General features: G+C 34.6%; 16 protein-coding genes, 2 long non-coding RNA genes and 1 pseudogene across 35 annotated transcripts; 14 read left to right on the forward strand and 5 right to left on the reverse strand.

Moving 5' to 3' along the window:
- The first annotated feature begins 8,097 nt into the window (after positions 1-8,097).
- On the forward strand, positions 8,098-11,017 carry LOC125187599 (oligopeptide transporter 5-like). The gene is made up of 5 exons (XM_048084224.2): positions 8,098-8,425; positions 8,503-8,942; positions 9,013-9,683; positions 9,744-10,002; positions 10,077-11,017. Exons 1-5 carry the CDS (start codon positions 8,344-8,346, stop codon positions 10,878-10,880), a joined length of 2,256 nt encoding a protein of 751 aa, XP_047940181.2. The 5' UTR covers positions 8,098-8,343; the 3' UTR covers positions 10,881-11,017.
- A 2,935-nt stretch (positions 11,018-13,952) lies between these two features.
- LOC125186081 (putative late blight resistance protein homolog R1B-16) lies at positions 13,953-16,894 on the reverse strand. Its single transcript, XM_089058658.1, has one exon. It carries the CDS (start codon positions 16,811-16,813, stop codon positions 14,063-14,065), a length of 2,751 nt encoding a protein of 916 aa, XP_088914784.1. The 5' UTR covers positions 16,814-16,894; the 3' UTR covers positions 13,953-14,062.
- A 753-nt stretch (positions 16,895-17,647) lies between these two features.
- Positions 17,648-19,347, forward strand: LOC125186719 (uncharacterized). Of its 2 annotated transcripts, XR_016130166.1 has the most exons (3): positions 17,648-17,875; positions 18,849-18,974; positions 19,052-19,347. It is a non-coding gene; the product is annotated as an uncharacterized LOC125186719 (long non-coding RNA). The 2 variants fall into 2 exon arrangements; XR_016130165.1 differs by having other exon boundaries at positions 18,849-19,347.
- Positions 19,348-20,636: 1,289 nt separating this feature from the next.
- Positions 20,637-22,007, forward strand: LOC125189965 (triphosphate tunnel metalloenzyme 3 pseudogene; annotated as a pseudogene).
- Positions 22,008-30,218: 8,211 nt separating this feature from the next.
- On the reverse strand, positions 30,219-30,837 carry LOC125191090 (uncharacterized). The gene is made up of 2 exons (XR_007171050.2): positions 30,797-30,837; positions 30,219-30,733 (listed from the first exon to the last, which is right to left on the reverse strand). It is a non-coding gene; the product is annotated as an uncharacterized LOC125191090 (long non-coding RNA).
- Positions 30,838-37,682: 6,845 nt separating this feature from the next.
- PGLP2 (2-phosphoglycolate phosphatase 2) lies at positions 37,683-40,709 on the reverse strand. The gene is made up of 11 exons (XM_048087395.2): positions 40,499-40,709; positions 40,343-40,410; positions 40,145-40,237; positions 40,000-40,071; positions 39,421-39,492; positions 38,823-38,882; positions 38,677-38,729; positions 38,440-38,537; positions 38,258-38,357; positions 38,057-38,160; positions 37,683-37,916 (listed from the first exon to the last, which is right to left on the reverse strand). Exons 1-11 carry the CDS (start codon positions 40,608-40,610, stop codon positions 37,810-37,812), a joined length of 939 nt encoding a protein of 312 aa, XP_047943352.1. The 5' UTR covers positions 40,611-40,709; the 3' UTR covers positions 37,683-37,809.
- A 7,729-nt stretch (positions 40,710-48,438) lies between these two features.
- LOC125186097 (farnesyl pyrophosphate synthase) lies at positions 48,439-52,451 on the forward strand. The gene is made up of 10 exons (XM_048082414.2): positions 48,439-48,847; positions 50,308-50,332; positions 50,436-50,551; positions 50,673-50,759; positions 50,849-50,965; positions 51,052-51,140; positions 51,487-51,538; positions 51,630-51,770; positions 51,863-51,952; positions 52,042-52,451. The coding sequence occupies exons 1-10, from the start codon at positions 48,716-48,718 to the stop codon at positions 52,240-52,242; spliced, it is 1,050 nt and encodes a 349-aa protein (XP_047938371.2). The 5' UTR covers positions 48,439-48,715; the 3' UTR covers positions 52,243-52,451.
- Positions 52,452-55,262: 2,811 nt separating this feature from the next.
- Positions 55,263-60,424, forward strand: LOC125188638 (C2 and GRAM domain-containing protein At1g03370-like). Of its 2 annotated transcripts, none has more exons than XM_048085606.2 (9): positions 55,263-56,104; positions 56,359-57,597; positions 57,835-58,017; positions 58,150-58,433; positions 58,544-58,660; positions 58,757-59,019; positions 59,238-59,505; positions 59,586-59,858; positions 59,934-60,424. In XM_048085606.2, exons 1-9 carry the CDS (start codon positions 55,756-55,758, stop codon positions 60,126-60,128), a joined length of 3,171 nt encoding a protein of 1,056 aa, XP_047941563.1. In that variant the 5' UTR covers positions 55,263-55,755; the 3' UTR covers positions 60,129-60,424. The 2 variants fall into 2 exon arrangements, with proteins under 2 accessions (XP_047941563.1, XP_047941565.1); XM_048085608.2 differs by having other exon boundaries at positions 59,952-60,424.
- Positions 60,425-60,509: 85 nt separating this feature from the next.
- Positions 60,510-62,051, forward strand: LOC125189964 (putative F-box/LRR-repeat protein 9). Its single transcript, XM_089058925.1, has 2 exons — positions 60,510-61,303; positions 61,380-62,051. The coding sequence occupies exons 1-2, from the start codon at positions 60,582-60,584 to the stop codon at positions 61,975-61,977; spliced, it is 1,320 nt and encodes a 439-aa protein (XP_088915051.1). The 5' UTR covers positions 60,510-60,581; the 3' UTR covers positions 61,978-62,051.
- An 11,736-nt stretch (positions 62,052-73,787) lies between these two features.
- LOC125188430 (Phototropic-responsive NPH3 family protein) lies at positions 73,788-77,146 on the forward strand. 6 transcript variants are annotated; one of them, XM_048085265.2, is made up of 6 exons: positions 73,788-74,064; positions 74,798-74,941; positions 75,021-75,191; positions 75,272-75,341; positions 75,436-76,557; positions 76,643-77,146. In XM_048085265.2, the coding sequence occupies exons 3-6, from the start codon at positions 75,133-75,135 to the stop codon at positions 77,018-77,020; spliced, it is 1,629 nt and encodes a 542-aa protein (XP_047941222.1). In that variant the 5' UTR covers positions 73,788-74,064; positions 74,798-74,941; positions 75,021-75,132; the 3' UTR covers positions 77,021-77,146. The 6 variants fall into 6 exon arrangements, with proteins under 6 accessions (XP_047941222.1, XP_047941223.1, XP_047941221.1 ...); XM_048085266.2 differs by having other exon boundaries at positions 75,084-75,191; XM_048085264.2 differs by having other exon boundaries at positions 75,124-75,191.
- Positions 77,147-77,485: 339 nt separating this feature from the next.
- Positions 77,486-80,948, reverse strand: LOC125188432 (zinc finger protein CONSTANS-LIKE 10-like). Of its 5 annotated transcripts, none has more exons than XM_048085275.2 (6): positions 80,739-80,948; positions 80,526-80,603; positions 79,838-80,359; positions 78,583-78,801; positions 78,142-78,437; positions 77,486-77,962 (listed from the first exon to the last, which is right to left on the reverse strand). In XM_048085275.2, the coding sequence occupies exons 3-6, from the start codon at positions 80,339-80,341 to the stop codon at positions 77,833-77,835; spliced, it is 1,149 nt and encodes a 382-aa protein (XP_047941232.1). In that variant the 5' UTR covers positions 80,342-80,359; positions 80,526-80,603; positions 80,739-80,948; the 3' UTR covers positions 77,486-77,832. The 5 variants fall into 5 exon arrangements, with proteins under 5 accessions (XP_047941232.1, XP_047941230.1, XP_047941231.1 ...); XM_048085273.2 differs by having other exon boundaries at positions 80,507-80,603; positions 80,739-80,947; XM_048085274.2 differs by lacking the exon at positions 80,526-80,603.
- Positions 80,949-91,887: 10,939 nt separating this feature from the next.
- Positions 91,888-96,188, forward strand: LOC125187561 (DNA-directed RNA polymerases IV and V subunit 4-like). 3 transcript variants are annotated; one of them, XM_048084174.2, is made up of 11 exons: positions 91,889-92,028; positions 92,173-92,245; positions 93,387-93,449; positions 93,588-93,647; positions 93,767-93,850; positions 94,360-94,471; positions 94,608-94,685; positions 94,801-94,834; positions 94,908-94,976; positions 95,595-95,715; positions 95,829-96,188. In XM_048084174.2, exons 2-10 carry the CDS (start codon positions 92,200-92,202, stop codon positions 95,691-95,693), a joined length of 645 nt encoding a protein of 214 aa, XP_047940131.1. In that variant the 5' UTR covers positions 91,889-92,028; positions 92,173-92,199; the 3' UTR covers positions 95,694-95,715; positions 95,829-96,188. The 3 variants fall into 3 exon arrangements, with proteins under 3 accessions (XP_047940132.1, XP_047940131.1, XP_088914611.1); XM_048084175.2 differs by lacking the exon at positions 93,387-93,449 and having other exon boundaries at positions 91,888-92,028; XM_089058485.1 differs by lacking the exons at positions 93,387-93,449; positions 93,588-93,647.
- Positions 96,189-97,150: 962 nt separating this feature from the next.
- LOC125190339 (E3 ubiquitin-protein ligase RGLG2-like) lies at positions 97,151-99,468 on the forward strand. The gene is made up of 10 exons (XM_048087617.2): positions 97,151-97,449; positions 97,520-97,745; positions 97,820-97,933; positions 98,014-98,111; positions 98,202-98,281; positions 98,372-98,477; positions 98,545-98,672; positions 98,743-98,905; positions 98,998-99,054; positions 99,149-99,468. Exons 1-10 carry the CDS (start codon positions 97,315-97,317, stop codon positions 99,230-99,232), a joined length of 1,191 nt encoding a protein of 396 aa, XP_047943574.1. The 5' UTR covers positions 97,151-97,314; the 3' UTR covers positions 99,233-99,468.
- A 614-nt stretch (positions 99,469-100,082) lies between these two features.
- LOC125190411 (E3 ubiquitin-protein ligase RGLG2-like) lies at positions 100,083-102,370 on the forward strand. Its single transcript, XM_048087721.2, has 10 exons — positions 100,083-100,183; positions 100,281-100,426; positions 100,513-100,738; positions 100,816-100,929; positions 101,015-101,112; positions 101,199-101,278; positions 101,358-101,591; positions 101,667-101,829; positions 101,920-101,976; positions 102,072-102,370. The coding sequence occupies exons 2-10, from the start codon at positions 100,325-100,327 to the stop codon at positions 102,153-102,155; spliced, it is 1,158 nt and encodes a 385-aa protein (XP_047943678.1). The 5' UTR covers positions 100,083-100,183; positions 100,281-100,324; the 3' UTR covers positions 102,156-102,370.
- Positions 102,371-105,835: 3,465 nt separating this feature from the next.
- Positions 105,836-109,256, forward strand: LOC125190746 (subtilisin-like protease SBT5.4). The gene is made up of 10 exons (XM_048088127.2): positions 105,836-106,049; positions 106,154-106,263; positions 106,347-106,444; positions 106,521-106,685; positions 106,753-106,852; positions 107,018-107,552; positions 107,626-107,720; positions 107,800-108,045; positions 108,136-108,250; positions 108,318-109,256. The coding sequence occupies exons 1-10, from the start codon at positions 105,975-105,977 to the stop codon at positions 109,074-109,076; spliced, it is 2,298 nt and encodes a 765-aa protein (XP_047944084.2). The 5' UTR covers positions 105,836-105,974; the 3' UTR covers positions 109,077-109,256.
- A 3,100-nt stretch (positions 109,257-112,356) lies between these two features.
- On the reverse strand, positions 112,357-115,057 carry LOC125189963 (uncharacterized). Its single transcript, XM_089059024.1, has 4 exons — positions 114,083-115,057; positions 113,787-113,987; positions 113,462-113,640; positions 112,357-113,332 (listed from the first exon to the last, which is right to left on the reverse strand). The coding sequence occupies exons 1-4, from the start codon at positions 115,055-115,057 to the stop codon at positions 112,357-112,359; spliced, it is 2,331 nt and encodes a 776-aa protein (XP_088915150.1).
- Positions 115,058-117,641: 2,584 nt separating this feature from the next.
- LOC125186806 (ras-related protein RABB1c) lies at positions 117,642-120,245 on the forward strand. Its single transcript, XM_048083258.2, has 6 exons — positions 117,642-117,839; positions 118,186-118,325; positions 118,814-118,896; positions 119,165-119,369; positions 119,454-119,522; positions 119,877-120,245. The coding sequence occupies exons 1-6, from the start codon at positions 117,794-117,796 to the stop codon at positions 119,967-119,969; spliced, it is 636 nt and encodes a 211-aa protein (XP_047939215.1). The 5' UTR covers positions 117,642-117,793; the 3' UTR covers positions 119,970-120,245.
- A 106-nt stretch (positions 120,246-120,351) lies between these two features.
- LOC125191367 (DNA binding / transcription factor) lies at positions 120,352-121,653 on the forward strand. 2 transcript variants are annotated; one of them, XM_048088913.2, is made up of 2 exons: positions 120,352-120,896; positions 120,986-121,653. In XM_048088913.2, the coding sequence occupies exon 2, from the start codon at positions 121,001-121,003 to the stop codon at positions 121,358-121,360; it is 360 nt and encodes a 119-aa protein (XP_047944870.1). In that variant the 5' UTR covers positions 120,352-120,896; positions 120,986-121,000; the 3' UTR covers positions 121,361-121,653. The 2 variants fall into 2 exon arrangements, with proteins under 2 accessions (XP_047944870.1, XP_047944871.1); XM_048088914.2 differs by having other exon boundaries at positions 120,992-121,653.
- A 6,651-nt stretch (positions 121,654-128,304) lies between these two features.
- LOC125188468 (putative galacturonosyltransferase 4) lies at positions 128,305-132,442 on the forward strand. 4 transcript variants are annotated; one of them, XM_048085321.2, is made up of 9 exons: positions 128,305-128,874; positions 129,018-129,052; positions 129,152-129,193; positions 129,304-129,430; positions 129,528-129,748; positions 130,158-130,402; positions 130,544-130,901; positions 131,045-131,620; positions 131,926-132,442. In XM_048085321.2, exons 1-9 carry the CDS (start codon positions 128,766-128,768, stop codon positions 132,199-132,201), a joined length of 1,989 nt encoding a protein of 662 aa, XP_047941278.1. In that variant the 5' UTR covers positions 128,305-128,765; the 3' UTR covers positions 132,202-132,442. The 4 variants fall into 4 exon arrangements, with proteins under 4 accessions (XP_047941278.1, XP_047941279.1, XP_047941280.1 ...); XM_048085322.2 differs by having other exon boundaries at positions 128,306-128,874; positions 129,531-129,748; XM_048085323.2 differs by having other exon boundaries at positions 128,307-128,874; positions 130,170-130,402.
- The last annotated feature ends 9,115 nt before the right edge of the window (positions 132,443-141,557 follow it).

Genomic DNA, 141,557 nt, shown 5'->3' on the forward strand with positions numbered 1-141,557 from the left:
AAAGAAGCCTTTCATCACGATCAATTACAATATAAATTAAAGCTTGTGTTCGTGTCATTATTATGGCATTGTTCGTAACTAATTCTTTATGAAAATTAAAAATCATCTTACATGAATCATTATTAAAATGATAAATATATTAAGATTTTGATGGGTTAGTTCTTAATTTTGTCTTGATTGGCTTTTGTGGTGGTAAGTGCTGGGAATTGGTGCCCCTTGCACAGCGGAAGACATGCATACACAAATAAATCAGATCTACAGATCTATTTGACCGATTATGAGATTAATTATCTACATGTTAAACAAATCAAATTGCATTCAAGAACACAAATAAATCATGTTTAAGGAATTAAAACCCTAATTCATGATTTCCTACGGTTTAGAATTACCGATCTGATTCTCCAAAGAATCGTCGATTGCTTGCGCCTTCTCCACGAGATGATCTTCGTACTCAACCATAAATCTTCTAATCTGTATCCCGAACTCAGATTATGACCTTTAGGTGGGCAAAGCTTGTCAGAATCGAAAAGGGCTTGATTAGAAAGAAGACCGAATATCAGTTTTGTCAAAAACCGATTTTTCGTCCACTCCCAGAGGGGAGCACGAAAATTAATGTGTTGAATCACATTAAATCTCCTTTCTAATCTCCTTTTATATTGAGTTATGATGGGCCAGATTAGGGATCCATGGAGGTTGGACTTGGGCCAAACCTGTTGGACTTTTACTAATTAAATTGAGCCCCAATTTAATACAAGTCCAAACAGAATATTATTATCATCCACTATAGTATAATAATATTGACTGCCCGTCACGAGTAATCCGGGCTTTTACCTCTTTAATTTATTATTTCCCGTGTTAAAGATATAAATATCCATTAATCAATTTAAGTATGCTATTTGACTTTAATTAATTAATATCTTTTTCCAAGAGTTGTCTAGTTCAAAATCTTTATTTATTATTCTGGAATAAATTCCAACCGGCCGGGTTTCTGAATAATAAAACCTTTTTCGAACACCTCTTGAGGATATTATCAAACTGGACTCACCCAGCACACGATTCATTGCAATAACAATACTAGCACCTCTAGACATTGATCACTACTACCCAAGATATCAGGATTCTTGGATTGCGAAAAATCCGCACCATTTGATAAATCAAAGTAGTGCATAATCAATATCGTATGCTCAATGCTATATCAACAATGATTAAGAAATAACAATCACCGAGACCTCGTCTTTCAGTAAATAGCAAGAAAGACTTATCTCAACAGTTAGATCCTTCAGTGCTATACCACACCAGTGTCGTTTATTTCCTAAGGTAAGGAAAAATGCGGACTGACACTGCAACCTTTCACGATAGGTAGCCAAAGCCTATCTAGGTTGTGAAATTCTATTTCTCTTCTACAAAGAACCGACTGCGTCACCTTCTGTGAACGTCGTTCACGACCAGTCTACTATGTAGAAGAATTAGACTTATTTGCTTCTTATACATTTAAATGTTTGAGAAACATCTTATAAATGCACAAGCAGACATCAATGCGATAAAATTACTACTTCTCGCCTTGGGTTAAAAGTGGATTGTAGAATTTATTGTATCCAAGCAATTCTATCCGTGCAACATGCTCGAAATATGCTTTTCAGTATACCAATCCTAACAGTAAGACACTAGTAGCAGATGATGGGACGGTGCAATAACGAGTTGAGATGGAACTTGAAAGCTTATATTGTGGGATCGAGTGGAAAAGTGTATAATTCTTGAATAAGACTAATGATTGTGTAGAATGAAGATTGAGGATTCAAAAATATAAAAAAACCCCTAAAACTTAATATTTTATAATTAAAACTCACAACCCATCGGGCCGACCCGCAACCCGTTCGGGCCAACTCGTTTAACCCGTCAACCCATTCGGGCCAACCCGTTTAGCCCGTTTTGTATTCAGGTAATAAAATTACAGCCCTAACCCGTTTATATTACCGGGTTGTTCGGGCCGGCCTACGAGTTTCGGGTTGAATTGACATCCCTAGTGAATTGTATTCTAAGTAAGAATGAAAAGTACAAGTGTCGATTGGCAAATTAATGAAAGTAAAAATTATTAGACTACTTTATTTTCTTTTTCATTTCATCGTACCAACAATGACCTTATAAATTATTAGACTAAAAAAAACTACAAAATGATCTTAGATACAAACAATATAGCACCAATCATGAATACAGTAGCCCAAAGAAACAAAGGAAAAAAAGTACAGATTCATTTCCAACAACAAATTTTAAATCCATCCCACAATTTTCCTTCTCCAAATTGATCCTTTAAAAATAGCATCATTTTAGCTTACAATACACCAAAACACATTGGCTGTAATTTACCCCTTAAGATTAAGAAACTACACAAAGTAGTAGTTCATAAACGCATCGTTTATCAAAATGACTAGTAACTATTCCCCTTATATATAGCATAGCGCGCATATTTCCACCTTTAAAGAAAATTCTCATTATCTTTGTTTCATTTTGCTACATATGATCTCCTTCACTGAGCATATATTACACCACACGGTCCACATGACATATTTGGCTCGAGCATGTAGCCTGCTATGATATCATAATAGATTCTATGGGAGGATAGGTATGTTCTCAATAATTGAATCTTTTCTAAAATGTGGTTTAATCCCAAAACTAATTAGAGATAGGAGGAATTTGCTCATTAATTAAGTATTTAGGTTGATCTCTTTTTATTCCACATTTCTGAAACAGGACAAATCACACGTGAATACCTCAACAATTTCGTCCCGATAACATCTTTTGTACTCATTGAATGAGATGTTACCAACAATTTCGTCTTCTATGACTAGAGCTAAAGAAAACAATGATAATTAAGTAAACAGAATCTTTAGAATTTTGCAACCAATAATGTTGGGTTGACGTCCGCTCTTCTCATTATCAACATGAACAAAACCTTCTCATTTGATATATTGTATTCTTCATTTGCACTCTCGTGTAATTCATTAGTTTTGTAAAATAAATTAGTACTAGTTAAGTAGCATCTTTTTGTAATTCTTTATATATCTTCTTTAAATGAAGTGGGTGATAAACTAGTCCAATAGAGTTATTAACAAGGTCATTAACTCTTTTATCTCCAACCTTTAACAAAAATGTAACCTCCTCTTGACACTTGGTGGCTGATGCAATAACCAAACAATGTAGTGTAAAAAAAGTTATCAATCTGCAAAAGATCTCATGATATTATCCTTACCATGTATTATTTATTCCATATATCCATGAATTCTTAAATTATTTGTGCAAAAATAGATTAAAATAACTGAATTTATGCTACATAAAAATCCAGATATTGGGTTCGCCCTCATGGATTTGTGGTCACAACAATAAAGTGCAATAAAACAAGAAGGTTATGGGAAAGGAGTTGTCCCCAGGAGGAACTTCATCCACTCATGCGACGAAATTTCAAAGGGATAAATTATGTGGTAGAATTTGTTCTAACTCTAGGAAATTATTTTCATTTATGTTATTCTTGTTGTCCGCGGGAGGAACTTCATCCACTCATGCGACGAAATTTCGAAGGGATAAATTACGTGGCAGAATTTGTTCTAACTCTAGGAAATTATTTTCATTTATGTTATTCTTGTTGTCCGCAGGAGGAACTTCATCCACTCATGCGACGAAATTTCAAAGGGATAAATAATTTGTTCTAACTCTAGGAAATTATTTTCATTTATGTATTCAAGAATAACATAATTGAATACTAATGTAGGATTTTTGAACAAATATGTATTTTACGTAATTAACCATGATATAATGAGATCGAAAATTTACCTTGAACTCTCTTTGATTGAGTGGCGCAACTCCACCAAGGATTAGTTTCTCTCTTTTGATGTGTGTATGATTTGATGGAATCACCACAATTTTATTTATAGGCGGACAAAGAACAAACCCAAGTTCATGCATTTTCCATTAAATTGACTATTTAATATACTAACTGGAATCAACCTCATGTAACACCCTGAAAATAGCATTAGAAGAAATTCAGTGTTCTAAAATAAATAAAAACCCAAGTTCATGCATTTTCCATTAAATTGACTATTTAATATACTAACTGGAATCAACCTCATGTAACACCCTGAAAATAGCATTAGAAGAAATTCAGTGTTCTAAAATAAATAAAATCGTTTAATTAGTGTTTCCATCATTTAAAATCGATAGAAAACGAATATATTTATATACATTGCTTTAAATATATAAAAATACATGAGAACAATTTTTCTTATGACTTCAACTTGTGGAAATTGGGAAGTCACGCAACTTGAGTGAATATAGTATATATGTGTTCATTGGAAAACATAGTGGGCATTTTCAATTGAAAATAAAATAAATTAATTTTGGGTCTTCTAGAAAGTTAAAAGGTACGAAAATATGATAAGAATGAAGTGATATTAAGTCATTTCCAAATTGAATATTCTAGAATGTAATGAAGGTAATGATGATTTAATACTACATTATTAAAGAAGAAAAATCTAGAATTATGGGATACCTCTATGACTCTGTAAATAGTCTTCATATCTCCCGATTTGGGTGGGTGGGGGGGGGCGCCTCTTCACCACAGCAAATCATTTTCTTAACTTCGTGCAGTGTTTGTTGTTGTTATTTAATCAACAAGGATTGGGTGAACTTTATTACTCCCCCAGTCCCCGATTAAGAGTCACATTTTTCTATTTCGGTTCATCCCCAATTAAGAGTCACACTTCATTTTTACCATACATAGTAAGTAGATCTCACATTCCACTAACTCAATTCGCTCACATTTTATTATAAAATCAATATAAAAATATGGGTCCCACATTCCACTAATTTTTTCAACAACTTTTGTTTACATTTCTTAAAACTCGTGTCCGGTCAAGGTGTGACTCCTAATCGGGGACGGATGGATTAATAAATAAGGTAAGATTCTAATCTAATTAATTTTTTTATCAAAAGAAATGATTAGATATTGAGTTTGAGGATTTGGATTGTCGATCGACTATTATATTTGAATAAGTATGTGGATTATTCCTTGAGATAACAGTGAATATAAAATTAGAGGCGTGCATAAAATGTTCTAGTTATTGATTTGAAGCAATAAAATTCATGATAACATTGAAAGTTTGAAAATAGTCATGATTAAATCTTGGACATTTGATGCTATTTTGGTTATAGAAATTCGTATATGATGGGTTAATATGATTTAGATCGAGAATTGTTTGGAAAATGAACTATATGGTGAAGATTGAGTTTATCGGATATATGAAAGTGTATGCTATGAATTTTATTTGATTATTAGAATGCAAGAAATGATAAAATGCATACTACTATGATTTGATTGATATTTGCAAAGATTGTTGACATATTTTTAAAACCTATTAGAATAATGGAGATGAAGGTTGAAGTGGTTATGGTAAATAATGGTATAAGGAGTCTAAATAATTAAATTAAGAATTATTAAAAGTTATCTGGTGGTTGTGTGTAAACTGAATATGTGATAGATGTTGTGGTACAAGAAATATGGTATGAATTCATGTATGATATAAGTGGTACTTTGATAATCAGAAGTGATATGTGAATAGTAATTTCACTAGTAATGTGTTATATGATCTTATAAGCTTTTAAGTGTGACATTTTGTGTCTATTTGTAAATGTACGTGATTAATAAATGATATGTTACAAATATGCAGTATGGCTAAAATGTAATGATTATGCACCCTATGTGGGTTATCGTCACCTCTATATATAGGTTATTGTCACCCTACATGGGTTATCGTCACCGCTATGTGGGTTATCGTCGCCCCTATGTAGGTTATTGGCACCCCTATATGGTTATTGTTAGTAGATTGTTTAAGTACTTATGGTTTGAGATCGAACAATATGACTGTTTATGATAAACATGTGATGCTTCATGATGATGTTGATTTATAATAAAATTATTGATGATAAATATGATGAAGTATTGATGTTAGAAACTACTTGGAGTTTACTATGAATATTTGTCAATATTACATGAAAATAATTGAGGCTCAATGTTGTGTGATATTTCCTATTCGTTGATCGCAGATCTTGGTTGGGATGTAACATCTCGTACATTGCACATCTTACTTAATTTTTTTTCTTACCTACTGTGTTTTCTTCACACTTATTTCTTGTTGTGAAATAATTTTATGAAATGATAAAAAATATATGGTACGGAATCTAAAATTATAAATATATAAAATAAATATTTTTAAAATTATATAAAATCAAACAATTATTTACATAAAAAAATGTAATACAAATATATTGGTTAGTGAAGTTTGGCAAAAAAAATATATACGTATTTTTATTAATATTATGATAATTTAAAATTAAAATATTTATATTTATTTTGTGAATAGTCAACATTTGCATTAATGAATTAATAGAATTTAAGATTTAATAAAAGATATATAAAGTGTGTTTGTACGTAAATTAGAGTATGAGAGATGTGTGATAGTGCAACTAATTATAAAGTTTATATACTTAAAAAATTAAGGTATGCAAATATAATAAAATTTTCTTATTAATATATTTACATGTGACACATTTCCGTTAAATTGACTATTTAATAAAGAATGAATGAGAAAAAAGTAGAGAAAAATGTAAAGAAAATAATAAAGTAAAAGAGAGATAGAGTATTGCTTTTTTGTCATAAAATGAAATGTCTCATTTATAGTAGGACTGTCCAAAAGGGAATACACCTCACTTATAGTGAGACGAAGGGAGTCTATTATTATTTACGATTTAATAAAATTACACCACTTTTTTAAAATTAAAATACATTAGACATGGCTTGTGATTTATTATTTTTAGGATTTATATATTGTGTATTTTTTTTATTAATATTATTTTAATTAGTGTTTCATTTTATTTTATTATTCACAATAAAATTAAAAGATTTGTAACCGCTAATACATTGCTTAATGTAATAAATATGGCAATAAAATCAAACATATGAAGAAGCTAGTGTAGCAATATAACCCAATATAAGACAAGCACCCTATCAAATCTTATCAAAATTATAATTTTAACTATGTTTATGTAACTCACCAATTTGTCACGTTAAGGCATGTTATAATAATATATAATACAAATTTAGATAATTTCTTTTCAATCAAACAACAACGAAATTTTTTGTATATATTTGCATATCTTGACATGAAGCTCGTATTTCTTATCTTATTTTACATATCTTCTCATATCCCATCTTTTTTATCAAACGAGTCCTTATAGTATATTATATGAAAAATCCAATATACATATTTGTTACACATGTGAGACATAAAATTTTCACAAACCATGATAGAAAGAGAGTATGGTCACTCGTCCTGTCTTAATATTATTTAAAGATTATACCTTTATATAGAATTAAGGCAAAAGCTAAGTTGCTAGAGGACACTAGTACGGCAATCAAATTTATGACGTGATTAAATATAGGCTCCTAGGTTAGTTACTAAGTACTATCAATTTCCCGGCCAAGGTAAGTTGAGGAATATTCTCGGGGAAAATTACAGTTGGGCACCTAAATATTTATCTTTTGATTATTTTCGAACTATATTTGTATATCAGAGAAAATTAAATTATCACAACTAGCAAGCTTGTCGTTCATATGAACTCAATTCCGAATTTGAGGCTATAATTTAGACTTGTTGAACCACTACAAACTCCGGACATGTTACGCATATTGATGATTGGGATATTTTTGTGGGTTTCTGATATAGGAGTGGTATTTTTTTCGATTGTTATCATGCATAGTTCGGAAAAATTTTCGTTACAATATCAATATTTCAAGTATTTAAGTATATTTATAGTCGTGGAGCTTCGTTAATAAATCAATAGTCTGAGTATTAAATGTAATTTTCTCAATTTCCTTCTGCTAAAATATTACTCCTAGTACAATAAATTTCATTAACAAATGAGAGTACTAATTATTTTTTGGTACAATGAGTCATCTTTTCCAAAAGAAGTAAGCAAAATATAGGAATTACAGACATGAATAAGTGGCATAGTGATTTTTGGATATTGAACAAAAGAAACTGTTTTGAGGAACCTATGTCTGGTTGGTAGTGTGTAGTGTAGGTGTGACTTGATACTCTTAGAAAATGACAGCGCCAGTTTCTTCATATCATCTTGTTCATGTCGTAAGTCATAACTATAACCTTTATAATAAATTATTAATTCACTCAGCAGGGGAAACCAGCCAAACACAAAGGTTATAAACAACAGACTGGAATGTAGATTTGTCTCAAAAACTGCACCTTTTTTTGTTGTTTCTGGAGATTCCTGCCGTCGATGGAGTCTGCTGCAGAGAGCAACACTATGATCCCTGTGCCGTATGATCCCAAGAAATCTGTCGATACAATAGCAACAATCGGTACATGCTTTTCATTCTTCTTTGTTTTCACTCTACTCAATTAATTGTGCATACTGATGGTGTCAAGTTTTGTGCAGAGGAGGTGAACGATTCTCCGGTGGAGGAAGTGCGGCTAACAGTTGCGATAACGGATGATCCTACGCTGCCATGTCTGACGTTTCGGACATGGGTGTTGGGGATGATATCATGTGCAGCTCTAGCATTCTTGAACCAGTTCTTCGTCTATCGCCAGAACGCTCTCACTGTAACGTCTGTATCCGTTCAGATTTTAGTCCTCCCCATCGGGAAGCTCATGGCTGCAACTCTGCCAACCAAGGCATTCAAGATTCCTGGGACAAAATGGTCCTTCACAATGAATCCAGGGCCCTTCAACTTAAAGGAGCATTGCCTCATCACCATCTTCGCCAACACAGGCGCAACGGGTGTTTATGCAGTCAACATCATCACTATTGTGAAGGCGTTTTATCATCGGAAAATTGACCCGGTGGCAGCTATGCTACTCACACATAGCACACAGGTATGTATCAAGTCATACCTTATGCTGTTTCCATCTTTGAACTATGTTTGTTGATGTTTTTCTGGTGCAGCTTCTAGGGTATGGCTGGGCTGGAATTTTCCGGAAATTTCTGGTGGACTCCCCCTACATGTGGTGGCCTTCCAACCTCATTCAAGTGTCTCTCTTCAGAGCATTGCATGAGGTTGAAGTCAGGCGAAAAGGAGGCCTCACACGGCTGCAATTCTTCACCGCAGTCTCTGTTTCGAGCTTCTGTTATTACATAATCCCGAACTATTTGTTCCCTTCCATCACCGCTCTCTCCTTTGTTTGCTGGATATGGAAAGATTCTGTAACAGCACAGCAGTTAGGAGGAGGGATTAGAGGCTTGGGACTCGGCTCGATCGCGCTTGATTGGTCGACCATTGCAGCTTTTGTAGGCAGCCCTCTGGCAACCCCTGGCTTTGCTATAATCAACTTGTTGGTTGGCTTCATACTGGTTGTGTATATCGTGATGCCAATAGCCTATTGGAATAACCTCTATAACGCAAGGAGATTCCCCATCATTTCTGCACATGTCTTTGATGCAACTGGAGCACCATACAACATATCAGCAATCCTGGATGAGAAAACCTTTGAATTCAGCAGTGAGGGATATGCTAGTTACAGCAAGGTTAACCTGAGCATCTTCTTCGTATTGATCTACGGTCTCAGCTTCGCTGTATTGGCAGCTACTATATCACACGTAGCGCTCTTCCATGGAAGGTAAGCGTGATAAACACATAAATTCAAACTGTTGAAGCTATAACTATGGCCTCGTTGCAGAACAATCTGGCAGCAGACGAAGGCCTCATTTCATGACAAGTTCGGAGACGTACATACTAGGTTGATGAGGAAGAACTATGAACCTGTCCCTCAATGGTGGTTCCACGGCCTCTTGTTGGTGGTTCTTGCGGTGTCCATGCTTGCTTGCGAAGGCTTCGGAAGGCAACTACAACTTCCTTACTGGGGCGTAGCGTTGGCTATCGTGTTGGCCTTGGTGTTCACCCTGCCTGTGGGTGTCATTGCAGCCACAACCAACCAGGTTCCTACACAATTAATTTTGTTTCATTTCATGAATAAATACTCCTAACATCAACATCATTGCAATTTGATCAGACAGCAGGACTGAATGTGATCTCCGAGATGATCATCGGCTACATGTACCCGGGAAAACCTCTAGCCAACATTGTCTTCAAGACCTATAGCACCATAAGCATGTCTCAGGCTATTACATTCCTATCCGACTTCAAGCTCGGCCACTACATGAAAATCCCTCCAAAATCGATGTTCGTGGTTCAACTCATTGGGACGGTGATCACTTCCTTAGTGAGTTTCGGCACAGCCTGGTGGCTCCTCACCTCCATAGAATACATCTGCGACGAAACAAAGCTACCTCCGGGCAGCCCGTGGACCTGCCAGGCAGACGATGTCTTCTACAACGCTTCCATAATCTGGGGTGTGGTTGGGCCCCTCCGCATGTTCGGGAAGCTAGGGCTGTACCCGGAGATGAACTACTTCTTCCTGTTCGGGCTTTTGGTGCCGGTCCCCGTGTGGTACTTTGCACGCAAGTACCCCGAGAAGAGATGGATCAGCTGCATCAACATGCCCCTCATTTTCTCCGGGACATTGGGGATGCCTTTAGCCAAAGCTGTGAACAGCGTGTCGTGGTTTGCAGTGGGGATCATCTTCAACTTGGTGGTGTACCGGAGATTCAAGGGGTGGTGGGCACGGCACAACTACATCCTCTCGGCTGGGCTTGACGTCGGGGTGGCCTTCATGGGGACGCTGTGTTACTTCAGCTTGCAGTATTATGACATCGCCGGGCCTAGCTGGTGGGGCTTGCCCATCGACGATCACTGCCCCTTGGCCAAATGCCCCACCGCGCCTGGTATCAAAGTTGATCAATGCCCTGTCCACTGACACAGACAAGACTCACTCAACACTCCAATTTCATCATCAAAATCCTGCTTTCAATCAACTTGTCATGCTTAATACTATTGTACACAAACAAGCTATTTAGCTTCCCATCTTCCTGCAACAAATATGATCATTAATTATCCTTTCTTGTAATAACTGAAAAACAATTAGCCTCAAAGAAACATTGAAATTCCATGAACCCAATACAGGATGATTAGCTAAACGAGCTATGAACTGATTTGATCAACCTTGAGTAAAGGTTCAGATTTATTGGCCCTAAATCAATAATCTGAAGTTTTGTAATGAAAAATGACACCAAATTTTCCGGCAAGAATATCACTTACCACATCCAAAAAAAAAAGTAGAAATTTTTTTATAATCAGATCACTGGGCAAGTTCATTCTTGACCACCTAACTTTGGTGAAAGACCAAAGTATAGCAGCATACATATCAACATAATAATTTTCCAAGGATTAGATCAATAAACCCAAAATTGAGACGAATTGGAAGAGAATTAACAGGAAACAGAGAGGACCACCAAGGGGCTCCTGTCCCTTCAGGATACCTTCTTCACCAATTGCATACACCTACAAAACCAGTGGAAATGAAGGTTTTCATTATCTAGTGACAGTGCCTATCAACAACTAAAAGCCTAAATCAAACTATCACTTATAAAATATATCTGCACTGAGGGCTTTGGAGCCATTTTCTTCTAATTCAGGGTGTACCTTAATTGAGCAGGAGCTTTAACTACAGTCTATAAACCATTACATGACCTACATCTAGAGAAATCTATAAACAATAAGATGCACATAGTCAATTAGCAAAAATTCTGTGTCAGTTAATTAGCAAAAATGTTTGGTTAGGTAATCCAGCTAGTATTGCTAAATTATGGTGTATATCCACAATTTTTTGCACATATATGTTTCCGCCTTTTTAAAACAGTCCATATTTACATATTTTCTGTTAACTTATCCATGCATGTATATCTCTATAACCAATTAACCATATAAATAATTTTATAAATCATATTTGACTGATTAAGAAAATATTTTGATATAATTTTATAAATCTTATATACTTAAGGAAGGGAACAAGAAATCTCAAAATAATATTTACTGTATACTAATCTGTGATTTTTTGTCATATTCAAATTTTACTATAATATGCATATAAACCTTGTTTAGTTAATTAAGAATTTAAGATATATTCATAAAATATACAGAGGAAGGAGATTATGGAAATCAGAGTTGGTCGATCATTGGAATAATATCTACTGCATACATATATATGTAAATTACGTAGTGATACCGAAACACGTATATATATGAGAGCAAGGGTGGTTGAAAATTATCAAGTAACTAAAAATATTTGTAATTGCTTTTTAAAAGAAGTAAAGAAGAAGAAGAAGAATGGCAGCCTCCTCTATAAAGTGTATTTGTTGGTCACCCTTATGCTTATTATTTCCACCGGTACGTCTCACACTCTCAACTTTCTTCTATATCTCTCTCTCCATAATTAAATTAGTTGCAAACAATTTATCATGATGATTTCATTGATAGATTTATAAAGAAATATTCTGATTAATGTTACGTTGTATTCAGTTGGAATGTCCGAGGAAACGTGCGGAAGGAAGATATTGTGTGTGAACGGCTCGTGCTCTTGCAGTGATAAAGTTGCACGACCGGAGGCCACGTGCAACTCTAACAGTGATTGCCCACCGTGCGACACCGGAGATGCATTGTGTGTGGAGGGCTCGTGTAGCTGCAATTAGCCTTATATTATGTAAAAGAATGAATAATTTGGATTTGTCCCATTAAAGAGAATATATGAAATTATACGTGGATACACACAAAATAAAGTTGAACAAATCTGTTAGTTTTTTTTACATTGCAAATCATACAAATTATATCGGTGTTATGGTTGTTAAAACAAAAATAAATTTAGTTTTTGATTTTGTTAATAAGTTATCGGACAACTCTCACTCCGGTATTGAAAAGTATGAACAACATCAATCATCGTGTAGATGTTTTTGCATCAAATATTGGAATACATAATAATCCTCTTATAGTCTAACCATTTGAAACAAACAAAAAAATGCAACAAGGTTGCAAATAAAATAGCATAACCACGTAATGGAATTGGTGCTTGACATATTCCGATGTGCTGGATGCATACCTCCACCTCCACCTCTAAAACGGCCACCTCCACCTCGAAAACGGCCACCGCCACCTCCACCTGTACTGCCACGGCCGCCACCGCCTCCACCGCCACGACCACCTACTAGAATGAGAGCGTCTAATATGATCAAACTAAGAAAGAATAGCCTTAGCATGCCAGGATAGCGTAACCAGATCATCATCTACCAACTAATCTTACTTTTTTTATCATCTTATTTCAGCATTGGATATTGAAATTTTAATGCATTCGAATATCTAATGCTTCAACTGGAATTTTATCTTTACCTAGGCAGCTACTATAAAAATTATTTTTCCTAGCAGATATTAAAGTATTAGATGTCTTTTTGTAACATTACAAATTTAGGCCTACTAAAATTTGGGAACTAAACACGAGATAATAGAATCGGTTTACTAAAATAGGGCCTTTCTGTTTTATAGTATTATTTCTTGTTTTATAAGGAATGTGAATTAATTATTTTTTAAATAGTGAATTAACTTAGGGTATATGGCTGATTTTGTTATGCGATTACATTTCACAGCATCTTTTTTTTTAATCCCAATTGCGTATGCCAGAAGATACTTTGGTTATTTTTGCTGTTTCCTAACAAATCAACGATTCATTTTTCAAATTAGTTAATATAGTGACACTTACCTAAGGCCGTGTGTTCGAATCTCGACGTGACTACTCACATTTTTATAAAAGCAATAACAATACGGGGTTGACAATTTAAGATATGGGATGAAGGAAAAAATATGAGTGCAATTCAAGATGTGTTGAAGAGAAAACATATGCAAGATGTTGTGAATGTTTTGAAGGAAATTCAAAGCACAAGGTATATAAAATTTGTAGTTATATGAATATAGCCAACCTCCATTCAAGCTATAAGTTAAACTATTGCAATGCAATCTTGGATAAGTTTACACATAATTTTTAGAATATTACAATTCTCCTTTGAAGATGAGAAAATATTCAACCAAATATTTAGAAAACATAAGCTCCTCCATCTATCCTTCAACTTCAAAGCTAGGACCTGCCAAGCTCTGCTTTGCTTCATTCATCACTTTGTTCTTATCAAACAGACTAAAAAATCGAACCTTAACATGAAAAGGAAGATCATCACCTTGTAAATCCATCTGTTCCTCTACTATCTCCATGGCAGATTTCACCACTGATTCACCACAATACCTTGTCCATATATTTTGGAGAGTCGGTATGTATCCAATTTCAGACGGAATAGAATCCAATTCTTCTAATCCACATAAATGAAGCTTCTCAAGGCATGGAAAGATGGAGCTTGTTTCTACAGTCCAATTTTTCAGGCCATCACACTCCCACAATTCCAAGTATTTGAGGCAAGGGAAATTTCCTTCAAAGATTTTCCACTTACCAGTTCCAAAACATCCACGGAACAACTTGAGCTTCTCAAGAACGGGCAACGAATCTATCATTTCCAATATCGTTTCCCATTCAAAGTCGTTGTTCATATTAAGAGACAAATTCTTGAGGGTTTGGGGAAAGGTGAGCGTATACAAAGAGGCATTCCCTCTAAAATCATACTCACACGAGATATAGAGGGATTCTAATTTACACAAACATTTAATATTGCTCAGATAATAATAATCATCACACCCTATTAATCCCTTGCTCCCTTCATATATTATCTCCAATCTATTGATATTGGAAAATCTCTTAACCACCTTTTCATCCCATTTGAAATTGAGTGCTCCCTTAAGTACAACGAGATTCTCCATGATGACGGCATCACTCGAAGGATCTGGGGGAAGCACAGATTCCATCTCAATATACTTCAGTTGATGCATTTCCCAAAACTCAGTATGTGCAATAAAATTACCTATGTAAGGAATGATCAGAGTTTGCAAATTCCAAAGGTGATTGAAAGAAGAAGGCTTGTGTTCATACTTGTCTGCAAGGTGTCGCAAGTTAACATACTGAAACACACGAGATATGTGACCGTCAGCTTGTATTGTCCTCAACAATCCAAAATTCCGGCACCGTGGAACTTTGCCATGTTCGCAAATGATGGAACGAGCATGTGACATATATTTCATGTCTTTGACGACTTTCTTCTTTGAAGTGTTCCTGCGTATGACAACGCGGCGATTGCTTTTTATTCCTCGAGGACTAGATTCTCCTACCACGTGATAAAACCCTTCCTTTTTGCTCTGGTTCACGCATAGATCTCTTAACAAATCATGAACTTTGACTTGTTTTATATTTCCAATACACCCCAACTCGGCAACCAGAATGAGATTTCTCTCAACTAAGTCCTTTAAGAACCCTTTCCCAATTGTTCTCAAACTTTTTCCATCTATTGGTTTAAGAAATCCTTCGGCGACCCATAACTTGATGAGGTTTGAGGTGCGAATATTTTCATCTTCCTCAAACACTCCCATGTATAGGAAACAAGGCTTTAAGTAGACAGGCAAATGATCATAGCTCAATTTTAATAATCTCAAGCAATGTTTATCATTATCCAAATTTATGACTAAAGTTAAGTTTTCTCTTATCGATTCCCAACATTCTTGTGTGTGTTCCATATTTTTCAAAATACCTCCCACTACAACAATTGATAGAGGAAGTCCTCTACAATTGTATGCAATTTCCTTTCCAACTTTCTCCAAACCAAGAGGAAAGGGTTCCTCTTGAAACACAGTTTTGGATAATAGGATCCAACTACTAGCCTCATCAAGAAACTCCATTGAATGGCTATAATGGTTGTTCAACAACCGAGAAGCCAATTGTGATTGCCTAGTTGTCACTATTATCCGGCTGGAATTCCTATTGTTAGGAAAGAAATGTTGTATTTCGTTCCAAGAATCAACATTCCATACATCATCCATCACAATTAGAAACCTTTTACCCGACAAATATTGGTAGAGCTCTGATCCTAATTCATTTTCACTCCTTTGACCTAGATGTTCCTTTTTATTGTTAGTGGCTTGAGAAACAAGTTCGCATAGAATTTCTCTTGTGTTATAGTGTTCAGAAATAGTAGCCCAAGCACAAATGTCAAAACGCTCCTTAATAACTTGTTTGGAATAAACAGTTTGAGCAAGAGCGGTCTTACCTATCCCGCCCATTCCTGTGATCGGGATAACTTGGCGACTGCGTTCGTCTGCAACGAGCTTTTCCATGATTCCATTCAAGACATCATCAGAAAACACCATCGTGTCACTACTCTTCTTCCCAATGGAAGAAGAGACGAATCCACGCGATTGATCACTGAGCACTGTGTTGATGTCCATCACCGTTGTCTTGATCCGATCCATTTCTCCTATCACATTTTGTAAACCTTGATACAACTTGACCAGTTCATCATCATTGTCGTCGTCATCATCATCATCATCGTCGTCGTTATCATCATCATCGTCGTCGTCGTCGTCGTCGTCATCATCATCAGCAGCACCACAACCACCACCACCATCATCATCGTCGTCATCATCTTCATGATGCTTGGTTGCTTTGGGTGTACTGTGCTGAAGCTTGTTGACAATATGAGATTCAATAACATCCTCAGCGGCATAAGCTGCATCTGCAATACGCATCTCTAATGGATCTGCTTCATCGGTGTCAGAAACAGGGGACTTGTAACCTTGGAGAAATTCTTGCAGGAAGATAATATTTTGAGTGAGAGATTGAATTTGGTGTTTATGGAGAGAGATGGGAGGGGAAGGATGGTGCTCGATGTCATCTATGAGACTCATTAGAGACATCAAAGCTGCATAAGCCGCCATGATTTAAGTAAAACAGACGATTTTATGAAAATTTTGGATTAGAAAAGCTTCTTGTTAGAGCAATGTTGAAGAACAGACTTATGAGCTGTTATAATTGAATTAACCATGGCCCAATTCATGCTCTTCTGGGATAGGGTTTTCTAAAAGCAAGTCGTCAAGTTTGACATCATGTACTAAGTTGACTAATAATGATAATAATGCAATTGAAATATAAGCAAGCAAGTATATATACTATAATTTACTATTCCCTTTGTCTCTAAACAATAGCTCTTCTTTCCTATTTTTTGTCCATCCTAAAAAAAATTAATCCACTTTCAATCTTCGAATCTATCTATTTGAATATATAAAGCAAGTGCACCGAAATAAAATTTGAATATATTAATATTATATAGGTTTAATGTTCGTCATTTATAAGTACACTGCAAAACTACTCACATTATCATTTTAGGAATGATTTTGTTTGATCCCTATACATCTACTTGATTTGGATGATGGGCCTATTTTTATTCGAGCCCATAATCTAACAAGGCCAACAAAATAAAACAATCTCCTAATATTTTCAAATTGGGCCTCAAAAAGTGCAAAAATATGTTTGCGACGTCTCTATTATAGGAGTTGTGTGGTTGAGTCGCGGATGTGTCACTGAAGCATGATAGTGACAACACTAAATGATCCGAAGTTGTTGGTATGCCCTGAATCATGCATTTGGATTGGTTTACATACCAAATAGAAGATAATGGTATATTTGTTTTTTCTAAACCAATTCTCAATGAGTGAGAAGAAAATATTAGATTTAAATTTGTTACTAAATATGTAGTTTTAATATTCTCTTATTCTCCACTTAACTAACAAAACATATCTTTGTTAAATCTTCCGTCCAAAAAACGTCTCACTTGACGGAACACATCACATCTAAATTACCTTATAATACTACTACACTTTATTTAATTAAAAGTTTCATCCCAATAGTTAAGCCCAAGAGTAAAGAAAAAACGAAATCATACAATTTCTTCAACAGGAACAAAATGAACGACGCCGCCGACAGACTGAGACGTCGTAGAGGTAAGTTTCTGCCTTCGTGCTTCCTTCATTTATTTTTCTTGAATTTTTGGAGTTAAATTTTACGGCTTTTCTGATGCAAGCTAGATTTTTAGATTTAGATTTTAGGACTCTTTAACAAAGAGAATTAAAAAGAGCATGTTAGATAATTCAGCCTATTAATATTAGGTATATTGGCTCTTAATATCACATAATTTTCAAAAAATTGGTTTTTCCCTGTGAACTTTCAATTTGCCAAATAATATCACGAACTTTTACCCGAGTATGTTATTTCCCACCAGCTAAAAAATTCTACATATATTAATGGATTGAAAAACAATTTTGGAGGGTGTGCTTCAAGAAAAACTATCTTCAAAGAGAAGAATTTGAACTTCGAAGTTGTTGTCGAGAAATTACGAAAAAATCATCTATATCATGATATTATTTGTCGGAATTTTTTCGACGGTGGGAAATCACAAACTTGGATAAAAGTTTGTGATATTATTTGCCAAATTAAAAGTTCATGGGAAAAAATAAACTTTTTAAAAGTTTTGTGATATTAGAGACCAATATCCCTTAATATTACGATTGTTTTGGTCTTTTAATTGCCAAGAAATTACCACTATATCCCAATGTTGATTTGGGAACAAGAAACTAGCATATTGATACATTAATTCTTTGACTGATTTCTCTGAAGTAGTTTTGAAATTTGTGAAGAGTGTATTGGAACATTAACTCTTCGACTAGCTAATTAGAGTTTTGGCTTTAGTTTTAGGTAATTAAATAAGTGACATGCTCATGTAATATTTACATATAACTTTGTATTGGCACCCATCCCATGATCCATCCCTCCCTTTTCTTTTGCGATTTCAACATCACCTCCTTCGTTTTCCATAAATTATTTGTGAGCTTAGACATGATGTAGGTAAATGTAGTAGTAAAAAATTAGTACAAATGCTTTTATTTTGTTGTTATTTCATTATGGTCCTAATTATAGGAGTGATGCTTCTGGTTTTGTTGGATGAAGTTTGTTGCATAAGGCAAATGTGGGATTTCATTTTGGACAAGGATATGTTTGATGCCATAGTTTGATGCTTTAGATGATGAGTATGAAGGAATTGTGGTAAGAGCTCATGTCCTCATGTATTCGCCTCTGCACACAATTGTTGATAAAATTGGAATCATATATGCTTCTTCCAGTCACTATGTTGATAAAGACTTTGGAAATGGAGTCCTGAAGATAAACATGATCACAATGATCGATTACCAACTTGGTCTTCCGTGAATAAAGATGGTGTGCAGTTTGCTACGGGCACAACGACTTGGACATGGGAGGGTGATGGACTGATGGTGGTGTGCAAGAAGTTTGGTGGCGATTAGGGACAGTAGTGTTAGGATCTTTAAGTCCTCTATTACAACTACTCCTATTTGCATACTAATCATGTTTTCCTTACAGTCATTAAAGATTGATTTAAGCCTAAAATCTTTACAATTCACACAGTGCATGTGCATAGACAAAGCCAATGGAGCTTTTAATATGGACTAGTGTCGATTTCTGCATTGATTTATGTGTTTTCATTCATCTCTCTCATAAACCTAAGAAAGAGGTATTGAATCGAAAAGGAAAGGGAGGGAAATTTGTTTCGCAAAGCAAGTATTGAAGATATTAAATCAAATAATATACATATAAATAGTACATACTCCATTTTGGACTGAATTAGGGTAAATCTGTTAGGTAGATATAAATCAGAGAAACAAAAACTGGATATCTGAAAGTCGTGTTTATCACTTTCAGATCAAATCAATTTCGGGGTTCAGCCAAAAATGTTTGATTGGATAAAATTCAGAGTATTAGAAGATCATATGTCTGTATTTTCAATTATTATGAACCAAAAAATGATCAGTAGAAGAAGAAGATGAAACAGTGTAATGAAGCATTGCACCTGTTGGGAGATGAAACCGAAAATAACCGAATTTCAAAGGTTTCCAAAATTGCAATTTAGTCCTTCGAATTTCGGAAATTATATTTTCGGATGAATTTCCGATACAGTAACTTTGTCGGAAATAAAAAATTTAGTCCTTCGACCCCAACCAGGGGCTCTGCCCCTTGGACCCGCCAGGGGCTGCCGCCCCTTGGACCCCGCTACCCGGGGGCGCTGCCCCCGGACCCCCGTTCATCTATCTTGGAGCTTCGCTCCTAATATTATAACGAATTCAAATAAGCGTGCACTCCGCACCTCCATACTTAAATGATGTATCATTATAACAATAACCGATCATTCAAGTTAATCCAATTACGCTAAAATATCTAACAAAATCTAGCTAATGTCTAAACTAAAAAGATAAGTGTATGAAAGAGGTGGTAAATCGACGAGGAATTAAAGAGAGGGAGGCGTGACAACTCTATTCATTATTTTTCATTATTTTCGATCAGATCCTTGCACTAATATAAGTGCTTGTGAATTAAGACATATTATTCGCCTACTTGGAAATCAAATCTCCATTTCTCACAATTAATTACTTCTCCAAAACAAAACCGCTCATCTTCCTTTCTCCAAATATAATCAAATTAAACCGCGATTATGAATGACAAATAAATATTAGACTAGGTTTAATAGGTTAATTTTGAATCATAGACCTATTAGTTAAGAGTCTAATACCTTAACCATTGAACTATTTAATTTTATATTACATTCAATGAAAACAAGGAGTATATTCTACACTATGCGGAAGGGATGGACATGTTATTTTTAGCTCGACTCAGTGGAATATTTAGGCTCTCCGAATGGCCGGTAGGAGGTGGCCTATTGTGTTCAGATCCACACGAGTTTAAATTATTTGTTATGGTACGTAAAACTAATCAAGGTTGTTAATTAAGTTTAAACATGGCATGAGAAACAAATATCTAAAGCCAACTAGTTTATTTCATGTTATATTAAAAAAGAAATACTGGTGCATGTACTGTGACACTAAAATTTAATGAATTAATTGAATTTTGTTACATAGTGCAAAGAAATACTCGTGCTTGTGTCTTTTACATAATATTCACTAGCACTCGTCGTTAAAGGTTTAGATCATCTACATTTCTTGAAGATCATCTTACATTTTTTTTGTCCAACAACCAATTGACAAATTAGAAAAATTCCAAAAATCGGGGTGTCATGAATTTCCAATAACTGAGCCAAGTTGAGTACTATATAAAAGTATCTCTTAGAGCAAGAATAAATTAACAAAAGTAAAAGCAAAAATTGGTCCTAAACATATGACCATTTTATTTTTTTGTTCCCAAACTTTATCTTGTGGATTTTTTAGTCCTACACATATGACAATTTGATCATTTTGGTCCTCCGTCAAAAGTTCCGTTAAAAACTTAACGGTCAACGGATTTAATCCGGTTTTGACCACATTAGTCTTTTAATCCTGATTTTTAATTCACTAATTATTCTCTAATTACTTTAACAAATATTCTTTTAAAATTAGAATTAAATAAATAATTTAAATATCTTTTAAAACTAATTATTCCCTAATTAAATAAATAATTAGAATTATTCCCGTCCTCTGCCGCCCACGAGCGCCTCTCCGTCGTTCTCTCTGCCTACCACCGCCGCACTCACCTCCAAGAGAACCTCTTCTTCGACGGCCCCAACGCGGAGCTGGCATCCAACTTCGCCGCCCTCCGCATCCGCTTCTACGACCTTGACTCCCGCTGCGTTCTCTCGCTAAAATCGAAGCCCCAAATCTCAGGCGGAATCAGCCGCATCGAGGAGCAGGAGGAGCCTCTCGACCCCACCGTCGGCCGCCACTGCGCCGCCGATCCATCGCGGCTCCTCCTCATCGAGCCGTCCGACATAATCAGGAGGGTGAGGGAGGAGTTCGGTTTGGGCGGGAAGGGTTTGGTATGTTTGGGGGGTTTTAGGAACGTGAGAGGGGTTTACAGTAGAATGGGCTCAAATTGGAGCTCGATGAGACGCTCTACAGCTTCGGCACGAGCTATGAGGTCGAATGCGAGAGCTCCGACCCCGATGAAGCCAAGAATTTGATCCAAGGGCTCCTGCAGAGCAATGGAATTGAGTATAAGTATTCGGAGAAATCGAAATTCGTCGTTTTTCGATCAGGAAAGCTACCTGGAATATTTGTTAAAATAATTAGGGAATAATTAGTGAATTAAAAATCAGGATTAAAAGACTAATTTGGTCAAAATTGAATTAAATCCGTTGACCGTTAAGTTTTTAACGGAACTTTTGATGGAGGACCAAAATGATCAAATTGTCATATGTGCAGGACCAAAAAATCCACAAGATAAAGTTTAAGACCAAAAAGGTAAAATGACTATATGTTCAGCACCAATTTTGGCCTTTACTCAATTAACAATGCCTTTCGAAAAAGATATTTTTAATTAATTAGTCGGATTTATTAATTTATTGTGACAAGCTTTCATTATAGGTAGATTTTGTTCTTTAAAAATAAATTTATGTTTCGACTAATATCTTATCTATGCAACCCCCACGAAAATTCCCATGAATTTACAATAAAAATTGCACAAGACTAGCAGAACAAAAAACCATTTATGGATAAGTCATCCACAAGTGGTATATTCTATAGATATTTGCAAAAATAATTTATTCAAATTATGATGAGAATGTGTGCAGTTTTATCCATGTGTAAAATTATGACCCCATCCCACCTTATCTTTTCAGTGATTGTAAAACACAAATGTATTTTCGCCAAATCAAAAGATTATATTATTACTTGCTAGTATTATTTAAAGAGGGCTGGCCCATTCAGATCCTTCTCCACTAAGGCCCATTTTATACTATGAGCTATTGAATTTATTACAGCCAAATCCTATCTCTTTTTCGGCTACAGAACATGTCACATATAACTCGAAATGAGCCCAAATTTAAATCAGCTTATTATTTTTTTTATGTAGGATAGTTATAAAATGCAAACAAACTCTAAACTTTTTAATACAGTGTCAACACAACATCAACACAGTGTAAAATTTCAAGATTTTGATATCAACACAATATCAATACAATGTCAATACAACATTAACTGTTGACACCATGTTGATATTTTTTGTTGCTGCTATATGTTGATATTTTCTAAAGCTTCAGATCATAGTTTGAAATTTGTACAATATATAGAGTTTGTATTTGATCACATTCCACCGTCGATTTATCTATCAAACATTTGGGAGAATAAATGAAAGTAAATATTTCCAACCAAATGCAAAAAAATATAAAATTTTCAAATTAATAATATAATACTGGGTTTTAAGAAATGTAATGAAAAGTGAGTGGGAAAAGTTAATGTAACGTGAGTCCTACTTTTATATATTAGTTTTACAATAAAACGTGAGTATGAATGAGTTAGTAGAATATGTGATCCACTGCCAAAAATGGTAAAAAAGTAAAATGAGATAAATTTTTTGGAATGGACGGAAATGAAAAAATGGAACAAACTTTCAGGACGGAGGGTGTATTATTCAGGCCTCTGAAATTGGGCCTTATTTAGGGCTTCTAAAATTGACCGAGTTATTTCTTAGGAGTGGAGTTGGATAGAGGATGGAGACGTTTCTTAATTAATTAGTGTGGAGAAATAGAACTTAACAACTCTGGTAAATTATTTCACCCCAAGGGAATGTCATCGTTATATATATTACTCCATTCGTCCTAATAAATATGAAACGTTTGATTTTCGGCACAGGATTTTATGTAGTGTTGTTTTGTGAGTTAAAGAAGAGAGAGTAAAGTAAGAGAGAGGGAAAAGTAGAATAAAGTTATTTCTATTTTAAGAAACGTTTCATTTTTAATAGGACAATCCAAAAATGAAAACGTCTCATTTCTAGTGAGACAGAAGGAGTATTTTATTTTCTAATATGATTTTAAAAGTATATGTAATATACTACTAATCCATTTTCTTTTACTAGTTGATAGTCAGGACTCCAACCGTAATGTTCCCACGACCCCTTTTGCCCGTGGTCAACCTAAGATTCGTACATGGGATGATTCGTGGTCAGTGTTGTTTCCATAGGCTATTGTGTCGAACGGAATAGTTAGGGTGGAGATCGTGTGGTATCCTTTGTTTGTGCCTTGTTTGCAAAGAAGACTTTGCGTAGCAGCTTTGCTATTTTAAGTTAAGCAGCTTTGCTTTTCGTTTCTCACATTTATTGTATACGACTTTCTCTAATTATCATTTTCTGATATCGATAGTTTTATGATTTGCTATGATGATTAGTAGATGTATTCTAATTTCGATTTGTTATATTTATTGGTAGATCTATTTTGATTACGATTTTCTCTCATTGTCTTAGTCTAATATACAATACATCCATGTATGGGGTTTTGTTAAGTTGAGATTTTTTAACTTAGTTAAGAATTGAAATGTATTTTCAGCCACTCATCCACAATATTTTCGAAATGTCAACTGCAAGTAGATTATGTCAACTCATGGGCATTATCATCAATAGCCTGCACATCAAATGTCAATAGCCTATAGTTGACATTATATCATATGTGTACGGTTGACATTAATTGTATATGTAGTTGACATGGATTGTACACATAGTTGACATTATATGTGTGTAGTTGACAAGAATTGTAAATGTAGTTGAAATTATATGTGTATGGTTGACATGAATTGTATATGTAGTTGATATTATATATGTGTGGTTGACATGAATTGTACATGTAGTTGACATAGATTATATATGTAGTTGACATTATATGTGCGTAGTTGACATTAAAAAAGGGAGATAGTTGAATCTTGAATCTAACTCTTAGCAACTAATCCCCAACTGGGGAATATCACCAAACACCTAAAGTGCATTATGATTAAGCTTGATTTCCCCATCCAGCTCACATCCAACACAATTTCAACAATTTTTTCAATCAATAAATGACAAAATCGACGATAATCAAATGTTCAACAAGCATACGAGTAAATCATAAAAACACAACTCAATTTCAAATATCAGCAAATTTAATTTGATCCAAAAATTCAACATTTTTCCAGTCACTAAATGATAAATCAAATGCTCATCAACTACAGATTGCAGCAAGAAAATCATAAAAACTCAATCTAATTTCAGAAATCAATTCTACCACCACCACCACCACTCAGCAGAGGCGCTGTGCGAGGTAAACACGTCGGTTAACACCGACAACGGCGTCACGTATAACAACATCTCTGCACTGAGGAAGCGCTCCTTCGCTTAGTTCAAAGTCGTCCAGAATTTCACGACGCCCCCGCCACAAAAGAGGCTCAACCAGTTACCGACGCTCGTCGGCGACGAAATCATGCCGCAAGCGCAAATCCTACAGTATCAGTACGAGACAATAATCTCACAACATGTACGTCTTTGATTTAATTCAATCGATTTTCCGGTACGTCGGATTTTGTCTGCATCTCAATCGTATCTAATCTGAGTTTTGATTTTCAATAGACGAAGAAGATAAGATTTGAATTGGAGGAGCGGCAGAAGCAGCAATCTTGATTGCTCGCGGCGGCGATCGGCGAAGGCGTGATGAAGAAACTCAAGGAAAAGGACGAGTAGATTCAGAGAACTGAAATTACCATTATGCCCTTTCCTAATTAATTAATCCTCAAATAAATTTCATGCGGCAAATTCTAGATCACCCATTTAATAAAAATGAATGACTGATAATGCATCTCAATATCCAATTAGGCTAAAAAATCTCAATTGATCACAACACCCGTATATGTATATAAGAATTACTCACATATTCTACAATATTCTACTCTATTATTTTATAATCAATGTATCTAGTTTGTTCTCTATAAAAATTTAAATATTTTATTCGATAATACTATATTTAGAAAATTTTATATAATTCTGTTAGTTAAAAAGTAATAATTTAACCATTGAACTATTGAATTTTATATTACATCAACCAAAACAAGGAGTATATTTCTGCATTATGCGAAGGGGATGGACATGCTATTCTTGGCTCAACTCTGTGGAATATTTAGGCTCTACGAACGCCCAGGATGGGCGGCCTACACCCCCCCTCCCCTCCTAAATCCGCCATTGCCGTCAGATCCACACGAGTTTAAATTATTTATTATCCCTTCCGTCCAATAATAGATGTCACGCTTTCTTTTTTAGTTTGTCTCACGAAAGATGTCACATTTCCTTTTTTAGGAAAATCTCCCTCTCATATTAGTATAAATATATTATTTTCTTTCTCCACCTAACACGCAAAATAACATCTTCTAAATTTCCGTGTTATTCCCCAACTATGTCATCTATTATAGAACGGAGGGAGTAATACATAAAACTAATCAAGGTTGTTAATTAAGTTTAAACATGTAATGAGAAACAAATATTCATGTTATACTATAAAAGAAATACTCGCACATACATGTGATGACATTAAAATTTTAATGAATTAATTGAATTTGGGATATTGGCATTTAATATCATGGAACTTTTAAAAAGTTGGGCTTTTCCCACGAAATTTGAAATTGGAAAATACTAATATCACGAACTTTACACCGAGTAGGCCTTCAAATTTAGTCCGCGGGTTTCGGGTATACCCGATCCCGACCCAATACCCGACGGGTCTTTGGGTACCCAAAATTATGGGTTGGATAGTTAATGTTAGGATTTTTCGGGTTTAAGGTACCCGAAATCGGTATTAGGGTACCCGACTAATATCCGATTAAACCCGATTAATTATGTATTTGTGATAAATATTTTTATTTAGTATATGGCCCGTAGGGTAAATTTAGGGTAAATTTATTTAATCACATGTAGATTTATGCCAAAAATTTATTTATTTTAAAATTAAATAGTGTCTATTTGTCTAATGTATATTATATATAGTCATAGAATCATAATCTAGAGAAAGCTACTCCCTCCATCCCCCAAATTTTGACACAATTTACCATTTCGGTCCGTCCCTGAAAATTTGACACACTTCACTTTTACCATTTTTGGTAGTGGATCTCATATTCCACTAAATCATTTCTACTCACATTTTATTATAAAACTAATACTTTAAAAGTAGGACTCAAATATCCCACCAACTTTTCAACTCACTTTCCATTACATTTCTTTAAACCCGTGTCGGGTCAAAGTGTGTCAAAATTTGGGAGACGTGGGGAGTAAAACATTAGAATTGAAGTATAGATTTTTAATAATAGTAAATAAATAGTATAGTATTATTGTGTTATTTTTAATAATTTATGTTCTCATCACAATGTAACTTATATAAAAGAATAAATTTGAAATATACTAATTTTAGGGTTTATGGGTACCCGATTAGTTAGGTTCGGGTACCCGCTCCAGGTATTAGGGTACCCGAATTAACATATAGATCGGATATTAAGTATGATATTTTTGAGATTTTGGATTTTTGGTACCCAAATTTACAGGCCTAACTGTTCACTTCCTCGAATCCTAGCCAAAATAGAATGTGGCAAATGTTTCCTGACTAGTATTAATTTTGTGTATTGCGTATAAATTTAGTTGTTCTTTTCCAACTAACTTTTTTCAAAAAAAAAAAAAGCAAAATAGTGGAGTACATTTTCAGGCTAATAAGAAGATACTGGCTGGAGGAAAATAACAGCACAAAAGGTTGTCTCTACTAATTCTAATTCTTGAAACTCATGTTGTGTTGAATCAACACTTTTGCTTCTTTCTCCATTTCAAATATGACAGTGGTGACGGAATATACTCATTTAAGTGGGAGTTTTTCCTCAATTAGATAAAAGTTCCAATAGAGCATCCGCAATGGTGCTTAGGCCAGCCATTCTCTTCTCTGTCACGTCAGCAACACTAAAAAAACCACCTGGCACGTCAGATTTAGGCCAGCCATAGGCCAGCCGCAATAAAAATAATTCAAAATATACTACATTACGGAATTAAAATTGCGATATACGGAATTAAATTTACGACACATATACGGGAAAAATAATCCATTCCATTAAAAAAAAGTACAAAGATTTTAAAAAAAAATACATGATTTTTTTTTTAAAAAAAAGGCCTTCAACACCCGAGCCCCGCCACTCTCTACTCCTCATCGCCGTCGCCGTCGTCCTCCTCGTCGCCGCCGCCGTCTCCGCGCCGCTGCCGCCACCCGTGGTATCTGAGCCCACGTCGGAACCCCCCAGCCGTGACCTCGCGATCTCTAAATCAGCATGCATGCTCTCGAGCACCTCGTAAAGAAACCTCTTCTCCGTGGGGTCAGTGGCGTTCTTCCACTCTCGGAAGACCTGTAACATCTGAGCCCGCGTTTGGTTACGCGAATGGAGAGTGTACTCGAGTGGGGCGGCTGGGAGGGCGGAGGACTGGACCTCGCGGGGCGATAGGGGGGATCCGCCCCTCGCAGCCCGCTACGCCCGCTTCTGTCCAACCGGGCGGGGGCGACCAGTAAATGAAGGAGGGGATGGAAACTCCTCAGCATCCGGGGGGAGGTCGTGGGGTCCGCCGCTGCTGCCGCTGTAGTCGCCGCTATAGTTAAGTCGCTGCTTCTTCGGTCACCCAGCGTCGCACCCCGCCCGGAACTTCTCCGAGTCCTTCAGCAACAAGAAGCACTCCCAGAAGGTGAACTCCTTATACTTCCCCTCCAAGGGGAACTGACTCGCGGCTATCCTCCGGGCGTCGTCCTCAGTCTGCCCACTTCTGAGCTGACGGAGGGCGTTGGCGTACAAATTCGCAAAACGGCCCACCGCGGCCCTGGTGCGCTCCCACCCCTTCCGGACCTCCTCGTTGCTGAAGTCCTTCCCGTGCGGGCAGTGGTTCTTATAGGCAGCCCTGATCTTCGCCCACATGTTGACGACCCGCTGGTTGTTCGCAACCAGTGGATCGTCGCACACCTCCAACCACCCCTTGGCCACCGCGGCGTACTCATCCTCCGTCCACTTCCTCCGGCCAGTGGCAGTGGGCTGCGATGACTCGCCGACCGCCTTGCCCTTCCCCTTCCCCCTCGTCTTCTTCCTCGGCGCGGCCGGCGTCGCTCGAACGGGAGTATCATCGTCCCCGAGATCGATCCCCATATCATGCAATGACAGAAGGTCATCGCCAGAGAACTGCGTCTCCACCGGGGTCGACGTGTGAGACGAAGCCGTCAAAAAATCAAGCGAGGGCCGATATACCGCGTCCCCTCCCGGTGACCCCTGCACCCCCCCCCCCCCCCCGGCATCCCGGGATGCATACCGTGCGGCATCCCCCCCCGCCACATCATCCCCATCATCTGCTGCAGCATCATCTGCTGCTGCATCTGGGGCATACCCCCCCACCCGGGCGCTGAATGCCCGCCACTCCCCTGCCCGCCGCCCGGCATCCCCCCCGGCATACCCCCCTGGTTCCCCCCCATCGCCCCCCCCGGCGCACCAGCCATCATCCCCATCATCTGATTCCAAGGGATGTTAAAACCCGGGCCCATCTGCCCCCATCCAGATCCCACGGGTACTGTGGGAGTCTGAGAGCCGCTCGTCGCCGGACTGGACTCGTTGTTGTGGTCCATCACTCGATGATGCTCTTGAACAGAAAGTTAGAGAGAGAGAAAACTCGTTAAAACAAGTGGTGCAAATGAAAATGAAACGAAAATCGCGTTTATATATGATTTAAAAAAAAAATCAAAAATCGGTGCTGGCCGATCGGGCCTCCACAATGGCGGCTAGCCGATCGGCTAGCGTTTCGGCCAGCGACGAGCGATCGGCGAGCCCACGCCGATCCGCTCGCCGATTTGCGCCGGCCGACTGCAATGGTTCGGCTAGCCGATCGGCCAGCGCAACGAATCGGCTAGCCGGTCGCTAGCCGACCATTGCGGATGCTCTTATACATTTGACATGTTTAACTGGCTTCTTTTACTTATTAAGACATTTGACATGTTTAACTGGCTTCTTTTACTTATTAAGTTCCTCATTTGATTTGTGGAATCAAAAGGAAGTTGAGGAATCCAATAAAGATGTTTAGCAATTGCCTCATTTTATACTTACACTTCATCGGATTTAATTTATTTTGTTTTGCTTCCCTCTTCGCATTTGTTCAAAAGATTTTTTATTTTTATTTTTTTAGTCCCATCATATTGCTTATTCTAGGATAAAACAAGATAGTAGTATATGAGAATTGAGACATTCTAGGATAAAACAAGACTATGTAATTGGAGAGTGAATATTACTTTATTCTTTGAGTTAATAATTACACTTCTTCGCGTACAGTAGATATTCGAACTATCAATTGATTAATTGTGTAAAAAAATGTTTTATCAATTTATTAAATGTAGAAGAAGTGTTATAAAAGGTTAGTTACTTTACAGAGTCATTGTTTGGCATGTGGCTGAAAAGCATCATTGTTTGGCAATCGGCGTGACAAGATAATGTTAAAATTGCACGATAATCTAACCAGATACAATTTCTTTGAACATGTGGCTGTAACAAAATACAATTTCTTTTATTGAAATAAAAGGTAGCACAAGAGTAATGACATCAAGTAATGAATACGAGTAATTAAAATGAAATGAATACGAGTAATTAAGTAAAACCTTTAATAATACATGATCAATAATGCAGAAGCGTAATAAGCCAAGTAGCGCCACAATCCGAGATCGATAGATGATGAGCCACTGCTTGCGGGCCGCCCCGGCCGCGCTATGTTACTTCCGCCGCCTGATGCGCCGCCTGTAGCGGCGCGTCCGCCCTTCCCACCACCTCCGCTGCTTCCACTTCCGCCGCCGCCTCTGGCACCGCTGCTGCTTCTGCCGCTGGCAGGAGCAAAAGCGGAGGTGAGGATGAGACTAATGATGGTGAGGACCAAAACAAAGTTGATGACACGATGCATTTTGTTGATTTGATTCCAAATGATTTGTCAAATCTGATTTATAGCACCTTTAATTTTATAATAGCTGCAGCCTGCAAGGGAATTATTATACTTTACGAATATAAAAATGGAGGAAGCTGGGAAAGGAAAATTACGTGGACGTAACCAAGTTTATCCGACCAAAGAAGTTTTATCGGAAATCCAGAAAGTTGAAAATCAAAGAATAGTTTCACCGCCAGATATAAATTGGAATTTTTCTACTCCCTCCGTCCCCCATTAGCCCCATTAGCAGTCACAGTTTGACCGAGCATGGATTTTAAGAAAAGTAAAGAAAAGTTGGTTGAAAAAATTAGTGTAATGTGGGACTCACTTCTTTATATTGGTTTTATAATAAAATGTGAGTGAATTGAGTTAGTGGAATGTGAGACCTACTACCATTTATGGTAAAAATGAAGTGTGACTCTTAATTGGGGACGGACCGAAATAGAAAAGTGTGACTCTTAATCGGGGACGGAGGGAGTAATTAACAAGATATATACAACGATTTTATTACATCTTTCTTCTAGGACTAAAATCAAATGTTCAAAGCAAATTCATTTTAGGACTTAGGTAGATAAAAAAGTTAAGGTGATTTTAGAATTAAATTTTACGATGATTTTGTCATGAAACTACCACATTCCTAATATATTATTTCCTCCGTCCCAAAATATTAGACCAACTTTCCTTTTTGGGATGTTCCAATATATTAGACTCATTTCCTTTTTTAGTAAAAAGCATCTATCTTATTTTATCCTCCATCTACTTTTTTCTCTCTTCTCTCCCTACTTTTTCCCTCTTTCATACTTTACTCTCTCCACTTTAACTATTTAAATATCAATTCCTTAAATCATGTGCCCAAAAGAAGTGAGTCTAATATTTCGGGACGGAAGAAGTAGTTGTCTTGAAAGTCACACGTTCCTAATTATAATATTAAATGTGATAGAATTTTGATAGTAAATAATTTGTTTTGATTCGTATTCAATGATTTAATCAAAAAGTTGACTATCAACAGTATTTTGATCAGATTAGTAAGTTAAATATCATTCTTCTACTTTTAATTTTCAATGCAATTAAGTTATCAGTCTAGTCAAAACATAGTCGGCAATAAATTAATGGTTACCTATAGACTAAAATAAAATATTGGACAAAAAAATCGAAAAATGTAAATAACCAATTTTTTTTATTTTAGTGTGTTTATAAGAAATCCCACCTTACCGACGACCACGTGTTTACTTCTTCAGCCAATTGTCTCACAGAGTTTTGTTTACCATTGGAATTAGATTAAGAGTGCATTTAGCTTCCTTAATTACTTAATTTACAACGTGTTCACGTCAAATACTCCAACCAATAGAGCGATGAAACAATTCAAACACGAAATTTTATGTTCTCCAACTAAAATTAAAAAAATCAGCCATACAATTCCAAATAGACAGGTAGTGATAAACGTAAATAATTTCTACATACATAAATGGATTTTTTAGACATTTTACATATGGACCGATTCATAAATTATTATTGACATTTAAATAAATTAGTATATTACATATATAACCTTTAAAATTAGTCAAATAGAAATGCGGAAAAATATGGCATTTCTCTCTCACCTTTCCTCCGTTTTACTAATATCGAGTGAATATCTCCTCATTCCTCTCCTACCTCTACAATATTTCCCTTGAGAGTAGTGAATGCAGTTTTCACTCCCCTCTCTTCCATATTTTTTTGATTTGGCATTATTAATCAACTTCTTTTCTCTCATCCGGTATCTTTTATGTATTGAAATCCTGTGTTATAAAATGCAAGAGTAGAGTATGAAATCGCATGATGCATTTTATTTTTATTATATGATATTATAATATTATAAAATATATTTGAACTTCTAATTTAAAATACTTACAAATTATAATTGTGATATAGATTAATTAAATTTACACGGAAAGTACACCATAATATTTAATTTAACTTATAAATTCAATACTGACAAATTTTAAATTGTAATTATGTTATAAATAATGCTTGCATGTTTTCTTTACTTATAAAGTCTAATTACAATATGAGATGTATTTAATTTTTTTATTTTGTTTAGTTTATAAGTTTAATTAAATTTTATTAGGGAATAAAAGTAACTACATCTAATTAGGCGTTTCACTAAACGCAGTACGAATGAAAGTTCTAATTAAATTCAAATAACTAGTGGACTTTTATTGTAGTTCATTTTGAAAATTTTTATTATCATGATAATAAATATATGCATAATTAATTGAATAAATATTTGTTGACTTTAATAAAGTTTAATTTTAATAAAGTTAAATTTATAAAATGTCATGAAGTATTATTAAATTTAATTTTAAAATTATACTCTTTCTTTTTAAAAATTTGAATGTTTAATTCATTTTTTATCATTTATATTGAATTTCATTTTGGTGTATCAACGTTAGCGCTACTAATGACAATGATCTATGTTTATCTAGTTGCTATCATATATCCTTCTAGAGGGGGCTGAATTAAATACTTAAGAACTATATATATTTTATAAAAATAATATATTAATATTAATATTCAAGTAGCACTAAGGTCTATTGATAACGACAACTAGAATTTAACTACAATATAACATTGAAAGTAAAAATATATTTAAAAATTCCTTCAAAGATGTGCTCAGAATAACATATTTAACCATGTAGTATATCACAATGTATATGTTTAAGTATAGAGTGAACCATAAATCGGGTCTTACACAGCTACACATTTAACAATGAAGTACTCCGTATATAATTAGGTCACACGTACCTTAAAACATCTAGTATTAAATTGCATATACATATTATTCACGTAGAAATATATAAAAGTTTAAATAATAATAATAATTTAATCTATTTTCTTGCTATAATAAAGCATTTAAAAAAAATAAAATATCGTTAGATTTTAAACTTTGATTTTAATTAAAATTGACGTTAATTAAAACTAAAATTGATTATAAAATATCAATAAATTGATTTTAATAAAAGTATGATTTGTATCGTTAAATTTCAAAATTTGATGTCACCAGATGACAATATAACATCAAAAGAAAATGTCAATACAACATCAACATTGTCAACCGATTGATGTTGTGCTGATATTTTCTGTTGACATCATTTGTCATCGATTGTCATCATATCTTCGAATTTAACGGGCCAGATCATAGTTTGGAGTTTGTACAAAATATGCAGTTTGCATTTTTAGACTACCCTATATATATATATATATATATATATATATATATATATATATATATTTAAAGAATAAATATAGATCTCATTATATTTTAAATGTTTATTTTGATACATAGAATAAGATGCAAATTAAATACAGAAAATAGAATAATTTAAACATACTACAGAATTAAAAAAAATATCTACGAAATAAATATAAAAAGTTAAAATACATAACAAAATAATATCCATTTAATTTTATTTAATTACGTTAACTACAAGATACTACAAACTGATATTTATGTCAATTATTATGCAAAAGTCTATATCATCAATACGAAATATATGAAATTCTTATTTCTTAATCTTAATCATATGTATATACTATTTCTAATTTAAATATCATTAAAATTATTAATTAAAAATCAAAATAAATAAATTAAATATGATTCAAATATAATTTCAAAAATTTTAGTGAGTTCCAATTTGTCATGTGATATTGTTCATCAATTTTATTCAGTTATTTGTTATGAGCCAAATAGTATAGAGTACCCCTGAAAATAACATCATAATATATGTAGATCAACCTCCAACCAATTCATATAATCAGTCTTGTGTTATTCTAGTACATATTAAAGAAAAAGGTGCGGGTTCGAAACCTGCCAATGCCTAGGTGTTTGATTTTTTTTTTAATTTTCAACTTTATTGTGTGTTTATGCAAAGTTTATCCTTATTTTTTGTGGGAAAAAAATTGATTTCAAGATTTTATAATAATTTAAGGGCATCATGTAAATTTTCTCCCTGCACAAAAGTATTCGATGAATTGCCTCAGACATTTTGATTTGAAGAGTTAGAACAAATATGACTTTCTGGATTTAACAAAAAAACTTAATATTGTTTTAAATTAAATAAACTTTTTCCTAAGATAAAATATGATAATAAGACTAATTTGTAAGTGAGACTTTGATTAGATGTAAATATTTTTAAAAAAAAATAAATAGGATTTTGTAAAACCTTTTAATAGAGTATGCAATAATAATTTTCGCTAATTAAAAAATCTTATTTTTTCAAATAAACTCTTATTTCATTTTATGCAATTAAAATCATATTTATTATTAAAACAATCATATTCAATAAAAAATATAATAGTATTATGTTTAAGGAAATCCTATTTATAACTAAAAAGTTTAGTTAATTGTAAATAGAAATTTGAGTTTATGAATGTATCTTTTAGATTACACGATAATATCATTAATAATAGCTATGGACGTTGCTCAACTTTTAGCTATCTCTAATTCTAGAGCGCAAGTTATTATGCTAAAATAAATAAAATATCAATAAAATTAATTTTATTAAAAAAATAAAAGTGCAAAGAGTTATACTCCTAGGGGAGTGATCAATTGCTAACTCATCATTTAATTGCTAACTAAAACTAATTTAAGGCCACATGATTTTAAAAAACGTGTGGTCTACAATTTGCCACGTGTAATTTTCGTTTTTATTAATTAAATCGAAATTTTTTTAAAAAAAACGCCAAATTAGGGTTTTGGATGAAAATGTCAATATAGTGTTTCGAAAATATCAACACAATGCTTTGAGAATGTCAACACAAATTTAGGATTGACATTATATATGCTTTATATTGACATATTATCTTAGCTGTATTGATTAGCCCGTGTACGAAAAATACGAAAATTCTAGATTTTTTTTTTAAAATTTTGACGTCAGAACATATGCATGTAGTATATCGTTGGAATCCTTATAAAATTATCTTTAATTTGATATATGTTATATGAATTTAAAGTTTTGGAATTTCTTTTAAAAGTTAGTTATAACTAACTTGACATTAATACCCATATTGATTTTTATTGGAATTAATCCTATAGCCTTATTGACGTTTTTTGTTGATCGTATTGATATTTTGTGGTTAATGATCTAGGCCTTTAATTTGAATATCTAATGGCTATTATTGAGTTGTAGTTAGCAATTAAGCATTGAGTTAGCAATATAACACTCCCCTATACTCCTAAGTAAATGAGTAAATGGATGTTAAGATCTTATAAATATTTTAGATGCTTATTTTGGTACACAGAGAATAAAATGCAATATAGATTATAAAAGAACTAGGATAAATAAAACACACATAATACAAAAAATAAATAACTAGGAAATAAATATAAAAAAATATTATACTTCATCTGTTCTCCATAAGGAGTCTCGTTGACTCTTCTGCATTTGTTTTAATAAAATGATAGTAATAAATTGTAAAAGTGAAAAATACTAAAGTAAGAGATAAAATAATGTAGAGAAGAGATGGCGGGAGTACATACCAAACTAATATTCCATTTAATTTTAATTAATTATGTTAACTACAAGATATAAATTAATTGATATTTATGTCAATTATTATGCAAAAATTTATGCCGTCTAAACAAAATATATGAAAATCTTATATTTATTATTCTCAATCGTATTTATAATACTCCATTTTTTAAGTATTTAAATATTATTAAAATTAATAATTAAAAAATCAAAGTGAATAAACTAAATATGATTCAAAGTATCATTAAATGTTAGTGAATTATGGCTTATCATGTGAGGTGTGACATTTTTCATCAATTTAAATCAATTGTTTGTGAGCTAAAAAGTACAATTGTACTCCTAATAACCTTCCTCAAACCAATACTCCTAATAAACTTCCTCAAACCAATTCGTATGATTAGTCATGTGATATTTTTTACATATTTAAGAGGAGAGGTGCATGTTTGAAACAACTAGGTACATGATTTTTTTTTCATTTTTTTTGTGCTTTATGCAATATGCAGTTATGCACCCTTATTTTTTGCAAGGAAAAGATTTAATTTTGTGATTTGATAATAATTTGAGGGGACTATGTAAATCTTCTGCTTGCACACAAAGTGTTCAGTGAATCGCCTCTGTCGTTTCGATTTGAATATATAGATCAAATAAAACTTTTTCTATTCATAAAAAAAAAACTTAATATTTTTAAAATTAAAGATTTGAGAACTTTGTGAGAGCCTATATTCCAAGCCGGCCACTTTAATTTTAGTTGCCTCGGTTTGCGAATATGCGCCTCTTCTTATATTAGCACATTATTTTCGTTGTTTTTATTTCTTTTTTTTTCATTGTTTATCTCTATATTTTGGAACCATTATACATGCATGTTTTTTGTCTCTTTAGCCGGAAGCTTTTTTTAATATATAAAAGTTGATATAGTCTCAAAGTGACTCAAAAATTGTATAAAAGTACTGTTAATAGCATGTGGATATTGGATATTCTCTCTTCCTCTTCATTCTCTCAATTAACAGAGAATTCAGACATTAGGAATTATAATTTAAATATTGCACAACTAATTGATAACTATTCTTCGATAAGTGATAAGAATTAGTGGTTCCAATGGAAAATTAATTCACAAAAATTAGCAAGCAAGAAGAATGAAACAAAGTATTGAATCATGAAAGATAGCTGCAAAAAAGATCGAAGAGTATGAAAAACCGGGGGAAGTGTTTGATACTTTGATAGTGAAAGAAGGAAAATAAAATACTTTGATATGATAAAAAAGAAGGAAGAAAAAGAAAATTAGAAAAAATGAACATGGGAGTGAAATTTTTTGACGTGAAGGTGAGAGCATTAGATATGATTATATGAATCATGATCATGGAGATTTAATTGGGAGTTTTGACGGGAAGATGGGAGTATTAGATATGAATCATAGTCATGGAGATTTAATTTGATATGTTTAAATATTAATACTAAAGTTATTTTAAGATTTAATTAAAATAAAGGATAATTCAGTAAATAAACATTATAAATAATAATAAAACCGGTTAATATAAAACCGGTTCGGTCTGATTAAAAAGTTAAGGGCATTACGTACGTAGAAATTCTCTACGAAAATCATTTCCCAAAAAGAAGATTTAGAATATATTACTGGCTAAATGTAGGATGTCCGACAGTATGGTTGTCATATACTCTGGATGAATCTGGTTTGATGGATCTTGGAGATCGGATTCTTTTGTCACACCTGCACGTGCCATCAACAAAAAAATCTCACGTCATAGGTGAAAGTTTGAAGCCACATATATGAAGAAAACACAACCAATTTAATTGGTAGAGAAACCATTATTGATGTTCCTTTACCAAAAAGGAAGGAAGAGTTTTTACCCGAAAATACAAGAAGTGTTCTACAGCCAGAATTTTGTCCAAACAAAATATCAGTGTCTAATCTATCCCCAACCATACACATCTTAGAAGTAGGGATGTTGAATCTGCGAACCCAAGAAACATATTAGTCCATAAATTAATGCTACATTGCATACATATATTTCATATCTCAAACTATAAGAATTAACCAAATTAACTTACTTTTCTAGTAAGAAGTCCATCAGAAAGGTAGAGGGTTTCCCAACTACAATTGGATCTTTCTGTGTTGTACCACATATTGCACCAACCATGCATCCTGCGCCTGAACTCAAGAACCAAAATATGGAGTTTTTCAATTTTTTATTATAAGAACAATCTTATATAAGGGGCAAAAGTAAACTTACCGGGCCATTCTTGTAGATCGGTGAGATTTCCTACAGCATCACGGTTTGTGGCAATAAATAGGCATCCGGGATTCTCACGTATACAAAGAGTGCCATACCTTGCAGATAACATGATTATGCTCATAGATGTTGATAGTTCAACAGAATTAAATAGATTAGGAGTCATTTGAAATCTGTTATGTAGATTGATACTGATATCAGTTATAGGTAAATTAAACTGTGAGACAAAGTCCTTACTGTAGCTTGTAGAAGTTTATGTACTGGTCTAGTCCAACCACCACAGCTCCGACCTGGAGTAGATGTAACATTGTACATAAAACAATGGATAAAAAGAATAAGGTGCTAGGTCGTAAAAGAGACTTGGAGCAGGAAAGCAAAAATACATTCTCATCATGTTCAAAGAAGCTGTTACGTTTCATATGGGCAGTTTTCTTCCCATCTTCCTGCAAGAAATATGCTGATTAATTATCGTTCAAAGTAAAAACTACCTAATTTGGTAAATGGAAGTATTAGCCTGAGTGATACATTTACAATGCAAATCCATGAACCTGATACAGGATGATTGTCAGTAGTAGCTAATTGAGCTATCAACTGATGGAATATATCTAGAAAAAAGGTTCAGAGTTTGGCCCTCAATCATTAATTTGAAGTTTTGTAATGAAAAATGAGACCAAAACTTTCAAGAAAGAAGGATGACAATTATAAAAAGATCACTTATCACCAGTTACCACATCCAATAACAAAAAAAAAATCTAATTAAATCATTTAGGATTTGTTCTTTACCTGAGAAACCCAATATGGAGACAAATTGGTATGTTTACAGAATTGTTTTCCAAGGAGTTGACAAAGAAACCCAATAGTGAGATGGCCGGGTATTATGTTTCCAGCATATTACTATGTTATACAACTAAGAAGAGTATGATATGACAAAAGATACTGGACCGTAATGTTAAAGAACTGCAGGATTTACAGGAAGCTTACAGGACCACCAAGAGGGGTAAAACCAGCAAGCTCCAGTTCCTCCAGGATGCCTTCTTCACCAATCACATACACCTACAAAACCAATGCATGGAAATGAGAGGTTTGCACCATCATAGCATCGCCATCACTTAACGAAAATGCCTATAAGCATCTGAAAGCTTAAATCAAATTGTAATTAGTAAAATTTATCTTGTAATAGGTCAAAAGAAGTACAAGTTTATCACTTGAGGCTTTGTAGCCATTGCCTCCTAATTCAGGGTGTAACTTACTAGAGAGGGATACATTATCTTCATATAGAGAAACCTACAAATAATTGGATGGACTTACACAAGTAACATGTATTATCTCAGTAAATTTAAACCATTTATTAGAACATGAAGCCACTCTACCTTCACTTTTATAAAACACTAGTCAGCTACAACACTTCATATTTACAAAAGCAAGTAAGCTCAAGTTTAATATACCAACTGATATTATGCAAGTATGACTAACCAAACAAGCTCAATGAAGTACCTAGCCACAAGAAAAACCTCACGATATAACTGTATTGAGAAAATAAGAAGTCACACAAAGACAAACCTTCTTTTCTTTAGGAAACTTGTTCACTTTCAAGTACATTGCTGCAGCAAATGAAGAACTGAATATCTCGTCCTGTAATCTTGGAGCTATTAACAACACGTACACTCCGAATCTACTTGAAAATAATTTATCAACAGAAACAAACCTCAGACACAGAAATTCCCACAGAATGGAACTTCTTAGCATATTGCCTTCTAGACTTAGTCGAATTATTCGTCACAAAAACAAGCTTTTTCCCCTGCTCAAAATTGACATACGATTTCAACCACGATTCAAATCAGTTATCTATTTCTGAAATTAAGTTGATCAACCTGATGAAAGAGTTAAGATATTATGAATTCACCATGGATCGAAGAAAATCCAGAGTATCCGAAACACCGTCAATCAGAGAATCTCCTTTCCATATCACACCTAATTATTTTCATTCCAAGAAAAAAATCTCGAGATTATAAAAACTGATAATGGTGATTGTTTACGGAGAGAGAGTGTGAAAACGAACCATCGCAGTCGAAGAGAAAAGCGTCAACGGAATCGAGGAGATTTTGAGTGTTGAGAGGAGTAAGGAGCTGAGACTTGTCCTTGAGGGTCGATTGCGAGAGTTCTGTGGCCATCGAGAAAGAGAGAGGGGGAATCGCGAGTGGTTATGGCGAAGCAAAGCTTTCGGTTAAGCACAGCCAGTGTAGATGCAGGCTTGCAGTGATTGGTCGACTCCGCCAACACTAAAAAGATCAAATATAAGTATTTGTTTTAATATACACTCCACTTCTGATAATTAAAAAATAAATATTTAATGAGAATAAATGAGACATAAAATATTAAACTAACTACAAATTTAAAACATTAAAACATTTAAATAATTTTAAAAAAATATATTAAAATAAATAATTTTAAAAAATAAAATGTATTAAATGTATTAAAAATTTTCATAAAAATAGCCTAATTTGAATATATAACTCAAAAAGGGTGACACAACTAGGAATTGAGAGAATATTTGTTGCTTCCTTTTATCGTAGAGTTTTGGTTTATTTAAACATTTGGAGAGGTAGGTTCGTGTTAAAATGACAACCCCTCTTAAATTGATACCGTGACACCACTTATACAATAATATTATAAACGCTACACAGCAATATTATAAATCGACCCCAACTCATATCCTGATACTCGACAATCTATCATTTAAGTACCCGGCCCATATCTCATTTTTTGCAGGCAGCGAGTATCAGGTCGGGTCGATTCGGGTCAAGAATAACTAGATATCTGCCACCCCCGAATTCATAGTACTCAGCAATATTATTTATTTTACTTTATCCTAATTTGTGAGTACTATGAATGGGTGATACGCAACATCATGTTTCCATTAGATTAGGGTGATCATCCGTCTAATTTTATGCGACATATATTTATTATATTTACTTTATCCTAATTTGTAGTTATGGAATTCATCGACAATGTTATAGGTTCATTTGAATGATGTCACGGTCCGATTTAAATAATGAACTCGATGCGTTGTTATAAAGATATCGATTTTTTGAATTTTAAGTTTCACATGTTACTTCCAAAGACATTAGACTGTACTTCAAAATCTCAAAAAAAAAATCCAAGCACTTAAATTTTATATAGCTCTCTAGCTTTAATTTTTTTTTTCATAAAATCATTTAACAGTACTTTAACGAGGATTCAAACCAAATCTCAATTATATACGTTTAGACAAAGAATTTTGCAAGAAAAATGTAATTTGTATATATCTACTACTTACAGCATAATATTCTTCTTGCAAACCTAAGTCAATATACATAATGACTGCAATCTATCTATACATATATAAAAGGTGAGTTTTGGCCTTCTTATGAAATACTTATAAGTTTTGTCCTCATTCTAGAATATTTATAAATTATGGAATTAATTTGAATATTTATGAAATAACTAATTCATTGTATGCGCAATGATAAAATTATATACGGCAGTTACATCTTAAATGCAGCCGTTAATTTGTTCTTTATAATTAAGAATTATTAATTGATTAATGAACCTATATAAATTTTAGAGTTATTATATTGAAAGGTCAACTAATTAAATGCTAGGTCTTGTGGACTTTAATATATAAAAATAAAACGCTTCTTATTCCATAAACTTAGATTACGTTTATCAATTATCACTATAGTTCTTCATAAGTAAAAAAAAACAAACAAAAATGAATGTAATCATGCAAATTATTAATTTGTAACAGTCACACTTATGATTCCTTTTCAATACTTTATATATCTATAAATATGTATCAATTGCAAGATGCTATTTCATTTTTCAATTTCTCTCTTCACTTCATCACAACTTTCCGCTAAAATATAAATTTATTCACATAATGGAATTTCTTTAACGATCTACAGTCAGTAATTTTAGGCCGGTGCGTGCGCGTTTATAAATTCATTAAACTTGGACAAACCAATGTAATCTCCTTGGAGTGTGTTCCACGATCGGATGGTATGCATGTCGTTGCTTAGCTTATTACTATTTTTTAAGTCTTTTACTAAAACTAAAATCATACATTGTTTATTTTTTTGATGCAGGGAACAAGAATTCAAGACACGGTTCCCAGGAATGTACATAATACTTTTAACTTTTTTTCTTTGAATATGTATCATTTGTTAGGTTATAATTTATTCCTCATTGTCTTGTCCCATTGTATCATGAATTCTCTGCAAAAGGAAAAATATTTCTCGGTATGGTTATTACTCTTTACCTATAGTAGTACATTTATGTAATATTATTTTGTTTCGGTAATGTTAGTTAATATTTAAGTTTTTCTTAGTTAGATTGTTTTATTTTTTGTGGTTTTGTTTTAATTTTTCCGTCCATGCTATAATAGTTCTTTTTTTCACAAATATAGAAATTGCATAAATTTATGACTATCTATATTATTTTGAAGCTACAACTTTACATATTTGTCGCCAACTTCGTTACTCCATAGTTTTCATGCAAAGAAAACACCTAAACCAACAAAATGATGAAAGGAAGCAAAGAAGACGAAGATCATAAACTATCACATTTGTTTTCGCGCATATGCATCAATCATTAATTTGGAGTTTAAGAAGGAAAATAAGGTTGGGTAAGAGTCAGCGGGATATTGGAGTTTGGGTTTTATTTTATATTTGTTCTTTATTTTGCTATTCTTATAATTGTACAATGAAGGCTGTTCACATATAAGTTTTTTACATTCTTACGATCTATTGTTTATTATTGTCCTCATCATACGTTTTAGTTGTGTATTAAATATTTTATACCAATTTATTATTATTATAGTACTGAAGTATATTTGTTGTAACGATGATATTTTTCTTCAATGTGGAGACCTATAAGTGTCATAATTAACAAATATTTTCATGTTGGTTTAATTTAGAATTTATTTAATTTTACATGTATAATTATTTAATATATTATACAATATAAATATATATTTTTTAATCTTATGTAAAGATTTTATTTTTATTTTATTTAGTTTATTCACAATGTAATTAGAACAAAAATATTATGTGTCGCGCATTGCGCGTGGGCTAACACTAGTGTATATAAACACGGAATTTTGTATCAAATCCAAATTAAGATCAAATGTGGTTCATTAGACCATGTTCATCAGCAACCATCCAACCCAATCCAACCATCCACTTTTTCAATATTTTATTTATTTTTATCTCCTTCACATCATCTTCCACATCATTAATATTCATTCAACTCAACCACACTCATTTTCATTGTTTATCAATGACCACCCAACCACACTATTATATAATTTATTTTATATTATTTTTTAAATAATATTATTATTAAATGAATAGTATTTATTATTACATAATAAAATCTATTAAAGAGGACTAAAAAATACTACCTCCATCCCTGAAAATTTGATACAGTTTATCATTTCGGTCTGTCCCTGAAAGTTTGACACATTTCACTTTTTACCATTTTTGGTAGTGGACCTCATATTTCACTAACTCATTCCTACTCACATTTTATTATAAAACTAATACTTTAAAAGTAGGACCCACATTCCACCAATTTTTTCAACTCACTTTTCATTACATTTCTTAAAACCTGTGTCGGGTCAAAGTGTGTCAATATTTGGGGGACGGAGGTAGTAAGTAATTATACCAAAGAAAGGACTCTAGGAGGAGAAAAGATAAGATTTTTTTGTGTGCAAAACTATAAAATATGTGGTCTCTATTTATAGAGAATGAAAAATTATAGATTTTGGTATAATTTTTTAATTTTTTAATATAATATACGAAAGATATATCATTTTTTTAAAAATATATCAACCAATGAAATTGTGCCATGTGGCACAATCTCATTGGTTGATTCATGAATGAATTTGTGAGACCATTCGTTCGCTGGTTGCCAACCAGCCGACTATGGTTGAGGAGAGAGACACACCATTGTTTTAATTCTTTTTTTTTTTTAATTGTAAATGTGACATGGAGGTTGACCAAAACAACCGATAAACATGGTCTTAGAGTTGTCAACTAGGTGTATCAATGAAACAAAGCGTGCATGAATTGGGCTTGTTGGTTAAAGCGTATTCCAATTGGGTCTTTTTCTAAACACAGACCCAGAACCACGAAAAACACAGCTTAAGCCTGACCCACATAGTGATAAACACGGATAGTTAAAGTGTATTCCAATTGAGTCATTTTCTAAACACAGGCCCAGAACCACAAAAATCACAGTCTAAGCCTAACCCACATAGTGATAAACATGGATTTTGCAATATTTTTAAGGATTAAATTTGACCAATTTTAATTATCTTTTATGCAAAATATCTTGAAAAATATCTTCTTAAATTGATAGCATTAAAACAATGCATTGAGTTCATTATCTACATTGCATTACGACTCTATTCAAATGTCTCTGCAACACCTTCAATTATTAACATACTATAACAAAAAGATTGATCACCCTAAAATAAATCTTATAAATCTGCCACAGAACGTAATCTTGACAGTTAATCACCTAGACAATTAATCACCCTAATCTAATTGCTCTAATTTGACATTATTTTTTGTATAAGAATGAGTTTTGTTTTGACTTAATTCATTTCCTACACAGATATTATATTGAAATAAATTTAGTTTTTTATTCGTTTCATGTTTTTTCTCTGAGCCTAACTGAAAAATAAAAAATCTACTAAAATTGAAATTGAATCGATCCAAATAGCCGATAAAATTTGAACTGAATTTGAAATTATATTTGATTGGATTAGGATATTGGGGTTTCATAATTTTCTCCCATCTTGGTTTAATTTGATAATTGCACGTTTAAATCGGATCCCTAGCACAAAATAGTTTAATTTGACCAGTGTTATGCGTATTTAAATAGGTTTAATTTTATAAGTATTATGCACATTAAAAATCGTATCCCTAGTCTAAAATGGTTTACTATGTGCTGGTCATAATTTTTTCTCTCTTGCATTGTCCTTTCTGTAGTTCTATTTGTGTGAAACACATGGAGGCCGTTTAGTCCACCAGTCCCACCTAATAAATACTCTCTCTATTTTATAGTACTGGATATATTTTTTTCCGTGCATGAAGATTAAGAAAAACTCTATTAAATAAATTAAGTAAAAAAGAATAAAGTAGGAAATGAATAAGAAAAACTCTATTAAATAAATTAAGTAAAAAAGAATAAGGTAGGAAATGAAAAAGGTGGAGAGACAAACAAAAATAATAAAATAAGAGATAGTAAAAGTAGGTGAGAAGAAATCTATTGACTTTTACTAAAAAAGAAAAATGATTCCACAAGGGACCTGATTGGCAACAGGAGGGGCAAATGCCCTTCCTCAAAATTTCATATCTATGTATAGAATCTATTGTAGAAAAAATATAATATTAGTTTCTTCTTTAAATGCCCCTCCTCAAATACTTCAAATATCCCCACATGTATTTTTGCCCCTTCAATGAACATTTTCTGGATTCGTCCCTGGATTCCACTATTATGAAACGTATCATAATGACAAAATGACTCCACTACTATGGAATGAATGAAGTATAATATACTCCTTCTGTTAACGAAAACAATTATATTTTGCCATTTTTGAGATATCTAAAAAAATAGTTCCATCATGAAAGTATAAAGCTTCTCTAGTTCTCATATGTTACCCATTTTTTCTTCCTATATTTTACCTACTTTTTCTCTTCTGTGTCTTACTTTACCATTATTTATAAAAATTCGTACTGTCAATAAATTTGACTATTTTTCTTTTGGATAGAGCCAGTAGTTTTCTGTCATATGTTATCATGGAAGGAAAAAATAGAAAAAAAGAAAGAAAGAAAAGAATGTGTATGCTTAAATGGACTTGACTCAGTTTGAACAAACTCACGAGATTGGAATCTATCTATACATATATAAAAGACGAGTTTTGGACTTCATATTGAATATATATAAGTTTTGGGTGTCATTGCACAGTTAATTTAAATTTGAAATCCGGCAGTTTCATATGTATAAATGCAATCCACTATGGAGTAATTAAATTTTTCAATCATGCGGTTAGAAATTTAAAGGGTTATTATATCGTGGGATTATTTTCATGTGTTTAGAGTATTCAGTCAAAATATTAATTTTAATCAGTTCAATACATTAAATGCACACATGACTAAAACGCATTGGAAATTTTTAAAGTAGTAATTGAAAAGTTCCTGATTATTGGGTTTAATGTGTGATAATGTTTTGAAACCATCACTAATGTTACGTCGCAATCATGTAGATCAATTCCCCACATCAAATTACATGTAACAACATGCAAAGAAATTAAGAAAACAATTAAAAGAATAGATTGTGGGAATAATGGCGTGAGTTGTACAAGGTGATCATGGGAGTCCTTTGGCTTTTCACTTTCAAGTAACCTTCATTGTCTTAATTTTGTGGTCTATAGTATGTTAATTTCATGACCTTCCATGTCCTTATTTTGTGGTTATAAAAAACATAGAGTTGTAGATGAATTACACATCAACAAAAGCATTCTATCTTATCTCTCAATCTCTCTATGTGTTTGTGTATATTTCAGAAGCATTGTATTGCTAGATTTTCGAAGCTCAATCAATTTCGCCGGTACCTAGCGGGTTTGAGGTACTTCTATATGCTAAGAGAGTATTATCTTTGAAACAATACGTCAATTCGAGAGCACTAGCTGCGACATAATTTGTCTTGCAGAAAGAGGGATTTCCCGACTCGACTAATCATAGTTCGGTTTATTTTATTATTTTCATTGTGATTTCTGTTCCACGCACTTATTATAGTTTTTTTCTTCAATTGTAATAGTTAGAATGTCGCATGTATAATTTTATCTTAAATGTGGCTCTTAATGTGGTACGGATCAAAATGGCAAAATGTGACCCTCATTGTGGGACGGAGAAAGTATTATTTATTACAATAAATAAAATTTGATTATTTATGTGAATGTTGTTTGTACTAATATTTTTATTTTTATTATAATTTGACCTTTCAAAAATTGATATATATTCTTTAATTTAATTTAAGGTTTATTTCAAAAACAACGTTAGTGTGTCATAATATTTGTGAATTTACTTATTTTTTCATTATTTCGTATATGTCTTGAGTGAGAGTCATGGAAGTAGTATATTTGATGTTTTATTCTTTCTTCTCATTATTCGGTCATAAAAAATGATTGGGTCGTGCATCGCACGCAGGTAGATACTAGTGGTTAATAAAATTCAAGACTCGGTTCGATAATCACCAAATCATACTTGAATTTGACAATTACATTCATAATATTGATAATTACTTTTGTATTTTATATTCTGATGGTATATTCAAAGCAGGTTGGTGCGTTTCCTGCTATGAACACCAATATTGAATTTCATAGCACTTGCTACTTATAATAGGCCATCGCTATTGACTGGTATACTTAATTTCACATTTCGAGCTCTCTCTTTCTTCAATCTGGTCAGATTTGATTACACTACATTTTTATACTCCACTACTTATCAGTAATATAAATTTTTAAATTGTAAATAAATTAAGTCAACCTGATTAATTGGAGTAATTAGACACTACCGTTTCTTCTTTCTACGAAATAAAGCAAAGTGAAATTAAACTTTTAGAAAACCCCGATTGTGGCGCGAGGTTGCATTACTTCTAAATTGAATGGTTGGTTTATTGATATTTCATCTTGGATAGTTTTGGTAAAATAAAAGAACTTATTTTTATAGTAAATCAAGAGAAGTTTACATTTGATATCGTTTTAAAAATTCCTATGAATCAATTTTTTGTCCAATTAATTAAAAAAAGCCGTAATTAGTAGGAGTAGTATAGTATGATCTGCACTTGGATTAAATAATTTATTGATAAAATTAAATTGCCTCCAAAGGTGGGCGATAGTGATTATCTGTTATCACAAAGAATGTGGCGAATCTCTCCATCACTTACACATGTCTCCTCCCTTGTTGGCTCGATGATTACGAGGATTATTCACTCCCCAAAATGCCCTCCGTGAAATCCAAGAGCACCATATTTTCGGAAGCCAACAGTAGATCCATTTTGGGGAATGGCAGCACTTGAAATTTGACTGCTTCTATTGGCCGAAATAAACAAATTGAATAAGAGCAGCATCGCGTTCGCGTTGCTACAAAACTCGAGTTCCCCCACTCCTTCACTTCCACACATATCAATTGATTCTCTTGCTAATCCAATTTCAATCGATTTTCTGCTCATGGCCGATAACAACGGAGCGGCGTCGGATCTGAGGGCCACCTTTCTGGAGGTTTATTCCAAGCTCAAATCTGAGCTCTTGAGCGACCCTGCTTTCGAGTGGACTGACGCCTCTCGTCAATGGGTCGACCGTGTAAGATTTTTTTTGTTTTTTCATTTGCTTTCCTCGTCTTCTTTGTTTGCTATGATAGTAATTGCGCCTCAATGCAGTATCGAAATATGCGGTTTTATTTTACATACTGTGTTGTGAATTTTCCTATTTTTCTAAGCACAATCTTTCTTTTGAGTAGAAATAGAATTCGATTTGTTTAGCAGACTACTGGTTGACTTTGCGAGTCCTGACTGTGTTGATTAAATTTCCCTTGGGCGTGGAATCATGCAATACGGTTCTGAAGAAAATTTAGGAGCTCATGATTCATGGACCTTTTATGATTATGATTTCACACGTAGATTGGGGGCGACGGATATGGTCACGATTAACTTTACTAATTTATGGTTAACGGAAATACTGCAGCACTATTTTTGTGTTGGGGGAATGTGGAGTGGGGCTGTTTGATGATAAAATAATCACATAGTAATACTTTTTTCAAAAATGCGCTTAGTTAGTGCCTTAAGTTTGGCATAATATTTATCTCTACTGTAACATGCTTTGTATATTTAAATTTGCAGCTACCAACTACTTCTTGAGAGAATTGAATTGTAAAACTTACTATAAATTTCCCCTTCTGTAAAGTTGAATCCTTGATTCTGCCTGAGGAATGAAATTACAACATACTGTAATAGTTGAGTAAAACAACAATGAATCCATAATTTCCATCCACTTGTTTCAAAATTCCACCAAACAAGATAGACCAGCAGCATTTCTGCTTTATTCGTCACATTTTTTTGTTACTCTAACTGCATCTAACATTTGTTTGGTTCCGGCTTTCTATCATCTCATTTTCCACTTTAGCATCTTATTGAGATCTTAATGGGCATCTACTGATCATCTTGAAACTACTCCTGAGTCTAGGGGCTTCCAGTGTTCATTTTCCCCCAGGCTTGTTTTGAACACCAGTTTCTGGTTTATTACCCTTATTCACAATACACTTTTCCATAATTCATATAGATTTCTTGGCCAACTTGTGTTATTTCCCTTGAATTAAAAATTTATTTGTTATGGTTTATTTGTGGTGGATCGGGATTGACAGAACATGCACAAGCACACTTGAAAAAAAGCATGGCATTATTTCTTAGTTATTAAATAAAAAGTGTGACAAGTTCAAATTCAACGCTTTTGGATGTTTATAAAGGTTTGGAATTTTTATAACTGTTCTTAGCCCAGGTAAATATTGACACTATTGTCCATTGGATTGATTTCGCCTGCACAATAGTATCATGAATTTGTTATAGATTTTTTCTTTTAGTAAAAATTGGCTATTGGGTAATAGAAATTTAACTTTCTTGTTTTCTTGGAAAACTTATATAAATACAAATTATGTTGTTTATCGATGTACATGTGATGTTCAATGTTATTTATACTATAGGACAAATAATCATTATGTCCTGACTAAGTCTATTGTTCCTGATATTTCTTTCTTTTATGTGTAACAGATGCTAGACTACAATGTGCCCGGAGGTATGTCATTATTTCCTATACTATACAATGCATTCATTCACTGGAGAACATGATATATTAGTAAAGAAGCATTATATGCTAAAGAACTAATTATGATGTGTAGGGAAGTTGAACCGAGGTCTGTCAGTAATTGATAGCTACAAGTTACTCAAAGAAGGAAAAGATCTAACTGATGATGAAGTGTTCCTAGCTAGTGCTCTTGGCTGGTGTATTGAATGGGTAGGTCCAAGTTTATAGCTTCTAAATGATGATTAAGTGTTCCTAACTTGTTTATATCTATCCCCTGAAACACTGTTCTGAACATAAATTATAACTTATGACTATGTACATGGAAATGCAGCTCCAGGCATATTTTCTTGTCCTTGATGATATTATGGATAATTCTCACACACGACGTGGTCAGCCATGCTGGTTTAGACTCCCTAAGGTTCGAGCCAAGTGTGAATTGTTGCAATCTTCTTCCATTACTTTTTAAAAGTTTCTATTTCTGATCACTTGGATGAACTTTTAATACAGATTGGTATGATTGCCATAAATGATGGAATCATTCTCCGGAACCATATCCCCAGAATTCTTAAAAAGCACTTCCGAACAAAGGCTTACTATGTCGATCTGCTGGATTTGTTCAATGAGGTAATGTGACTATTTACTATCAGTGGCCGAGAGGAGTATTTAGATTTTTTGTGTACAATGCTGATTTCTACATTTTACATTGTCAGGTGGAATTTCAAACTGCTTCGGGACAGATGATAGATTTAATTACCACTATTGAAGGAGAAAAAGATTTGTCAAAATACTCATTGCCTCTGTGAGTACAAAATACCTCAAAAAATATTGGCATGATACAAAAAGAAAATTTTGATTAATTGACAAAGCTACCCAGTGCTGATTATCATCATATGTTGGGCAAGTTATAGCATCACATGCAATACTCTCAAAACCTACCAGTTCTCATCTTAGCATTTTTATTGCATTTTGATAAGATCGCTCTAGTTTTGAAGTTTTGGGCTTTCCTGACGAACTCTACTATTTCATCAATTATCACTCCTATTTTATTAGTAACTATTATATGCCGTATCAAACATATAGGTCTGCCTCGTCTTTTCTCATCCTCTTTTGTGTTTCTTAATATTTTCTGGTTTAAATTTTCACAGTCATCGCCGTATTGTTCAGTACAAGACTGCCTACTACTCGTTTTACCTTCCAGTAAGTTGAAAATCCTTAATTCAACTCGCCTTGATTTTTAAGGTCATTCAGTGTTTCATCGAAATGTATCTGATCTGAAACTCTTTAACAGGTTGCTTGTGCATTGCTCATGGCGGGTGAGGATCTGGAGAAACATCCAACAGTAAAAGATGTGCTTATTAATATGGGAATATATTTTCAAGTACAAGATGATTATTTAGATTGCTTTGGTGAGCCTGAAAAGATCGGGAAGGTAACTCCTGCGCTCCCTTTCCTCTGTGTCTGTATTAACTAAGAACAACTTAGTTAATCGTAGTTATATTAATTCAATGCGTGCCTCATCAGATTGGTACAGATATTGAAGATTTCAAATGTTCTTGGCTGGTTGTAAAGGCCCTGGAGCTTTGTAACGAAGAACAGAAGCAAACTCTTTTCGTAAGGATGACAAGCTAGCGTTCTTTTCTGGTTCTCAATATATTTATAAGCTTTTGTATATGAACATGTGGCCTTGTAATTGTTACCAGGATCACTATGGAAAGGAAGGTCCAGCTGATGTTGCAAAAATCAAAGTCCTCTACAACGAGATTAATCTCCAAGGTGCGTTTGCTGAGTTCGAGAGCAAGAGCTACGAAAAACTAAACAGCTCGATTGAAGCGCATCCCAGCAAATCTGTACAAGCAGTGCTCAAGTCTTTCTTGGGGAAGATATACAAGAGACAGAAATAAGAAGACTGCTCTCAGCACAAGAATGAAGCAGAATCAAAGAATCCAACTTCATATCCTGATGCATGTTTGTATTCTTCGAGCTGGGAAGCTATTCTGTTTGTATAACTGTTTGTGGTTTTTATTATTTTTCAGCCTATTTTTTAGACCAATAAAAAGGGGGGCTAACATGTTTCTGCATTGTAGAATAATAAATTTAATGGTTTCCTAGATGTTCGCCAAATGTGTTAAACATAGATAATAAACACAAAAAGGATATAAACTTGCAACTATTTTGCAAGACCAGAAACCTAATTAACGTCGGTTACCAAAAGCAGTATACGATTGGAGGTCACCAAAATAATCTTGTTTTCACACACAAAATTAGATGGCGATGATCACCTACATCAAATGCAGAATTTATGAGGGGGTCCAAGCCTTATTAATTGTTGTGTGACAGATCCACATTGACATGACATAGATATGTATTCTAGCTATGGCATGACTCGTGAGCCGTAATACAAATTTCCGAATAATTACAAGATTTACGAGCATAAAAAATGGAATATTAATATTTTTATAGCGCAGTTAGGACCTCCTGAAGTTGTTACTTTTTATTGTTTTACAGTCCGCAATAATGAACTTATTTCAATCCAAATATTAGTAAATTTATTTAAAAAAATTTCTCTTTACTATAAAAAAAATAATTTCACCAACATTAAATTTTATTTTGTAATTCTATGAACAAGGATGTGTGTAAAATTTATCGAAAGAATATTGTATTATTTTGAATAATTGGTAATGGTTATGAATATGTGGAAAAAATAAAGATATTATATATTCCATATGCTTAGACGTCAATAAAAAATGTTATTAATACCAGTTATGATACTGACAAAACGCTTTTGCCCACATTTCCGATTTTTTCGACGTTGATGTTGCTTTTAACGACAACCATAAGTATATTTAGTTTCCATCGTTTACCTTCTAATTATTTCGCTCTCATTACCCATCTATGTAGCATATTATATTATATTTCATATAATTCTAAGAAATTGAAAAGAATAAAAAAGGAGAAACGTATCAGACATAATATTGTGAATTTGTGATAGCTAGTGTTTAGATAGAGTCTCATCTATTATTGCATAATTATATACGGATTGTAACTCCAGCTTCAGAATTTATGAAACATAGAAGAAACTGTGGTTCGAAATAGTTTTGTGATAGTATTAAATTTTAAAAGAAATATATTGAACTTTACAATAGGCAATATTGTTTCTTAAACAAAAATTCAATCATCTCCTTGTTCATAATTGTTCAGTGTACCTGGGCTGTAAGTCGTAAGATATTGACATTTTCCATATGCTTCAGCAGCCCCCATTTATTTGTATTCTTAGGTTTAAGTGACTCAGTCATTCACGACGCGCTTTCTACTTACAAATATAAAATGAAACTATTTAATGTTCATTCAATTTTATACAAGTCAGTCAACCATTTTGTTTTTATGGCAGACATGAATCTTAAATATCGATGTAAGTATTTCCTCCTAGGTTAGTTTAGGTTGAACTTCTCAGCTAATACTACTCATTTAGAAACAGTTACTCTAATTTTAAATTGAACTAGTATCACGCCTGTTATGCACAGATTAACATATTTTTAAAATATTAACTTTTAATTTTAAATTAATTAAATAAAATTAGAATCAATATTAACAATGAACAATATGAGTAAGAATATTAGTTATATGAGAATAAAAAATCTATACAAATCAACATTAAAGCATAATAAATAAATCACATAATATAATATTTAAACATTAAATCATATATAATTATTAAAATGAAAATGAACGAAAATATAATAAAAAAAACAAAATTAGTCAACCAAATAAATTGAGGAAGCCTTAAAATAATGAAATCACTTAGTATAGAGTGGAATGGTTACATGACATCAAGCTTTCCTCCTATAGTAAGACCAAAAATAATATGCTTGAGTTCTATAAGGTAAGTAGGTATGTGTGGATATCCAACCTTTAAATGACATATTTATAGGCTAAATATTATGCACTTAATCCTTGATGTAACTGCAAAATTTAGAATCACGTACCCACAAAAATAAGATCAACAAAAAAGGAATGCAAAACCCTCTAAATCTACACAAATTCAACCGAAATTCAAGGCGAACACTCACTTGCAATTGTAGTCATCCTTTCCCCGTTCTCCCACTCGATCGCTTGCCTCTGCAAATCAATAACTTAATTTTGATTCATGCCAACATTAGCCGTTAACTATAATGAAACCTCCCACTATCTTTCCATTTAATATTACATTTTTAATTTAATATAATTTTTTAATTTAAATAGCATTCTGGTAAATATCACTAAAACTCTCATTTTATATATTTATAGATAGATTATTCAAATGATTTCAAATACGAAAATAGCAGTTATGCAACGTCATTCAAACTATGGAGTATTATCTTGTCCATATTACGAGTCAAATGCTATTATTGAATGTTTTGGAACAATTACCAAACAAAGTTAAGAGAATTAACTATTAATTTGCGGCGGCGGATTTTCTCTTCATAATCCAACAGGTCCTTATTTATTATCGATTAACACTATCAAATAATTATGATAGAATACTTTATAGTCCTTTATTCACTTTTGAGAAGCATTTAGTTTAAGTCTACTTAAGAATTTTCATCACGCAATGTCATGGAATACTTGCAATAAACCACATGTTAAACATTTATGTCCAAGTAGGATTGGATGTTACTATTTGACAAGTGACCAACCAGCAATTAATCTTCCTTCATGATTCTAAGCCTAAATGAAGTAGTTTTTAACTACGTACATTACTGTAAATGAACTAGATTTGTGTCAAGATAGAGAGAACATGAATTTCTAAAAACGAAATAGTAGTAGTTGATAAATTGAATATAAATATATTTTTGGTAAAAAAGTCAATGAGTCTAACAAGTGACGCGCAGCATCAATTGAATAAAGGAGTCCATCAATTGAAAAGTCTGCGTTGCTTCCATTTTTTTCCAACTAAATTTCCCTCTCTCATCTCCTGATAGCGAAGCGGTGGAGTCCACGATCCAACAAATTCGATCACAGAGTTTTCCTGGGCTTTTAATATCTATCCAATCACTTCTCCTCCTTCAGATTTATCGATCCATCAATCATTAGCTACTTCTGCTTTATTCCAGACTCTCTTTTAGCTGCCACTTCCATTTCATTATTCATTCTTTTTAGAGGTTTTTGCTCCAAGATTCGTTTTTTCTTGGTCCCTTTATTGACTCGTTTCGTCTCTTTGCTTCATTTATACTGCTTACATAGATTTCAGTTTCTACAAAGTTCATTTTTTCCGTGATTCCGCAATGTGGTAACCGGTTTTCTGTTTTCGAGAAACGAATGCGTATACTCTTCGTTGATCGGATTAATTATTGATTGATTGTTTCGACACTGAGGCATTGTTTTCGTTCTATTCTTTGATGAACTGAAGAAACCCTCGCACTGATTTTGAGGTAGAGATGAAGCTATTAGTGCGAGTAATCGAAGCAAAAAACATACCGGCGCTCGACCCAAATGGATTCAGCGATCCGTATGTGAAACTGCAGTTAGGGAGGCAGAGGTTTAGGAGTAAAGTTGTGAAGAAGTGCTTGAATCCTTCGTGGTGTGAGGAGTTCATATTCAAAGTTGATGACTTGAAAGAAGAGCTTCTTATAACTGTTTTGGATGAGGACAAGTACTTCAATGATGATTTCGTTGGGCAGATCAAAGTGCCCATCATTCAGGTTTTGGATGCTAAAGACAAGTCCCTCGGCACTGCCTGGTACACGCTGCAGCCCAAAACCAAGAAGGCCAAGAACAAGGATTGTGGTATTATTCTTTCTATGTTCACTTTGTTTTGTATGCTATGATTTTAGTTGGACTTCAATTTTATAGTACTTGATTAGTTGCTTTCTATATGAATGAATAGTTCCACTTCTTGCTATTGTGGAATGAATAGTATAGCTTGTGACCATTGCCAACTGCATTTTCTGCAAGTACTGATTGTTGTTTGGTGGTGTGGAAGTCTTGATGTGGCTGTGGTGTGTATTCTCCTGATTGTTAAATGCTTTGCCCGATTACAGGCGAGATTCTTCTGACGATTTGTTTCTCACAAAATAACACATTACTTGATGTGCCACCTGTGAATGATCCTGTAACACTGCCAAGAAAGTATGCTGATACGCCGAGTGATACGCCTTCAAGATCTTCCCCTCTTTGGGTTCCCTCGCCTATGAGATCGGAAGAAGTTGCACCCCAAAAGGAGGACAAATGGAATGCATCGGCATTAGCTGGGCGGATAGCACAAATCTTCAATAAGAATGTTGATTCAGCTTCTGTGAGTTCTGTTGATCCTAGTGATGCATCTGATGTAGCGGAAGGTATGGATTTCGCGGTTCCGCAGAACAATCCCGAAGAGCAAAATTCATCGGTTGATTTTGATGAAATGATGAAAAGTATAGAGATGCGAGATCCAGCTGGTGAAGCTCCTACTAGTTTACCTGGTGGGGTTGTTCTAGACCAGTTGTATGCAATACCGCATCGGGAGTTGAACTCGTTACTCTTTTCACCAGAATCTGAATTTTTGAAGACCTTTGCAGACTTAGAGGGATCTACAGATCTTGAAATAGGGCCCTGGAAATATGAAAATAATGGCGAGAGCCTAAAAAGAGTGGTTTGTTATACTAAAGCACCGAGTAAATTGATTAAAGCTTTGAAAGCCATAGAGGAGCACACGTATTTGAAAGCTGATACTAAGGCCTTCGCTGTTCTATCCAGTGTGAGCACTCCAGATGCTCCGTATGGGAAATCTTTTAAGGTAGAAGTGCTCTACTGCATTACTCCCGGGCCTGAGCAGCCATCAGGAGAGCAGTCTTCTCGATTGGAAGTGTCTTGGCGAGTGAACTTTTTGCAGAGCACAATGATGAAAAGTATGATTGAAGGTGGAGCGAGACAAGGTATAAAGGATAGCTTTAAACAGTATGACAAGCTGCTGTCTCAAAATGTGAAACCGCTTGATCTTCAAGATGTAGGTTCTGAGAAAGACCAGCTTTTGGCATCTCTTCAGGTGGAGCCTCAGTCTGACTGGAAATTGGCTGTTCAGTACTTTGCTAATTTCACGGTTGCTTCGACCTTTTTGATGGGTTTATATGTGCTCACACATATATGGCTGGCTATGCCTAGCACAATTCAGGGTCTTGAATTTGCTGGTTTAGACTTGCCCGATTCTATTGGTGAAGTGATAGTGTGCTGTGTATTGGTTCTGCAAGGGAAACGGGTCCTGGAGTTTATGTCTCGCTTTATGCAGGCCAGAGTGCAAAAAGGTAATCTAATTTAGAATTGTGCATCCAACAAGGCATGATTCGTATATATATGTACTAGAAGAATCTTAGTTAAATGCCATCATAGTAAGCACCATGCATCTGAATCCAAAAGCATCATGGCTTATCTAGAAATTCTTCAAATTTAGTTTGATTTATCATCTTATTTATATGCCAAGTTTTGGCTCTCAAAGTTGGTCCAACTAACTTGTTTCTCTGATTCATTTAATCATTTAATAGGTAGTGATCATGGAATTAAAGCACAAGGGGATGGCTGGCTGCTCACTGTTGCCTTAGTTGAAGGGAGCAATTTGGCAGCTGTTGATTCTAGTGGGTACTCTGATCCTTATGTGGTGTTCACTTGCAATGGGAAGACGAGAACCAGCTCGATCAAGTTTCAGAAATCAAAACCTCATTGGAATGGTATGTGTACCTTTGTTTTTGTTTTTCTGGTAAATTATCATATTTCTTGCCAAGATTGAAGAAGTCGACTGGTGTTTTATACATGAATGTGTTGGAATGGGGCCCATCATTGACATTGTCAGTTGCTTGCAGAAATTTTTGAATTTGATGCAATGAATGAACCTCCATCTGTTCTGGAAGTGGATGTTTTCGATTTTGATGGCCCTTTTGATGATGCAACATCACTTGGACGTGCTGAAATAAATTTCCTAAAATCTAATATTACGGATCTGTCTGACATCTGGATTCCTTTAGAAGGGAAGCTGGCTCAGGCATGCCAGTCGAAATTACATTTGAGAATCTTCTTGAACAATAACAAGGGTAGCAATGTCGTTAAAGATTATATAACGAAGATGGAAAAGGAAGTGGGCAAGAAGGTAATGACTTCTATCGCTGCAGATTCACTTCAAAAATGGGGTAGCACTTTTGTGCACTCCCCCCCCCCCCTCCTTTTGAGCTTGTTAAACAGCATGCTCCTGTTTTGCAGATAAGATTGCGTTCTCCTCAAACAAATTCGGCTTTCCAGAAGCTTTTTGCATTACCTCCTGAGGAGTTTCTCATCAACGACTTTTCTTGTCATTTGAAGCGGAAAATGCCTCTCCAGGTATATATATGGATTGCTCGTGTTGGTGCTTAAGTCCTTAATCCTTTTCCAGACTAATGTATGCTAGTTACTGATTTGTGCTAATCCTCATTCCAGGGCCGTCTATTTCTGTCAGCGAGAATAATTGGGTTTCATGCAGATCTATTTGGTCACAAGACGAAGTTTTTCTTTCTCTGGGAAGATATAGAAGACATTCAAGTCATACCTCCTACACTGTCATCAATGGGCAGCCCGATCATAATCATCACACTGTGGCCCGGAAAAGGCTTTGATGCACGGCATGGAGCAAGGACACAGGATGACGAAGGCAGGCTGAAGTTTCATTTTCATTCGTTTGTGTCCTACAATGTTGCCCACAGGTATGTTCAAGAATAAATGAGTTACTTTTGTACACTCGACATTATTTGTAAAGTGTCTACTATTGAGAGTGATGCTACCTTACATCCTCCTTTAATCACTTCCCATTCTACTAATCTTGGAATGTTATTTTTCTTCTTCTCCGGAAGTGTTTGTTCGCTTCTTTTCTATTTTCAATCGTTCAATACATAATATTGCCAAACTTAATTTTTTGTGTCAGAACAATTATGGCTCTGTGGAAGGCAAGAGCCTTGACACCTGAACAGAAGGTGCAGATTGCAGATGAAGAATCCGAAGCCAACACTGCTGTCGAAGAGGAAGCCTTAGCCAAAAATCTCCCAGCTACGGACGAGGAAGTTGAGGCTAAGAGTCAAGCAGTAGACGAAGAATCTGAAGCCAAAAGCCTGCGAACTGAGGAGAGTGGATCTTTCCTGGGAGTTGAGGATGTTAACATGTCTATGGTTTATTCTTCCATACTATCTCTTCCGGTGAGTATCTACCCCCTTACCGACTCATTCCTTCCTTCCTTTCTCTAAACTTGCAACTGACTTGTGCTTCTTCACTTCAGACGAGTTTCTTTATGGAGTTGTTCAGAGGGAGTGAAATCGACAGAAGGGTGATGGAGAGAACTGGATGCCTGAACTACACTCACAGTCCTTGGGAGTCCGAGAAGGCAGACGTGTATCAGAGACAGCTTTATTACAAATTCGATAAACGAATATCCCGCTATAGAGGTGAAGTGACTAGCACGCAACAAAAATCCCGCCTCTCTGGAAAACAGGGGTGGCTCATAGAGGAGATCATGACTCTCCACGGAATTCCACTTGGTGACTATTTCACGGTAAGCACACTACACCCGTTTTTCTGCTCTTGTCCGATTCTAGATGCATTTGGTTCCCTCTTGACTCGTTTGCAGCTTCACTTGAGGTATCAGGTTGAAGACCTGCCTTCAAGATCCGTAGGGTGCAGCATTCAAGTATACTTTGGGATAGCATGGTTGAAATACACGAGGCATCAGAAACGGATCACCAAAAACATCGTCTCAAATCTGCAGGATCGCCTCAAGGTCATGTTCAGTGTGCTGGAGAAGGAATACGTTTCAGGGACATAGATAGATCTCATATATTAAATGACTGTCGCTTATGAGGAGACGGGGACGACTGAGCCGCCTTCTCCGTTCGTTCGGGTGTATATACGTTTGACAGATAGCTCACGCTCAGCATCACCACATTTCGGGTTCGCTAATTGGCTGCAACTCTAATCTCATTTGTGATACTATCACATGTTTATGCTCTCTAATTTGTCTGTATTTCTAATCATTTTCGCCTGACATAGTTACGTTGCAAGATTTTGGAATGTTAAATTTATTTTGTTTAATATATTTATATATAGATGGTATTACTTGTATATTGTTTTTGTTTAAATGAATAGTTATTATTGGATTTTCATATCTTTTAACAAACATCCGGATGTTTCTGATAGCATATCTTCTCTTCAACACAAATTTTGCAACTATATACTATAAGTAATTGTGTATCCGCCGCCGCCTTACTCATCTTCCGCCATGTCCAACTCATATTCCCCCAAGCCTACTTTTCCAGCATTTCCACCATCTCCGTTCACGCCACCGTTTGATGAGCTATTCTCGTTGTATCACTTCACTCCCCTCAAAAACAACCCTCATGTCCTTCCTCTACCGCGTTCCATCACTCGCTTTCCATCTCCTAGACCTAGTCCTCTCTTCTTCATCACCATCAACCCTCCCCACTTTGGTTCTTTCCAAGGCCCCCCAATCCCTAAATTCGATGGCAACGACCCCCCTGCAGGCTGCCTTAACCACATCTACGATTTCTTCGAATTCTATGGCACTCCTCTCCATGAGCAAGCCCGCTTACTTCGTATATGCTGGTCAGGCAATGCTTCAAGGTGGCTCCAGTGGATGCGAGCCAACGTTCTCCTGCACCAGACCAAAATTCCGGTCGTTGCTTCATCCTCTTCAGCCCCGTGGATCGAACTGCCCGGGGATGTGACTGCCAATATTCTGCAGAGGCTGGGGGCGGAGGGTGTCCTCAAAAGTGCACAGAAAGTGTGTATTACATGGTGGAAGGTTTCCAAGGATCCTGACTTGTGGCGAGTCATCGATTTCTCCAACCCTAGGCAGGGAGTTTTCAATGACGAGTACAATGTCATGTGCCGTCGTGCAGTGGATCGTAGCCAGGGACAATTGGTCGACCTCACCATTCAGTACTTTGGCGATGATGCACTCTTGGACTACATCGTCCAACGGTAAGTAAATAAGCTATTTTTGTTAGTTAGTGTTAATGTTGAAGTAGGCAGTATCGAATTTTTTGTTGTTTGACAGATCACCGAATCTCAAACGCCTCAAACTTGGAACTTGTTTTTTCATATCCGGATATGGTGCACGTAGAACGATTGCAAAACTTGGAGTATTGGAAGAATTGCACCTTACTATTAGACCAGGAATTGATGTTAGCGACATTGAAGTTATTGGCAAAGCTTGCCCAATGTTGAAATCATTCTCATGCAACGGATTTAAGTGCGTGTTCCCGAATATTTATCACAATATTACTTTACAAAACTTAAGGAATTTGTTTGCTCTCGCAATCAGCAAAAGCATGCCTAATCTGCAGCATCTTCAGCTTTTTGCACATTGGATTGGAAATAAAGGACTTGAAGCCATCCTTAATGGTTGCCCACGCCTTGAATCACTTGACATCCGAAGATGTTTTCATCTCGATCTTCAAGGGGATTTGGGAAAAAGATGTCGTCAACAAATTAAAAATCTTAAACTCCCTAATGACTCGGTCAGTGATGTACCATGGCCCAATTGCGATGGAGGCGATCCGTTTAGTTCTTCTGCATTCTGGTTTGAATTTTACTTATACGACCATCATACAGCTTATCATGACCGTCCTGACTACAACTTCAGTGGACGGTAAATGTATTTTTTCAATTGATTTCTAACGTAAGATATCTATATACTATATATGAACAAATGATACTCACCCTTTTCCCCTTTATTGTGAAACTTCCATTCTTTCTTCAGTTTATAACAATAGTCATATATGCCTGTTATTAGTAATTTTTATTATCGATCTATTTATAGACCGTTATGTCATAATTTAGTTTTTTTTTTTTACTTTTAATACTTGTGTCATTATTTAGTTGACTTGCCCGGGTTTGCATGATTTTGTAGATTTATAATGCGTAACAATATATGGATTGTGTCATTCTCATATGGATTAATTGATTACTAGTAAAATATCAGTCCAACTTTTAACCATCAACATGAAATTTTAAGTCAATAGACCTTTTTTTTTCCATAACACCATCTGTTTGTATTCTTCTCAGTGCTTGAGAATACATATACTTAATATAGGTTTAACTTAATCAGATAAATATGTTGATAAATAAGTATAATCTGCTGAACTTAATTCTAATGTAAATGTAAGTTCAAAACTAAAACATTTTGGCTACAACTTCAGTAGATGATAAAATTATCTTTCTTTTATCCAAGTTACACAAATCGAGATACAGAAAAGCTAATACGTTTTTAAATCAAGCGTACCACATCAACAGTTTTTATTCAATGCTCAATATTCAATCAAAGTATATTGGGTGCAAGATTCAAACAACCTCAGTAGTGAACTCATTAATCTAAGTAACAATTCTTTTAAATTACTTTTTTATTGTTCTTATTAAATTTCAATAAATATAAACTAATATTCATATCAAAATAATTTTATTTGATTGAAAATTGTCATGGGCTGAAAAATTAGAAATCTCAAAGTTGATGTATTTTAATTCAAAAAAGAAAAGGTTAGATAACATGCCAAGAGTGGTGGTATGTATGAGTATGACTATCTTTATGCATAAACCAGGTAGTAGGAAGCTTGTCCTAGTATATGCCTCTGGATCTAAAACTACTTTAGTCAGCAATGATGATGATCTACTTGGCTAAATAGAATGCTTATTTTTTGAGTTCCAATTGTTCTCCTGCAAGAACACTATTTTTGTTATATACGGAATTCTCTTTTGTTGTATGATTACATCTCTTTGATCAATTCTTGTACAAGTTGGAGGTTTTTCTCAAAGCAAGCATCTCATGCTAGAATATAGCCAGGACTCTGAATTTAAGAAATTCAAGGGCATATTCAGTTTTTTACTGTCACCAATTTCTTGTTATATATATGCGATAAGGGCTTCGTTACCAGTCCTGCTTGCCCCTAACGGCCCTAACATTATTTGGAATTCATTGAAATCTTGCACTCTTTTTTCCTTCTAAGTCACCGTCGAGGACTTCATGGTATGCCCAGTTACTAGCCTTGTTATTGCAAATAACACAGCAAAATCAATTAAAGTTTTCAGAATAGTACTAGTTGTTCTCTTGTAACAAGCAGTGTTTTTGTGGCAAAAATGTCACTACTTAGAAAGCTATAACAATACTACTAATTATAACGTGTGTTATTTTTGTTTCTGCACATTTAACATTTATATGAGATACAGCCAAAGAAAAGAATATTCTTGAAATGGGTATTGCAAGAAAATGTAAGTTAAATATCAATGTATCTAAACTGGAAATTTATAGTAATAGAAAATAGAAGCATGGTGAGTTGAAATATGCCAAACTTAATCACTTTGTGTGGAATATCATTCTCAATTATGGAATGGTGGTGGTTTGGACTGTTATGAGAGTGGTGGTACATGATTTTCATGAAAAATCAGTGGTGTCCATTCGTTCAACTAGAGTCTCCATGTATAAACCGATTGCAAATTGCAATAATCTCATAAATTTCATTGTCAATTGAAGTTGATTGGGCTCCCTGTCATATTGGAAGCTCGGAACAATAATTATCTCTCTCTTATACTTTTGACTGCAACCCTCGTTATTCCTTTTAGATTATTTCAAGATTGATTTATAATGATAAAAAAAAATAAAAATTGTTCGTAACTACAAGTTTGGGCTTTCTTCACAACGTGCGCAGAATTGCATAGTAATTAATCGATAAATAGTGAAACACATTTCAACAATTTTAATTGTAGCAATAAAGACACTATTTTTGCATTTGTGCAATTAAGATACTCTCTCAAATTTGCGCGTGACATCCTGTTTGAAAAGAATTCCGAAGTCCATGTATATCACGTGTTTTAAGGATATTTTAATAGTTTCCATATATAAAATTATTATCATAGTGCACTAAAATGATTATCATATTGCACCACCAATTTATTAATTGTTATTCTTTTATATGGATATATAAATATAAATTATATTAATTTATTTTATGGGAATATTTATCTTTTTTTTATACGAATGAGTATACAACGTACGAGGAGTGATCAATTGCTAACTAATTAGCAATCCCAAACTAAGACTAAATCTTAGCCATTAGATTAGAAGATCTAGTAGTTGAAATAATGTCATATGGATTATATTTTTGATTAAGAAAATTAATAAATAAAATTAGAGGGTATTAATGTGAATTCCTTTTCATTAAAATCATCTTAAAACTTTAAATTTACGTAACTCTCTCGATTTAAATATTTTTTTGCAAAAAATATATCAAATTAAGGATAATTTTATAAGGATTCCAACGAAATCTCAATTGCATATGTTCCGACGACGTTCGAATGATGAAATTTGATATTTTTTATTTTAGTTTTCGTAAATGTTGATAACCAGATTTTTATCAACAAATACATCAAAAAATCTCAATAAAACAATGTAAAAATCTCAATAAATATGTGTTGATATTTTCTTGTACTAGTGTTGATATTCTTATGTCATATTGTTGATATTTATAATACACTATGTTGATATAAAAAAACATTCACGAAAATTATCATATGATAATATAATGACGATATTACCCTTTTGTTGATATTTTGTCTACTATTTATTGAGATTCGTAAGATTTAATCTCATCCACTCATTTTAAAATCTGAGGATGGAGATTTGATCTTGATTTTGGATTAGAGTGTTATAAGCATTAGATAATGAACCTACATACTTCTATTTTTTTAATCATTACGCATAAACTATATACTGAATGTTAAGTTAAAATATTAATTAAGATAGTTAATTAATAAAATGATCAGATGGATTTTATACTGGACAATATATTATGAATTTAAAAAAATTAAAATACTACTATTATTTAATGGGTTATTCAAATTAAGGGTTACAATCTTATTTTTTACGACTTAAATAAGTTATCTTGATAAAGAAACATCAACTATAAATCTAAGAAGGTAAAATTACTAGTCAGAAATATGTCGTCTTTAATTTATAGATACAACTGTAAAAAATAACTATAAAATAATGAAGATAAAATTAAACATATATGAAGATATAATAACCAATAAATTATAAATATGGTGAATAATATATTTACTTGACTAAAAAAAAGATCAGATTTTTATACATACGATTCTAGAAATTTATGTGATAGAAGTATAAAAAATGAATAAATATATACTCAAGTAAAAAAAACAAAGAAAAAAGCATAATACAAAAAGAGTGAGCTTATCAAATATCAATGGCATTAAATGATAACTTTTTCAATTGAAATGAACAATTAATAATTTTACGTATTGTGTGCGTATGTGGTTGTATATATTGTATATGGGAATTATAAAATTTTTCCTAAAATACTACTCCCTCCGTTCAATAGTAGTAGAGTCATTTTGCTATTTTGGTACGTTCCATAGTAGTAGAGTCATTTCTTTTTTTGGTAAAAGTCAACACATTTTTCCACACCTACTTTACTCTCTCTTACTTTATTCTCTCTACCTTTTTCATTTCCTACTTTATTCTTCATTTACTTAACTCACCTAACACAACTTTTTCTTAATCTCCGTGCCGAAAAGAAATGCCTCTACTACTATAGAACGGAGGGAGTATCATATTATGCTATTATAATTTATAATCATTTGGCTACATGTGCTATGCATTTAATTTGGCAAGATATTATTAATAAGGCATATCAAATAAGATTCCCATGTCATATACATATAGAGAATTTTTTTCTCGATATTATGATACTTTTGACATTTAAAGCAACATATGAGCTAACGACAACATTTTAAACTAATACTCCCTCCGTGCCCTATTAGGAGTCACTCTTTAACCGGACACGGGTTTTAAGAAATGTAAAGAAAAGTTGGTTGAAAAAGTTGGTAGAATGTGAGACCCATTTTTTTATATTGGTTTTATAATAAAATGTGAGTGAGTTGAGTTAGTGGAATGTGGGACCTACTTACTATTTATGGTAGAAATGAAGTGTGACTCTTAATTGGGGACGGACCGAAATGGAAAAATGTGACTCTTAATGGGGGACGGAGGGAATATTTGATAAACTTTTCTTTTCTAATTCAACAATTCTATTTGTTGAATTTAAATTTGAACTATATCATTGTTGGGTTACACGTGGTATATCACCACAGCAAAATATTACTCATTCGTATGTGATATTGACCTTGTTTTAGAACATTCACATTAGAAACAGATTAGCATTTAGCAATAACTTAGTAAAAAAAAAAACTCCTTCGTCACATCATCATGTCCTTCTCATAGCCTAGCCATCATCATGTCCTTCTCATAGCCTAGCCACATTCCTAGCTAAGTAATAACATAGTAATAGTATAGTCAATGCCCTATCCCACCCCCAAAAAAAAAAAAAAAAAACCCAAAAACAACAACAAAATAAATTGAATAAAAAAAAATATAAAAAAAATGAAATAGAAATAGAATATATTAAAAAAGATTAAAAAATCGGCTAGCCAATCGCTCTTCCACAATAGTGGACTAGCGATCGGCTAACCGTGCTAGTCCACGCCCTAGCTCTAGGGCGTTGGTTTTTCGTCCACTCGGCTAGCCTACCGCAATAGCGGACTAGATAAGCGCCCTAGTTGCACGCCGGTGGCTAAGCCGTTGGCTAGTCCACTATTGTGGATGCTCTTAACTTAGTTGCAAATTTTAAGAAATACTACTCCTTTCGTTCATGAAAATAGTCTCATTTTGTCATTTTGTAACGTCCACAAAAGATAATCCTATTTCTATAAATGAAAATACTCTTTCATACTATAACCATTTTTTCTTCTCTCACATACTTTACCTACTTCTTTGTATCTCTTTTACTCTACCTGTTTTTTCTCCTCTATTAATTTATCAAATTTCTCATCAAAACTTATGCAGTCCTATTTTTTTGGACGGAGGGAGTATACGAAAATAAATGAAATATTAGTGAAAATGATTTACCATGAACCCAAAATAGAAAAAGTAACCAAGGCAGACTTACGAAAATGACAATAAACTTTACGTCGCAGATATATGGAGCACTCTCTCCGTCCCAATTAAAATGACACACTTTCTTTTTTAATTTGTTCCAACTAAAATAACACATTTCAATATTTTGAAACTTTCTTTACCAATGTTTGCTCTCTCCAATTAAATATTCAGCTTTATTTCTTTCTCTCTCTATTTAATACTCACACTGACTTTTCTTTCTACAATTAACCACATTAACCAACAAAACCTTGTGCCGACTAAGAAATGTGTCACCTTAGTCGGGACGGAAGGAGTATTATTTTATTAAATAAATTATTATATACAATAAAAAATATTCAAAACCATGAGCTGGAAAATATATACTCCATTTGTTCTACCAGTGACGAAGCCAGAAAACTTTTGTTGGGGGGTCCAAATATTTTTTATCGGCGACTAAATATCACAAGAATAAATTATTTATTTCATTTATTTAATGATGAAATTTTACAATATTTACTGGTTAATTTTCTATGAATATTTAATAAGAGAAGTTTGATTAGTTTTCAATGAATCTTTAATAAGAACTCTTTAGGATGAAATTCAATGATGATTATAAATAAATGAATAAAGATTATAGTATTTTTTTTAGACTAACAAGTAGATTTTAAAACTTAAAATTTATTAGTACTATAAAATATTTACATACTTAATGAGTATTATTGAAGTCTAAAACTATTTATTTTATCAACTATGAAAATATTTACTGTTTAAAATAATCAAATGTTGCAAAGTTAACTGACACAAATAATAAGCATTAAAATTAAAATTAAAATTAATCAGAGGATGTGGATGTGTGAAAGTAAGAATTGTATGATGATAAAATTGTAAGTAAAAAGGTTTTGCAAAGTGACCACCAATCACCATGGAAATTTATAAAATGAATAGAATATATAAATAGAAAAAAAAAGAATATATAAATTGAAAACATGAATAGAAATTAACTTAAGTGGTGTGTATAAATAACAAGTGAAGAAAGTATATCAGTGCTCTGCACAAATAAAAAAAGCAATTGTGGTTCATGGGGTTCGAACACCAACACACGGATGAAAGAAGTCCACAATGACCAACTGCGCTAGCACTGATTTTGTGTTATAATCCAGCATATATATATAACCCAGTGGCCCCCCAGGCCCCAGTGTGGCTTCGTCGCTGTGTTCTACTGAAGATGACTCACTATCCTTTTCAGTTTGTTCCAACCAAAATATCTCATTACTAAAAATAAAATATTTTTATCTCTACTTTATTCCATCTCTTTCCACTTCTCACAAAAAATAAAGTTGCATAAATTCACATGCCGCCTGAGGAAATGATCATCTTCCTTGGGATCGAGGGTTGGGACCGAGGGTGTATCTGACAACGCTCACTCAATCAGTGGCGAACCCAGAAATTTTAAACTAGGGGTCCATAAGTCAAATTGAATATGTAACTATTGAAACAATTGTTGGAGACTCAATTAATGGATATACATGCATGATAACTTATACTCCCTTTGTCCGCCATTAGGAGTTTCATTCCTTGGCGGCACGGGTTCTAAAAAATGTTAAGAAAAGTGGGTGGAAAAAAAGTTAGTGAAATATGAGTCTCACTTGTATATATTAGTTTTAAATGAAATGCAAGTGGAATGAGTTTAGTGGAATGTGGGACCCTATTACCATTTATGGTAAGAGTGAACCGGGACTCCTATTCGCGGACGGAATAAAATGCAAAAACGGGACTCCTATTCGCGGACGGAGGAAGTATGTTATTCTATATCTCCATGAATCTAGGAGATTTTGCTTGCATTGTATTATTTGGTCTACATACCAGAACTAATAACATCCGAGATCATGCAGGATTATACACGAAAGATCATTTTTTGGCTCCACTATCAGGTTTTTTCAGAAAACTTTATTTATTCTGGTGTGGATGGCGGGCAGACCTATATTCCTTGGATTTATTAGGCCTCCTTACAAGCACTGTTTCTATCTACTATTATCTAAAAGTAATCAGGTTATTAATGAGTGGACAAAACCAAGAAATCACCCCTCACGTGCGAAATTATAGAAGATCCCCTATAAGATCAAACAATTTCATCGAATTTAGTATGATTGTATGTGTGCTAGCATCTATTGTACCGGAAATATAAATGAACCCGATTATTGCAATTGCTCAATATACCCTTTTTTAGCTTCTAGAGTTTATTTCTTAATTCAAGACCGCTTTTATTATCTGGAATAAAATTTAAGAAAAAGAATGAGTAGACATGTTCCGACCAAAACGGGAATGTACTACGGTTATGAACTTATAATCTGATGATCGAGTCGATTTACACGAAAAATAATACTTGCCCACAGGGGCAACGCAGTTGGTTCCAAAGGGGCAGAGTTGCAAGAATGGGAAATGATCGATTCCTACTACTTCCGTTTAGTTGCAATATCTCCCAGGCACGAGTATAAGGCTTTGGGAAGTGGGCTTCTAGCAGGACAGTGAGTTACGATCCTCCTCCTTAGCGGGACACTGTGTACTGTGTACCCTGATTAAACACTCTTCACAGTATTGTCGGGCCGGAATGTGGGGTGCCCTTGAGTTGGGGTTTCAACCCTTTTTGCATGAAAAGAAAAATAATTCTACCCCCCTTCCTGTCTCAGCCTAAGTGAGACGTTTTCTTTTTTGGTACGTCCCAACCTAAGTGAGATGTTTTCCTTTTGGTGCACCCCAACATTAGTGAGGCGTTTCCTCTTTTGGCAATAATTAACTCACTCGTCTCTCATACTTTAGCCTCTTATCTCTCTTACTTTATTTTTTCTTTCTCTTTCTTACTTTATTCTCACTCTTATTATAATTTTTCTTTTTGTTTCTTACTTTATTCTCACTTTTAGTTTACTACTCCCTTTGTTTTTTAAAAATAACGACTATTTCCATTTTGGGTCATTCCTTAAAAATAGAAACTTTAGAATCTTTCTATTTTAGGAAATGATCCCCACTATCCACTAACTTTACTTTCACTATTTTTTCTCTTCATCTCTCTTACTTTACTAATTCTTTTCACTTACTTTATCAATTGTGCATTAAAACCTGTGTCATTTCAAATGTTTCTATTTTTTTAATACGGAAGAAGTATTAACAAATTAATTAATTAAACACTGCTACCTAAATTTTGATGTTAAAATATAAATGTCTTAATTAAGTCAGGACGAAATGAGTATCAAGAAAGTAAGAAATTGAGAAATCGAACTCAAGACCTGAAAAATACTATAAAAAAAATTAGCACATGAAAAAGTAACAGCTTGGAGAATTAACTCAAGACCTAAACCAGAACTCAAGACCTAAAAGTTACACAGAAAATAGCACATGAAAAAGTAACAGCTTGAGGAATTAACTCGAGACCTAAACCAAATCACCCAACAACCTATTTCAAGACCAGTTGTTCTAACACTATAGTTAGTATTACATAAATTAAAGATCTAAGATACCTAATATATTTAGCTAGTGATCAAAATTGTTTGGGGTACCAATGTCCCTGACTCCCTATCACTTATGTAGATCTGCCATTGCACCTAATAATCTAAAAAACAACAAAATCAAACTAATAAACAAAAAATATTAGTACCTCGCAACAATGTCATGCCTGAGCCACTTATCTCACGACACACAACTTATATCAAAGTAACGCTCACCAAATAATCTCCTCAAACCAAGCAACCGAAGTTTGAATACAAATATCATCAAAAAGCCACAAAGATAAACAATAGCCAAACCAAAGTTTTGCCACTTGTCGGTTTTCGAGAATTTAAATGTATCCTATATGTTACGTTTGTTTTCATTTACTAGGAAATTTTAAAGTGAAAAATATTTAGTCAATTTACTAGAGCGATTATTAAGATTGAGACATCATCTTACTTGTAACTAGGGCACTAGGTGTCACGGGGGTGGCCGTGGCCTTTGCTTCCGAGTGGAAACAAAATTGTGGGTGTCTAATTTAGTACTCCCTCCATCTCTCACATTTTTTTGGCACGAGGTTTTAGAGCATCACAAAAGGGGCCTTCCCACCGCCTTGTGGGATGGCGGTCGGCAAGGCTCCCATTGCAACCGCCGAGCTGTGGACGGGCTATCACGGGCGCTGAGAGCATGGGCTAGGCTGAGAGCGGGACCAGGACAACGCCTATTGCGCGCCGACCGCCGAGCCATCCCGAATTTTTCATTTTTTAAAAAAAAATTTATTTCTACTTTATATTTACAACTCATTGCACTTTGTTTTTTAATATTTGATAAACACCAACAATTAAAATGAATTAAATTGGAGGGTTGTGGAAGGGTTGTGATGATGTGGGTGGAGGAATTTTTGGGAGGATTCTCCCTGTTGTTAATGCTCTTAAGTAGAGGAGAATAACATAAGAGAAAGAACAAAGTTGAAAGAAAAAGTAATAGAGATAATAAAAAAAAAAGAAATAACTAATTTAACTTGTACTAACATTCTAAAAAATATGCATCGCTTAGCAAACGACAAGTATATAAGTGCAAAGGAGGGATTTAATTGCAATTATTAAAAATCTATGTTAAAATTACTCATTGTGGAAGATACATGGTGCATTACTAAACAATAAACCATATATTTAATTTTGTATCCACCTACTCAGACAAATATTAATGGTATTCTTCGTTTGGGAGGATTAAAGTAGAGAAAATAGAAAATAGGAAACAAGGGAATATTTGGTTGTGTGAAATGGGACATGTGTATCTTAAGATTAAGGACGTGTGAGCCCACGTTGCTAATTTTTTCCGCACAGCACTGGAAATGTGGTGGCTCCAACTCAAACCTCAATTTACATTATACACATCCTTTTTCTTTTCCATCTTCTTTTCTGAATGACAATTTTTGAGAAAAAAACATAAGTGAGAGAAAGAAATAACTTAGAACTAAAGTTTTTTTTCAATTTCGAGTTTATTTTATGGAAATATAGTTTTTGTCAAAAAAATTCGTTGCTACATTGTTGAATTTGAGCCTTCCATGATTGCAATTACCATCGTCAATATCACACCATATGTGTCATGTGAACTATGGGATTGGGTCGAAGATTTGCATAATAAGCATCTATCTTGCATTTAAATAATTCGTTATACAATTTCATTTAAACTGTTCTAGAAGTTTTACATTTAATCATTCATTTCACTTGTAGTTATAATTTTTCATCCCTTGTCCCTTTATATCACTACTTTTGCTCTTTTATTTTATTTTTATAATTATAACATTAAATACAAGGATAATGCATCATCAATTATGAAACCTCGGTGCTTTTTTGCGAGTGCGAGTTATATAGCAGAGTTTAAATGAAAAGATAAAGATAAGGAACTTGGTTTCGAATGGGTTATTTTCTTTCATCAATTCTAAATGTTCACTACTAAAATTTAAAGTATTTTATTGGCTTGCTATGTTATTTAAATTGTATCGCAGGATAATATAATTTATTTCACTGGATGTCAAAACCAATAACCATTACCATGGCAGGTCCTATAAAAAGATATTATGTGGTTTTATCAGAGCACACCCCAAATAGAATGCGAGAGAGAGAGTATGATTTAGAACACATGAAATTTCTTTTTGAAGAAAGGCCTAACTTAAATTAATTTAATAAGCAGCAATGATTACAAAATCCTCACCGAGAAACTATGTATAATGATATGCGCGATGATCATCATCATGCATGCATGTTATTCAGATGATTGTCCTCATCATCAACTCCATCCTGTCAACAGTATCTAACCAAATTAATTAACTATATCAATTGCATGCCTCATTATGGTTTAACATGTATACACATGACATATCCTAATTATAATTCAATGATAGCGTTAATTAATAAAATGAAATTGGGTAAATTGGTGTGAGGAAAATAGTGGCGTGTTTGGGTGGCCTCCAAAACCACCAACAAGTCATGGGCAAGGCCATCTAATCCAAGCAATAGCATCAATTTATATTGTCAACTCCGACCAGTCCAATCAACATTTTGTGAAATCCGACAAGACACGTGGCCGACAAGGAACACTCCAACAACAAGTAGAACTACAACTACTAAACCAAAACTAGTGGAGAGTAGAACTATCATGAATAGATTGATTGTTCATACCAAGGATCTTTCTACATGGCCCCATTTCTTCCAAAAATCAAAATAATTAACTACCCCTTTTACTTTTTTTTTGAACCACCCCCACTTGATGAATTGCATGCTTAAGATAAAAATTTCAATCACACGTAAAGTTGGAACGTTGTGGTTAACAAGATAATCTAGAAAGAGATGGATTGATGAATTAATCATGATGATTGCATCCATTATTGATTTACACGCAGCCCATGTATAAAAGGATGTTTTATTATGAAAGTGAGTCAAAAGTTTAGTGTATCTCAATTCTATATGTATAATAATGTAGCTTACACCTACTAAGTAGCATCTAACTTTAGCTTTTTTCCATGTTCAAGTAGATAATCATTAGCTTAGAAGCTTACAGTATGATCAGCATTTTGACTATCACCACTTTTTATGTCCAAATTTTTTCCATCATAGGTGGCTGATTGGTATGGTATTGGTAGGGTTTTCTTTTCTTCCTATTAAAATCAACTTCCATAGCTCTCTCTACATGCATGAAATATATATGTGCATTGCTACTCTCAATTGATGATTTTATATGGAGTGGGAGTTGGGAGTTAAGCTCAAGTTTTGAGGTATGTTTTTATATAATCTACTTTGCTTACTACATATTTATGAGTATAAATTGATAAGATCAACATGATTAGGAAGCGATAATATTTGAGTATGTGAAAGTAAATTGGGAAGTTAAGTAGAATGCCTAATTGTATGTATTGAGCATAAGAGAATAAAAGGTGAAGGCACTTTAAAATGTTGATATTGGTGTTGTGCCATAGTAGCAAGATGATGAGAAAAGGGAAGAATGGGAGGCAGCTTTATCTCCAATACAGTATGGACAAAGGGAGATTTTTGCAAAAAAAACAACATATACCAACCATCCTTGATAAAATTGAAAAGAATAGTGCTCAATTTTAGCTAAACTACAGGATATATATGAGGCCATTCAAACATGATGCTTTTCTATGCTCTGCAATTTTGGGTTCCATTCATTGTCTGCTTTCTTTTTCTCACCATGCACTATAGTATTATTCTCTCTCTATCTCTCCCAAAAGCACCCAAGATTCCGGAAACCAAATGTGAAAACCACAAACTTCTTAATTTATCAAAAAATCACTTTGTGTAGCTGTTTTGCATTTAGTACTATTATCTTCCCTAACAAAAATTATTATCATTATTAATTTCTTCTGCTCCTTCACTATTCCTCCTTGTTTGCTGTCAAACTGCATTGCTTGATTTTCAGTGATCCTATTGTGCCATTAATAGTGTTGTTGAGCTGCTTGCTGAATTAATTTCTTTCTGGGACTACAGGTCTACAATCATCATCAATTCAGCAGTTCCTATCCTTGTTTTTTTTGTTAATTGATTGTAATCAGGCATAGCATGACCTTTTGATCTGGCTCCGGATCAGCTACTGCTTCAAATTCATTAATTTCTAGTAGCTTACCTTAAAAGGTAAAAGCAAACACCAACACTTAATAATGCTTGCTTTCTGGATTTCCAAAAGGAACTTTTTGCATTTATATGAATGCAGGCTTCATACAGCAATAAATTTTCACAAAATGCCTTAAATTTAACTGCAAGTCTTCTCCCACAGTCACAGTGTGAGCCAATACCTTCATGATCTTGTGTTGCAGCTCCGAAAAATGAAGTTCATGAAACTCGGAAGCCGTCCCGACACATTCTACACCGAGGAGGCAACTAGGTACCTTAACACATGACTACATACACACACTTAGTTTTGTTAATGTGGATTTTACACTGATGATTTTCACTAATTTGGAGGGCTGTGATGTCTGATGTACCAAGTGATCTCACCATCAAGATAAACAACATCAGTTATCTTCTCCACAAGGTAAAATATTACCATGACCAATCATCTTATTTGATTAGTCTAGTCTTCCAATTTTCACAAGTGAATGCATCTTCTTCAAAAATGTGATGGGTAGCTGCAGTACCCTCTTCTCCCCAAGTGCGGGCTGCTACAGCGCCTCTACTCGGAGGCAGACGACGCCACTCTCGAGCTACACGACATCCCGGGAGGAGAAGAGGCCTTCGAGCTCTGCGCCAAGTACTGCTACGGCATCACCATCAACCTCAGCGCCCACAACTTAGTCTCGTCTCTCTGCGCGGCTAAGTTCCTCCGCATGACCGAGGCCGTTGAGCCCGGCAACTTGCTCATCAAACTCGACTCCTTCTTCTCCTCCTGCATCCTCCAAAGCTGGAAAGACTCCATCGTCACACTCAACAGCACCTACAGCCTCTTCGACTGGTCTCAGAGCCTCGGCATTGTCAGAAGATGCATAGACTCCATCGTCGACAAGATCCTCACGCCTCCAAACAAGGTCACATGGTCTTACACCTACACCAGGCCGGGATACGACAAGGCGCGGCGCCACCAGTCCGTGCCAAAGGACTGGTGGACGGAGGACGTATCTTTCCTCAACGTCGACATGTTCCGATGCATCCTTGCGGCCATCAAGTCCGCCAACGCCCTGCAGCCGCAGCTCATTGGGGAGGCTCTCCACGTCTACGCGTCTCGCTGGATGCCAGAGATCGCGCGCGATGATGACGAGGCCTCCACTTCTCGAGAAGACGAGGCCAAGCGTCGCCTCCTCGAGACTGTTGTGAGCCTCATCCCGGCAGAGAGAGGGTCTGTCTCCTTCAGGTTCCTCCTCAGGCTCCTGAGCTTCGCGAACGTCGTGGCAGCTTCGCCTGCAACGAAAGCCGAGCTGCTGAGGGTGGCGGGCCAGCAGCTCGAGGAGGCGACGTTGAACGATCTGCTGCTGCTTCCTGGTCGATCAGGTGATGAGAGCTCGTACGATGTGGAGCTGATTCAGACGGTTTTGGAGAGTTTCCTGAGGCAGTGGAAGAGACAAGTCCCCATTGATGAGAGGGAATCCATGAAATCAATATGTAAGATTGGGAAGCTCATTGACTACTATCTGCAAGTGGTGGCCAGAGACGCCGGCATGACGGTTCAGAAAATGACGTCGCTGGCCGAGACTCTGCCGGGAATCGCACGCCCCGACCACGACCATCTCTATAAGGCGATCAACATTTATCTCAAGGTTCATTCTTACACCAACAAACAAACAAACAACCATCTTTTGTTTCATCGAATTGAATTCGATGTTTTCTTTTGAGTTGGTGCAGGAGCATCCTAATCTGAGCAAAGCAGAGAAGAAGCAGCTCTGTCGAGTTTTAGACTGCCAGAAGCTGTCACCAGAGATATGCGGTCATGCTGTGAGGAACGAGCGGCTGCCGCTGAGAACTGTGGTGCAGGTTCTCTACTATGAACATGAGAAAGCAAACTGTAACGCCTGCAGAAAGCAGGCGTCTCCGGATGAGACAGAGAGAGGCGCGCCTAGCACCAGCAGAGTTCACGAAAAATCAAATCTGTTGAGACCAGAACCAAGTTTTAAGGTGAGAGGAGAAGTCACGGAAAGCAAAAATGGCAGGGCTTCAGTTGTTGAGCTGAATTCGAGAGAGAAGGCGTTGATCAGAAGAATATCGCACAAGTCACACAGCTAAGTCTAAGGCAAAGGAACATTGCCATCCACACTCTATATAGTTGTGTAATTATGCACCTGTAAATGTAAAAGCACCATTATATGTGTAAATCTGATTCTTTGTTGCTCAGTGAATTGCCTCTCTACATGATTGATTTATCTATCAACTCTGCAACATTTCTCTCGACACTACATCCCAACACATGGTAAAACTCATCGAAACACCATCTTTCAGACCTGCATTTCACCACCTCTCAAGCGATTTGTAGGCTATATTGCACAAGCAAAGATTTACCAATGCACGATGAACTCTGTTCATCTGTGAAGTGTGGTTTAACTCTCCCGTGTGATTGGCTATTGCATATAACTGGAGGGGTACATAGTGCAAATGGAAAGTAGGGAATCATGTTCTCCTTAAGAAACATGGAGAAATGGAGGAGAGGAAAGGCACAAAAATTGCAAGAAGAGCAAGCAAGACACGGAGAGCTAGGCAAAGTACATACCTGATGACTATAATTTACATACAATGAAGGGGTTTGGTATCAGATTACAGTGTCAGTAATAAAACAAGCTACATACTTCAAAATCTGTAGAAGTGGGGAACCTGAGTACCACCAAGGAGGCTGCCTCTTTTATGACAAAAATAAATTACTAGGTGCCTAGCTCTATCTCTAAGAATACATGCGGCATGAACCTGTTCGTTATGAGGCAGCTCCCCCTGGAAATAGCATATACACCACTTCAGTCTCCTCCTCTATGCATATTTCAGGCCTTCAAATACATCTTTCATAGTTATATTTCAGGCCTTCAAATGCATCATCAGGAATGAGTCATTCATTGGTTTTTTATCACATCCAGGGGATCATAATCATATGGATCTCCAGCTTTTACAAAACGGCCCTTCACACGCTTCCTGACATCAGCTCTTTCCTTGCGTGAAGCATACCTTATTTTTTTATCAAACCTGCAAAAAGGATACATCATTCTTTTCAAACTTGTAACTTCTAAGTGGGATGTATGTGAAACGCTAATAGCATCATACCGAACAATTTCATTGTCAATTCAGACGCATCAATCAAATTGGTTTTTGTTTATCTCATCGCAAGAGAACAACTGAAGAAATATTTCAGTAACTATACTTACTTGCGAGACTTCCTTTTCTCTTTATACCGTAACACTGCATCATCCCTCACAGCTGATGAAAACTGAATATCATACTGATGTTCCTCCATTATTACGGATGAAAATCCTCCACTCTCTGGGAGATCTCTGGCATTGCACTCGGTTGTCTGGCCTGAGAAAGAGATTGAGTGCGTAGATTGTGCTGGTCTTGGGACACAATCATTTGAATCAGATTTACAGCTTGTCATGGACTCAGCTGATAATTGATTGCTAGTAGTACATTTCTGCTTCAATGTCTCAACCTTCGAACTTGAGGCCTGAAAATATTTTGCATCAACAATGTATAAAAACAGAGTCAGTAAACAAAATCTCACAGAATCCTATAAATTGTACATGAACAATTTAGCAAAGCAGAAAAGCTAAAAACATCTCATCATGAAACGTAAGAAATATAAGGCAGACCTTTGTCGTCACACCCTTAACATTGCATTCATTGTCATACATATCACGCATCCCAAAAAAACCATCAGCTCCACCATTGTCCAAAAATTGTTGTGTTTCATCACGAGATTCGTCAAAAAGTGCTTCATAGTCGTCTAAACTCAACTCTGTGTCGGAGATATAAAAGTTCTGGCAGGGAGTTTCCTGAGTGGGTCCCAGATCTTTCTTCGGCGAACAAGCCTACATGAAAAAAGGTGCTTCGAAGTTAGAAACTGCAGGGGCATAAAATCTTATGAGGGGCTTGAAAAATTAAAGACAGCAAACTCAAATGATGAAAGGGACAAGCATAAGAATAATGATAAAGTAAAAACAAGCTGCCAATCACAACAAGTTTAACTGAAGCCTTTGACTCAAGCTAGACGATTTTTACGGATAGACAGGAGCAAAACACATTCTTCAATTGCAAAACATATTTCGATGAATTTGGGGGGGGGGGGGGGGGGGGATTGTGCCTCAGAAGGATCTGGCCTTGAGATAAACAAACATACTCTTTTTCAATGGCAGAGGTCTCTGATTACTTAGACCTCCACTTTGGAGAAGCAATACACCATCTTTTACAAGGACATGAAATGGTATCTAAAAATTAATAGTAGATCAATTTCTTGATTTTGTTTGTGTGTTTCAATTTGTATGGATACAAACTAAAGAAGTTGAAGGAATCAGTTCTTTTCCAGTCAGTAATGAGTAAAAATAAAATTTTCATTTTGAAATCCTTTTTGAAAAGAGGCGGAGGAAATGGCTTTGCCGAGGTGAAAACAAACGCAGATGTTAGAATTAGTAGTATAAATGAAGGTTAGTCACATACCTTCATAAAGCTTGACTCAACCAACCTCAGCAACAGCCAAAAGAGCATGAATGCAGGGGAATCGGACCTATTATAGATTAAGTTGAGACTAGATGATTTCTCTTTTGCAAATCAGAAGAAGAAGAAAGTAAGTAAGCTAGTACCGGAAATAGAATGTTGATTTAGGGAAAGGGAAAAGTTGCAAGGTCCTCTTCCAGGACTTAACAAGAAGAAGGAACTAATTCTGAAACTTCAAAGAGTCAAAGATCTGGTTTTGTGCATTAGGAGAAGTAAAAGGGAAAGGTGCTTAATCTTAAGCTGAGATCTGTAACCCCAGCCAAACCTAATAACAGAGACAATCATTTCCAGAAACCGTTTCCCCTACAATGCCGTTGGTGTGCTGAAAATTGAGTAATTACGAATCACAATTACCTTAGGGTTCATAGAATCTACTGGCCCCTTTCCATCAAATTGCTCAGCCTCGGGAGCTATAATCTCTATACCAGTATCTTCTGTACAGAAATCCGCATGTGACAGTTCACATCGAGGGGGAGTTTCGAGATTCATCGGATCTGGTTCAGGATTGGTAATCGACTTATCAACAGAGAAGAAGGACCAGATCCTGGAGAAATCAGCTGCAGAAGGGCAGCCAGAATACAAATTGATCATCTGCCTCTTATGCTCAACATCTGAAGGCGGTGCAGAAGCATGGCCAGACCAATTGCAGTCCTGACAAAGCGAGGTGCTCTCCTGGATGCACCTCGTGATCGCCGGCTGGGAGTGGCACCTTTCACATAACAGAGTCCTCAAGTGGCGCTTCGAAAGAGCATTTGCAGAATGGATATTCCGGTCACAGGATAAGCACAAGCAAGCAGCATCAGACCTGCAATGGATGATCGATCTTTGCTCCCCGCAGAAATCGCATAATCGACCCATTCGACTTTACCTGTTACTCTGCAACAAAATTTTCACCACATCAATCACTTACTTACTGAATCCAGGAAAAAAATTCACAAAATCATCAAACAAAACCGAGTATTAATAGAAATAAACAGAGAGAAATTCAAAAATCCCCAACAGATGATATCCCTGCGTAATTACCACCGAAAAAGTGTAGAACCTTTCTTTCAATTGAAGACGTTCTCACACTTAACGGCATACATGAAATCGCAGAACTCTGGCTTTCTCGAATCAAAGCCTGAATCATCACCGAAAGAAAGAAAACAACAATACATGGAAGCTTGACGAGAAAAGAGAAATTAAACGAAACAGTAGAGAGAGGAAAAAGAGGTTTGTAGCTAGGAAGTAGAATCGTGAATCGCACGCAACATACGAGGTGGTTTTGGCGGCGGAGGATGGAGAGGAGAAGAGAAGCGATCGATGATAAGGTGAGTGAAGAAGTAGAGGCGTAGTTGTAGTAATGGAAATATCCCCTTTTTCTGCACTTTTTCAATAATTTATTTATCACCAAAAGCGAGGACGATATTTGTATACGTCGCTGTTCAAACTTGAAGCTCTGCTTTCGAATCCGACTCTATCCTTAGCACCAGTGTCCACGAATAAAGTTATAAATTTGTAGTATTCTATTGCTCTCCAACTTTTGTGGATATTTTTCTTACTTGTTACTACAATTAGATATTTATTGTTGAGTTGTAGTAAGATATTTTTGTTTCTATTTCCTCGTCATACCTATCAGATTTTAATTTATTGGATTTTTTTTTATTTCTTTTCTCTTTTTTGGGTTGAACACTTGAACCATAGATTTAGGAATTCAATCTATATTCTACATTCAACTATCCACTCATTACTCATTAGGCAAGGGTGGTCTAAAATCCCCAACTTTTTTTCTAAATTTGAGTATATGTTACCAAACCTTTGCATTGAAGGTCCCCCAGTGGTTACCGCAAATTTCAAGTGATTGCGTGCAAATTTTGAAATTAGTATGATAGGTATATATTGCCCTTGTTGTACATTAATGTTGTTCATAATGAATACATAAAGTAAACTGCATTAAAGATAAATTAGGTAAATGTGTATTCCATGTATTGAATATTGTTGATAAGTGTGATGGGACTAAGAGTTTAAATTTAAAAGAGAGAAATGAAATATACTAATAAAAGGATTAATGACGAATTACATTGCTGTATAAGGCGATTTGTTTGAGAATTGAGTGGAATTGGACTCCTTAACATTCTAGAGGGGCACATTCTAGAAAGAATTGAGTGGAATTGAATGGAATTGCCACATCTATACATATATAAAATGGGAGTTTTGGGAATATTTACAATAATGCCATTTTAAATTAAAAATTTAATTTAATTAGAACTAAATCTATTAATGAATTTGTACATTTAAACGCCGTCTGTTTTCATATACATATTTAGTCAAGTAACATTACAATACATTTAATGAGATTAAAAGAATAATTTTTTTCCATGCACTAAAGTTTTAATCAGCAGTTTCATACTGATATGCATTAATCAAGAATTGAGACTGTTCTCATTCTAACACGAAAACTGAATAAAAAGTTAAAAACGCTATGTGAAAGGGATTCACGTGGAACACGTAATGTCATTTTTAATTATGACAATAGGAAGAGTTTGTATATTTGAATTCAAGAGACTCTTAATTATGAATGGAATGACAAGAGTCTTGCACATTTGAATCCAAGAGACGCTTAATTAAATATATTCATATCACCATCCAACAATATATATAAACGAGCCCATACACACACATTCTCAACCTAAAAATTAAGAGAAACGGACGAACGGTGGTGGAGAATAAAGGGGAATGGGTGAAGGAAGATAGATTTGGGAATTGGGGATGAAGCAGCGCCGCTGCAAAACTCATTTATCTTGACGCTAGAATGAAATTCTATTGACTACGTATGGTTTGTACATTTAGGAGTCGAATAAATAAAGTTATACTTTTAATTTTGTTCTCTATATTTATATAATGTAGATTTTAGGAGCTACTTGGTATGATGGAATGGAATGTGATTCCTACTTCCATTCTATTCATTTGCTTGGTGTGATGAAATGAATGAGTGAATGGATGAAAATGCAAAGGAAATCCAAGGAAATTGATATTTCATTCCTATCTTCATTCCATTTCACCCTCATTCCATTCTATCATACCAAGCATGGCCTTAGTGTTTGGTAGAAATCCACCACCACCATCCTCTTCTCATATCGTTCTATAAATTCCAATTAAAGAAAAAATGAACTGGGACGGAAGGAGAATTTTATTGATATTTTGCATATTTGTTGGTCATGATTAGCACATTTTAAAGTTAAGGGTTTATGATTTAGGTTTCAAGGTTTGGATTTTTAGTGTACAGGGTCACTGTATTGCAATGAAATGAATGTTTTGAAAGATGATTGAGAGAAGTTAAAAAAGTATAATGAATATTATAGTGGTAATAATCTAATTTTAAAGATTTTTTTTAATACTATAAAATTATCTATTTGATAATATCAGTATACTATTGTAGTGAAATATATAATTAAGTTAACTAATAATTTATATTTTCTATCTTCTATCAATAAAAAATTATTGTATTGATAAACTCACTTTTGTACGTCTGCGTGAATGTTATTTAATACTAATGATTTATTTATTTTTATTATAATTATAATCTTTCTAAATTGATATGTACACTTTAATTTAATTTCAGATTTATTATCACAAATAATTATGGTGAATAGTGTTTAATATGCACCATACATAAATATATTTTTCCGTTTCTTGATTCTCAATAATTAAATAAATTTTCATTCACATTAACTATAATTAGTAATTCATTAAATTTATTTAAAAATTTAAAAAGTTAAATTCACAATTGTTTATAATTTAAACAAAATATTTCATAATTGGAAGAAAATAAAATGGATCGTGGATAGCACGGCGGTGACACTAGTTCTAGTTTAATGTTTAAGAATTGAATGGAATTGGACTCATATGTGTCAAGCCCAATCAAGGTATATCAGTTGGGTCAGATTTATGGGCTTAAATAATTTGGAATTGAGCTTTTCATTAATTTCTTAACTACGGAAGCCTAAGTTTAAATTGAGCTATTTGATCAATTTTATTTATTACAATAATTGTTTTTATTTATAAGAATACATTATAATACAAATAATTTCTAGAATAATAGTAAATTTTATTCATAAAACCTGTAGCTTTTATTAGTAAGAACAATAACTTTTATTTACAATCATTTTATGATTATAATATCAGTAAATAACTATAATTATTATCATTATATTTTTAAATTTTATAATTTATTAAGACAACCTTAATATATTATTCTTTTTATGATATTTTATTAATAAAAGTAGTTGTTATATTTTTAGTTTAGTTTAATCAAATATAAAATTTAATATCTTGTTATTTATAAACATATGAAAGTAAAGTTGATAGGAATTATATTCGCGAGATTAATTTTTTTAGAAATCGTTTTTCTTGTCGACTTTACTTTTCCGTCAACCAAACGTGGCCTTAAGATATTCTAGAATTAAATCAAAACTCAGTTACATGCAAATAGAACATAGTCTAAGACCATCTCCAAGGGTACTCTAAAACCTAAAATGGGATAGGTATTTAGCTCCAATAGTACTCCAAAACCAATCCCATTTTTGGTTTTTGAGAAAAAAATACCTATTTTTAGGTTTACACTAAACCAAAACCTAAAAGTTTTTCAAATTTTGTGAGTAAAAAATGCATAATTTAGAGAATATTCTTTTAAGTTGAATTTAGTGTAAATGATTAAAATAACATTTAGTGTGATATTTACACTAAAATGGATTTGAGTTTAGTGGAATGATTGGAGATGCTTTTAAGGAGTACAGTATTCTTAACTTTCAAGATTAGCTGGATTACTCCAATAATATCAAATCATCATAACATAATTAATATCCAATTAATGCAATGATGACCTTGACTATTTATACGATGAGTGATAATTTTGAGACATAATTAGTCTCCAAGCCATAATACTCCTATGTCACTTTGTCATAAACCAAATTATTATATGGACTAATATACCTTTATTTTAAATTATAAAAAGAAAGACAATTCATTTATTATATCATTTATCTGATTAATCAATCAAATTCATATCAAAAGTGAACTCATCAAATTACACTCTTTTATCAAAATATACCCAATCATCTAAATATACTCAAACGAGATTAAACAATTGCATAAATCTCAAATATATTAATTTCTCACTCTATAAATCATAAAAATGACTACATGCATACACATACTTAATTTCTTAGTATTTCATCCAACGAAATAGTAATAATCATTCGAATTCAATTATTTTATTAGTATTAAATAATTACTAAAATTCTAAATCATAAAAATAAGTATATACACTTAATTTTTAATTGTTATCATCCAACGAAATAGTAGTAATAATTATTCGCATCAAATTATTTTCTTAGTAGTATTAAATAATTATTAAAATTCTAAGTTGTAAAAATGACTACATAAACATACATACTTAATTTCTTAGTCTTATTATCCAATGGTATAGTAATAATACTCATTCACATCAAATTATATTATTAGTATTAAATAATTATTAATATTCTAAGTCTTAAAAATGACGACATGCACATACATACTTAATTTCTTCGTGTTATCGTCCAACGGAATTGTTATAGTCATTCGCATCAAATTATTTATTAGTACTCTATTAAATAATTATTTTTTAAGGAAGTATTAAATAATTATTAAAATTCTAAGTTATAAAAACGACTGCTATGTGCATACACTTCATTTTTAATTGTTACCATCTAACGAAATACTAATAGTCATTCGCATCAAATTATTTTATTATTTGTACTATAAAATAACTATTATAATTCTTAGTCATAAAAATGACTACATGCATATACATACTTAATTTCTTAGTGTTATCGTCCAACGAAATAGTAATAGTCATTCACATCTAATTATTTTATTAGTACTAAATAATTATTAAAACTCTAAGTCATAAAAATGACTACGTGCAATATACATACTTAATTGCTTAGTGTTATTGCCCAACGTAATAGTAATAATCAATCGCATCTAATTATTTTATTAGTATTAAATAATTATTAAAATTCCAAGTCATAAAAATGAGTACATGTGTATACATACTTAATTTCTAATTGTTATCATCTAACGAAATAGTAATAATTATTCACATCAAATTATTTTATTTGTAGTATTAAATAATTATTAAAATTTAAGTCATAAAAATGACTAAATGCACGTACATACTTAATTTTTTAGTGTTATCATCCAATGGAATAGTTATAGTCATTTGCATAAAATTATTTTATTAGTATTAAATAATTATTAAAATTCTTAGTCATAAAAATGAATACATGCATTTATTTACTTAATTTCTTGTTATCGTCAAACGAAATAGTATAATCATTCACATCAAATTATTTTTTTATTAAATAGTATTTAAAATTCTAAATTGTAAAATACTAGTAGTATACCTATGTGATATATTGTACTTGTTATCATCTAATGAAAGTATAATAGTCATTGGCATCAAATTGTTTTATTAGTAATTATTAAAATTCGAACTCATAAAAACGACTACATGTGTATATATACTTAATTTTTTAGTGTTATTATCCAATGAAATAGTAGTATTCATTCGCATCCAATTATTTTGTTCTTAAACAATCGTTAAAGTTCTAAATTGTAAAAGACTAGTATATATATGTGCATATGTATATTTATATATATTTAATTGTTATCATTCGACAAAATAGTAATAGTCATTCTCATCAAATTATTTTAATAATATTAAATAATTATTATAATTCTGAATCATAAATATGAATATATATATATATAGGGATGTGATCAAATGAAAACTCTAAATATTGTACAAACTTAAAACTATGATCTGGACCATTGAAAAATGTCAATAGATCACAAAAAAGCATCAACAGGAAAACGTCAACAGAATTTCAACGGTAGTCAATGATTGATGCTGTGTTGATATTGTGTTGATACTGTATTGATATTAAAATCTTGAAATTTTACACTGTGTTGATATTGTATTGAAACAGTGTTGAAGCTGTGTTGAAGAGTTTTGAGTTTGTACAATATATAAGTTTGCATTTTATCACTACCCTATATATATATATATATATATATATATATATATATATATATATATATATATATATATATATATGCAAGAGAAATAGTAACCGTCATTCACATCCAATGGAAGGAAGAGTTGTGAATAAAAAATGAAATTTCTTTATTGTTAAACATGACTATTAATTTTTTAATAGTAAAAAAATATATTATTTTGACACCATGCAAGAATTTAATTTCAGTATACAAATTTAAATCGTTGTTCCTTAACATTTTGTCCATTAATAAAAATATAAAATAAAAGATGTATAAATTTCAAATCTTAATTTTGATGTTCTAAGAACTCATGCAATTAAATTGATTTATTACTTTTATAAATATAAATTCCAGATTCAATAATATTTTGTAAAAATAAAATTATGATTGAGTATTAAATCTATTAAATACCTGTAAGTTTAGAATTTAAAAAATATTATATAAAGTATTATTTAAATAAAGGTTAATTCATTATTTAAATTAAATTTAAAGAAACTAATATTACGTGATGTTAGAAAGAATAATTCAAAAGCATATTTATGTAATGAATTTAAATAAACTAATATTACGTAATAAGCTGTTTGGAAATTTATGAGAGATTTGTGAGAAGATTTGAGTATATATTTGCTTAAATTAAGCCATCCATAAATATACTTATAATTTTCCTAAGCAAGTAATTTTTAAATACAAATAAATGTTTCATATCCATAAGGGTAGTATGGTATATGTACAAAATATAAATTTAAATAAAAATCTAAATCAATCTAAAATGACTATTTTAACCTCATTATAGCATTATGGCCTGGAGACATTATGTCTCTAAAACATTTTCCTTATATGATTTACTTAAATCGTTAAACAGAGATAGAAATTAATCTATCTCTTGTAGATTTTTAATCAATAAAATTAAATCTTAAACAGTCAGATAATCACTTATTATTTTTAAATCACTTATTCAAATTTACTTAAATCAATGGGTTGAAATAGTTATGAAATGTGGATCTCACTTTAAATATTTGTTTTATAATAAAATATAACTATAATAAATAAGTTAGTGGAAGGTGGAGTCCACTTATCAAAAATAGAAAAGATAAATGTGAACACTATTTTGTGCACATATCAAAATGATATATATAGATATTATTTCGTGGACAGAAGAAGTATAATTTTTTTTGTCTAATTTTTAAAACTATTATAAAAAAAAAAATTTGATCAAAATTTATAATTTTTATGTTAAATTATTATGAAAAGTGTATAGACATAATATTAGATTAATGCTTGAAGAAAATGACTAGGCTAACGTATTGGAATGCTCACGAAATCAGAGAGATAAAAAGTTCTAAGTTATAATTGAAAATTTTGAGACGAAATGTGTGAACATAATATTAATATTCCATCTGTCCACGAAAAATAGGACACTCGGTGAATGACACGAGTTTTAATGTAGAATTGGTAAAATCTATCTATCCTAATCTAAAGTGACAATTTAGTGAAAAGACATTTTTGCCCTTTTTGGAGGGAAAATGTAAAACTATTTTATTTATTTTTGGTCATTTTGAGTAATGACAACCATTGGACAAAAAAAGGCAGCTCCTATTGAGCAACAATGGCTTCCCAAATAAGATTAAACAATTATATATACACACGCAATTGATTGAATCTGCATTTTAGTGGACTTAATTATCTGATTTTCTGATTTTTTGATAGCAGTCGGCGACAGCTACAAGCCTCCACCGATGGATGACGAGGGTAGCAGGCTGAGTTGAAATTACTTATAAATATATTTATATTTGAATGACTAGAAGTACACATAGTTATAATTGAGTTGATTTTGTTAATTGAAACTGGTGAACTATTTATTCCTTCAAATAGTTTGCTTTTTTTTATTCTTTTGTAAATAGTAGTAGTACCTTTTTCTTTATTTGTATGTCTTATTCTATTTATTTTACATTATACCCATATCAAATACTCCCTATGTCCCATTAAAAATGAAACGTTTTCCTTTTTAGGTTGTCTCATTAAAAATGAAACGTTTCATAAAATGGAAACAACTCTATCTCTACTTTTTCATCTCTCTTACTTTCCTCTCTTTTTCATTAACACACAAAACAACATTACATAAAATCTCGTGCCGATTCCCAAATGTTGCATTTTAAGTGGGACGGAGGGAGTATTAAAATAGTATACAATCATTTGCTAAAATATGAAATGTTTCATTGAGAGTGGGTGAGAGAAGTACAATTGTACAAATATTCTTTTGTTGTTGTTTATAATATTATAAATACTTATTTTAATTAATTCTTATCAATGAATACATTTTTATACTTATTTACTCTATATTCTTTATTTTAAGTTAATATATCTTCATTATTTAAAAATCTTTTGTCCTGTGCATAGCACAGGTGTTAACACTAGTAAGAGAGAAGGGAAAAAAAAGTAAGAGAGATAGTGTAAATGGAATGTGAGGTCCATATTATTAGTAAAAGAGAAGTTGTTGAAAACTTTTTTTTGAATTTGTCCTATTTTTCATGGACAATAAAAAATGATAAATGTACTACTCCCTCCGTCCCGGAGTATTAGACTCACTTCTTTTGGGCACATGATTTAAGGAATTGATATTTAAATAGTTAAAGTGGAGAGAGTAAAGTATGAGAGAGGGAAAAAGTAGGAGAGATAAGAGAGAAAAAAGTAGGTGGAGAATAAAATAAGATAGATGTTTTTTGCTAAAAAAGGAAATGAGTCTAATATGTTGGGACATCCCGAAAAGGAAAGTTGGTCTAATACCTTGGGACGGAGGGAGTAATATTTTTAGTGGACAGCGGTTATATGTTTGTACTCATATGGTTCCTATGAGAGTAGACATTTTTTTCCGTTTTAGTCTGTTTCACAAGAGTGTGTATTTTCAAATTGTGAAAACTAATCTTTCCAATAAGATGAGAATTTAATTATTTTTTGTTGTTAACCCTCTCTTACTTCATTAATTGTGCATTAAAAATAAGATAAAGAAGAGTTTCTCTCCTTTATTGTCTCCTACTTTACTATTTCTTAATTTTAATCATTTATTATATTTTTACGAAACGGAGGGCAGAAAAGTAAATGCTAGTATCTTTTAAAATACAAACTCCGTTGTCATCACATAAGAGCATCCGCAATGGTCGGCTAGCGACCGGCTAGCCGATTCGTCGCGCTAGCCGATCGGCTAGCCGAACCATTGCAATCGGCAAACGCGATTTCGGCGAGCGGATCGGCGTGGGCTGGCCGATCGCTCGTCGCTGGCCGAAGCGCTAGCCGATCGGCTAGCCGCCATTGTGGAGGCCCGATCGGCCAGCGCCGATTTTCGATTTTTTTTTTTAAATCATATATAAACGCGATTTCCGTTTCATTTTCATTTGTACCGCTTGTTTTAACGAGTTTTCTCTCTCTCTAACTTTCTGTTCAAGAGCATCATCGAGTGGTGGATCACAACAACGAGTCCAGTCCGGCGACGAGCGGCTCTCAGACTCCCACAGTACCCGTGGGATCTGGATGGGGGCAGATGGGCCCGGGTTTTAACATCCCTTGGAATCAGATGATGGGGATGATGGCTGGTGCGCCGGGGGGGGGGGGCGATGGGGGGGAACCAGGGGGGTATGCCGTGGGGGATGCCGGGCGGCGGGCAGGGGAGTGGCGGGCATTCAGCGCCCGGGTGGGGGGGTATGCCCCAGATGCAGCAGCAGATGATGGGGATGATGTGGCAGGGGGGGATGTCGGGGGGGATGCCGCACGGTATGCATCCCGGGATGCTGGGGGGGGGGGGGGGTGCAGGGGTCACCGGGAGGGGACGCGGTATATCGGCCCTCGCTCCTCGCTTGATTTTTTGACGGCTTCGTCTCACACGTCGACCCCGGTGGAGACGCAGTTCTCTGGCGATGACCTTCTGTCATTGCATGATATGGGGATCGATCTCGGGGACGATGATACTCCCGTTCCAGCGACGCCGGTCGCGCCGAAGAAGAAGACGAGGGGGAAGGGGAAGGGCAAGGCGGTCGGCGAGTCATCGCAGCCCGCTGCCACTGGCCGGAGGAAGTGGACGGAGGATGAGTACGCCGGGGTGGCCAAGGGGTGGTTGGAGGTGTGCAACGATCCACTGGTTGCGAACAACCAGCGGGTCGTCAACATGTGGGCGAAGATCAGGGCTGCCTATAAGAGCCACTGTCCGCACGGGAAGGACAACAGCAACGAGGAGGTCCGAAAAGGGTGGGAGCGCACCAGGGCCGCGGTGGGCCGTTTTGCGAATTTGTACGCCAACGCCCTCCGTCAGCTCAGAAGTGGGCAGACTGAGGACGACGCCCGGAGGATCGCCGCGAGTCAGTTCCCCTTGGAGGGGAAGTATAAGGAGTTCACCTTCTGGGAGTGCTTCTTGTTGTTGAAGGACTCCGAGAAGTTCCGGGCGGGGTGCGACGCTGGGTGGCCGAAGAAGCAGCGACTCAACTATAGCGGCGACTACAGCGGCAGCAGCGGCGGATCCCACGACCTCCCCCCGGATGCTGAGGAGTTTCCATCCCCTCCTTCATTTACTGGTCGCCCCCGCCCGGTTGGACACAAGCGGGCGCAACGGGCTGCGAGGGGCGGATCCCCCCTATCGCCCCGCGAGGTCCAGTCCTCCGCCCTCCCAGCAGCCCCACTCGAGTACACTCTCCATTCGCGTAACCAAACGCGGGCTCAGATGTTACAGGTCTTCCGAGAGTGGAAGAACGCCACTGACCCCACGGAGAAGAGGTTTCTTTACGAGAGCATGCGTGCTGATTTAGAGATCGCGAGGTCACGGCTGGGGGGTTCCGACGTGGGCTCAGATACCACGGGTGGCGGCAGCGGCGGCGGAGACGGCGGCGGCGACGACGAGGACGACGGCGACGGCGATGAGGAGTAGAGAGTGGCGGGGCTCGTGTGTTGAAGCCCTTTTTTTTAAAAAAAAAATCATGTACTTTTTTTTTAAATCTTTGTACTTTTTTTTAATGGAATGGATTATTTTTCCCGTATATGTGTCGTAAATTTAATTCCGTATATCGCAATTTTAATTCCGTAAATGTAGTATATTTTGAATTATTTTTATTGCGGCTGGCCTATGGCTGGCCTAAATCTGACGTGACAGGTGGTTTTTTTAGTGTTGCTGACGTGGCAGAGGAGAGAATGGCTGGCCTATGGCTGGTCTATGACTGGCCTAAGCACCATTGCGGATGCTCTAAGAAGTGTGATATATAGTGTCTAAGGGATGAAGTACTTTCAATAGAATTATTCCACATAGGGCAGCTTTTAACTTTTAGAAAATTGGACTCTAGCCCTTAGAATTTTGCCAAATTGACATTTCCATCATTAATTAAAAGAAAGTTAGAGTTGCAGAGCAGAACCCCAACTCGAGTCTTCTGATTCTCCGGTGAACTATATCACCAGCTTTAACTTCAGCTCCCGCCGCACTTCTTACGGTGAGAATTTATGCATGCAAAAAAATGTAGCTTTATTTCTTTCTGATTTCAAATTCTTGGTTTTCCTTCCCTCTTTATTTTGCTTGTCTCTTGTGTTTTCTCGAAATAACTCTGAAGAAAATTGGAATGCCTGCGCATTTGTAGGGCTTGGGCAATTCAAGTATCACAAAAATGTCGGAGAAAGGAGGAAAAGGGGGCAATGCTCTAAAATCACCTGGTACGGCTTCTGCTCTATTTTCTGAATTCATATATGTTATCGCTGGTGTCTGTTTCATTCATGTATATGTGTGAATTTTAAGTTCCTGCTGTTGTTTTATGTTTTTCGTTTTCCCTTTTAATAGATAATTGTTCCCATAATTTGCTCGAAAATTACTGTTATTACTCAGTAAACAATGTTGGATGTGTCGCCAAATATGTGTGATAAATTGGTTTATTATCTTTCTCTCCTCTCCTGATTTTGTCTGTTGCTTAATAGTACACTTCAACCTGTTTCTGGAGTAGTTCGATACATGTTAAAGAAGGCATTACTTTGTAGGAAGACTTAATTTATTGCACATCGGGTGTGGCTTGTGTCTCACATCTTTTATCTGATTGGAAAACATTATAACTACACCCACTGTGAACCATGATCACCTTGTCATGGTTTTGTCTTGATATTTATTCCCTCCATTTCCTAAAAATAGGAACTTTGGAAACGACACGGGTTTTAATGCCAAATTGGTAAAGTAAGAGAGAGGAAGAGAAAAAAATGATAAAGTAAGAGAAATGAAGAGAAAAAGCAGTGGAATTAGTGTTAATGGATTGTAGGGTCTATTTCATAAAAAGGAAAATATCTAGTTTCAGGAAACGGACCAAAAGGGAAAGAGTTTCTATTTTTAGGATACGGAGGGAGTATTATTTACTCCATAGTGAAGTTTTGTTTACTAAGTGGTGTCTACACTATATATTTGAGTTATAGCTGCACCTGCTGGCATGGATTGATCTTCTACTCGCGTAAACTTTACTAACAGTATGATCTTAAAGAATACTAAGAATGGTATATTGAAGAATGAACTAACTGCCGAGTCCTGATTGCTTCGTAGTTCTTCTTATCTCGTTGGGCTCATGGTTTTATGGCAACAATTTGTCCTATATTTATCCTCTTAAAGAAGATACATTTGTTGGTACTTTTGCGCTTACAGGTAACTAATTAGTACATGATAAAAAGTAGTTTATTAACCCCACGGTTTATCTTCTCATTTGTTACATGAACTTTTTTCAGTCATTTGTTTCTTATTTCCGTTACATGTTAAACTTTCCTTTCAGTGTTTTCATTCTTTCTGGATGTCCTTACATATTCTTTTGTGCAACATAATCAGTTGGGAACGGTGACAGCTCAGGAAAACAGAAAAAGGGGAAAAAAGTTCAGTTTGATTCTGAAGGTTAAATTGTAAACACTAAGTGTAATCACTCTTTTTGCTATTAATCTTACTCACTCAGGTGGAATGATAAATGCCATATCTTATATTGCAGTGTGCTTAGTTGTTATATTAATCTTTCTTTGTTATTGCAAATGCTAGATAGTTTTGAAACACATACTCATAAATTGAATGGGAAGGCTGATACTCCAGCTGCAAAAGGTTCTCTCGATCCTTCTAATTACATTTCCTCGGCAACTGAGAATGATGCTGCTTTTAGAATTAGAGTTTTGATTGTTCTTTTTCGATTATACCTACATTTCATTATGACATGGATGAAGGTGGAAAAGGTGACAAAACTGCAAATGGCTCTAAAAAATCCACAGGCAAAGGGTCAGCCCTGGTGGAGCGAAGACTTGATCAAGGTTAATAATTATTATAAAAATCTTATTTGAAATCTATTGAATATTCTTAAATTATGTACTTTGTTCATTTATTAACAAGGCTGCCTTTCAATATACAAATTTGAGTCAGGACTTGACTATGCTAGTGTTGATTGGATTGTGCTGATTTAATTATAATACTCCCTCCATCCCACAATAAGAGTCCCTTTTTGCCATTTTCGTCCGACCCACAATAAGAGTCTCCTTTCACTTTTACCATACATATAAGTAGGCCACACATTCCACTAACTCATTCCTCTCACATTTTATTACTATAAAACTAATATATAAAGGTGGGACTCATACTCCACTAACTTTTTTTCACCATTTTTTTTACATTTCTTAAAACCTGTGCCGAGACAACTATGTACTCCTATTCCGGGACAAAGGGAGTATCTTTTGTTTCCTTTGAGGAAGATCATCTCAGCATGATTTCAAATTATGGTTGTTTTTCATTTCTTTCTCTGAACTGAATTGTTATCTATGTGCAGAGCTTCCGTCCAATTCTGCATGTTTGATGGACTGTGAAGCTGCAGATATATTGCAGAGCATCCAGGATCAGATGGTTATATTGTCTCAAGATCCTGATATAAAACTCCCAGTGTAAGTTGAGAGGTTGAAGCTATTGTCATTTAGACTTTTCTTCTTACATTTATTTGATCATATCGAGTTGCATATGATGAAATAAATTCTTCCTTAAAAATTGACGATGAGCATTATCCTGAATCCTGATTATTAGTTCATTTGATATGGGACTGACATATGCCAAGAGAGGTGGGAACTATGCAAAACCTGAGACGGTGAAGAAGATATTTGAGTATCCTCATCGATAGTAACATATGGAATACATTTTTTTCCCTCATAAATGTCAGAAACCATATGTACTTTCATTTCCATCCTTTCTAGAATTGTTTTTCATTAACTCAGATTAGGCCACTGAAGAAGCATGGTGTTTCTGAATGTGAGGTACGTAAATCGAGATTTAGTCTTTCAATCTTAATGTCATAAAAAGAGTTTAACAAAGCATCAACAACTTCAGATCTGCTTGATTGCCAATATTTGCCCTGAATCAGTGGATGAAGTTTTTGCTGTTGTCCCAGCTCTGAAGGTACTATTACTACATCTCTTTCACTAGAAAGAGAGTGGATAGCTTACTTCATTTCCTATCATTGTTTATGTTCCAAAAACATTAGAAATGATCTCTTTTATATTTCTGTAAGTGGCATATCATTCTTCTGTTCCAGGAAGTCTACGAACAAGTGTTCTGCATGTGAATTGTGAGCTAGGTTTTGAGGTCTATTGGTTTAAATTCACTTTTAACGAGATAGAAGGCCGGCATCTATAATCTTAGCTGCTTTTAATTGAGAACATATGTGGTTGACAGTTGACTTATCAAAAGTTTTATGGCTTGCAGTAAGAAATCATAGAGTAAATCGTGAAGCTTGCTATGTATCTCTGGTTTACTAATGAAAACCATGACAAGATCTCATAACATGGTAGTCTTTAACTGATATGGATGTTAGTTTTTCCAAAATAAAGATCATAGTCCAAGTGACACAAGGGTTATTTTTTAGAGATGATGCTAAACTCCCCAAGCTTGTGAACTGAAAACTTGATAACATATGATATGATAATGATGATATTTCATTTTTTTGATTAGTAGGTGATATTTCATTTTTATTAGTATAGTATATTCCGGACTTTGACTGATCATGTTCTTTTCCAGCCTAAGATGAGCAAGTTAAGGGATCCCCTAAGAATTGCTTTGGATGAACTGGCAAATCTCAAAGAAGCATTGGCTAACCTTAAAAACTCCACAACATAGACTGCTAACAGAGGAGGATGTGGTAAGTTTTTTGAGGCTATTAATCTGTTCAATCTTATTTATACAGTGATCTGTAAATGTAGGCTGAAAAAATATGATTTACTATTGACGTTTCTACGATTCCGATGTTGGCAGGAACCATGATACATGATGTGGGGCTTGGTGGACGTGCATCTCTCCACTAAAAATGGACATTTTCCTATGGTGTATAGCATTAAGTAATTTTAGTTTAATGGCAATCAAGTATTGCAAATATCGTTGATGCCATGCTGCATTTTGGGAAGGCTAAATTGGCAGGATGAAGGGTGCATCATCACAATTTACTGAAATTGTCGCTCATTCAATTTTTAACTGAACCACCCTATATCAATAAAATTAGAACCTCCTGTGGACTTGTAGTTAAGGATAAGTATGATTTTCTAGCATTAGGCATGCAATATATGTGCAAATTAGAACGTCTTGACTTGCTTTTCAATAGTTAGGTGTTTTGTTATGTGTTGTTTTGCAGTTCAAGTCAACGGTTTCTCATTAGAATATCCACTGGTGCTTTTCCAGCCACAATCACAACTTATACATTTTCAAACATCTTTCAGTATATGTATATATTTTTCAATTTAATTATTTAACAAACCTCATTATCATAATTCCACTCTTTCAACATGCCTAGAGGTTATTTTTCTTTGCTAACGTTCTTAAATTGCTAACTTTGCTAACTCATTAATGCAGTGTATTAAAAATATCAACACGATGACATTGAAATGTCAACATAAACTTAGTTGATATTTTAATACTGTACATTGATATTTAAACTGTCAACATTGTATATTAAAATATCAACATAAATTTATGTTGACATTTTAATGCGATCATGTTGACATTTTTAATACACTGCATTGATGAGTTAGCAATCTAAGAAAAGTTAGCGCATCCCCGTAATCTATATATACACCTAATTATTTTTATCTTATTTCTATGTTTATATAGAATTTCATTAAAATTAAAGTCATTACATTAATAAATTATTAAAAATTAATGTAACTGTACTAGAAAATATGTAATTAAAACAATGATAATATAAAATGAAATTGCGACATCAAGATTTGTGAGCAATCATTATCATAGAATAGCCTCTAACAGCGACATGGTCGAAGTTTCTTTTAGTACTATTATAAAAATAAAAAATAATAATATTAAAATACTTATAAATCTGATGAAGCTGGTTTATGCTACCAATATAATTAAATTTTATTGAGAAACCTTTGACTAACGATAAAAGAAACTTAAAGATAAGATTATGACCCTATGACAATAATATTATTCCATAGGGTCGGTCCCCTCCTTAATTATTTGTCTTAATAACTTCCTTGGCGCGTTCCAAACTAACATTTGAAAATTGAAATGTGAATGTTTCTTTTCTTGATTGTGATGTTTAGTTTACAAGAGAAGAGAAGAGAAGAGCTGCAAAAAAATTTTAAAAAAAAAGTCAGCTCAAACAAAATACTCTAGTAATTAAATGCCAACTTCATTCTCCATTCCTCAATAATGTATCTTCTTCTTTTCATATAAATATAAATTTGATCACGCAGATCAGAGGACTTGAAATTCTATATAAGAAGGCGAGATGGGGGCGAAGATGTCGAATGGACGGACTCCAATCAGCCATAGATCTTCTCCTCGTAACACCGATGATGCTGCAACCACTCCTTTCTCAACGAGATATGGAAGAATTCCCGATAATTATCAAACTATCGAGCAAGTATGTTTCGTTGGATGTTTGTATTTTGCTTGTAGTTTTTTCTTGTGTTTGATGATTTGATTGTTTGAAGGTTACGCAAGCGCTTGCTGAATCCGGACTCGAATCCTCTAATCTAATAGTAGGCATCGACTTCACCAAGAGCAACGAATGGACAGGGAGGGATTCCTTCGATGGAAGGTGTCTTCACCACCTCAGCGATGGCTTGAATCCGTACCAGCACGCCATCTCCATCATTGGAAGGACACTCTCACGTTTCGATGAGGATAATCTCATCCCATGTTTTGGCTTTGGCGATGGTACTATCTCGCTGTCCTAACATACTTCATCTTCAATGTCCGCGAGGGCGTAACACTTGTTGTTCATATTGCAGTCACTACTCATGATCAAGATGTGTTCAGCTTCTATTCGGATAACAGGCCTTGTGATGGCTTCGAGGAGGCAGTATCTCGTTACAGAGAGATCGTTCCACATGTTCGGTTATCAGGTTCAACCACCTTTACTGTTGCTCCTGCTTTGTTTATTAAGTTATGATTTATTTATTTCGTGTGATCTGTTCCTGTCCAGGGCCTACGTCGTTTGCTCCAATAATCGAGACTGCTATGGGAATAGTTGATCGAAGTGGTGGGCAATATCATGTTCTTTTGATCATAGCTGATGGCCAAGTAATTCTTATCCTACTTTAGTCCAAACCAAATATAACTTCATTTTTTTCGTCCTGGTTTGATGTGTCTGATCCCGACGTTCTATGGAAGGTCACAAGAAGCGTAGACACGGAAGTCGGACAGCTAAGTCCACAGGAGCAAAGCACAGTTAATGCAATAGTGAAAGCAAGGTTGTACATTGTGAAAATCTTGACTTATTTTTCGCAAAAGATGTCGAAACTCTGACTGACCCTTCACTTCTTTGTGTTTGTGTTGTGCAGCGAGTACCCGTTGTCCATTATCGTGGTTGGAGTTGGAGACGGGCCATGGGATGTGATGCGTGAGTTTGATGACAACATCCCAGCCAGAGCCTTTGACAATATACAGGTTAGACCTTGCAAATCAAGTTCTTGCTTGACTAGAATCTTTATTGATTACATATTGCCAAATGCAGTTTGTGAATTTCACAGAAATCATGTCAAGAAATATCCCTCTGCCTCAGAAGGAAACTGAGTTTGCCTTGGCTGCATTGATGGAAATCCCTTTACAATACAGAGCAACTTTGGAACTCAAACTCTTGGGGTAATGATTCATCATTTGCACATAAGAAAAAACTGAATACTATCTTAAAAGGCCTACATTTGTGTTGCAGCAACCAGAGAGGACATGGCGTAACCCTCCCGTTGCCACCCCCATCGCGCAACTTGAGGTCAAATAGCGATATAACCTTGAGCCGTTCAAGCAGCTACAGCCAAACCTTTTCAAGTAGATATCCTCCATCTCCTGTTTCCACTTCAAGCTCTTCAAATCAAAGGGTATATATATAATATATCCTCTCACTTTGTGTTGTTTGTTACCATTTGAGTTTTGTTGTTCCTCACAATAGTTCTCTAACCATGCTCCACAGAGGTGTCCCGTTTGTTTCTACAACAAACGAAATCTTGCACTTGGATGTGGACATCAGGTAAAGCGCCAAAACACAAGTTGTGCAAAAAGTTGTATGGTTGTTTTTTGCTGAAATTTGAGAGTTGATTACTTTGCGTCGGTATTGTTTGCAGACGTGCCATGACTGTGGGGAAGAATTGAGCTGGTGCCCTATTTGTCGGACAGAGATAACAACAAGGATAAAGCTTTATGACTAAGCTCACAAAGCCAATGTTAAAACACCAGATATGATATGTGTGATTGAATAGTGATTTGTATGTCTATATAAAGCATTGCACACTCAGTTTGTCCTAATTTTAATTGCAATTACAGATTTAGTAAACAGTAAACTGTTTGTAAACATCATGTGTGTCAGTTTTTTTTTTTTTTTTACTTGAGAGAAGATCTTATTCATTTGACATCAAAATGCTATGTATTTAAGATTCATAAAAAAGAGTTCTGGTTAAGTTCCAGCTTTCAATTTGTTCCCTCAAAATCAGTTGTGTAGCAATATGCAAACTTACTCTACAAATATCAATGAAAATAAGTGTTGATCAAATCAAATACTACAAATCTGCAATACATAGTAGTGCTATAAATATGGTTCGTCCTAAATTTGAAAATGAAGCCAATTTATTTTATGGAGTACTCGTGACACTTAGAAAAAAGACAACATATTTTGGCCTAAAAGTTGACAATAATGATTCTTAACTTAATCATAAAAGATTATGAGGTCTCATTATTTTTTGATGTTGACAAAAATGCCGTCGTGAGATAGGAGTAGCCATGATGAATATAATTAGAAGCGTTGGGAAAGTGGCTAGGGGAATGAATGTCAACATCGGCGAGAATGAATAAAAAATAAAATAGTGTAAAATAATGCAGAATTATGACCTGGCTATTGTTGAATCTAAGATCATAGATAGGATCATGGAAATAATACTAGTATTATATGGCTCCAACCAATGAATTAAGTAAGAATTATTTCTTGATTACTTCTTGGCGCGTTTTAATAATATAAATGGAAATGCGAATGTTGTATTGAGTGAATAATATCAACCAAGTCAGCTCAGTCACAACTGCCCTTTCAATGCTTGAAATGCCTCTTCATTGACCTGCATTTGGATTGTTTCCTTCGTCTCTGCAGTTTGTTGGTTCTGTTTCTCAAGGTAAAATCATGCACTTTTGTCTTTTTTTTTTATAATAACATGAAAAAAATTGTAATTCAAATGGTGAAGTTGATGAAGCTGTGGTGTTTTTGGTCAGAAAGATTCCGAAAACCTGTGTTTACATAACAAGGAGAGATCGAGATGGATCATCGGAACTCAATTTCAACCAGCCATGGATCTTCTTCCTCTACAATTTCTAGGAGATATGGAAGAATTCTCGACAACTACCACACTCTCGATCAGGTATATATCTCATTTACTCAAACTCATCACTTTTCATTTTTCTATGCTGCAGTCTTGACTGTGTGTGATGATTTAACCATGTTAAGGTTACAGAAGCGCTGATTGAATTCGGCCTCGAATCCTCTAATTTGATAGTAGGCATCGACTTCACCAAAAGCAATGAATGGACGGGGAGATATTCCTTCAACGGAAGGTGCCTTCATGACATACGTGATGGCCTTAATCCATACCAGCAAGCCATCTCCATCATTGGAAGGACACTCTCTCCTTTCGATGAGGATAATCTCATCCCGTGTTTTGGCTTTGGCGATGGTAGGTACATATATATATATGTTGCTCACATTCTTCAAACTCAATGATAATGAATAATGATGTTATTTCTCTTGCAGTGACTACACATGATAAAGATGTCTTCAGCTTCTACGAGGACAACAGGCCCTGCAATGGCTTCGAGGAGGCACTCTCTCGTTATAGACAGATCGTTCCACATGTTCGCTTATCAGGTCCATGATCCACCTCTGCCACTCCTGCTTTCTTTTCCATGTTTATAATTATAGTACATGAAGAAGATGCTATGTGACTGTTCAGGACCTACGTCGTTTGCTCCTATAATCGAAACTGCTATAGGGATAGTTGATCGAAGTGGTGGTCAATATCATGTTCTCTTGATCATAGCTGATGGCCAAGTAATTTTTATGCTTGCTTTTCAATCTACTCAAAACCAAACTCACTTTTTCTTCCTGGTTTGATGTGCGTCGAATTTGTATGGAAGGTCACAACAAGTGTCGATATGCAAGCTGGACAGCTTAGTCCTCAGGAGCAACACACAGTTAATGCAATAGTGAGAGCAAGGTTGTACAAATGCGAAATTTGGACTTATCTCTATGTTGAGACTTTATTTGAGCTTTTCCTTTGTGTTTGTGTTGTGCAGTGGATACCCGTTGTCCATTATCGTTGTTGGAGTTGGAGATGGGCCGTGGGATAAGATGCACGAGTTTGACGACAATATCCCAGCCAGAGCCTTTGACAATATACAGTTTGTGAATTTCACAGAAATCATGTCAAGAAACATTCCTCAATCACACAAGGAAGCTGAGTTTGCCCTGGCTGCACTCATGGAAATCCCTTTACAATACAGAGCAACACTCGAACTTCGACTCTTGGGGTAAGAAATAGATACTGTCATGAAATCAATTGATCAAATGATGAAAAACTAAGCATCCTGTATTTTATTTTGCAGCAACACTAGAGGCCACAGCACAACTCTCCCTTTGCCACCTCCATCGCATAGCTTGAGGTCGAACACTGCTAGATTGTTTTCGCGGTCAAACAGTCTAAGCCAAACATTTTCAACAAACTATCCACCCTCTCCTGTTTCCACTTCAAGCACTTCAAATGAAAGGGTGAATCCTCACACTTTGTGTTGTGCTGTTTTAACTTTTATAATGTTGTTAGCATGAAAATGAGTTTGCTTATCTAAATCTTCCCCGCAGAGGTGCCCCGTGTGTTATGACAGCCAACGGGATCTTGCACTTGGATGCGGCCATCAGGTAAAGCACCAAAAACAATGTGACATTTTGGAAGATGTTGTAATTTCCTAGTGAATCGTGTGCATTGATTGTTTTTGCATCCATATTCTTCGCAGACGTGCCGTGACTGTGGTGAAGAACTGAGCCAGTGTCCCCTTTGTTGGACAGAGATTACAACCAGAATAAGGCTTTTTGAGTAAACTCAACTGAACAGAAGATGAGAGCATGTGTGTGTGTGTGTGTGTGAAAATACGTATATCGATTTGATTGTGTATATTGAGCAACAGACACTTGATCATTCCTAATTTTATCTGAATTTAAAGAGCAGTGTAGGTGAGTTATATAGTTGCATACTTGATATGCTTGATCACAACATTTTTAAGATAAAATATTGAGTATAGGATTTTCGACTCCATCATCTACTTTTTCAGCAATGGTAATGATATGGATTTTAGTTATCGTTGAATAATTCTTTCGAATATTTGCTTTTCTAGTTATAAAATATTAAAGTATGCAGTTTTGTTGATAATTTCCTCCCCTGAAATTAATTGATCAATTTAGGCAAACACTCACATTTAGGTCACTTTTGTTTTTCCACTTTTAACTTACAATATTTTAATTTGTTACCTTAAGCTATAGTAATAGTAATTGATAATTCCCTTAAGTAAATTGAATTTGGTTCTATCGATTAACTGACTAATGGAACGGTAATTTCGATATGCCTTTCGGTTATCTTTTTCAAGTCAAATTCAATTTAGAAAACCAATTTATCAGTTTGATTATTTATCAAATCGATCCACCCCAGTATAGGTTATATCTCTATTTATTTGCCAGAATCTAACATGTTTTGACATTTTTGGAATTCCACCATTTAAGGATATATTTACTCTTTTTTTTTTTCCTAGCAAGTGAACTCCATACTACATTATATTATTTCTATTATAAAACTATATATTCACTCCGTCCCAAGATAAGTGAGCATAAATTTTTCGGCACGAGATTTAAAGAAATGGGGTTTTATTAGTAAAGTGAAAAGTGAATAAAGTAAGAGAATTAATAAAGTAGAGAGAAAAAGTAAGAGAAGGAATACCAAAAAAGGAAATTGACTCGCTTATCTTGGGACGTCCCAAAAAGGAATGTGAGTCGTTTATCTTGGGACGGATGAAGTATGAAAGTGAGGGGATAGATCCCCTGCAGTGGTGGGAAGACAGCAATGGGTGATGTGCTATGTAAACGACGGCGTTTCAATTTAATTGTTGCAGCCTTTATCTTTTGAATCAAGATTACTCTTGTTGCGGTAAAATAGTATTGGTCTCACTTATATTAATTTTATAATAAAATATTAGTAAAATGGGTTAGTGGAATGTAGGGTCTACTTACCATTTATGGTAAAAGTGAAATGTGATTCTTATTATGAGACAGACTGAAATAACAAAATGTTACACTTATTGTGTGACGGAAATAGTAAATGTTGTACTCCCTCCATCTCACAAAAAATGTCACACTTGTGGGACGACATGAGATTTTAGGAGGTTTTGTTTTGTGTGTTAAATGGAGAGAGAAAATATAATTTTTATATTTATGTGAGAGAAATTTTTTCAAAAAGATAAATGTGACATCTTTTATAAGGCAAACTAAAAAAGAAAGTGTAACATCTTTAATGAGATGAAGGGAATAGTATATATGTCTAGTCGTCTAGATATGGTACTCGCGAGTACCGATGTTGATCATGCCAACTCTATCATATTATCGAGCCATTATATACGAGTTATTTAGTGAAGTGAAAATACACATTTTTCTTTAAGTACTATAGTTATCATTTTTAAAATTGAAAAACCAAAATAACAAGTATGACTTTGAAATATTGAATCAAAATATATATTTATATACGTTTGAGAATTTTTTTTTCTTTTCACTTTCAAAAGTTTGATAAAAATAATACAATACTCCATTTGAAAATTAAATAATGAGATCTACACGATTCTGGCCAATCTTATGTGGCTCGGCTTAATTTCGGGTCAATCTTATGTGGCATAGCACAATATTTCGGGTCGAAAACATATTATTATTATTATTATTATTATTATTATTATTATTATCAAATAAAATATTTTACAAATAATTTAAAATAATAATCATACTTAATTTTATTTTAATAAATAACTATAATTAAAATTATCATTATAACTATATTATTATATATTTTATCTATAATTTTTATTATCATAATAATAATTAATAATTTATTAAATCATTAAAATATAATTACATGAATCATATAATAATAAATAATTATTATTTTATAAATTAATAATTAATCAATAAAATCCTACTGAAATTTTAAATTATAAAATTTATTTAATTATAATATCGGCGAATATAATAATAATAATAATAATAATAATAATATTTATTATAATAATCAATTATGATTATAATACTCCATGTAACTATATTTATAATAATATTATTATATATTATGATGGATGATTCATAGTTAAACTATCCATCGCAATAATATATATAATAATATAATTATTACTAGAATCATTTATAATTAATAATTTATTAAAATTTTATATTATTATTCTTTATTATAAATAAAAAAATAATTAATATATTTTTTTATTTTTGTGTTTAAATCAAATATAAAATTTAAAATCATGATATTTTCCAAATACATGAAAGTAAAGTTATTAGGAATCATATTCCCAATATTCATTTTCCCATGAATCATTTTCCTTGTCAACTTTATTTTTCCGTCAACCAAACCCTAAACCCACAAGTTACCCCATTACATAACATGCTTTACTAGCAATTTTAGTAATGCCATCAATTTAGTGAAACACTGGGGAAATTTTGTTTTGTTTGCTATTTGTAATTATTTTGTTTTGAAATGAATTGACATCTAACAATATCATGTACTTCTAAGATGCTACAGATGGGGGTGTGGGTGAGCCAAATGGTAGAGAGGTAATATCTGAGGCTAAAGTCTTCCATGACGTGGTTTTTATATTTAATTAATTCATTTACCATTAAAAAAGGCTAATCTTTACCAAAAAAAAAGAAGCTAAAAATGGGAGGATTCCTTATCAATTCTAATTCATCCCAGCTACTTATGTTATGTGGTAACTCTCCCTTGAAACACTACCTATACAAGTTGACAATAGTACTAAAACATACAAATTCATAATAAATAGCAATTGCGTAGAAATTGATTCGATTGAAATCGTTCATAGAGATTCTTAGTTGTCTCCCATGCATGGAAGCTTAGTTACAATTTTAAAGCAAAATCTCACCATTATGGTGTAGGTAGTCACCATGTGGTGTTCGATTTTCAAGATAAAATAGTATCAAAATATAATCTAGGATTGAGTTGTGAGACTATTTTAGTCATAGTACTAATTATCTCATGATTATCCATCTAGAATTGAATAGCGGGATTAAATCTCATGAACCAAACACACTACTAATTAATCTCGGGATACAATCTTGCAAACTGAACACTCAATAATCTAATTAAAATACTCTCTAGAAGAAACGATAATAATCTTGAAAAGGATCAAAACGAATAAATACATTCCTTTTATGTTTTAAAACTGACAGAAAAACTGACACATTAATATGCAGTAAATAAAGATTATGATGATACACACAGTGCAAGAGCTGGCCAAAAGATATAATTACATTCACAATTAGATATAGTTGACTCTGTTAAACTTGGTATAAAATCTGCAATTAAATGAGATATATCTGGCCAGATTCACAAAAAAAACAAAAAATTAAATTGAATACTATAGAAGAGGCAAATCCTACGGATTATACTTCCAATTTGAGATTAAATTCCATCAATATGGGACTCTGTATTTGAGATTCAATTTTATCATACAGCTGTTTGATCGCCTTGAACTCTGCAATCAGCATCTTCATTCTTCCAAATCCCACTGTATAAATAATAAACATCTTATGCAAACACACATCTGAAAGAGAGAGTGAGAGAGAAGATCAATTTATCAAAGATGTTGTTTGGCAAGCTTATGCCACTTTTCATTCTTTTTGCTGTGTTCCACCAACCAGCTTTAGCCACAAAAAAGGTGCATGTACAACTTCAATACAATATTATTAATCAATCAATCATGTTTTTTCTTTCATAATATTATCATATTGTATTTATTATTTTAATTGGTTGATTCATCAGGCCTATGTTGTCTACATGGGAGCACATTCTCAAGGCCTAGAAGCAACATCAGCTGATCTAGACCAAATTACCACCTCACACATCCAGTCCCTCTCATCATTTCTAGGAAGGTCTGCAAATTCTTTCCATATCATGAAAAAATTCCCATCTCATCATATCCACTTGTTAATTATTTCAATTTTGGTATTGGCAGTGAAGAGAAGGCTAGAGATGCACTAATCCACTCTTATCAAAGGAACATTAATGGCTTTTCTGCTTTTCTCGAAGAGGAAGAAGCTGCAGAGCTTGCGAGTATGTTAGAATCCACACATATGTTTGAAATTACTATATCTTTTGCAAGTTTTGATTGATATCTATTGAAATGTAGAGCAAGAGGGAGTGGTGTCTGTGTTCTTGAATCAAGGGAAGAAGCTACACACAACACATTCATGGGAGTTTCTTATGTTGGAAAATAATGGTGTGATTAAACCTTCTTCAATATGGAAGAAAGCCAGATTCGGCGAAGATACGATCATAGCAAATATTGATACAGGTAAAAAAAGCAGTCTTTTTGCTAATTGTTTCAGTGATTGATAATTGATGTTGCCTTTATTTCCTAGGTGTTTGGCCTGAATCAAAGAGCTTTAGTGGGCATGGCTATGGCCCCATTCCATCAAAGTGGAAAGGAATCTGTCAGTTTAATCGGACCCTTTGCAATAGGTAACCAACTAAAACTAGTAGTATTGTTTTCGTTTATTTTAAATTAAGAAACAATGTTGTTTGTGTTGTACACGGATGGGACAATTAATAGATTAGAGATAGGGACCAGAATTTCATGTGATTTGAATTAATTATAACTGATCTTCAACTTCAATGTGATTGCAGGAAGCTGATCGGAGCTCGCTACTTCATCAAAGGCTACGAGGCTTTCACCAAGACGCACGATCCGTCGATGCACAATGCACGCGACACGGAAGGGCATGGGTCCCACACGCTGTCGACCGCTGCCGGCAACATGGTGGCCGGAGCCAATGTTTTCGGGAGCGGAAACGGAACGGCTAAAGGAGGCTCTCCGAGGGCGCGCGTGGCCGCCTACAAGGTTTGCTGGCCTAAGGTCAATGACAGCTCGTGCTTCGACTCCGATATCTTGGACGCTTTTGACGCCGCCATCGATGACCGCGTCGACGTCATCTCTCTCTCCGTCGGCGGCATTCCTAACGACTACGTTGTTGACTCCATCGCTATTGGCTCATTGCACGCCGTTGCCAAGGGAATCCCCGTTGTCGCCTCTGGTGGGAACTCCGGCCCCTTTCCAGGCACCGTTTCAAACGTTGCACCGTGGATTTTCACCGTTGCTGCCAGTACTATTGACCGTCGCTTGGGGGCCAATGTTGCACTGAGAAACGGTTCACTTTTCATGGTCTGACTGTAAATATGTGATCATAACCAAATACACTATGTGCAGTCGACGATTCTAACCGTTGTTATTATAGGGTATGAGCCTGAGTGAAGCACTTCCACGCACGGGTTTTTATCCTCTTATCAGTGCTGCTAATGCTGCAGCTGCCAATGTATCTGCAGATAAAGCGTAAGAGTTACTAGTATTAATCGTTTTCTTATAAATTGATTAAATAAAGTTTGGAAATATTAAGAGCGTATTGGTGCAGTTTGCTATGCTTAGAGAAATCACTGGATCCGGCGAAGGTGGCTGGCAAAATAGTGGCGTGTTTAAGGGGTGAGAATGCGAGGGTTGCTAAAGGGATTGAAGCGGCGCGGGCAGGTGCTGCCGGGATGGTTCTGTGCAATAGCGTAGTGGAAGGGAATGACTTGACCGGAGACGCTCATCTTCTTCCTGCAGCTCACATCAACTACACCGATGGCCTTGTTATTTTTGCTTACATCAATACTACCAAGTTCGTGCCTGCTTCCTAATCTCATTTCCACCCTTTAATTAATTATTCATTATTCAGTTACTAGTTTATAAGTAATTACTTAAAATACAGAAATCCACAAGCCCTAATCACACCCCCTGCTGCCGTGCTTGGTGTTAAGCCATCTCCCGCCATGGCCTCTTTCTCTTCCAGAGGCCCCAATATTGTCACTCCACAAATTCTCAAGGTTAATATAAGTCTATACATTTATTCTTGTGTTAAAATGTACGTTCTTATCATGTTTTGTTGCGCAGCCTGATGTAACGGCGCCAGGAGTGAACATAATCGCGGCATTCACTGGGGCAGGGGGGCCCACGGAGATGCCAGAGGACCACCGCAGGACTCCCTACTACGTGATGTCGGGAACCTCGATGTCGTGCCCACACGTGGCCGGGGTGGTCGGCCTGCTGAGGACGCTCCACCCCAAGTGGAGCCCCGCGGCAATCAAATCCGCCATCATGACCACATCTCGGACGAGGGGCAACACAAAGCTCCCCATCCGAGACTACGACAACACCGCGGAGGCCGACGCCTTTGCGCGCGGCTCGGGCGACATCAGGCCGAACCGGGCAGCGGATCCCGGCCTGGTCTACGACATGGGCCCCGGCGACTACTACGACTTCCTCTGCGGCATCGGCTACAACAGGTCCACCGTCCGCAAGATGGCGCATTCAGGCTACAAGTGCCCCCGGAATTTCGACGTCCTGAACCTCAACTACCCTTCCATCTCCGTTCCGGCGCTCGACGGAAAGGTGAAGGTGACGAGGAGATTGAAGAATGTGGGGAGCCCCGGGAGATATGTTGCGCGCGTTAAGCAGCCGCCGTTTTTCAGAGTTTCTGTGAAGCCCAAGGTCCTCAAGTTCCACAAGATCGGTGAGGAGAAGAGCTTTACCGTTACTATCAAATCTAAAATGCCTGCCACGGAGTTCAGCTTCGGCGGGCTGACTTGGACGGACGGGACCCATTACGTCAGGAGTCCGATTGTTGTTGCAAATGCTGTCAACATCTCTTAATAATCATCACCTTTGCCTTATTTTCTCTTTAGAAGTACATGTCATTTTAGGTTTAATTTTCTTTTTTCTTATCTTCAATCGATTACTTCACATTCGCACCCCTTGTTACTTGTTAGACTCCATTGGAATCCAACATTCTCATATATTCAAGCAATGATTACTTCACATTCACAGTCACAACCCTTGTTCGAGTCTATTGGAATCACGCCCTTTTTTTTATATTCTACTACTTGGCTAATTTTTGTTTATACTCCCTCCGTCTCACGAAAGATGTCACACTTGTGGAACGGCACGGGATTTTAGAAAGTTTTGTTCTGTGTGTTAAATGGAGAGAGAAAATATAATTTTTATATTTATGTGAGAGATAATTTTTTCCAAAAAGGGAAATGTAAAAGATCTAAGAAGGAAAGTGTGACATCTTTTGTGGGATGGAGGGAGTAGTATTTACTTTGGTACTAATGCTATTTATTAAAGATTAAAGTCTAAAATTGATATCCTAATCTAATTTTATTTTTATTTTTGGTAAAGAAAGCAAGCTAAGCCTGAGAAGAAAGGAAACTAACGACAATAAGAAATGCCTAACCTTATCATGAAGGAGCCAAATATTAAGACCTGATGGTGGTTGATCCAAACCATGCACCCCACGAGCAAAGCTATAGGCATGGTGCGATAAGAAGTCCGCCGCAAAATTCCCCTCGCGATGCACATGGCGCACCACTACTGAGTCAAATTCTAAGATTAAATTACAAATCCTTCCAACTACAGCCTTGCAACTAACAGACGCTTCAAACTTTCCCAGTACATAGCAACTGCTACAAAGTTATCACTCTCCACCTCCAACACTCTTATTCCAAGTGTCTTTGCAAGCTCCAAGCCATGGAAAATACACCAAATTTCAGCCAAAAGAATAGAACACACCCCGATATTCACGACAAATCCATGTCTCCATTGCCCTGTATCATCCCGAACCACGCCACCACCAAATGCTTGTCTCGGTTCACTCTCCAATGATGCGTCAGTATTTAATTTCAATATACTCGGTGGAGGGGGCTTCCAAGAGACTAATATCGGCTCTCTAGGAACTTCCTCAATATTTTTCGCCATGATGATGGCAAGAGAGCTGACACTTACCGGCTCCAGTCGTTCTCCATTCAAGACAAAATCACATCTTCTCTTCCAAATATGCCAACATCCAGCTCCAAAGATTGTGCACCATCGAACGCCATTTATCATTCTAATTTTGGAGTTGGAGTGATGTACTAACCATTCATTAAATTGCATTGAAGTATTAAAGAACCCCTCAATCCCACCATACTTGAGGATTCCCTCCCACGCTTTTCTCGCATCCACACAGTCTCGAATCATATGCATCCGACTCTCTCTGCAGCGGCCACACACAGCGCAGATTGCACTGGTTTAGATGTGTCTTCTAACTCTCTCTACATTAGTCAGAACCCCATTATTCAACAATAGCTAAAAGAAGGTCTTAATCCGTTGTGGCCCATACCAATTCCATACACTTTTCCATGGCAGAAACTCACCTGACCACGGGCTGCCCATTATGTTATCATAAGCCGTCTTTAAGGAAAAATTCCCCGTCGACGACGGTCCCCAGAAAGCAACATCCTCACCTTGCGTGATATCGGGAGGCATAGGCATAGTGGCTGCTATAAGATTTACAATCTCAGTTGGAATTAGGTGCTCAAATCTGTGCCAAGCCCATTTCGAGTCTTCCACGAAGATAGACACAGGCTTATATAACAAATAATCTGGAATTGGCCTCAACACAACATTGGCTAAGTTTACTTGTAGATTAGGCACCCATATGTGAATCCAAAACTGAACTTTGGTGCCTGTTCCGAGTGCCCACCTTACATTTTTCCACATATCTGCCCAAGTGCTGCACACAAGCCGCCAAAGTGGAGTGCAAGCATTAGAAGCTATTGGATCAAATCCCGACTGAGGATCGAATTTGTATTTCGAACAAAGAATTTTTCCCCATAAAGCATCCTTATTGTGATAGAGCCCCCAACAAAGCTTCGTACCAAAAGCTTTATTCACTAAGTGTAGCTTTCGTAGCCCCACGCCCCTTTCCTCTTTTGGACGAATAACCTTGTCCCATGCAACTTTGCTCATTCGATTATGATCTTCCTTCTTGCCCCACACAAATCCTCTAATCACCTTCTCCATGTCATTACACATTCCTATCGGCAATTTTGCTGTCTGCATTGCATAATGTGGCATTGTGCTCAAAACTGACTGTGCAAGGGTAACTCTCCCTGCTAATGACATACGAGAGACACTCCAACTTGCTATCTTCTCTTTCATTTTCTCTAGAATGTAAGCATAGGTAACCTTGTTCACCCGCTTATGCAAGATAGGAACTCCCAAATAGTGGCCTAAATTATCAACTTCCCGAAAACCAAGCAGGTCTTTCAAACTTTTTTTGGTTGCTCTAGTAACCTTTTTGGAAAAGAAAAGGGTAGTCTTTCTTATACTAACTTTCATCCCTTGAACAATTGCAAAAATCTTCCAACACATTCATGATGGTCTCGGCCGTCGCCATATCTGCTTGCCCAAACAAAAGTAAATCATCTGCAAAGAATACGTGTGGGAGGGGTGGACCATTCTTGCACATCTGAAAAGGTTTCCAGTCTCCTGCCTCCACAGCTTGTGTAATTACATGTGCCAGGCGCTCCATAGATATGGAGAGAGTGGGCATCCTTGTCTCAACCCTCTAGACGGTGTAAAAGAATCTGGCATGTCTCCATTCCACAAGATTTGCATAGTGCTAGTTGAGACACAAGTCATAATTACATCCACTAATGTTGCTGGAACTCCGGCTTCATTCAAGGTATCATATCGGAATGTCCAGCTCACACGATCATAAGCCTTTTCGAGATCGATCTTCAAAGCCATTATTCCATGCCTTCCTTTTCCTGGCCGCATTGTGTGCACAGCTTCTTGTGCAATCACGATATTGTCTATAATGTGTCGCCCGGCTACAAAGCTAGCCTGAGCGGGTCCAACAATATGAGGCATGAGATTTTTCAATCTGCTAGCTATAGTCTTTGTAACTAATTTATATGCAATGCTGCAAAGTGCAATAGGTCTAAATTGAGCCATGAGTTTCGGTGCTTCAATCTTCGGAATCAGACATATAAGTGTTCTATTCATCCTCGTGTCCATCTTGCCTCCCTCTAAGATTCGAACTACTTCCATACTGATATTTTGACCGAGTACGTCCCAGTGTTTTTGATAAAAGCCGGCCTGAATTCCATCAACTCCCGGGGCCTTCCAAGGCTTCATAGCGAAAAGGCTTTTGGACCTCCTCCATCTGCAAATTACTTAGGGGCGGAAAAAGACCTCGATGTACATATAAAGGCCGGTGTAGCTCATCCTCTTCATACAACCTCTCATAAAATGACACTGCCATTGCCTTAAGTAAATTTTGATCATCAATCCACTCACCAAGTTCATTTTGGAGTTTTTTTATCCTATTGCGCTTCCGTCTCCTAATAGTGCGCAAATGAAAGAATGAGGTGTTTCTGTCACCTAGATGAAGCCACTCACTGCGTGACTTCTGATGCCACAAAGATTCCTCTCGCAACAAGATTTTATCCAATTCCTGCTTTAACTCTGCCTCAAGTTCTACAAAATGTGGGATGCATCGATGCTCTAGAACTCGTTGGATACCTGCGATGCGAGCCCACAAGTGTTTCTTCTGCCAGAATATATTGCCAAATACTTCCCTGTTCCACACCTGCAGCTTCTCTGTAAATGACTGAATATTATCCATTAAATCCTGATTTCTATCCCAATTATCCATCACAAAATCATCATACTTTTCATGGGACATCCAAGCTCTAAGAAAACGAAATGGTCTAGGAGCCCTAGTGGGTGAGAAGCTGCAAAGATCCAAAAGGAGAGGTCTATGATCCGATTGATAACGTATCAAATATGAGACTGAAGCCTCTGGGTAGGCCAATCTCCAATCAGTGTTACAAAGTCCCCTGTCCAGTCGTTCATAAAGGTTTCCTCTTTTCCAAGTAAATCTCGGCCCTAAAAATCCAAGATCCATAAGCCTGGAATTAGTAATCCATCGCACAAATTGGTGATTCACCCCTGTCCGATTTGTCGAGCCTCCCATTCGTTCTGAGCTCTGTACAATAGAGTTGAAATCACCCAAAAGCACCCATGGTAGCGTACTGTCTATCTGAAGTTCAGCTAGTCGGTGCCATAATTCTTCCCGCTGGCTAGGAGTTGGATGTCCATATACAGCAGTGAACAGAAAGTTTGTCTCATTTTGGTCCCAGACTCGACAGTGAATGAATTGAGTCGTTGTTGATATTATATCGACCTTTCAAAAATCATTCCACAACAACCAAATTCCTCCCGAAAACCCCGTTGCTTCCACTCTATGAGCATTCTGGTATCCGATCTTTCTAATGGTTCTATCAGCCGTTTCACCACTTATGTGAGGTTCTAGCAATGCTATGATGTGTGGTCTCTGTGTCTGGATCAACATGTGCAAAGCTCCTATAAAGAGGGTGCTCTTCGCCCCCTGACAATTCCATGATAAAATCATTAAATACAAATTAACAAAGAGAGGTCTGCATTGGTCCGTTAACATCGGCCATGCTTCCCAAAAGAACAACAACCACCCGTTGGGTCTCCACTCGTCTCCATCTCCATCGCATCCTGATCTACCAACCCCATCCCCGTCTTATCCGGAGGTCTTCCCATCACCTGCATCCCTTGCTTATTTGTCTCCGGATCTGTGAGAGTCCCTTCGACCATACTCAGTTGTTGATTCCCAGTGACCTGTGGTTCTCTCACCTGAGCTGGTGCGGATATATCTGTGCTTGGAGTCAATATCATAGGCTGCTTCGACTCCACCTCCTTCAGAACCTAAACTCAATGAACTCGCCTATTGTAGACTTGGGTGGTTTGACATTTTTTGAAACCATTCTTCTCGTGGAGTCCGCTTTATTTTCCTCATTCACCACAAGCACACTCTTGTCTTTCCTTGCTCTCCCTTGCCATCCACTATTGTCACGGAAGTTCGTAGGACTTGTGCCGACATTCAAATTATCCCCTTTTCCCTTTTCCTGTATTGTCCCCTCGTCTTGAAGGATGTCGAATCTGGAGCCCCCTGTCTCAGTACTTTCCTTTCCCTCATTCTCCCAATTACGTTTCAGTTGTTTCATCCTTTTCTCCACAATCATCCATGGTCCATATGTATCTTTGGGAACTTCCACAACCTTATCACTATTATTGTCCATATCCTCTCCGTCCTTGTTCGTCCGTTTACGAGCACAGTTAGCGTCGAGATGCCCGTACATGCCACAGAAAATGCATAACTCACTCAAGTTTTCATACTCTACTTTACATTCTTCACCGTGGATCGTGAATTTTGACACAAGGGGCTGCTTGAGATCAATGTTAACTGCCATCCTTGCGAATTTACCCCTCTGCAGCCCACTAGTATTGTAGTCAACACGGATCACCTTTCCAACAACTTCTCCAATTGCACTTATAACATTTAACGGATACAAGTGTAGTGGAAGTTTTGAAATCCTGATCCACACTATTGTGGATTGTGGAGCTGTGTGATGGACCCGAAACTTCGGCGTCCAATCTTGAACTTGCAGATAGCTTCCTGAAACCAGCCACGGCCCCTCGAGTACAGCCGCAAGATAGTCCTCCTGCTTCAGAAACTGCACTAGAAAATATCCACAACCCATATCCACCACCTCCGTTCCTTGCATATTCCATATCTGTCGAAGCTTCAAACAAAGCGCCTTGTATCCTATCGTTCTTCCCAACAAATTCACCACAATTGAGAATTGCGTGAGCTTTTCCTTGAGCCCCGTCGACAATCGAATTTTTGGCACTGGTCCCGATCTATTAATCTCAACATCGCCTGGTTCAACCCTCACCTCCTTTTCATTCGCCAACTCTTCCATAGTAACCTCCATCTCTGTCCCGGCGAGAAGTTTGTCTCGATAATCAGAGCCCGGCACCACTTCTTCTCTGTGCTTCACCTTTTTAGTCGCCCGGAACTCGTCGGCCAATCTTCGGTACTCAATTCCCTAGGGTTTTCCATAAATATCCTCTTCGGCGATCTGGTTGAATGTTTTAATATTTCGATTCATGTAATTATCCACGCATCACGCATGGTTTTCCTAATCTAATTTTTTTAACAACAAAGGATTTGTGTGATAAGTTGGATATGTATATGATCATTTTTAAGTGTTGGGTATAATAGTTAACTCACTAGGTCGGGCCATGATTTTTTTGATATGGCTATGGCCCATTCAAATTAATAGATTTTCCCTTGAAATATATGGTGTGTATCTTACGAATTTCGTCGAAAACCATTCTAGCACTTTATGTGTCTAGATGAAAAAATCTTTTATACCCATTAGCGTTAATCTTCCACTATTACTTATTCTACCAACCTCAAATGAACAAGTAAATCACTTTGTTCATCGCCAAAATTTCCATTCGGTGGATGCTTATTCATGGTCGAGTCTTTTTTTGTGATATTCAAATCAAAATACTATAACCACCACACTAAAATATATTCATTTTTCATTTTCCTCTGTCTATAAAAATATAAACATTTCTATTTATAAAAAAATTATTCTTAACTCATTATATTTATTTACATGCATCAATTTATTTACAACTTATATTATTATGGCATATCATTAAACACTAATAATAATATAGGTCACACTATATATTAATTTACGTGCAATTTCAAATGCACGTATTTATATTAGACGAATAGAGTATAAAGTCACGTTATTCAACTTGATGCAATTTGATGATAATAATGTAGGTCACTATATATTATGATCATTTTAGAAGGATAAATATGTGAATACTTATTATTATTTTGTTATAAAAATTTTCTATCAAACATAAGTGGCTGATATAGAATTATTTAACTAGTTTATTAAACACGTGGAAGGAAAATCATTTATGTTCCATAACTAGGATATAAATCTCTATCGGGCCCTATCTTGACAATATTTCACACCACTTATCAAACGAGCCCTAAGACTATTAAACTAGAAAATGGCATCAATTGAATATGCAAATTAAAAAACAAAAAAAAAAAAAGCAGTGTAAAAGTGATCTGTTTTTCTTAAAAGTATTAGTAGTAACTACTTCCTATATCTGTTATTACTTGTCACTAGTTTCTTTGTAAGTCTATTTGTTAATAATTGTCATACTTACTTTTTATTTCATCTGTCCCATTCAAGATGTTTATATTTCCTTTTTAGTTTGTCCTACTAAAGATGTCCATTTTTCATATTTTGAAAATAAATTCCTCTCTAATATCTCCTAATTAAAATATTCAATCACTTTTTTCACTCTACTTTATCATACATCGCTATTCCACCTAAAATCCCGTGTCATTCAAGAATATGGACTTCTTAATTCTTGAATAGGACGGAGGGAATATTATTTTTGCTATTGAATCTCACATTCCACTAACTCGTTCTCACTTACATTTTATTAGTATAAAACTAATACGGTATATAAAAATATGACACATATTCCACCAACTTTTTCAATCCACTTTCTATTACTTCCTTCGTCCGCCATTTGTAGTCTCATTTTGACTCGGCACAGGTTTGAGGAAATTGTTTGACTTTGTGAAGAAAAATGAGAAAATAAGTTAATCGAATGTGAGTTCCATTTTTATATACTCCTATCGCCCCAAGTTACTTGAGTCATATTCCATTGTGGGTTTACTTGAGTCATTTATCTTTTTGGTTAAAAACAAAATATTTAATCATACTTACTTTATTCTTTCTTTTACTTTACTCTCTCTCCTCTCTTCTATTTTATTCTCGCTTCTACTTTATTTAATTCACTAAACACAACTTTCTTAAATCATGTGCAGAAAAGAAACGCCTCAAATAAGTAACATGAGACAGAGAGAGTATTAGTTTTATAATCGAATGTGAACAACCCAAAATAAAAATAAAATAAAATAAATAGGACTTTAAATTACGCATACCTCAAAATAATAAAATGAGATATTTATTCACAAATAGAGGGAGTATATTTCTTAAAACCCTTGATGGATCAACCTGTGCCGAGTATTGGCTGATGGAGGGAGTATTTATCATGATCTACCCCTATAAAAATAATACTAAGATATTTTATTTTGATTAGAAATAAATTTTAAAATATTGTACTCCCTCCGTCCACGAATAAGAATCCCGTTTTTCCATTTTTTTCCGTCCACGAATAAGAATCCTGGTTCATAATTACCAGGTAAAGAGACCCTTCATTCCACTAACTCATTCCACTCACATATCATTTAAAACTAATAGATACAAGTGGGACCCCTATTCCACTAACTTTCTTCTACCCATTTTTTTTAAAATTTCTTAAAACTCGCGCCATTTAGAAATGAGACTCTTAATCGTGGACGGAGGAAGTACTACTTTAAAAAAAATTCCTACAGTATCTACTGAAAAAGTGAAAAAAGAGAAAACTCCTCTCTTTTCTGGAAGGGAAAGCAATTTTATTTATAAGAATATTTTGTGCGCTGGAAAAATCTGGATTAATTAATCAGATCATATTGCCAACCGTACCACCGGTCTTCGTTTATCTTTGCGCCTTTGCCTGCTTTCTCCAATTTCAAACTCCCAATTTCCGAGATCCATCTTCATTGATCTGCCCTCGATATGTCTTACGCATATCTTTTCAAGTATATCATCATCGGCGATACCGGTAATTTCTTCTTTCTCCCTAATTCCACTGTTTTTCATGGTCATATGATGTTAATTATGCTCTCTTGATAGGGTTTTGGTTGAGCCCGGATTTAACGTTTCAATTAGGTTTTGACTGTCACTCCGATGCACGAGTAGTTCGTCGTTGCCTGCGTTTACGAATCTATGTGCTACTTGTTGTGAAATACTAGAGAAGTAGATCATCAGTGGATTTCATTAGATCAATGTCGTACATTTAATTTAGAGATTTTGGATTTCCAGTTGGCTCTAGTTAATTATGTTGGGGTTTGATCTTGGTTATCTTATCCAGCTGAAGCACTTATTTGGTATCCATCTTTCTTCTGTAGGGGTGGGAAAGTCATGTCTTCTTCTACAATTCACAGACAAGCGTTTCCAGCCCGTGCATGACTTGACCATTGGAGTCGAATTTGGGGCTCGGATGATTACAATAGACAACAAACCAATTAAACTTCAAATATGGGACACGGTTAGTTCGTGTTGATATATTAAGGATTTTACATTCAATAGTTTGTTATCTCGTCTAGACTGTCTATGCTACTACCATAATTGGGCTATTAGTTCAATTGCTAAGGATGCTCGAAAAAGGCTTTCAAATGATTATTATTGTATATTTGTATTCCATTGTTTCCTGCTACCAATCACACTATTCGAAGTCATGTGGCAAACAATATCCATGTTAAGTGTTAACTATATGTAGACTAAAAAGGACCTGATTTGAGAATAGCACATTCCTTTGCACATATTAGAAGCTTAATGTAAGTTGCCTGTTCTTCAGCTTTAAAACTGTGTATAATTCAAAATTTGAGGAGATACTGTTATGCTTGTCGTCATTGGTACATCCATGTGATAGTTCCGAGTAGGGATACGATATTTATTGGTACTTTTCATCTTTTAAGGCTCTCATGCTATTATTTTGAAGTTATTAATATACTGCGTGTTTGAGTGGTGCTACAGGCCGGTCAAGAATCCTTCAGATCCATCACAAGGTCATATTACAGAGGAGCTGCTGGTGCACTTTTGGTCTATGATATCACCAGGTAGCTTTTTTTTTTTGTGTACTCGCCATGTTTTATATATTGTGCTCTTTAGAAACATCATCCTGCTGATGACTCACGCCCGACAATGATTTTTTAACCAATAGGATAAGCAGTCGTTTAGAAAAAATTTATGTGCCTCATCATATTAGCACTTGCTTGGAATGATAAATGTTATAATTTTCATGGCTTTCCTTGTTACTAGCCTGTACAAGTCCTCTTCTGTATGAAACTACTGTATTGTTTGTTCATCGTCTTCCCTGTGTCTCAGGAGGGAAACCTTTAATCACTTGGCAAGCTGGCTAGAAGATGCAAAGCAGCATGCAAATCCAAACATGACTATTATGCTAATAGGCAACAAATGTGATCTTGCCCATAGAAGGGCCGTTAGCACAGAAGAAGGAGAACAATTTGCAAAAGAACATGGGTTGATTTTCATGGAAGCATCTGCAAAAACTGCTCAGAATGTAGAGGAGGTGATCAAGAATTTTAAAATTCTATGACATAAGATAAAAACTATTGCCTACCCCCTCATATTTTGATTATACATTTCTCTGCAGGCTTTTATTAAAACAGCTGGAACGATATATAAGAAGATCCAAGATGGAGTATTTGATGTTTCAAATGAGGTTAGGATCTTCAATTCTCCTTTACCTAGTTGCTTCCCTTATTACCAAACAGAAGATTGCTTGCTCTGTTCATTCTATGAATGCTCTTGCTTCAAGTTAGCAAGATCTCATGATTTTTGCGGTGATTGTTTCTGAGATATCTCGACTCTATTTTCTCATGTGGGGGAATTTCTAAATAATGTTGCCAATTTATGAGTGACATCTCCATTCACCTTATTGCTTACCTTACTAAAATTCAAAAATACCCTGTAAGAGAGAGCATGATGAAACAACTTGGCCTGTTATTACATTTTGATAAACTCAAATTTGATCGCCTAATTGATGTCAGTTGTACTTGCTTCTCCCTTTTCTCAGTCTTATGGAATAAAAGTAGGTTATGGTGGAATTCCCGGGCCATCTGGAGGCAGGGATGGTTCCTCTTCTCAAGTTGGAGGTTGCTGCAGTTGAGATTTGTCTTAGCGCACCATAGACATTATTTGCTGCTCTTCCTGGGCATTGTGTATACTCCACAACTTGGCATTGCCAGTAAATTTGTTGTTATCATGCTTGCAGTTATGTTTTTCTACGCGCCATTGTGACTGTATATCTGACAATACAGATGGGAGTGCGAGCGAAAAAGCATACATGTTTTTTTGTTCTAGTTGTGGGTTTGTTCTACCTATGTATTTTGTGCAAATGTAGAACCAGTTCTTTTATTTAGTCTTGTCTTATTTTGTTGAACCATCACTTCTCTACTCAAACACTACGTCCACATTTGATTGCAATTGAAAAAAAATCGAATGATAGCAAGAGGCTATATACAGAAAGGGGGAGGAAGAGGACGGTTACCGAGCTCTCAACCACAACTAGTGTTGCCACCCCCTGGTGTTGGGTACAGTGGTCTCTCTCTTATCGTGGATTAATGTTCAACCACGCTTATTAATCTCCCAAACACCAATTGATTAATAAGCAGAAGGAAGCTTGGGCTACCAAACACTTATTTTGTATTAGTGGCCTAATCTGTTCTACCAAACGCACCATAAAATATATGGTATCATGGTGCAACATTTCTCGTTAGTTAGTTACCACGTTTAAGATAAGCTAACAAATTTAACATGAGAAAAGTTATTGACATTTAAATCTGAAACATTAATTTGATAAAACAGCAATGATTTGTTTATAAAATGTGAATAATAAAAAAATATATTATTAAAATAGTACTAAAAAAAAGAGATGATGTAACGGAATATGGTGTGTTCTCATACGATTTGTACAGCAGAGGCAGCGTGCATGCCTTGAAAACGGTTTGTATTTAGCTTTTCAGTCACTCGGCATTATTCAACAATACCAAATTGGAGGAAGAAACTTTGCCCAAAACCAGGAATCGAAGAAAAGGTATTTATTTATGATCCATCCTTCTCTCCCTCATCATCATCGATCATCCAAATCAATCAAAATAGTAATCTCTAATTTGTAATTAATAGTTGCAGGCGAGAGCTATGGATGCTAGCAGGAAGAGAGCGAGGGACGGGGAAGCAGCAGAAATCCTCCAACCCAACAAAAAAGAGCGCATCGACGATCGGAGGCGTTACGAGTTCCACGACGGAATCGGAGTTTTCGATTTCCCGTGGCTCAAGGAGGGCGTGGTCTTTGAGGATCACAATCACGACGACAAGTTTTCATATCTGGACGAGACTTTCGCAGCGGACCGCGATCAGTCGCAAAATCTCTGTGTTTCTGTGGACGGTGATGATGATTTCAGTTTTCTGTCGCTGGTGGATGATCTGGAGCCGGTGGATTGCATTTGGAGCTCCGTGATTGATCAACCGCTCTTCGGCGTTGGATCTGGCAAGGGATGATTGTGTATGATGGTATTGGTGCATCATCCATTTTTCTGCAAAATTGTGCTTTTTTGAGATCCGAGGCTACATCGAAACTCCAAACTCCAAAATACTTTTGTTTTTTGTTTTTCAAAAAATGAAAAATAGTGAAATATAATGTAGCCATTCATTCCTCTCCAGTGAACCTAAATTGGAGAGATTGAGATGATAATTGAGTTGTATCACTCCAACTACCAAAATCCAAGATTTTGCCATTTGCGAAATTACACCATTGGATTCACTACCATCAAACTCCGATATTTCATTTTCAATGCTTATGAATCATCCCTGCTGACAATTCATTTATTTATTTATGTGTACTCAACAAAAATGATACACGTGTAAGCACTTGATATATATATATATATATATATGTATTTAAATGTTTAAGTATTTTGGTTTAACCTATACTCCAATGTGATGGTAGCAAATAAAACCAAATATTTTATAGTGATAATTACAATTGAGGGGTCTCTTGATGTACAAGCGTGGGCTTTTGCATTTATAAAATTCGTTGGCCTTCCACAGCGTTGCTTTCCTTGAAAGAAAAGAAAGTATACGCCTACTTAAAGTTGTCCCAATGGGCAATGAGCATCTCAAGATTAACAAGAAATTTTCTACATTATACTCATATATATAATGTTTTTAGTCGATGGTGCGGGTGCGGGGGCATTGGCCGCTTCTGTCTTCTGTTGGTGATATTTTGAAGATCCCCGTTTCTAATGATATTCTGAAAATTCATATGTTAATTCACGAAATTAATAAACTAGAACGCAATTTCACAAACAATTAAACAAATAAAATGATCCTAGGTAAACTCCTACATAGGCCTGTCAAAATGGATGTCGGGTATTGGATACCCGATATCCAAACCCGAAAAAATCGGATAATTGGATACCTGAAACCCGATTTTTTGGGTATCGGATCGGATCGGGTAGTGAGAATTTTGGATTATCGGGTATCGGGTTACCCGATATCCGATTGGGTATATCCGAATTATCCGATTTATCCAATTTATTTTCTAAAATTAATAAATTATATTTTTATTATAATTAAATGTAATTTAATTTTTTAACTACAATTTAATTAAGACTTAATAGTTAGCATATAAGATATGTAATTTAATTTTTTTAATTACATTTTAATTTCATTGACTTGTGATATTTATAATTTTGAATTTTTTGATGATATTATTGTTAGATCTTGATTCTTATGAATTATTGAATTGTGATATTTATAAAGGATGAATGTTTGGACTTATTAATTTTGATGGTAATTGACTTATTGTGGATGGATGAAAGATGTTAATATGTAGTTTAACTTAATGAATTTTGTATTTTTCAATTTTGTAGTTATTTTCTTTTAAATTCGAACTAGAACAACAATAAGAATTTTGTATTCCTAAAAGTTTGTAGTTATTTCTCTTAAATTCGAGCTACTATACGAATTTTGTATTTCTAAAAGTTTGTAGTTATTTTTACTTGAATATTATAGTACTTCAACTTTGTATTAAATTTGAATTAAAATAATATTAAATAAATTTTAAAAATTTGTAGTTAATTTTCAACAAAAAAAAAAATTTCGAAATCACAATTGGGACTGAATACCCGATTTTCGGGACTGGATACCCGAGTCGGGTATCTGGGTACCCGAAATCAAATTCGGATCGGGTATCGGGTATTGGATTTTGGGAATTTCGGGATCAGATACCCGAAAATTTTGAATCGGGTATCCGCGGGTACCCAATTTGACAGGCCTACTTAGGGCTGGGGAAAAATATCGAAAAAATGATATATCGCTCGTATCGTATTGAAAGATATCGAAAAATTATCGAATTTTCGATATATCGTAATTTTCAATACGATACGATAACGATATGAATTTCCTTATATCGCGATATATCGTTTTATATCGAAAATACGATATATATCGAAAATTTTCGATATATCGATATATATCGATATTTTATTTTCGATATATATCGATATTTAACGATATATCGAATTTCGGTACGATATATCGAAATATCGATACGATAACGATATGAAATTTTTTTATATCGAAAGTTCGATATATCGAAACTTTCGATACGATAACGATATGAAATTCTTTCATATCGATATTTTCGATACGATACACGATACAACGTTTTCGATACGATATATCGTATCGACCCACCCCTAGGCCTACTCCTACATATCAAGAATTACCTTTTTATGATGATCTTCTTTGCGTAGACGAAGACATGCTACTCCCTTCATTGTACCAATTGGATTCGAACATATGCAATTATGATTTCGTGGGAATCTTCATAAAATTATCTTTAATTTTATAGTATATGGTATGTGAAAATTAATTTAAATTAAGAGAATTATGTTGTCCCACAATAAGAGTCACGCTTTGCCATTTCTGTAAGTCTCACAATAAAAGTCACATTTCATTTTTACCATAAACGGTAAATACACATTCCACTAATTCACTTCACTCACATTTTATTATAAAATCAATATAAAAAAGTGATCTTATATTCCACTAACTTTTCAACTCATTATTCTTTACATTTCTTAAAGCTCGTGCCCACAAGTGGCTCCTAATAAAATATGCATGCTTTGAAAGTGACATGTGTTATTAAATATTCTAAAAATTATTCAAATGCATCTACAATATCGTCAGTTGATGCATAACCACAAAAATAACGATAACCCGATTTAGCCTTATTGCTTAAAGTAATCTTATAAATTCGTCATGTGGCGTAATCTAGGCGGTAGATCATCCTAATCTAAGAGCTCTAGTTTGATCTTAGTTTTAATATAAATTTAGTTTTATATTAATCCATAACCTATATATATATTGTTGATCCACATGATAAATATAAGAAAATTGGCTGTTGAAATCTAAGATTGCAAAGAAGTTATGGTATTGCTGCCTAGGACGCTGATATGGTCATGGGCCCATATCCCAGATGTCATTTAAACTAGCCGTTTAAAAAAAATGATTAGTACTATTACAAACTAATCAACGAATATTTGAGATAATATATAGGAAAATTGGTCCCAAATATCATGAACTTTGCTCAGATTTTGGTTTTTCCCATAAACTTACAAATTAGTATCATAAATCATGAATTTTCAGATTGGTTTGATATTTCCCCAATAATCTAAGAATTTTTGAAGAAATTTTCTAAAATGCGTGCCTAGCGTTTGTGAAAGAGAGAAACAAAGTTTTGAGTTTTAATTTTTGTAGTGTAGCATCACTAGTGTGTGTTTCTAATTGAATTCTTTGTGTTTTTATTAAATTTATTTTGTTTTCTTTATTTTTAGTATTTTATTTTGTTAAATAAAAGTAGTATTGACTATATTGTGTTTAATATTCTAAATAGATATGTCAACATGACATGCCACTTATAAGAATTCTGCTAAATAGGATTTAAAATGCCATATAAACTAGCCAGATTTTATTCTTGGTCTACCGTGAGAAATACCAAACCAATCTGAAAGTTCATGATTTATGGTACTAATTTGAAAGTTTATGAAAAAACCAAAATTTGGACAAAATTTATGATATTAGAGACCAATTTCCCAAATATATATAGGTTGTGGACCAGCTTACGAATGAGATACGAGTGGATACTCTTGTGTTTAGGTATTTTAATCATTCACGGTAAATTATGTCATTTTCCACTATTCATATATAATAATAGGTCCATGATCAATTGAGATTTTTTAGGGTAATAATGAGATGCAATATCAGCCACTCATTTTTATTGAATGAGTGGTCCAGATTTTGCCACACAAAATATATATTTAGATTAATTAATTATGAAAGGGCAAAATGGTAATTTCATATTTAAATTGGATTCTTTAGCTTGTGTTCTCCCTCTCCTTCCCAAATACTGCCAATGATTTCCATCTCAGCGCCGCCCCCAAAATCTCTGCCACAATCTCCATTGGTGACAAGCTCCCCGACGCCACCCTATCCTACCTCGACGCCTCCGACGAGCTCCAGACTGTCTCAATCGCCGACCTCACCGCGAATAAGAAGGCAATTTTGGTCGCGTCCTCCGCCGCCGCCTCCTTCATCCGCGCCCTCAGCGATGCCTCCATCGCCTCGCTCTCCTACGCCACTCTCTGCCACGTCACCTTCTCCATCTCCATCCTCCTCACACACTCCTCCAGCTCCATTTTCCTCCTCCCTGCTCTCGAGATCTCGTCGTCTCTCTGCTTCAACAGAGACTGGATCTTCGAATCGTAACTCCTCACCAGGAGCGCCGTCTGCCGCCGCTGCTCCTGTAGCGCGATTCTCAATATGTTCGTTCTGTTTCGGTTGACGAAAATTGCAATTAGTAATTACTCCGTTTTCTCTTCAATTTGAAAGCCAAAAATGGTTGATTTGATTTGTGAATTCATTTGTTAATTATGTGGATTCGATTTCTCTAAAAGCGAAAGCAAATTACAATTAATTTGTGAAATGATGCAGTTTTTAATTGATTGTGTCGCTGAAATTTTTGAGTTGTGTAGATAAGGTGTTTGTGATATTGCCTAAAACATTATTGTTGACATAAATTATATAAGTTGTTGACATGAAAATGTTTATTTTTTACATGAATTATATAGCTCGTTGATATAATAACGTTTATTGTTGACATGAATTATATAGGTCGTTGGCATAAATTTTATGAAAAATGTTGTTGACATAAATTATATGTAAAACATTGTTGTTGACATGAATTATATGTAAAACGCTGTTGTTGACATAAATAATATACATCGTTGACATGAAAATATTTGTTGTTGACATTAATTATTTGTAAAATGTTATTGTTGACATCGTAGTTGACATAAATAAAGTTTGTTGTTGACATCGTAGTTGACATAAATAACGTTCGCTATTGACATCGTAGTTGACATAAATAACGTTTGCTGTTGACATCGTAGTTGACATAATGTCTCTGTAGTTGACATCGTGTGAAAATGACAATCATACCCCCGAGTTGACATATTGTCTCAGTAGTTGACATTGTGCGAAAATTGTGAATGAGTGGCTGAAAATGCATCTTAGTTCTCAATTAGGCCCAAAAATCTCAAACTAACAAAACCCTATAATAATATACATATACTACATTTCATTGTCTTCAGTAAATCCTATAGTTTAATAATGAAGCTTTTCTAATATACCTTAATATATTGTTCCCTCTACCTCAACTAAAATGACATAATTTCGTTTTTAGTATGTCTCAACCAAGATTGATATATTTCTATTTTTCATAATTTTATTTCTTCAATTAATACACCTAACCACCTCTCTTTTCTCCTATTAAATAGAGTATATTAAACTCTCTTTCTCTCACCATTTAATACTGTCCGCCACTGTTTTTCATTCCATTTAAACATATTAACCAAGAATTTCTAAAATCTCATGTCAATTAAGATATGTGTCATTTTAGTCGGGCCGGAGGGAGTAATATATTCCACCCTCAATTTTCAATTAAACTTATTATATGCCCAATTCTTAACCATATTTGAATTTTGAACTCGCGAAATAAATAATTATACGCAAATCAAGTTTTTTGTTCAGTTAGTTTTAAAATTTTTGAAGAGGCAGTTAGTTTTAGAATTAAACTAACAAAATTCTTTATAAAGAGATTCATCGTGTAGTTTCTTACCGTTAGAATATTATGATCCACGAATTATGGATTTTTTTATAAAATAAAAAAGTACTACTCCTACACTACCGGATATTGAAGCTTCTGGATTTGTTAAAACAACACCGCAATATGTTTTAGATTTCAATTCCTAGACTTCTTTTGATAAATAAATAGACACAAATTTAAATGTCACGCCATGATTGGCTCCAACCGAAAACCTTTGATTTTAGTCGCCCTAATTGATTTCTTGAGAAAACACGGTTATCACTCATAAGTTCTTCCTTGATAGAATTAATTAGAGAAACAAGTAATAAATGGCAATTTATGAAAGATAAAAAGGGGTCAATTAAAAAGACTAGAAGCGAAAACATTAAACTTGACCGATAAATACTATTTCGAGCCATTAATGTAAACTTCTATTTAAAATTATGTCAAATGTCATTAGAACGTTGACTACTAATTACTCAATAAATCAACAATTACAAAGTCATTTTTTGGGGTGATTAATGACATACATATACTCTTCATTAATTGTACCATATAATATTTGATATTCATGTACTTTTGTCACTGCAGTCTACACCAAAAAGCAATTTATTTACTAATTTGTACAAGTAATGATTATTTATTTATATGCATTGATAAAAAAATATTGTGCAACTAATAATGGTAAAGTGCAAATAAGGTAAATTTTTTTTGGAATTACTAAAATTCAGAATAACTACTTATCCATAATTGGACTGATTTAAATCACGTGGTCTATGAGATTGGCAATTAACTTTTGTCATGAATTTTAAATTAATTAGTGATACATTGCATTGCAAATAAGCGGTCGTTATACGATAATAATGATATTATACACGCAAAATACAAGGATAAGGACTAAACAAATGAAAAGATTGAAGATGCTTCAACTTGCATTGAGTAATTTTAGGAACACTATTACATTAGAGTAATTTTAGGAGGGGTCTCAAAGACTTTATGTAAAAGTTATTGACTTAATTTTACTTGTATAACATGGTAAAAAACATCACTCGGAAATGATTGTCGTCCTTCCTTGTTTTGATATATTTTTAAAATTCAACATTAATTTAAGTTCAAACAATTTAGTTATTAACAAAGCAATTGAACCCAAAAATATGAGCGTAAATTCAATTGATGATAATTGCATTTATTAGTACAAGTATGAGTAATTTATTTCCGGATAAAAATAATTAAGCTAAAGCAAATGCATAAATGCGAAGAGTAAAATAAGCGATGAAATGAAACAACGCCACACAAATACATACATACATACATACAACGGAGCGCTACTCAGATCGACATTATCAAAACCCATTCTCTCCTTCTTCTTCTTCTTCTTCTTCTTCTACTTCTGCAACTGTGGGGACTCGTCGATTCATTCTTTATTTGATTCATCGATGCTAGTTTAGTGTTTCCTTGTTGCCGGTTTCTTCCGCTACTGCGAAGAACATTCTTCCGACATATATACTGCTTTTTAAACACAAGAACCGACCCAATTTCACGCCCAAATTTCTGGGTTTTCTCTTTCATCCGCATTGCTAAACTAATCTTTCAGTGGGTTTTCCTTATTTTGCATTTTCAGCCTGAAATTTCCCACTGGAATGTCCCATTTGTGGTTCTAATTTTTTTCGAAAAATCTTGATTTCTTTTTCCGGTTGTTGTATTAATGTGTTTCACCGCGAGATTCCTTCTTGGAACTCGAAGCCTTGATTAATCATGAAGATAAAGCTGCGAAAGTCTGTGATTTTTTTGCTGTCGGTGACCGTTCTCGCTCCAATTGTTCTGTACACGAACACTCTTGGAGCGTATCTCGCTTCCTCTTCTTGTAATTCTCCCTCTTTCTTTTAATTGCAATTTCAATTTAAGCCCTTTTTGCTATATTCTTTTAGTAGATTATAAGTTACTGCATCTCTTTTTCTTTATAGCATTATTGATTAATTTGTGTTTTTTTTTTTTTGCTATTTTCAGCCAGGAATGAATTCATAGAAGATGTTTCGACCTTTGTAAGTATATCAATCACTTGTTCTGGATTTTGCAGTATTATTAGCCCTTTTGTTTTCACAGAAGAGGGGTTTTGATTTCTCGGATTTGTTGTTTTTTAGACATTTGCTGGTGAAGTCAGACCATTAAATGTGCTACCACAGGTAATGGATTCATGAATTTCTTTCCTTTACTTCTTTGATGTGTATTGTTTGTATGGTGATTTTAGATCTTTGTTGTCCTGATATGCTGTAATTCACTCTCTAACTGCTAGGAGTCGTCTGCTGCGTTGAAAGAACCTCTGGGTGTAGTTTATTCTGAAAATTTAGGCGATTCTAGTTCAGAAAGCTCGAATGCTTCATCCGGAGAAAATGTTCATATCAATAGACAACTCGCTGAAGGTTGGTATTAAACTCATATTCGGGCTTGCAAATTGCCTGCTGAACTGAATGATGGATTATGGTTTTATTATTCTTATGGTATCAATCATATAATCAGCAGAGGATGGAATTTCAAGTTTAGCCAATCTGGGCAGTGGAGGGAATACTATAAGGCAGGTGACTGATCAGGAGCACGAGGTTGCGCTGGAGAAGAAGGAAGAAAACACAAGGGAGACTGAATTGATTGGGAAAGTAAATCAGGCTGAGCAGAATAAAGCAAACAGAGAAATTGTTTCCCGGCGTTCCAAGGGCAAATCGGGAAGGCCATTAGAAAGAACTGTAAGATTGTTATCTACTGCTGGGGTTTTTTGGTTGAAGTAGTAGCGGCGTATACTTTTAGTGTTCTTTTGGTTTTAAGCTTCTGTCATTATCTCATCCTGTTTAAAGGAATATTCACAATTTATGGCTTTTGGTCAAGCTGGTAGTTCTTTCGTCAACTGATTAGTCACATTGTAGGAGTTATTGGAATCATCTTGTTGTGGCTTTCAGTCGGTTGAATCTCATGCGTTTGATTGTTCTCTTATAACCATTGAACAATTGGTAGTTTGTTTAGAGATGTAGAAAAGCACATGTATGCATAATTTTTTTTTAATTTTTCATCCGGTTGCGGGTCAAATTGACTTATGAAGTTTTTATAATTCACTTCTTTCTATGCTATTGTTTCTCTAAGAAACTAAAATGTCTATAGCACATGTCCCAGGCTGTTGTCAAAGATAATCCAAGAGAAGCTGGAAGTGAGAAACAGAATGAACGGGTGATATTTCCAGATGCTCGTATACGTCAGCTTAAGGACCAACTTATTCAAGCAAAGCTTTATCTCTCTCTCTCTGTGACTCGATCCAATCCTCAATTTGTAAGGGACCTGCGCTTGCGTATGAAAGAGGTTGTGAAAGTACTTGGAGATGCCACCAAGGATTCTGAGCTGCCAAAGAAGTAAGTTATACTGTTGTATGTATATCAGATTTGATAGTTTCAGGAAGCCTCAGACCTCTGTGCCTGAAGCATGTTCAATTCCTTTCTTTCAGTTTTCGCAGCCTCTAATTTTTCCTTCTTTTGGTTTTTGGTTGAGTTTAGTGCTTTAGAGAGGTTGAAAGCGATGGATCAAACACTTTCAAAAGGCAAACAATTGGAAGAAGATTGTGCTTCCTCAGTAAAGAAACTCCGAGCCATGCTGCATTCTGCTGAGGAGCAGCTTCGAGTCCATAAGAAGCAAAATTTATTTTTGACGCATTTAACTGCCAAGACAGTGCCCAAAGGGCTTCATTGTCTTCCTCTCCGTCTTGCAACAGAGTATTTTATGTTGAACGCATCCCAACAGCGATTCCCGAACGAAGAAAAACTTGAAGATCCCAAGCTATACCACTATGCATTGTTTTCAGATAATGTATTGGCTGCTGCAGTGGTTGTAAACTCATCGATAACTCACACAAAGGTAAGAGAGTATTAAAACACAAGCCTTACTTTTTGTAATGCTAGTAATAAGAAGAGAATAGCAATCATGTTCATCTGTAATGTAGTCGAAAATGGTTCAACTGTTCCTTCAAAATCAAATGATAAATTTTCTGTCTTGACCAGGATCCATCAAAACATGTCTTCCATATTGTGACTGATAGACTCAATTTTGCTGCAATGAAAATGTGGTTTTTGGCAAATCCTCCTGGCCGTGCAACCATTCAGGTTCAGAATATTGAGGAGTTCACATGGTTGAATTCAAGCTACAGTCCAGTCCTTAGACAGCTGGGTTCTCCCACCATGATTGATTATTACTTCAAGAATCGACATGTTGAATCTGATTCCAACATTAAATTTAGAAATCCGAAGTACCTGTCAATGATGAACCATCTTCGCTTTTATCTTCCAGAGATCTTCCCAAAGCTGGACAAGGTTTTATTCTTAGATGATGACATTGTGGTGCAGAGGGATCTTACTGGCATATGGTCTCTTAATCTGAGGGGCAAAGTTATTGGTGTTGTTGAGACCTGTGGACAGAGCTTCCACCGGTTTGATCGTTACCTCAACTTTTCAAACCCGCTTATTTCAAAAACATTTAGTCCCCGCGCTTGTGGTTGGGCATTTGGGATGAATATCTTCGATCTGAAAGAATGGAGGAAGCAAAATATTACAGAAGTATATCACAAATGGCAGAACCTGGTAAGAACCATGGTAGTTTGTGACACCTTTGCTCGATATCATCTTTGTTCTGAATTGATAAGTTGGCTTGCCTAATTGAGTATACAGTATGACCAACCTTATATTTGGGACTTTATGTGTGATAATGTGGTCGGTTACGGTTAGTTGAAGTTTGAAAATGTATTTGCATGACAATCATCAGCGTTTTAGCTATAATCTTTGCTATCTTAGCATTATACGGTTATACCTGTATTTCTTCACTGAGCATGTATTTATCCTTTTTTTTTGGATCTCATTCTAAGCTACATTATCTTTTTGCTGTTCAGAATCATGACAGGCTGCTTTGGAAGCTGGGGACTTTGCCACCCGGTTTGATAACATTCTGGAATCGCACTTTTGCTCTCGAGAAATCCTGGCATGTTCTGGGACTTGGTTATAACCCAAATGTAGTGCAGAAGGATATCGAGCGGGCAGCAGTTATACATTATAATGGCAACCTGAAGCCATGGCTCGAGATAGGCATACCAAAGTTCAGAAACTATTGGGCGAAATACGTGGACTATGATCAAGTGTATTTGCGGGAGTGCAATATCACTCCTTAAGTCTGCTGTCCTCAAGGTTGCAGGTCAGTCACTTGAAACATTTCTCATCCAAGCCGGAGATGTTAGTAACATATCTTGTTAGTGGCGTTAGATATATATATGAATCTCCACCATTCATTGTTAAAGTCTTGATTGTTGCAGATGTGCTTCAAATAGAACTTGTATTGTAAATGATTGAGCAGAGTCTTCCCCTCCCTCCCCTCTTCCAAATCCCAATTTATATTAATTTTTTGCTTGAGTTTGTTGATTGTGCCTATATGTTGCCATTTTGGTTAGTTGACTATCTTCAATTCTAGTGTTTAGATAATAGTTTTTCTTGAGTTTTAGTTGAGATAACTCCCTAGATTTGATTTGAATTGTGTTGATATGAGTCATATGACTGGTGTTGAATTTATTGGGAGTGTGGGACAAGGAATATATGCTCCTCTAAATTTGGTTTGTTAATTTATTTGTAATAAATTGAATATGATACACACGCACAAGGCTTGCATCTGTGGACAGGCTGGTTTTGGGAGATGAATGATAGAAGTATTTCTTAATTATGTAGTGAGTTGTGACAGCATAAACATCCAGCTTTTGTCACCTGCATCATTAATAATCAAATTATTATCGTCGGTTGTGTTGGTTCAACTCACCTACTATTACACTTTATTTTTTGAAATTATTATTGTTCATGAAACCCCCTATTCCCACACGATTGCAAAGTAATTAACCACACCTCAAATCTTATTAAATAAACGGAATTAGGATAGTTGGATATGCAACACCAAACTGATCCAAAGAAAATAATTAATTTAGTCTAAAAGTGATTAGGACATTATGGAAATAATTGTTCTAGCCATAGCTTTCATGTCATTAAGTGGAGTGGTTGGTTGTTGATGATGTCGGCCAGGAGTAGATACGATTAGTGTTTGATACATAAGAAGAGGCTAAGAAAAGCTTTGTTTAATAAGTTTTTAACCCGTGTTCAATATATAAGAAACGAAATAATTTTTTTTTTTAACTTTATTTCACAATTTTATATCATCATTTCTTAGTTTAAGTGACTTGGCCAACGTGAAGCGGTAATGACCGAGACCAAAGATCTCGGGATTGAATCCGTCATGACACGGCATTTAGATTTATGTTCATTTGTCTATATAAAATAATACATTCGTTTCATAGTAGTAGGGTCATTTAATTTTCTGTATTCGTTTTGTAAAAATAATTATAAATAGTTTAAGTGGAGAAAAAGTAAAAGTAAGAGATAAAATACGGTAGATAATATTCTTTTTTAAATTATTTTCTTTCTTACTTTATCCTTTCTCCATTTTTACTATTTATTATTATTCTTTCAGAACGAGAGTAGAAAATTAAATGACTCTATTATTGAATGGATACCTATTTTGTTTGGCATTCTATTACCTGATACATTTATTTCTTAATACACTAATATGAAATTGACAAGTGGACACCTATTAAGAAAAATAACAAAAATAAATTTACTCATTCTTTCACAATATCTCTCTCATATATTCACTTTTAGGCTTTTAGCACAATGTATCAAACTATCTCGACAATATTAATTTAGTTTTTCTTACTCCGTTTTTACTTTATTTGGACAAACGGCTGTGCTTGTAAGTTAATTTCCTATTTTACTTTTGAGAACTGATAAACGTCAATAATTTCTACCTACATAATTGGACAGTTTAGGTAAGTCACATTTAAAATCAGTTCATGATTTTTAATTACTTTTATATCAATTAACATAATACATATTTACCCTTTAAGAAAAAATATATTACAAATGATTTTCTACTCTCCTTTCTTCCGTCTCTATCTTCCAAATATATATATAAACGTGTGGTTATTTCAATCCCTCCTTTCTCTCATCTCTGTCATCATAAATTCATTTTCTTTTATCTTTTATTACTTTGCATATGAATGAATACTTTCATCCCTCAGCTGTAATGCAAATAATATTGCAAGAGATGATGGAGGACTATTTTTCTCAAATTTTCGACAATGGGATTTTTCTTTATCTCGTAAATTTTCGTCTCTAGTTCTTTTGTATTCATTATTTCCACATTTTGTTTCCCTCTATGTCAACACAATTAAGTGATCTTAGTCAAATTAACCATGTCGGGCAATCAAACTAGATGCCAAAATTTTTAACTAAAGAGAACCTGCTAACTGTTCAACGGAAAGACTACATGAGAAACGATTTAATTATGGAAAAAAAGAAGATAGAAATGTAGAAGCAGAAGAAAGACATGAGAAATGTAATTCTTTACTATTCTTTTTTACGTGATATTTTATTATCTTTACTAAATATTTTATTCCATATTTGGTGATTCCTTATTTTATGCATTTTGTTGTAACTAAATGCTACTTATTTGGGTTTTTTTTTTATACTCTTTAAGTTTTATTGTGGATCACTTTTTTTTATTGAAATTTTGAAGTTTTGCCGCAAGTTTTGAAGATACTCAACTAATTTATTATTGATATTGATAAAATTGTATTTATATCTAGGTTTATATATATTCATTCAACAATATAATATGATTAGCAACTCATAAGTATAGTTTCGAATCATATCTTAAAATATGCAAATATATTTTTGAGTTGGACGTATAAAAACTTTTTGGTGTGGTACAAATTATTGTTCATAATTCTTTATTAATAAATTAATGTTTTGTATACATACATTAATGATTACTATTATAGTTATATAAATTGATTTTTTTACTCATACACTACTGATTAATTTAATTTTAATTTTAATATTATAGCTAACTTTCAAACTTTTTATCATCCCGATAAGGAATATATGAATCAAATAAATATTTGTGGGTATTAATAAAGTTAATTGTGCTAAAAAGTCATAATATATAAGTAAATTAAATTTTAAAATTATACTCATTATTTTTGTGTTTTTTTTCTTCGCTTTTATTACATGCAATATTTTTTTATTTAGGAACTCTATTTTTTTTTAAATAAAAGATAACTATATAGCTTTAAAATATTAAATAAATAAATTTGGAACATACAATTATTTTTTTGATTGAGAATCAAGTATAAATTTACAAAAATTAAAAAAAAATTATTGTTAATAGAAAAGTAATTGGATGAATTCACTTTTATCATTTTAGATCATTTTAATATATCATATATCTACGAATTGAATAAGAATATAAAGAATTATAAACTGTACTATTTCTATATCAGACATTTTTTAGAATTAGCAATTATAGTATTTGCAAAAATTGAGAAAATATTAATTATATAATTTATAATGTTAAATAAATGAGTTAAGAACATGTTATTATTTTTGATCAGGTTGTAATGTTCTAAAAATAATTCAAATTTTGGAACGTAAATATTAATATAAAAAATACTCCATAAGAAAAATCTTAAATAAAAACCACATACTTAATTAGTATTAATGCATTGTAGATCATATTATAATTTCTTGTATTATACAGTGAATTGAGCAATAAACTTTAATATTTTATAAAAGGAAAAAGTATTAACTATATATCTTTAAAATATAAATGAGTTAAAAATATGTGATTATTATTCATCGAGCTTGATTCTAACATTCTAAAATTTAAGAAATTAAATAAATCATAATTTTGGAATCTAAATAATTAAAATGAAAACCGCAAACTCAATCTGTATTAATATAGTATCATACGAAGTATGAGTATAAGTATAAGATTTTAATTTGTTGCATGATATAGTGAATTGAGCCAAAAACACTAATATTTTATAAAGCAAAAAAACATTAGCCATATAGCTATAAAATATTAAACAGATCAGTAAGAATATGTTTTTTCTTTTTTTTTATCGATGTTCAATTGTAACGTTCCTGAAATTATGAATTTATAGAAATTAAAATTTAATAAAGTAAAGAATTAAGCTAACAAGGAGTATAATATTTTCTAAAAAATATTAATTATATATCTATAAAATACGTATTAAATAGATGAGTTAAGAACCTACTCCAAAAATTAACATCCAAAAATAAGAATTAAAAGAAACTACAAAATTTTGGAAAGTAAAGAATAGTATTGAAATTATGAAATTCTTAAAATCAAAATTGTAAACTTAATGAGTATTTCATACATCTTGTAAATTGTTGCATGTTACAATTAAAAGAGCTAAGAACTCTAATATTCTATAAAGATAAATAGAAAATATTTATTGATCTTTAAAAGATTAAATAAATAAGTTATGAACATGCGATTATTTATTCATCAGGGTTCAACATAATCTTTCAAAACCATAAACACTAAACTCAATTAGTAATATTACACCATATATCACATTTAATTTATTGCATGTTTTAGTGGGACGAACGAAAAAGGAAATTCGGCTTATTTCTATGGGACATAGGGAGTATTGTATAAAGAAAAAGAGAATATTTTTGGATATATTAAAAATATGAAATAGATAAGATAAGAACATGTAAAGTTTTATCTATTCGACTGTAACGTCCCAAGATATTAGAATTTAAAGAAATCAAATTTTAGAAAATAAGAAATTAAAATTATAACATTCTTAAAATCAAAACAATACACTTATTTAGTTACTATATTAGTAGTATCAACTTTTAATTTGTTGGATGTTATGGTGAATTGAGCTAAAAACTCTACTATTTTATAAACATTCTTGTGAATAAAAAATGACGAAATTTATAAGTTTATTGATATTGAAAATTACAATTTAATTATAGTAGTAATTATTTTTTTAAATCATATACTAGTATAAATCTGATTATTGGCACTTCAATAGTATTGTATAGCAAATTTTTAATATTACATCATAACGCTAATTATTTGTTACTATTAAATTATTTAAATCAAAATTTATACGGTAGTAATATTTTTTTTATCATATAAATCTGATTATTGACACTTCAATAGTATTGGATAACAATTTTTTAGTACTTCATAACGCTAATTATTTGTTACTATTAAATTATTTAAATTTAGATTTAAAAAGAATAATTTGATGAGAGACCTGATATTGTTCATTTGCTACCAAATAGATCTTTATTTAATATTTTAAAATTTTGAAGATATATTTTTTTAAAATAAATGCAATAAAAAAATATATTATTCAATCATATTTTAAAAAATTGTATGCAATATGAAAAAAAGGTAACATGGACGATATTTCTGAAGTCGCTTATATCAAAACTCTATTTATATATGCTATACTCATGTACGATGAATAACTGAACCACAAGTATAGTTTGATTCAGTTTTTTTTATTTTAATGCACAATTTATATGTTAATATGTACTATTCATTGATTATAGAATTTGTTATGTAGATATTGATAAAATAGCAAATAGCTAGGTATATATGTTTAATGTATATGATCGAATATTAAAGAACAATAGAAACATTATTTTGAAAGAAATAATGAGTTTTAATTGAAAACACATTGATTATTTTAATCGATAGAGGAGTAAGAATTGGAGTATTTGATATGGAGATATAATTCGATGAGATATATTTAATTGATGGAATAGGAGTAAGTATTAGATATGGAGATTTAACTTGATGAGCTAGAGTTAATCGATGGAGTATGAGGATTAGATATGGTGAATTAATTTGACGAGATACTTAAATGTTAAGATTAATGTTTTATTAGAATGTAAAATATAATAAGGGTAATATAGTAAGTAAACAATATGAATAATAGTAAAACCAGTTAATATAAAATCGGTTCGGTCTGATTAAAAAGTTAAGGGCATTACATACGTACAAATTCTCTACGAAAATCATTTCCCTTTACGTTTATTGTTTTAATTAATTTGGATATCAAATTATAAATTTTTTATATTTAGTAAAGAGAAAACAAATAGTTAAGACTTAGTATAAATTAAACCCTAATTTTTATCTTCTTATATTAGTATCACATTAATAGTAAAAATATAATAATTAAAATACAAAATACAAAATACACATTTTGTATTCGTACATAATAATGAAAAAGAAATTACAATTTCATCATAAAAGAAAAAGTGAAATTTCAAACAAGCTCAATTGATTCCTTCCAGATAAAGTAAAAAAGAAACTAATGTTGTAACGAAATATTACTACTACAACATTAGAAAATGGCATACCTTCCAGATAAAGGTGAATATTGTGAAGAAATATTATTGCAACAATAGAAAATGGCACGAGAGATGTTGTGAGAGAATGAGTAGAAAGTCTTATTCTTTTTCTTAACGAGTGTTCACTTGTCACTTTTCTATCAGGATGTGTTTGATACTATGGAGTTACCCTGAAAAACACAATTTTCTGGTCAAATTCTCAAGTTTGATACTTCTGGTCAAATTTTCATTTTGGTTCGTTTGTGAAAAGTTGTCCATTTTATTTATTTTTATTTTTGGTAAATGCACTCAACTTTCCACTAACTCTTTACACTCACATTCTATTATAAAACTGATATATAAATGTGAGACTAGGGGTGGATCGGTACAATATACTGTAGCGAGAACGTCACACCGCATACTGATAAGGCTAATTTCATGCATTGATTATGAGGTTAAATTCTGTGATTTCCCAGGTCTAGCACAAATTTTAAGCCAGGTGCGTAGAGGAAATTGCCAGACCAGGAAGAAGGAGAAAATCGCCCGGAGAAGGAAGCTGGCAGAGAAAGTGAGCAAAATAGAGGAGTTACCAGACGAAGGAGCATCTGAGAAAAGGGAAGAATGGGGATTACAAGGAAGACTCTAGAAGCTCCATCCCTTATAAATAAGAGCATGCGGCACACGAGAAATCAGCCATCATCCTTAGCTCTTAGCTCAGCTTTCTCACACTCTACACACACACTTGGGGGAAATCAGTTTGGGAGGTTTTACGGTTCAGAATTTCATCGGAGTTGTGTAACACCGTCTCTACAGAGGCGAAGATACAATTTAATTTCTGTTTTAGTGTCTTTCTGGATTTCTCGAGACTTTGTTGTCCGAAGCTCGGCTTGTTTTGTTGAATCACTGTTGGATTTGCACCTATTTTGCTATGGAATTCGCTGCTATGGTTTCGTTCCATGTTATTGCTGTTTTCCTGTTTACTTTGGTTGCGTTTAGCGATTGATCGGTGTTTTGAGTTGAATTGTGTGGAGATTGTGGTTGATCGTTTGAATCTGGTTGATTGTGGTTTATTGTGGATGGCTTGGATCCGGAGAGGGTGAAGCATCCAGAGTTTGGATCTGTTCATTTCTGCATGGTTTTGATGCTTAGCTTTTGTTTTCTTATTTACCTCGTCTATTAATAGTAGATCTGCTTAATTTCCGTAGTTAATCGTGGTTTAATGGTTTAATATAGTTTGATCTGTTCCGTTTCATAGCTTGCTCTGTTTTCCTCTGTATTTCGTGATCAAGAATCGTTAGAGAAGATGAAGTTAATTGTTGGTTAAGCCTCTAGTTAGTTATTCTGCAACTTTTCATCCGTATTTTGCTAATTTGGGAAATGGTCCCCACGATATGTTTTTCCTCTGTCTAGGTTAAGTTTAGAAAGTTGTTTGCTAGGTCTGGTAATTGGTTTCGTTGGGGAGTAATCTTGAGTACGTCTTGTTTATCGTAATGCATGTTCTGTTATTCTTGCCTAGATCTAGCTGTTAGAATAGAGCATTTCATTTCCCGAGTCTAGGAATCTAATCTCAACCCCAAAAAAAATGTGTGGCAGCAGCCAAAAACAATTTCCAAATCCTCTTGCATGTTTACTTTCACCTCCATCTCTGTGGGATTCAATCCCTACTTCCTTATACTAATCCTTTTTAGTTCAGTGGGTTGAGGGTTTTGAAAAAGCAGGAAGTGATTGTGTGCCCAACGACAGGTGAGTTCAAGGGTTCTCTGAGTTCCTAGACCTCGTGATCTAGTGGATTCTCTGAACCTGAGAAGTCTGAATATATTGACACACTCGCACGAGAATTTCCCAACTCTTCACATACCGTACCGAAAACTGCGGTATGACACAATATCATACCGATACATACCGAATTTAAGGTATACCGCAATCCGGTATACCGAAAATTCGGTATGGTTAATTTTTAATATAGTTACCTTACCGTTGTTGCAGTATACCGTAATACCATTATGCAAAAAAAAAATCTATTTTATACACAAAACGTTTAAAAGTAGGATTTTGGAGATTTTTTCTTTTTAATTCTATTTTATATATAAATCTATCAAAAACTATAATATACGTAATATTTATATAATATTTCAACATATACCGCATATCCGACACACCACGGTATAGGAAAATTGTGGTATACCGAAAAAACGGTATTTTCAGTACTTTTTCGGTACGGTAAGTGCGGTATTTCAATTTTTTTTTCTCACCCCTATGTGGGACCTTCAATTCACTAACTTTTTCAACTCACATTTTTCTTCACATTTCTTAAAACCCGCGTCGAGTCAAACTTGGACAATATTTCATGAACGGAGGGAGTAGTACGTAAGAATATTTCCTGTTCGGCATGTGAAACTATGTGGGACCCAACAAAGCCTAAGGTTCTATTCTGGAATACGCTCGTTTTCTTTTCTGCCTCCACCCCCTGCGATTATATTCACGCCTCGTTAACTGTATCAAGAAAAGACAGAAATTTCCATCTTTGCCCTCTCTTTTGACCTCACTAGAGGATAAATAATAAGGAGATAGACTCAATCATCACTATTTTCGAGGTGTTCAACCAATATCCTAATAAACATTCACCCCCATTGCAAGTTAACCCAAAAGAAGCATACAACACCACATAGTGCTTCCCACCAAGCATAAATACCACTAAAACACACAAGTTCATTCACAAGCACAATGTATACCATGTAATAAGCGATGGGTTATGTTCCTAAGGAGTCAATTTCAAGTTTTACAGAAGAAATTTGTAAGAAATTGGTGAAGAATCGAGTCTGGGAGGGAGGATTCGAGTGGGAGGTGCTTAGGATTCGAGTTGGGAGTGTGTAGAAATCAAGAGAGGAGGGGTGGCTTTTATAAAAATGCATACCTGACAGACTCGTACCAAGTCGAGTTGGACGTGCCATGTTTTCTTCATTCCACTCATACCGAGTGAAATCGAAATGAGGTGTCACTCGACCGAGTCAAACCTTCTGCACTCCAAACGTTTTTTTCTCATGATTACTCAAACCGAGTGCAATCACCACGAGAGTTCACTCGGTCGAGTTGAACCACATACCCTTCTTAATATTGCACTTTTCAGCTCTTCTCTCTTCATTCTTCCTACGCACACTTAACATATCCAACAATAGAACATGTTTTTTTTTTTTTTTTTTTTTTCTTACGTAAGCATGATTCATCATGAAGACATGGCTTCTTTACAAGCTTTCTCGTTGGGTTAAGT

The sequence above is a fragment of the Salvia hispanica genome, chromosome 5 (genome assembly GCF_029641045.1).
Source record: "Salvia hispanica isolate PSC_SH4W2 chromosome 5, Shi_PSC_v1, whole genome shotgun sequence".
Lineage (NCBI taxonomy): Eukaryota > Viridiplantae > Streptophyta > Magnoliopsida > Lamiales > Lamiaceae > Salvia > Salvia hispanica.

Bases quoted from the DNA above. Each gene is read 5' to 3' on its own strand.
- LOC125187599 (XM_048084224.2), top strand. From the start codon at position 8,344: ATGGAGTCTGCTGCAGAGAGCAACACTATGATCCCTGTGCCGTATGAT. The intron at 8,943-9,012 runs GTATGTATCAAG...TTTCTGGTGCAG, and splicing joins TACTCACACATAGCACACAG to CTTCTAGGGTATGGCTGGGC. The intron at 10,003-10,076 runs GTTCCTACACAA...CAATTTGATCAG, and splicing joins TTGCAGCCACAACCAACCAG to ACAGCAGGACTGAATGTGAT.
- LOC125186081 (XM_089058658.1), bottom strand. From the start codon at position 16,813: ATGGCGGCTTATGCAGCTTTGATGTCTCTAATGAGTCTCATAGATGAC.
- PGLP2 (XM_048087395.2), bottom strand. From the start codon at position 40,610: ATGGCCACAGAACTCTCGCAATCGACCCTCAAGGACAAGTCTCAGCTC. The intron at 38,538-38,676 runs GTAAGGACTTTG...GTTATCTGCAAG, and splicing joins ATAAACTTCTACAAGCTACA to GTATGGCACTCTTTGTATAC. The intron at 37,917-38,056 runs GTAAAAACTCTT...TGGCACGTGCAG, and splicing joins AACACTTCTTGTATTTTCGG to GTGTGACAAAAGAATCCGAT.
- LOC125186097 (XM_048082414.2), top strand. From the start codon at position 48,716: ATGGCCGATAACAACGGAGCGGCGTCGGATCTGAGGGCCACCTTTCTG. The intron at 50,333-50,435 runs GTATGTCATTAT...TATGATGTGTAG, and splicing joins AGACTACAATGTGCCCGGAG to GGAAGTTGAACCGAGGTCTG. The intron at 51,771-51,862 runs GTAACTCCTGCG...GTGCCTCATCAG, and splicing joins AGCCTGAAAAGATCGGGAAG to ATTGGTACAGATATTGAAGA.
- LOC125188638 (XM_048085606.2), top strand. From the start codon at position 55,756: ATGAAGCTATTAGTGCGAGTAATCGAAGCAAAAAACATACCGGCGCTC. The intron at 58,018-58,149 runs GTATGTGTACCT...AGTTGCTTGCAG, and splicing joins ATCAAAACCTCATTGGAATG to AAATTTTTGAATTTGATGCA. The intron at 58,434-58,543 runs GTAATGACTTCT...CCTGTTTTGCAG, and splicing joins AAAAGGAAGTGGGCAAGAAG to ATAAGATTGCGTTCTCCTCA.
- LOC125189964 (XM_089058925.1), top strand. From the start codon at position 60,582: ATGTCCAACTCATATTCCCCCAAGCCTACTTTTCCAGCATTTCCACCA. The intron at 61,304-61,379 runs GTAAGTAAATAA...GTTGTTTGACAG, and splicing joins TTGGACTACATCGTCCAACG to ATCACCGAATCTCAAACGCC.
- LOC125188430 (XM_048085267.2), top strand. From the start codon at position 74,439: ATGATGCTTTTCTATGCTCTGCAATTTTGGGTTCCATTCATTGTCTGC. The intron at 74,566-75,070 runs GTGAAAACCACA...TTTAACTGCAAG, and splicing joins CAAGATTCCGGAAACCAAAT to TCTTCTCCCACAGTCACAGT. The intron at 75,342-75,435 runs GTAAAATATTAC...TGTGATGGGTAG, and splicing joins TCAGTTATCTTCTCCACAAG to CTGCAGTACCCTCTTCTCCC.
- LOC125188432 (XM_048085274.2), bottom strand. From the start codon at position 80,341: ATGGGTCGATTATGCGATTTCTGCGGGGAGCAAAGATCGATCATCCAT. The intron at 78,802-79,837 runs GTAATTGTGATT...TTTTTCATGTAG, and splicing joins TAGATTCTATGAACCCTAAG to GCTTGTTCGCCGAAGAAAGA. The intron at 78,438-78,582 runs GTCTGCCTTATA...AAATATTTTCAG, and splicing joins TTAAGGGTGTGACGACAAAG to GCCTCAAGTTCGAAGGTTGA.
- LOC125187561 (XM_048084174.2), top strand. From the start codon at position 92,200: ATGTCGGAGAAAGGAGGAAAAGGGGGCAATGCTCTAAAATCACCTG. The intron at 93,851-94,359 runs GTTAATAATTAT...ATCTATGTGCAG, and splicing joins GGAGCGAAGACTTGATCAAG to AGCTTCCGTCCAATTCTGCA. The intron at 94,686-94,800 runs GTATCCTCATCG...AACTCAGATTAG, and splicing joins ACGGTGAAGAAGATATTTGA to GCCACTGAAGAAGCATGGTG.
- LOC125190339 (XM_048087617.2), top strand. From the start codon at position 97,315: ATGGGGGCGAAGATGTCGAATGGACGGACTCCAATCAGCCATAGATCT. The intron at 98,112-98,201 runs GTAATTCTTATC...GTTCTATGGAAG, and splicing joins TGATCATAGCTGATGGCCAA to GTCACAAGAAGCGTAGACAC. The intron at 99,055-99,148 runs GTAAAGCGCCAA...TATTGTTTGCAG, and splicing joins CACTTGGATGTGGACATCAG to ACGTGCCATGACTGTGGGGA.
- LOC125190411 (XM_048087721.2), top strand. From the start codon at position 100,325: ATGGATCATCGGAACTCAATTTCAACCAGCCATGGATCTTCTTCCTCT. The intron at 101,113-101,198 runs GTAATTTTTATG...TTTGTATGGAAG, and splicing joins TGATCATAGCTGATGGCCAA to GTCACAACAAGTGTCGATAT. The intron at 101,279-101,357 runs GTTGTACAAATG...TGTGTTGTGCAG, and splicing joins AATGCAATAGTGAGAGCAAG to TGGATACCCGTTGTCCATTA.
- LOC125190746 (XM_048088127.2), top strand. From the start codon at position 105,975: ATGTTGTTTGGCAAGCTTATGCCACTTTTCATTCTTTTTGCTGTGTTC. The intron at 108,046-108,135 runs GTTCGTGCCTGC...CTTAAAATACAG, and splicing joins GCTTACATCAATACTACCAA to AAATCCACAAGCCCTAATCA. The intron at 108,251-108,317 runs GTTAATATAAGT...TTTGTTGCGCAG, and splicing joins TCACTCCACAAATTCTCAAG to CCTGATGTAACGGCGCCAGG.
- LOC125189963 (XM_089059024.1), bottom strand. From the start codon at position 115,057: ATGGAGGTTACTATGGAAGAGTTGGCGAATGAAAAGGAGGTGAGGGTT. The intron at 113,988-114,082 runs GTGAATGAGGAA...CATTGAGTTTAG, and splicing joins AAGACAAGAGTGTGCTTGTG to GTTCTGAAGGAGGTGGAGTC. The intron at 113,641-113,786 runs GTAGATCAGGAT...TGGAATTGTCAG, and splicing joins ATAAGACGGGGATGGGGTTG to GGGGCGAAGAGCACCCTCTT.
- LOC125186806 (XM_048083258.2), top strand. From the start codon at position 117,794: ATGTCTTACGCATATCTTTTCAAGTATATCATCATCGGCGATACCG. The intron at 117,840-118,185 runs GTAATTTCTTCT...TTTCTTCTGTAG, and splicing joins TATCATCATCGGCGATACCG to GGGTGGGAAAGTCATGTCTT. The intron at 119,370-119,453 runs GTGATCAAGAAT...ATTTCTCTGCAG, and splicing joins CTGCTCAGAATGTAGAGGAG to GCTTTTATTAAAACAGCTGG.
- LOC125191367 (XM_048088913.2), top strand. From the start codon at position 121,001: ATGGATGCTAGCAGGAAGAGAGCGAGGGACGGGGAAGCAGCAGAAATC.
- LOC125188468 (XM_048085321.2), top strand. From the start codon at position 128,766: ATGAAGATAAAGCTGCGAAAGTCTGTGATTTTTTTGCTGTCGGTGACC. The intron at 129,194-129,303 runs GTAATGGATTCA...TCTAACTGCTAG, and splicing joins CATTAAATGTGCTACCACAG to GAGTCGTCTGCTGCGTTGAA. The intron at 129,431-129,527 runs GTTGGTATTAAA...TCATATAATCAG, and splicing joins CAATAGACAACTCGCTGAAG to CAGAGGATGGAATTTCAAGT.